General features: G+C 46.7%; 4 protein-coding genes across 10 annotated transcripts; 3 read left to right on the top strand and 1 right to left on the bottom strand.

Moving 5' to 3' along the window:
• Positions 1 to 8,640: 8,640 nt before the first annotated feature.
• KLHDC1 (kelch domain containing 1) lies at positions 8,641 to 28,300 on the top strand. 3 transcript variants are annotated; one of them, XM_081196399.1, is made up of 13 exons: positions 8,641 to 8,764; positions 13,201 to 13,271; positions 14,909 to 15,026; positions 15,913 to 16,031; positions 16,650 to 16,728; positions 16,850 to 16,933; positions 17,653 to 17,736; positions 18,854 to 18,912; positions 20,167 to 20,279; positions 21,570 to 21,642; positions 25,772 to 25,856; positions 26,384 to 26,436; positions 27,536 to 28,300. In XM_081196399.1, exons 3-13 carry the CDS (start codon positions 14,913 to 14,915, stop codon positions 27,717 to 27,719), a joined length of 1,047 nt encoding a protein of 348 aa, XP_081052525.1. In that variant the 5' UTR covers positions 8,641 to 8,764; positions 13,201 to 13,271; positions 14,909 to 14,912; the 3' UTR covers positions 27,720 to 28,300. The 3 variants fall into 3 exon arrangements, with proteins under 3 accessions (XP_081052525.1, XP_081052526.1, XP_081052524.1); XM_081196398.1 differs by lacking the exon at positions 8,641 to 8,764 and adding an exon at positions 8,809 to 9,194; XM_081196400.1 differs by lacking the exons at positions 8,641 to 8,764; positions 26,384 to 26,436 and adding an exon at positions 8,807 to 9,194 and having other exon boundaries at positions 27,536 to 27,679.
• Positions 28,301 to 33,000: 4,700 nt separating this feature from the next.
• KLHDC2 (kelch domain containing 2) lies at positions 33,001 to 55,620 on the top strand. 4 transcript variants are annotated; one of them, XM_081196359.1, is made up of 14 exons: positions 33,001 to 33,083; positions 37,028 to 37,239; positions 39,659 to 39,738; positions 42,147 to 42,264; positions 42,880 to 42,995; positions 43,866 to 43,947; positions 45,030 to 45,113; positions 45,859 to 45,939; positions 46,031 to 46,089; positions 47,210 to 47,319; positions 48,575 to 48,647; positions 52,370 to 52,457; positions 53,805 to 53,857; positions 55,237 to 55,620. In XM_081196359.1, the coding sequence occupies exons 2-14, from the start codon at positions 37,048 to 37,050 to the stop codon at positions 55,358 to 55,360; spliced, it is 1,260 nt and encodes a 419-aa protein (XP_081052485.1). In that variant the 5' UTR covers positions 33,001 to 33,083; positions 37,028 to 37,047; the 3' UTR covers positions 55,361 to 55,620. The 4 variants fall into 4 exon arrangements, with proteins under 4 accessions (XP_081052485.1, XP_081052487.1, XP_081052486.1 ...); XM_081196361.1 differs by having other exon boundaries at positions 33,032 to 33,083; positions 37,046 to 37,239; XM_081196360.1 differs by lacking the exon at positions 33,001 to 33,083 and adding an exon at positions 33,098 to 33,180.
• Positions 55,621 to 56,690: 1,070 nt separating this feature from the next.
• On the bottom strand, positions 56,691 to 99,213 carry NEMF (nuclear export mediator factor). The gene is made up of 33 exons (XM_081196644.1): positions 99,048 to 99,213; positions 96,844 to 96,912; positions 95,917 to 96,019; positions 94,562 to 94,687; positions 93,818 to 93,966; positions 91,390 to 91,457; positions 90,743 to 90,826; positions 89,199 to 89,272; positions 88,680 to 88,750; positions 88,046 to 88,121; positions 87,544 to 87,606; positions 87,003 to 87,080; positions 86,677 to 86,885; positions 84,954 to 85,127; positions 84,464 to 84,527; positions 83,115 to 83,203; positions 82,730 to 82,833; positions 79,560 to 79,622; positions 78,205 to 78,317; positions 77,583 to 77,640; positions 77,288 to 77,346; positions 73,588 to 73,708; positions 72,146 to 72,407; positions 70,860 to 70,902; positions 70,711 to 70,760; positions 68,569 to 68,719; positions 67,692 to 67,769; positions 65,357 to 65,536; positions 59,865 to 59,897; positions 58,641 to 58,747; positions 58,503 to 58,546; positions 57,300 to 57,379; positions 56,691 to 57,128 (listed from the first exon to the last, which is right to left on the bottom strand). The coding sequence occupies exons 1-33, from the start codon at positions 99,104 to 99,106 to the stop codon at positions 57,051 to 57,053; spliced, it is 3,180 nt and encodes a 1,059-aa protein (XP_081052770.1). The 5' UTR covers positions 99,107 to 99,213; the 3' UTR covers positions 56,691 to 57,050.
• Positions 99,214 to 104,713: 5,500 nt separating this feature from the next.
• Positions 104,714 to 109,424, top strand: ARF6 (ARF GTPase 6). Of its 2 annotated transcripts, none has more exons than XM_081196574.1 (2): positions 104,714 to 104,738; positions 105,445 to 109,424. In XM_081196574.1, the coding sequence occupies exon 2, from the start codon at positions 105,918 to 105,920 to the stop codon at positions 106,443 to 106,445; it is 528 nt and encodes a 175-aa protein (XP_081052700.1). In that variant the 5' UTR covers positions 104,714 to 104,738; positions 105,445 to 105,917; the 3' UTR covers positions 106,446 to 109,424. The 2 variants fall into 2 exon arrangements, with proteins under 2 accessions (XP_081052700.1, XP_081052699.1); XM_081196573.1 differs by lacking the exon at positions 104,714 to 104,738 and adding an exon at positions 105,087 to 105,322.
• Positions 109,425 to 141,534: the final 32,110 nt, after the last annotated feature.

Consider the following 141,534-nt stretch of genomic DNA (forward strand, 5'->3'; position numbering starts at 1 on the left):
TGAGAAAATACAAAACAAAACACAATAAAGAACAGTTAACAAAATAGAAGAAAAAAAGAAAAAGAAAAAAACACAACAGAAAAAAGATTAGTATTTTCATATCATATACTTCATTCACTAGTTTCTTGACCTCCTCACACCTCCCTTTTTGTATTCCAGTTCAGATATTTAGTTCAGCAAATCCTTACCCTCTATCATTTATCCTTACTCAACATCTTAACCTATAATAAATATATATTTTCCACCATTATCAATCCATATTTACATATTCTTATCGATCTTTTAACCAACACCACTTGTTTTCATTCCAACGTCCCTTTAACACTCATTAATTTTACAGTATTTCTGTAGATAGTCTAAATTTTTTCCATTCTTCTTCCACCGCCTCTTCTCCCTGATCTCGGATTCTGCCGGTCATTTCTGCCAATTCCATGTAGTCGATCACCTTCATCTGCCATTCTTCCAGGGTGGGTAGATCTTGTGACTAAAATGTAAATAATAAAAATAAAAGGGAAGTCAGCATCGTCCGGTGCAGAAAAATATATGCATTTCCAAGATCTGCATCTGTTGTTGTTGCTGAGTCGTTTAGTCGATTCCTGCGTTGCAAGAGAGGGGGGTTAGACTAGATGACCCTGGGGGACCCCTTTCTACTTTACAATTCTATGATTCTCTGAATGAGCAACACACAAGTCATGGATGCTTTCGTTGGGACTTCTGCATTGCAGGGGGTTGGATTAGATGACCTTTGGGGTTCCCCTGTTGTTTAGTCGTGTCCGCCTCTTTGTGACCCCCTGGACCAGAGCACGCCAGGCCCTCCTGTCTTCCACTGCCTCCCGGAGTTTGGTCAAACTCATGTTTGTACCTTTGAGAACACTGTCCAACCATCTCGTCCTCTGTCGTCCCCTTCTCCTTGCACCCTCCATCTTTCCCAACATCAGCGTCTTTTCCAGGGAGTCTTCTCTTCTCATGAGGTGGCCAAAGTCTTGGAGCCTCAGCTTCAGGATCTGTCCTTCCACTCAGGGCTGATTTCCTTCCGAATGGAGAGGTTTGATCTTCTTGCAATCATTGGGACTCTCAAGTCTCCTCCAGCACCAGAATTCAAAAGCCTCAATTCTTCTGCGATCAGCCTTCTGATAGATCAATCAATCAATAGACTTTATTTGCGTAGCCAACAGGCCATAGCATCGAAGGACAAACATAAACAAGAATACATTACAAATATAGATACCATAAAATCTTATGACCTATTAAAACCTTAGGTAAAAACTGGATTATCATTCATCAATGACCCTTGTGGGAAAATGATTGCTTGTACATGAGAGCATGAGCAAAGTTCTTATTGTTGCAGGGTGATTTCATAGCTAGAAGCATCCTTGGAGCATGAACAGCGCGTGAACAGCTCGTGCTGTCTCAAATGATTGGTCAACTAGCATAGCCTGATCGCTCGCATGGTCTAGTGCGAATGTCCTTATCTGCTGGCTAGAACAAATTGCTTGGCTTGTATTTTGTATCTTTCTGATTTCACACAATAAAAGCTGTGCTGCATTAGCCCTAGGGCAGCCATATTTCGGAACCCCTCATGGTGTGAGACTGATTTTTCCCTGGATGCCGAGCTGCAACTCGACATTTGGTGCCCCGTGTGACTGCCTTCGGACTTCACGTTGTTTTTCATTATTCAGCACTCACCAACACGTCGTTCATCCACGTAGTGGATCCCTGGTGAGTGCTCCCGTGTGACTGCCTTCGGACTTCACGTTGTTTTTCATTATTCAGCACTCACCAACACGTCGTTCATCCACGTAGTGGATCCCTGGTGAGTGCTCCCGTGTGATTTCTTTCGGACTTCATGCTGTTTTACAACGTTCAGCTCTCACCTCGCCCCGCAAGGGCTGCAGACGCGTCGTTCATCCACGTAGTGGATCCCTGGTGAGAGCTCCCGTGTGAATGTGATTCTGGACTACGTTACGGACTTATCAGCACTTATCTCCGCCCGGACAGGGCAAAAAGGCGCCTCCCTCATCCTCCTAAGGATCCCTCGGTAAGTGCTCCCTGCTCTTTTTGCAACTCTTGCAATCATGGGAAAGTCTCTCTCTGCACCACAGAAAAAAATTTTTAAAGACCTTAAATTCCTTTTGGCCAGTAACAACCTTGCTGTTCGGAAAGCTGACCTTAAGTCCCTTATAAAAGCCCTGGACACTCACTGTCCCTGGTTCCCCCAGGACGGAAATTGGGGGTTAGACGATTGGAAAAAAATTGGACACTTCTTTCAAAATCATCCACAGATTGATGTCAAAGTTTTGCATGCCTGGTGTAACGTCTACAAAGCTATGTCGTGCTTAACTCCTTCAAACATTCTTCTGGCTGCTACAACAACTTCTTCGCCCGCCCTCCCGGCTCCTGCTTTGCCTGCCTCAAACCTACCTCCTAAACCGCCGGACATTTTCCCTTCGGCTCCTCCTGTCCCTCCCCTGCATTCTTCACATTCAGCACCCCCCGCTCTTCCACCTCCTGCGCCCAAGGCCTCTGGCACCGCTTCTACCATTCCTCTCCAAGAAGAGACTCCTTGTACCACTGCTCCGTTGCTGCCTTTTGATTCTGATACTCCAAATCTCTTTCCTGTGATTGCTCCTGCACTCCCAGCCCCCGTCATGCTGACCCAAACCGATGTTGTCGATGGGCTGACGGGAGGAGGCAATTTTCTTACTGCTGCCCAACAGCTAACTCTCCATCCTCAGTATTGGGAGGCCACTACAGCCTCTGCCGGAGAGGCTTTGGCCTCTGTCCCTGATGACAAGAATGAGCGCAATGGCCAATTGGGCAGCGTCAGACAGGGCCTTGCAAAGCCCTATGGACAATTTGTTGATCGCTTGTATAATACCTTCAAGCGGCAAGTTCAGGACCTGGCAGCACAAGACCTGACTGTACGCCAGCTTGCGTTCACTAATGTAAATGAGAACCATAAGCAAGCGCTGCGCTCTCTAATGGCAACATCAAATATAGCCATTGCTGATATGCTTAAAGCCTGCCAGTCAGTGGGCACTGCTAGCCACGGCCTGCTAGCCACGGCCTTGTCCTCCGCCGTGTCCCAAAATCCTGCAAAGGCTACAACCTGTTGGATTGACAGTGGCTAAAGAAAAAATCCAGCGGACTTTACCTATTACATACCTGGGACACAAGCTGACAGCATCTGCAGCCATTCCAGTTACGCCTCAACTACAGTTTCCTGGTTATCTTAGATTGGTGGATTTACAACAAATCCTTGGACAGCTGAATCGGATAAAGAGTTATTTGGACCTGCTCACCTCCACTTTGTCTCCACTATTTTCTGCCCTTAAAGAACACAAGAATCCAGCGGACAAGATCACAATCACCTCTGCAATGGAAGAGGCTCTTCCACAGCTGTTCCAGTGTTTCCTGGCACGCTGAAAGGCCATCTTCATCACTACTGCATTGGCCCCCCTTTTCCCTGGGAAGCCACTTCAACCACCAAACATCATTACAGTTTTGCTGCCTCTTGTTTGGGAAGTGAGCCTGGCTTTGAAGGATGCCCTCGCTGGACTGGCATCGCTTGGTTTTTTTGCCTCCTAATAGCAACCATCCCATCTGTGTCATCACGCTTCATTGGGCTTGGACTTTTGACTCAGCAGTACAAGGAGCAATACATCAGACTTATTTACAGCAAATGGGCTCCTGTATCTGCAGAAATGGTTGTGTGACTTCTTCTGGATTATGGTTTTTACATGCCAATAATCGAGCCACGAAATACCACGCAGGTTGCTCGGAAACAGCCATTGGACTAATTTACCATTCTCATCCTTATTGGCATCGCTTGGATTTTACCCCCCCCCCCAGATCTCTTCCTTTTTTCTCCTCCCTCAGGAGTCCTGCCCTATGATGTGTTCCCCTGAGCATGTACAGAGGGCTGTCTTGGAACTATTGTGGACTTTTGGCAAGGGAGGGGTGAGGGAATTTCAGTGTGTTCCAGTTGTTTCATTTTTGTTCTTTGGCATGGTTCCCGGACAGAAAGCAAGTTGCAAGTTGCAATATGGTTCTTTAACATGGCCTGAGAAGACAATGGGCTCTGTTCTCGACCTTGTTGCAATCTTTTAGTTACAGCAAGCGAAATATGCTTGGCTAGTGCCTTTAGCTGCTGAGAAAAATGATTTTAAAAAGCTTCTCGAAGCTTTCAGCCTTTTTTTGGTGATGGTATTCTAGCATTCCAGTAAATGCTTTATATAAGATTAGCAATAATATGAAGGACAATCGTATAAGTTTATCACCTGTGTTTTGTTGTTGTAGAAATAGCGCCTTATTGTTTTCGTTTTAATCATAATAGCAAAAAATTTTTAGGTCATTATCCATATTGTAATTGGACCTATGAGTATGTTAATGGATCTTCTTATTTTTTTTATTACCACTATGAGTGATAGGCCAAAAGTCTCAGTTAATAATGTCACAACTTACATGACTTATGAACAACAAGCTGCGTGTAGATATTTTTATGTTTGGTTCAACTGGATGAGAAAAAGCAGTGAATCTACATGTTTGCTTCAATACCCCTGATATATAAAATAGATAAGCTCCCAGCGGTCCGTTTGCGTAACAGAAGGGAAGTACAATCACCTATTTCTCAATATACAGGGACAGCTATTTCTAGGTCTCTTCTGCCTTCTTTAGGTGCAGCCATGAATTACCGTGATTTACATAAATTGGCAAACTGGACAGAAAATTTGTTCAATTCCACCATTTTTGGCTTTAAAAATGATTAATAAGGAAATGTCAGAAATAAGAAATGTAGTTCTTCAACATCGATATGCTTTAGATGTGATCCTTGCTTCTAAAGGTGGAATTTGTGCCTTAATTCATTCTCATTGCTGTATGTATATAACCGATCAATCGACCAATATCTCTGCTACTATTGATTATATGGAACAAATGATAGCTCATAATCCTTTGAATCCACCTGAAGGTTTTGATCCATGGGAGTGGTTTGTCTTCTTGGTTGCCTAATGGATTATGGTTAAGAAAAATATTATTGATTGTAATTGCATGTATTGCTGGCTTCATTATGGTGTGTTGTTGCATTCAATGCATACCCTCTTTGATTTCCCAATGCACTGCATGGTGGTACCGACCACGGCCCACCACAGGGGTTACAAGAGGAATTTATGTTGCAAAGTGTAGACGCTTAGGCAATGAAGTGTACGATTTGGACTAATGGTCCCTCTTTTCCTCTAATAATATAAACAAGAAAAGGGGACATGTGGGAAAATGATTGCTTGTACATGAGAGCATGAGCAAAGTTCTTATTGTTGCAGGGTGATTTCATAGCTAGAAGCATCCTTGGAGCATGAACAGCGCGTGAACAGCTCGTGCTGTCTCAAATGATTGGTCAACTAGCATAGCCTGATCGCTCGCATGGTCTAGTGCGAATGTCCTTATCTGCTGGCTAGAACAAATTGCTTGGCTTGTATTTTGTATCTTTCTGATTTCACACAATAAAAGCTGTGCTGCATTAGCCCTAGGGCAGCCATATTTCGGAACCCCTCATGGTGTGAGACTGATTTTTCCCTGGATGCCGAGCTGCAACTCGACAGACCCTCTGATAGATTATAGAGGGGTTGGCTTCTGATAGATTATAAAGGGGTTTTTTTATGCAATCACATTCCCTTCTCAGTATAGTCATATTTACTTGAAGCGATTCTAAATCATTTAAACAAAAAACAAAAAAAACCTCTGCATCTATTACAGAGGGTTTTTAAAAATGATTTAGAATCGTTTCAAGTAACTATAACTATATTGAAAAGGGAATGTGATTGCATGGAAAGAGTACAGGGGAAAGGGCAGAACAAAGCATAATAGCACCTTCAGGCTGGGCTAGGAATGCCCTCTGCCCCAAACTTGGAGAGAGCAGCTATCAATCAGTGTAGACCAGGCATGTCCAAAGTCCATTTTGGGGTCTTATTTCGGCCCCCAAAACCTGTTTTTACCCAGCCCCTGTGGCTTTCTAAAATTATTATTATTATTTCATTTATACCCTGCCCCCTCCCCAGGCAAGACCGGGCTCAGGGCGGCTAACAACCAATTCTAAAAACAAGTTGATTGAAATACAACTTAAAAAACAAGATTAAAATACAACATTAAATGCAGCCTCATCATAGGAGGAGAAAGGAAAAAAGGGAGAGGGGGAGGGAATCAAACAATTTTGGAGCAGAATTGTAAAAAAAAAAGCGCAGCAACGTAAACCCTAAAAGAAGCTTGCTGGGCTGGACGTGGCAGATGCATCGTCATCATCTGAAATAATTAAATATAAATAATAAAAATAAAAGGGAAGTGAGCATTGTCCGGTGCAGAAAAGCATATGCATCTCCAAGATCTCCATGTATTATAGAGGTTTTGTTTTTTTAATGATTTAGAATCGCTTCAAGTAAATCTGACTGTATTGAAAAGGCATGTCCAAAGTCCATTAATACGGCCCCCAAAACCCGTTTTTACCCGGCCCCTGTGGCTTTCTAAAATAAAAATAAATGTTATTTATACCCCGCCCTCCCCAGGCGACTAACAACCAATTATAAAAACAAGTTGATTGAAATACATATATTATAGAGAGGTGTTTTTTTTAATGACCAGGCATGTCCAAAGTCCATGTTGGGGTCTTAATTCGTCTGCGGATGCTTGCTGGGCTGGACGTGGCAGACGCACGGGTTTCGCCGCTCGCGCATGCGCAGATGCTCAAAATGATGGCACGCACACACACACAAGTGACGAATCGTGACCCGCACAGACGCGAGTCGCATTCTGCTCATTTTGTGAACGGGGCTCCGGAACAGATCCCATTCACAACCAGAGGTACCACTGTACCGCTAGTAAGTGTTAGGATATTTCCGTTCCACCTTAAAAGGGAGCAGGCTGTGAGTCACAGAATCTGCGTATTTCCTGTTCACAGGATGTTTATGTTTCTATTGCTTTGGTTTCTCTCTCTGTGTCGGAAACACTGATACAGGCAGTCATGGCTTTCTTTGTTCTGATCAACGCTGAATAAAACTTGTAAATAATGCTCTCCTGCGTGCAACTTCTGCTGTGAATTATCTGCTGATAGAGTGTGCATGAGCTCTAGAATGTGGCAAGCTTTTTTCTAGAAACTCATGTCACTAATTGCTGATACTGCGTGCCTACGGGAGATCGATGGATCGTCCGGCAGACGGCTTGGGGCCATGATGGACTTTATCTCCCTGGCAGTATCCCAACAGTAAGACAGGTGTCCCCCATCCTATATTTGTGCACCTGGTTTTTCCTGCCTAAGTGCAGAACCTGACATTTGTCCCTATGGAAATTCATTTTGTAAGCTTGCGCCAGGTTCTCTGATCTGTTCTCATTTTGAATTCTGATTCTGTCTTCTGCGGCATTAGCTACCCCTCCCAGTTCGGTGTCACCTGCAAATTGGATGAGCATCCTCAGGACGAAATGTGCTAAGAGGAAGGCACGCTTGGCAAACCCTCACTGTGATCAACTCCTGCCCAGAAACCAATGTCTCCACTGTGGAAGGACGTGTGGATCCAGACTTGGCCTCCATGGTCACTGACGGACTCATGGAAGACAATTTTACTCTGCTTTGAGTGATCGCCGAAGGAGGCTGAGCATCCCAACTCCTTCATCCAAGTCATTTATAAGGACTTTGAAAAACCTGTCCAGGACAGAACGCTTCCACTTTTCCACAGGATGACGAGTAACCCTTACTGGGCACCGGGTTATTTATTTAACAAGATTTATATACTACTTTGAAATAGATCGCACTCCTCTTCTTCCCTTTGGCAAACGACTGTACTGTTGAAATGGCAACGAGATCGCACTGGCCTATTTATTCTGAATGTTTGTGATGCCAATAAAGGTTTGATGATGATGATGATGATATACTGCTTACTTTTTTAAAAAAATTAAAAAGTTACAGTGGTACCTCGGGTTAAGTACAGTGGTGCCTCGCAAGATGAAATTAATCCGTTCTGCGAGTCTCTTCGTCTTGCGTTTTTTTCGTCTTGCAAAGCACGGCTATTAGCGGCTATTAACGGCTTAGTGGCTTTAAGAAAAAGGAAACAAACTCGCAAGACGTTTCGTCTTGCGAAGCAAGCCCATAGGGAAATTCGTCTTGCAGAATGACTCAAAAAACGGAAAACTCTTTCGTCTTACGAGGCATTCGTCTTGCGGGGCACCACTGTACTTAAATTCGTTCCGGAGGTCTGTTCTTAACCTGAAACTGTTCTTAACCTGAGGTACCACTTTAGCTAATGGGGCCTCCTGCCAAAGCACGATTTCTGTTGTTGTAAATAAAAATATGCCCTTTTCCCTGTTCTCATCCTGAAGCAAAGTTCTTAATCTATGGTACTATTGCTGGGTTAGCGGAGTCTGTAACCTGAAGCGTCTGTAACCCGAGGTACCACTGTACTTGGTTTTCATAAAATAATGCCCTTTCCATGTGTTACTTCATTAACTTCTATCATGTTGCCTCTTATTTTCAATCTGAACGAAAAAGCTTCAAACGTCGCACCCTTCCTTCATAGGGAAGCCGCTGCAGCCCCTCGGTTCTTTTGGGTTTCCTTTTTCTGGCCCTTTTCCCAACCCCGCGATGCCCTTTCTCAGATGAGGCGACCGCCATGGCGCCGGTATTTCCAACGCGGCCGCGCCAGAGGCCATTTTCCTTTCCAAAGACGTGGGATTTCCCTTATCGCAGCGCCGTTTTACGAATAGACAATAACGAAGACACCAGTCTGTCAGTTTATTGATATTTATTCTTCTCTTCCCCCACCCCCCGCCCTCCCCGGCGTATTCCGCCTTTCCCCCTCAAACGGCGCTCGGGGCGGTTGGCGCGAGGCGAGTCCTGCGCATCCGCGCCAAGGGAGAGAGGAGGCGACGGCGGAAGAAGCGGCTCCGCGACGGCTCCCCTCCGCAAGGCCAACGGCGCCGCGCTCCCGAGCCAGGCCCGCGTTCCGGGCCGTCGGGCGTCGCGCGGTTGCTGAGGGGACGACGCGAGGCGACGGCAGCCTGCCTTTTCACCCCGCGTCAAGATGGCGGCGGCGGCGGCGACTCCTGCTGCTGCCGCCGCTTCCCCACCGCTTCAGGAGTTCTCCGTGGCCGAGGAGCGGAGCGGGCACTGCGCCGTGGTGGACGGCGGCTGCCTCTACGTGTGGGGGGGATACGTGGTAAGGAAGGGGCGGCGGCGGAGAAGCGGGGCGGCGGCGGCGGCGGGAGGCTCCGGGCGGCCGACAACAAAACATCTCGTGAGGCGAAGGGGCGCTGGCTCCGCCCACTCGGTTGCTCGCTGAGGAGAGCAAAATGGGCGGGAAAGCATAACAGGGCGAGAGGCCCCGGAGGGGTGGGGGTTTGGAGGTAGCGTTGAAGCGGGATTGGAGAGAGGGGCCGTCGTTTACCTAAGCGACGTCGCCTATTGGTCGCTGGTTTTTCGAGGCGCGGCGGCCGGCCTATTTTCCCGCCCCCTGCCCTGAGGAGACCTTCTGTTAAAGAGCGGTGTATAAATTCAATAAATAAAAGGACGACTTGGTTCCCGGCCACTCGCCCTCTTTCGCCAATAACATTTCATTTCATAAGATTCAAACAGCGCTTGGTTGTGGGGGGACGGGGACACACAAAACCTCAAAGCGGTTTACAAAATATAATAATAAAACAGTTAAATTGTCAGCAAGGAAAGTTAACACTGGTTAAAAACTTTCCGAAAGCTGAAATGGCAGTCGTCTTAAAACATGAAAACTCGAAGACAACATCTGGGTAGGCTTGTGTAAATGAATGATTTTAGCAGGCATGGGAAAGTGCAGTGTGGTGTATCCCTGCTTGATGTCAATAGGCAGGGAGTTCCAAAGGGTAGGTGCCGCCACATGAGAAAATGAAATTATTACAAATGTGGAACAGATCTCATGGGGCACCTGTAACAGTGCCAGTTCTGTCGGTTGAAGCTGCTGGGTGGGCAATTATGGGGTGAGGCGACCTTGCAGGTAAATTGTCCCAGCCTTGTTGGAGCCACAGCATCGGGTGGCCTTCCCCAACCTGATGCCCTCCAGATGTTTTGGGCTACAGTGGTACCTTGGTTCTCAAATGCCTTGGCACTCAAACAACTTGGAACCCAAACACAGCAAACCCAGAAGTGTTCCGGTTTGCAAACTTTTTGTGGAAGCCAAATGTGCTCCGTTTTGAGTGTTATGCTTTTGTTTTGAGTGTTATGCTGATGATTTGAGTTTTACGCTTCTGTTATAATAATAATAATAATAATTTATTATTTATACCCCGCCCATCTGGCTGGGCCTCCCCAGCCACTCTGGGCGGCTTCCATAAAAACCAAAAATACAATAAAATATCACACGTTAAAAACTTCCCTGAACAGGGCTGCCTTAAGATGTCTCCTGAATGTCAGGTAGTTGTTTATCGCTTTGACATCTGCTGGAAGGGCGTTCCACAGGGCGGGCGCCACTACCGAGAAGGCCCTCTGCCTGGTTCCCTGTAGCTTTGCTTCTCGCAGCGAGGGAACCGCCAGAAGGCCCTCGGTGCTGGACCTCAGCGTCCGGGCAGACTGATGGGGGTGGAGACGCTCCTTCAGGTATACTGGACCGAGGCCGTTTAGGGCTTTAAAGGTCAGCACCAACACTTTGAATTGTGCTCGGAAACGTACTGGGAGCCAATGCAGGTCTTTCAAGACCGGTGTTATGTGGTCTCGGCGGCCGCTGCCAGTCACCAGTCTAGCTGCCGCATTCTGGATTAGTTGTAGTTTCCGAGTCACCTTCAAAGGTAGCCCCACGTAAAGTGCATTGCAGTAGTCCAAGCGGGAGATAACTAGAGCATGCACCACTCTGGCGAGGCAGTCCGCAGGCAGATAGGGTCTCAGCCTACGTACCAGATGGAGCTGGTAAACAGCTGCCCTGGACACAGATTTGACCTGTGCCTCCATGGACAGCTGTGAGTCCAAAATGACTCCCAGGCTGCGCACCTGGTCCTTCAGGGGCACAGTTACCCCATTCAGGACCAGGGAATCCTCCATACCTGCCCGCCTCCTGTCCCCCAAAAACAGTACTTCTGTCTTGTCAGGATTCAACCTCAATCTGTTAGCCACCATCCATCCTCCAACCGCGTCCAGACACTCACACAGGACCTTCACCGCCTTCACTGGTTCTGATTTAAAAGAGAGGTAGAGCTGGGTATCATCCGCATACTGATGAACACTCAGCCCAAACCTCCTGATGATCTCTCCCAGCGGCCGCATGTAAATGTTGAAAAGCATGGGGGAGAGGACAGAACCCTGAGGCACCCCACAAGTGAGAGCCCAGGGGTCTGAACACTCATCCCCCACCACCACTTTCTGAACACGGCCCAGGAGGAAGGAGCGGAACCACTGTATGACAGTGCCCCCAGCTCCCAGCCCCTCAAGACGGTCCAGAAGGATGCTATGGTCGATGGTATCAAACGCCGCTGAGAGATCCAGCAGAACTAGGAAACAGCTCTCACCTTTGTCCCTAGCCCGCCGGAGATCATCAACCAGTGCGACCAAGGCAGTTTCAGTCCCATGATGAGGCCTGAATCCCGACTGGAAGGGATCCAAATGGTCCGCTTCTTCCAGGCGTGCCTGGAGTTGTTCGGCAACCGCTCGCTCAATCACCTTGCCCAGGAATGGAAGATTTGAGACTGGGCGATAGTTGGCCATCGTGGCCGCATCTAAAGATGGTTTTTTAAGAAGCGGTTTAATAACCGCCTCTTTCAGCGGGTCTGGGAAGGTTTTGAGTGCCACTCTTCCGTTTTTAGTGTTATGCTGAGGTCTATCTGTTTTTGCTATTTATTTTGCATTTTTGTTTTTGTGGCTCTCTTTGTTTTTGTGACAGTTCAGCTATTGATTGATTGATTGATTGTGTGACTGCAGTACATTGTTTATTGCTTTAATTTTATGGATCCGTGGTCTCATTAGATAATAAAATCCATGTTAAATTGATGTTATAGGGGTTGTTTTTAAAAGTCTGGAAAGGATGAATCCATTTTGCATTACTTTCTATGGGAAAGTGCACCTTGGTTTTGGAACGCTTTGGTTTTGGAACAGGCTTCTGGAATGGATTAAGTTTGAGAACCAAGGTACCACTGTCCTACCTTGTCAGCCCCAGCCAGCACAAACATGCCTGCATGGCATGGGTGCAAGTCTTCCAGAATTCACAGCCAAGATGGTCCTGAGTGGCTTTAGAAGAGGAATGGACATATTCCTGGAGAATAATAGGCTTGATAGCTGTACTCTGCCTCCATGCTTCTGAATAACAGTTGCAGGAAGCCACAGGAACATTAGCCAGGGACCTCTGGCAGCAACCACCACTTCCCATATGCAAAACTTCATAGTGCAAATAATTATTTACAATGGCATTAGCTGGATGATTCTGGGTGTGATTTCTCTCCTCTGGCTTTGCTAGCAAACTGGAGGGATCCCATTTCAGTTTCACAAATGCAGTTCTTGGTTCTGCATGGATATCACACGTGCACATCCTCCCAAATACGCCATTTGTGTGCAGCTAAATGATCACAGAAGATCAGTGCAGAAAGAGCAGTGGCTGACCTTTTGCTGAGATCTATGGGAGTACGGGAGAAGGTTGTGCCTTGCTATGGCTAGTCTGCCTTTCCCTGCCTTTGTTCAGGCACAAAGATCTTACAATGATTTTAGTACAAAATAATAATTCCACATGAGTGGCATAGTCTCCACATCTCTAGCTCCAGAATCCTGATTGCCTTGTGCCATGAGATTAGGCATTAAATATCCCAGTTTATGGTGGTTGGTTTTAATGCCTAATACTTCCCGAAAGTCATGATCACCACTAATACTTTTCACGATGAGCAACTTTTCAAAATAGGAATTTCTTTATTACATTGCTTTTAACAATACTGTTGAGGGCCTTGATTTCCCTGCTTCCCATTTGCTGCTGAACCAGACTTAATTTAATTTCCCAAGAGACCTTGGTGGAACTCTGAGCAGAGTGGATCTTAGGTAGCTAGCAAAACTCCTATATACAGGAAGATAATTCCATGAGTGTGCATTATTACAGCACTGCTTCCACAATCCAAATCACTTGATGAGAAGCTATAATTGGAAATGAAAAGTAGTAAAAAGGAAGATTTCCAGTGACCCTGATGAAACATTTGTATGCCTGTGATTTTCTTTCTTATTTTGGTTAGTCAATTGAAGAAAATGAAGTTTATTTACCTAACGATGAACTGTGGATCTATGAAATTGACAGTGGATTATGGTAAGTCATATTATTTACTAACAATTTTTAACAAGGCCTTTATATCACAAGCCTTCAAAACTGTTTCAAAAGGCATGATCCTAAATTCCCTGGGTAAAAGTAAATCCCATGGATTTTTATGGACTTTCTGCATAATATGTGCTGGAAAATAGGTATCAGTGTTTCTCCTTTTTATTGTATTGCTGCGACTAGTTCTGGAGGCTTTCAGCATGTGACAGTGGACACACCCCAGGAGTGGCTTTGACAGGCCGGCCAAAACGGGTGAGGGTAGCTGATGGGTGAGGGACTTCCTCTGCATGCAAAGGCAGGCTCTGGCGGATTGAGCAGACGAGACCAACAGTGGGTCCAATAGTCAAGAAGGCGGTTTCTGCATATGCTGTAGTGTAGAGCATGGGTCAGCAAACTAAGGTCCACGGGCCGGATTAGGCCCAATTGCCTTCTGGATCTGGCCTGCGGATGGTCCAGGAATCACCGTGTGGATCGCCAGCACGTGCGTTTCTTTCCCTCTCCCTCTCATGGCAGCAGCGGCGACGCCTCCTCCCTCCCTCCTCCTGGCTTCTCCCCACCCTGCCTAGAGAAGGAAGGGGGCTGGGCTTTGTTCGCACACTGCTCATCGTCGCCCTGCCATCGTTGCCTGCCCCTGCCGCTCACAAGACACAGGTAAGCAGTCACCGGGGTTTGTGATGCTCTTGCATCATTCCCCCCCCCCAAATATAGTCCAGCCTCCCACATGGTCTGAGGGACAGTGGACTGGCCCCCTGCTGAAAAAGTTTGCTGACCCCTGCTGTAGAGGGAAGTGAGGAGCAGCATGGGAATGTAGCCCATCCAAGAGAAGGAAAACTCTGACCCTAAACCTCTGCTGCCTTGTGGGATATCTTCAGGGGAAGAAAAGGTCAAGGAGTAAACCTTACACAAATCTGGAGAGGAGTCCATAAGACAGTTGGCCTGAACGTATTGCTCTGCTTTTCTTTGGACCGTAGCAAGGCGAAGAGAAGGCTTCAACCAGAGCCAGGGCCTTTTCCACACTGGCCCCGGCCTGGTGGAAAGCTCTGTCTCATGAGACCAGGGCCCTGCAGGATCTGATTCCTTTCCGCAGGGCCTGTAAGACAGAGTTGTTTAATGTTTCAATATTTTAATGTTGTATTTTAATCTTGTTTTTAAGTTGTATTCATTCAACTTGTTTTTATTATTGTTTGTTAGCTGCCCTGATCCCGGCCTTGGCTGGGGTGGGCGGGGTATAAATAAAAATTATTATTATTATTATTGTTATTATTATTATTGTCATCTGGCCATCCCAGGACCTCCATACACACTGCCCAGGGTTGCACCCCAGGGAGGCCACTTTGATGCTCCTAACGCAGCAGTTTGACTTCATCCCCAGAGGCACACGCCATTGTCTCTTGAGACAGAGATACATGCCAATAGTAGGTTGTGTCTAGGGACGGCACCAGTGGGGTCTGGTCCATTAGGGTAAATGGGGCACTGCCCAACCAGCCTCAGTCTACCCTTCGCTAATTACTACCTGTATTTTATTACATATTTCATTCATGAACCGCTTCCCATGAGGGCTCCTGAAGGAATTTACTCCTGAATCTGTGGGCCAAATTATGGGATTTCCTATGCTCGCTGATTTACAGGTCGATGCATCTGATGGAAGGTGAATTGCCTCCATCCATGTCTGGAAGTTGCGGAGCGTCTGTTAATGGAAAGCTGTACATCTTTGGAGGATATGATGACAAAGGATACAGCAATCGGGTAAAGGGTTCCTTTATTTTTAGAAACTTTCGGATAGAATTACTAAGCATGTTAAGGATGAAATAGTATAGTAGTGAGAATTAAACTGTTCAAGAAATCTTAACATGATGTTTTGATTTTATTTTCACACAGATGTAACTCTGGCCAGAACCAAAAGAACAACTTTAGCGTACTGTATGTCCAAGTATTTGAAACACAGAACCCATCACACACACACACAATCTTTTAACCCTCCTCCTAATTTCCAAAATGGTTTGCCATGTGGTGTGGGGGCTTATGTTTGAGAAGCAGCCTGGTTGGGTGTGTGTAATTTGTTTTGCAGTTCTGTGCATTTTATGCTGCTACCAAAAGAAGGGAGGCAACTCATTCATGTCAGTGTAAATTTGATGACCTGTTTGTTATGCTGCCATTCAAAATTTATATAAGCCTGCAGAGCTGCCCTTTGCTGTCAGAGGGACTCTGCTTGACACCGATGTTTAGGAACTGATCTTGACTAGATTCTGTGGAGTAACTAGATTCTATAACTCTTTATGACGGGGCATTACAGTAATTAATTTTAGTAGAAGTTGTGACCAAACAAATTGAGAGGTTAAGCCTTTCTGCTTGCTTTTATTTCTTTGGAATTTATGTTGCTGTTGTGGAAAAGGTTAAGGACAGTCTGACTTTCAACAGTTAAAATTAGAATACGGACGCCCCCTGCAATGAGAAGTGTTGCTCATTATTAGCAGTGAGGAAGTGGAGGAAGAAGATTTTAAGCCTTTTCTATTAAAACTATAAAGGACTAAATATTACTGGTTGTTCTCTCCAGACACCGCTTTTGCCAGTTGGCACTTCATTTTTTCCAGAATATTGCTGTGTGTTGAAAGTGTCTTAATTTCCTTTTAAGCTCTATTATGTTAATTTGCGAACAAGAAATGGAACCTATTTGTGGAAAAAAATCACAGACTTTAAAGGTCAGCCTCCTACACCACGTGACAAACTTGCCTGCTGGGTGTATAAAGACAGGTAATTGTCATGGGCGATTTCACAAATGGGGAGGTGGCATTAGCTGGTGAAGAGACCAGGGTTGTAATTCTGTGTGGCTTGATGACCTTTGTCTTCCCTTAATTCACTTGTGCTTCTGTTCCTTCACTTATAAAATGAGAATTGCGCTGATGTCAACAGCCTGCAAATTATGTGTGAGGCATGATACTGGATAGGATTAGAGCCCAAGGCAATATTAAAACCTTGTTAAATGACAGTGGTTCACTGACTTAGAAATATTAGATGATTAAAATATGAATGCATATTTGAGTTTTTCTCTGCTGATTGATCTTCATTTTGGTAGCACAGATAAGCCCTTTTACTCTTAAATGCCTTGCTCCAGTAGTTCCTTGCACACTGGAGGGTGGGAAGGTTTCACACACAAGGAGAATTGAAACAAGATGATTGCAGGTGTCAAAGAACTATGGAGCTGCCTTCTCTAACCTGTTGCCTTCTAGATGTGTGAGTTGTAGTCAAAAAGGTGTAGAAAGCAACAGGTTAGGGAAGGCTGCTCTAGAGGAATTAAAATGGGGCATCTGATCTCTTTGATCTAATGGCAGGAATTAATTTGTAAATTTTAATTCTGATTTTTTTTAAAAGGCTCATCTATTTTGGTGGCTATGGCTGTAGAAAGCAGAGTGAGCTGAGTGACTGTTTTGATGTTCATGATGCATATTGGGTAAGAGATCTGTTACAGTTTCAACTAAAGAGGACCCTGTGTTGGAAGGAATATTAGCAGTGGTTTTATCGTCTCTTATTCCTTCTCACCTAATGTTTCACTTCTTCTTCTTTTCTTTCAGGGAGAACGGATATTTTGGGGATGGCACAATGACGTTCATGTTTTTGATACAACTACGCAAACTTGGTATCAGCCAAAAATTAAAGTAAGTGTTACTTGAACTCTGGATTTGTCGTTGTCATGTTTCGTTGTCCTCCAGAGGCTTTCCAAACACAATCTCACATATCTTTCCTTATGCTCTTGGATTGATATGAATATTCTGAATCATTTATTTATCGAAGTATTTCTAGGCTGCTTTTAAGGGTAATGCCCTACCATAGTAAAAAAACAAATCTGCAAACACAGACATTTTAAAGTATTTCTAAGAAATAAAAACCTATTGCAGTCTTAGGAGAAGACAGCAGTGAACCAAACTGGTTTTGAGGCCAGTTTGAATGCCTGAACTGAAGAGGCCAATGCAATCCACACAGAAGAGACATCATAGGTGAACCTAGACAAGGGTGCCCATCCTGTCTTCTTGTGCTAGGCAACTTTGTTGATCTTACCAGTGGTAAGATATCCATATCCACGTAGGACCTTCAATGCAGATCTTAATGTGCAGGCAAAAATCATATGGGCGAAGCCGATAACCTGATCCCAAACTTTTAGGGATTTAGGTTACCACAACAATTTTTAAATTGGCCCCAGAAACTCACAGACAGTATTGATTTAATGTTCTGACTTTCCAGTCCATATCAGAATGTAGACAGTCAATTCGTTCTGCAGCAACTGAAGTTTCTAAACCATCTTGAAAGGCAGTCCTGGCTCAAACACAATACAGCAGTCCTAAGAATCACAGCAGTACTTCTTTTGTGTTGCTTGCAGAATGGAGTTCCACCTCAGCCTCGAGCAGCACATTCATGCACAGTCCTAGGAAATAAAGGTTACGTGTTTGGAGGCCGTGTTTTGGTTTGTACTGATTTTATGTTTACGCTATGAAAAAACGGGGGGAAAGGAGCATGTCAGTGCTGGAAAGGGAAAAGCACTCAGCTTTGAAATAAAAATACTGTAAGAGAAAAGTCTTGAAATGTTGAGGCCTGCTGTGAGGGAAAGGGAGCCTATTTACCTTTTTAAAAAGAGCTGCAGTGTTTTAAAAAGTGAGCCAGCCTTTACCAAAGTAACAGAGTTCCAAAACTACAAAGGCAGGTTGTATTGCCAGTGACATCTTGAATGCAATCAACAGATACTGTTCCCCAAAATATATCTTCTAAGGAAAATACTTTGGATTGTAGTTGGTACTAATGTATGCATGTAATGTTTAGCAAGATTAGGCTACAAGTGTTTTATACTTTTGCTGTCTGCAGGACCAGAGACAGTCTTCCTCCGAGTATCAGCAGGAGAGAACTCTTGCCCTTGGGGCCATTTGTGGATTTCCCATAGGCATCTCTATGTGGACAGGATACAGAGGAGCAATTCCCATTAAGTGGGGAGGGCACTGTTGCACCCAGGTCCTCTTTGAGGCCTTCCCATCCATGTATCTGGTGGGCTGTTAGTGGAGCTGAATATTGGTCTACATCCAGCAGGGCTGTCCTTACTTCTTTTTATGAAAATGCAGATTGCATTTGAAGTTGCTGTGATCAAGAATAATAATGTAAATATATGATTCCTGCTAATGAGAGTGCAGCCAGCAGACATAAAGGGATTTCCTCTGTGGAGCTCCCTTTCTCCATCCAGCAGTATTCAATACAAGAAGCCAAAGTTCTTCCTATTCACCATCCTGCTTTTCCTCTTGACCAAATGAAATATATCGGAACTGTGCCTTAAGTTAGAGAGAGGGGGCTAGGTAGGAAATCAGAAAATTGATCATGTTAGCTGGGTGGAGTTCATGGGAGTTGTAGTTCAGAACATCTGGAGGTTACCAGGTCAGGGAATATTGCCTTAATCCATAAAGAACACAATCTCTGTCTTGAAACAGCTGCAATTTGCCCATTTGAGGAGTTCTCAGACAGAATCTATTACTTGGCTGTCCTTTGAAAATCATTCTGTATTGTCATATTTTCCTAATTAAACTTTTTTATTTTAACAGCAAAAAAGAATGAATGATTTACATTATTTGAATTTGGATACCTGGGTTTGGTCGGGAAAGTAAGTTTTTCCTCATGTCATAGCTCTGTTGTATGTAACAATTCATGTTCAATGTATTTGTATATTTTGTCCTGAATACTCCCATCATTATCCCCCCCCCCTTTGGTTTTCTTTTTGGGGGGAGCTTGAGCTAAAAACTGCTGTTTGTTATGCTTAAAATAACAATGATGCCCTTTTTAGATAATTGTTTTAGGGTGGTGAACAGCAATATGGTTTGGGGGAACATTTATTTGGATTGTGTGGAAATCTCAGTTTGACATATCTTTGAAGTACGTTTATCCATTCTTATGAGTGTTCTCAGACTGGGAAAACAGTATTTTGTAAAGGAAGGAAGGAAGGAAGGAAGGAATTCTATAAGGACAGATTCCCTCCTTTAATTTTTTTGTTTAAATTTTGTTTGATGTTAAATTAGTAGTATTTATTGTTCTAGGCCTCAGACCCAATGAATTTATTACCATATTACACATTTATTACACATGCAAAGCCTTTAGGGAGAACAGGGTCTGTAGCCCCCTTCTCACCAGTATCAGATAGTGCTTCTGTTAGGAGCCTCCCTGCTTGGTAGCTATGGATTCCTGGTTTTGAAAGACAAGGAGAGTCCCCAGACAGACCTTGGGATTTTCATGGATCCTAAGAATGTCCCAATGGGACACGGGTGGCGCTGTGGGTCAAACCACAGAGCCTAGGACTTGCCGTTCAGAAGGTCAGCGGTTCGAATCCCTGCGACGGGGTGAGCTCCCGTTGCTCAGTCCCTGCTCCTGCCAACCTAGCAGTTCAAAAGCACGTCAAAGTGCAAGTAGATTAGGTACCGCTCTGGTGGGAAGGTAAATGGCGTTTCTGTGCACTGCTCTGGTTTGCCAGAAGCGGCTTAGTCATGCTGGCCACATGACCAAGAAGCTGTACGCCGGCTCCCTTGGCCAATAAAGCGAGATGAGCGCCGGGACCCCAGAGTCGGCCACGACTGGACCTAATGGTCCAGTTTTTAAGAAAGTCCTTTACCTTTAAGAATGTCCCAACAGGAGGTTCCCAAGAGCAAAAAGACTTGAAAAATAGAGCATTACCCATGGGAAGGACTCTCATTGGCAGTGGTGCAGTAAGCAAGTGCTCTGTAAGCAAATCACTTGACGTGAATACTGACTTCGCAAAATAGTTGTTCCCCCCCCCACCTGAAAGATGCTAAACTGCCCACCCAATAATTATTTTGTTTGTTTCTTGAAATATGTAGGCCTTTTGTTTTTTGCTTGCTTTTCCTAGAATTTGTACAAATGGAGAAAAACCAGAAGACAGATCATGGCATACTTTGACATCTGTAACAGACAGTAAACTTTTCCTTTTTGGTGGGCTGAGTTCAGACAATGTACCCTTAAGTGAGTAGTTTGATATTAATTGATTGTTATCACTTTATTTATTCACAATTATTGAGTACACTGTGCTAAGAGGGAAGCAAGTTCAAGCTGAATGATTTGTGTGATTAACAAACTATAATGCTAAGATAAATTACAAACTTGTTTGTCAATGAATTGCTGGCACAATACCAACAGAAAAATTCTGCATACATGATTCTTGAAGGACTTGCCACATCCAGGCTCCTGTCCCCCTGCTCCAAATCTGACTACAAGCAAACTTAAAGATAATATTTCAATCCATCTTTTATCAAAGTCTAGAAGATTTCATGTTTCAGAAGGAAACTGCTGTGGCTTTCTTTATAAGTCAAAGAACTGCAGCCAGCTGAAGATAAAATCAGTGTCAGAATGTTTTAAAGAAATGTTCCTTTAGTTTTTAGTTTCAGACTTGGCATTTTAAAAAACAGTACTATAACGCATCGGCTGCAGTTACTTAGGGGTAAATCTATTTATCTGCAGAGCTTACTTCTAACTAAACAGACATAGGATAAATTTTTATTATTATTTATTGAAAGCAGTTTTATCCAGGTCTTCACACAAAAGAGACTCTCAGAACACCTTTCCTTCAAACTAAGCTGCTTTAGTTCTGGGTACTTTCCATCTCCAGCCAATAGGCCTTGTGAAGATATCTGGGCTTTAGAATGGTACCCCTGCCTCCCAAGACTAGTTTATTGTCTGCCTGTGCAGCAGAAGTCTGAAATGTGCTGCCTAGTCTGCGGCCTGTCACAATAGAAGGGAAAAGTGGTGAAAAGAAGAGGACTCGCCCAAGCAGAGATGCTGAATGCTTGTGAAACATAGAGTGGTCCCAGTCCATAGAACCATGTAACTAGTCAAGTCTGTGCTCAAGGAGGCTTCAAGTTACAACATCCCTCTTTGCCACCACTTTTGTAACGGAAGGGAATTTTAAAAGCAGGTAGTGCTGATAATAATAATAACAACAACAACAACAACAATAATAATAATAATAATTTATTATTTATACCCCGCCCATCTGGCTGGGCTTCCCCAGCCACTGATATGGCACTAAAGTCCAGTGTTCTGTAGGAGGAGGGTGTCAAAAGCCCATAGGGTTAGTGCAAGCTGCTCCTTGGGTCCTGTCCACAGTTGCCCTAGTTTTTCATATTCAGTATCATTTATTTCATGTTTAAACACGAAACATAATATATTGCATAACTTAACTGGTCTCTTATTGTCAAGTTGTGTGTGTTTAAAGAAAATAAATAGCAGTAATTATTCCTCTTTCTTTATTTTCAGGTGATGGTTGGATTTATGATGTCGCAACAAACAAATGGCAACAACTTAAATACTTACCAAAGAGCATACCGAGGTACAATCAGATGCGTGCCTGGGGGTTGGTGAAACCAGCCCCCAACCAAGGGCGCAGGCCCCGGGGGGGGGGGGGAGGCGTGCAAAAAACACCTATCAGACTGTGGAGTGTATGGTGTAGGTGTGTGTGGTGACTTGCCTCCACTGTCGTGGTGAAATCAAACATAGGAGAAGCTTCCTGTCCTTTTTGCACCATGGCACAATTCTTTTGCTCTTCGTCCTTGCCCTGCCTTCACTCCAGATGCTTTGAGTAGTTGGGTCACATAAAGTGTAGTCATTTCTAATGTGGCTATTGCAGTAAAGTGTTGGTTTTTTGGGGGGCAGGGGGCCAGTACCATTCCTTTCCAATGGTTTAAGGGCTCCTAGGCATGCCTCTGGGTATAATAAACTAGTCAACTTTTTCTGGAATTGAAGAAAGTATGAATAAATTGTTATGTTATGTTCAACATCGGAACATAGGCTTGGATCCAGTGATGCCAAGTGCAGGTATGAACTTGTGTTCAGGCAGAAGTTCTGTTCACATCAGATGTTGTCCTATAGAGTCCCCTGAGCTTCTGGAATGGGAGGGTGGAGGCAGGACAGCCCTGTTAGACCAGTGGAAATCTCATCATAGGTCATAGAATCCAACCAGGTATCTTTTAAAAAAAAACCCAAAATGAATTGTGCACATTTTCAGTTAACTTTATCCTATATCTCTGTCTGAGCCAGTAATATAATTTTCCAGGTGATGCTAAAAAGGTATCAGTATAGATACATACGATTGTGAAGAAATAATGTTTGATGAATTTCACCTAATCATGCACCTAATGGACATTTATTTGAATTTTATTTGACTTCCACCCTAACACACTTATTTGGAAGAAAGGCACATTGACTTCAGGAGAAATTGCTTGCCTGGTTCATGCGATTGGGATGGTGGCCTTAAAGCCCTGATTCGAATGGAAATCTACATGGGTCAGGGAGTGAGATTGCATGCATATTTTGATACTTAGATCTTCTCGTATTTAAGCAATTTTATATAAAATTAGATTGAAATCAGAGTGAGATTTTTCTTCTCCTCCGCCATGTTTGCTTTAGAAATGCAGACGTAGGGGGTTTCTCCTTAGGTTGAACTGCAGTCAAGCCACTAGGAATATGAAAAATATACACAGACCCTTCTAAGAAACTCCTTCTTCTGTGCCCTTTCATCACCATGCAGTATTGGGCAGGGATCAGCAACTGTTGGCCCCATGGCCAAATCTGTTCTCCTGAGGAATACTTTGGAGGCAAGAGAGCTGTGTGGAAGGTCTGTCAGACCCCTTTGGAGAGGTGGGCCTCAGCCTCTTGTAAAACTAGCTGCTAACTGGAAACTACCAGCAGGTAGTGGTCCTCTCCAGGGAATCAAACGTTAAACAAAGTGCATTTGCATTTCTGCTAAGATTTTTAAGTAAAGGTTTTAATCCAGAGAAAGTTGGCCTCAGAACAATAGTTTGAAGGCAACAGGAACTAAGACTGCAATTTCCTAAACATGCTTGCTTTGAAAGACGTTCCACTGCAATCACTGGGACAAAGTGCTGATTCACACACGCTTGTAAACGACTTGTTATTTTGGTACTCTCACTCTGTGTCTCAGTGTAGACATAACATTCTTGATCTCCTAAGAATCAATATTCAGAGAACTCTGCAGCCTTGTGCTCTCCTTCCTTCCTCTCTTCTCCCCTAACACACACGCTCTTCCCTTTTTGGAATGAACCATGCTGCAGGGTCTGAGTGAGCTGATACTATTGTGAACTGTGGTTAGCTCAACATAGAGTTTGCTACCCTGCTGTTAACCATGATTGCAATAGTAGCATTAGCAGTGGTGCAGACATACTCATAGGGAGACCAGAAGGGAGGAAGGAGTGCTTGGGTCTGTGGGGCAGTCCCATTCTCCCAACCATGGTTTAGGCGATCAGGAAATTTACATGTGAGTATGTGATATCTGGGGCAAGGTGAAGGGCTTCCCAAAACCTGCTGACTGCTTTATGCTGCTTTTATGATTTTGTGGGCTTTGACCGACCTTCCTTCCTTCCTTCCTTTATTTACATTTTAATTGATTTGGGGGGGGGCGGGGAGGGAATATAGTTGAAGAGTGGTGTAAAATTTATTTTGCTAAATAGATAAACACCCAAACTATCACTTTTTAACACTTTGTGAATATATGAAGACAAATACATGAATGCATTCATTTAAAAAATACTGTGTTGGGATGGATGTCCATGTCTCTGTCTGTGGTGTTACTGTGTGATGCCTGTTCCAAGTAATCACCTTACTTAACAGCCTATAAGCTGATAAACATCTGTGTTTGATCTCACCCTTCTGTAAAGGTAAATGCTAAGGATCAGAGTAATTTCATTAAGACTTAAAACAGCCTGGCCTTCTCTTGGTTGTGCTTTAGCACATCTGCTGGGCTAGACTTCATTCTTTTTTTCATAGTGTGGACTCAGCTGCCACTCCTGTTGTGATATTGGCCCTTGCTGATAAGTACTTTTTTCTGAATAAAAGATACCCTCCCTGACAGTTGCACAGAATACTTTCTAGAATTCAGTTATAACTCAGTACTATAATTCTAGGTGGAGGGTTTATTTTAAAAGGTGACGTTAATCTAGCTGATATGTGATGCAAATAACATGCTTTATTAGAATGTCTAGGTACTAAGTTAGAGCAGCTGTGAGAGGACATAAACCTATCAGTCTGTAGAAAAAAGCTTCAGGTTTCAAGCTAGGAGTCAAGGCACAGAGTCAAGGCAGGAAAGGCTTCCCAGTGTTCTGCGATGATCCAGTCCAGAGTTTTCCTAATGCACATAAGACAGAGGCAGACCTATCAACAGGTATGAGGAAGAGAACAGGTGGGATACAGTTTAGTGTAAGGAGAACAGTGCATAATTGCTGAAATTAATGAAGTAAGAAGTGCTATTTAGTACCGAGTCATCTTGCACATATTTTTGCAATAGTTAAATAAACAAAAGGGAACAAATTCTGCAATCCTGTTGACCTCAGTGAGTTATACTCAGTCTGTTAATTCTTGAAAGAAAATTCAGCTCAGTGCAGTGAAGCTCTCTTTACAAACCTATATGAATTGGTCCTATTTTGAACTGCTGTGTATCCATGCATACCCATTTGTTTATTTTGCACTAGCATGTGCAAAAAGAAAATTTGCTCCCTTTAGCATAATTTTGTAAGCCATTAACATTCAGAAAGTTCCAAATCTTGGAAGATGAAAAGGAGGGATGAGAGATTAAAGGCCCTTCGTTCCTTTGACCTCAGTGACATATCAGGGGTGGGGTGAGGAGAAACTGAACTTAGCAGCTCACTCTAGCTGTGGGAAGCTGGTATCTAAACTAAATTACCAAGCTCTTCTTGTACCTTTTTTCATAAGTGTGTTTTTAAGGTAACAAATTCCATCTCCGTGCTTGTCAGATTCCTTTGAATTGAGACAGGTGAGGGAGGAGATGTCCCAGAGATGTTTCTCCAACTCTCAAATTATGCACTTCAGAATAAGCAAGTTCAAGAATCAGTGCCTGGGTTTCACCCTATGATTTTGAGTGAAGGCCAAGATCTGTAAGAAAGAAAGATTTCTTTCCGATGGCCCAGTTTTTAAATCATTGCCATGGCCTTTCCTACTTTCAAATCAAGTCCCTCTATATCACAGCAGCCATTTTTAATTGTGTTTGCTAAAGGTACTTTTTAAATCTGCACTCACAAGAGAACTATTTTGGTTGTGTTCCTCATATTTAAATCTATCTTGCTGGGCTTTATGATAGCATCATTTTAAGAATTGGAATGCATACATTGTTAAACGTTTATTAAACAGCTGTGTTTAACAAAAAAAGTAAGCCCACTCATGGTAAGTAGTAAAAGGGTAGTAAATTCTTGATTTGTGTCTAATGAATTCGGATGTTTTTAGAATCCATTTGAGTGGACTAGTTAGTTAGTTCAAGAGCTGAGAGACAGCTCCATTCAAATAAATCTATTTACTATGTAGTAGAGATTAAAGGGGGAGAGTGCTACAATAGCCTACAAAATGCACTAAAACCCTATGATAGCTACCTGAAAACTTTTTTTAAATGCACAGTTATTTGAGTATTTATTCTCACTATAATATACTTTTAGATTGTGGCATACAGCTTGTCTTGGTAAAGAAGGTGAAGTGATGGTCTTTGGAGGAAGTAAAGACGACTTGCATTTCATGGACACGGTCAGTAAATAGAACACTTGTTAAATGTCACCATTGTGCTGATAAATCTTTTAATTGAAATTTAAAAATATTTTTATGGAGATAATTTAGGTAAACAGAATCAGATCACATGAGAGGAGTTTTTATCCTTCCTGAACTACTCCTCCCTCTCCTTTCCCTATGCACCCCTAAATCTCTTCTGGGGCTCCCACAACCCTCCAGAGCAGATTTGGGGGGTTCGCCGGGGGGGTGCTTGAGGAGAGGGTGAGGATATTCCATTTCACAAATTGAAATCCTTGCATTATCAGAACTGCTTTGTTGGCTTAGCCCAATGTTTTTAAATACCTCATTAAAATATTTAGTTGTTCTTCCTTACCCAGTTTTGCTGGGGGTTTTTAACTGTTTCTGCTGCACGTTGGTATTGTTGATTTTATGTTATTTTAAATTGCATATATTTTAATGCAATGTTTTATTGTTGTGCGTTGCTATAAGTACCTTTGTTGCAAAGTCACTCATAAATATTTGAATTTTTTGTTGTTCTTGCTTAGGGACACTGCAGTGATTTATTGATTTTCCAGACACAACCATACTCACTTCTCAGGTGAGCTGAGAAATTACAGTACTCAGATAACAATATTATAATGCCATGAGCCTAGTTGAGTTCAACACTTTTTAAAAGCAACTGTATATTCCAAAATGTTAAGCGGTAACTATCCTGACATAGCGGCTTCAGAGCACATGCAGGGCCACTGACACACACTAAGCTGTACCCATGCAGGGGCAGTTCAGGGAGTCAGGGAATGCTCCACACACAGTGCAATGATTTCTATTTCAGTTGTGCATCTGTTAACCTCAAACTTGAAACCACATACAAAACAGTGTGCGACTTTGAAGAGTCCAAAGCCTTTTCCATTCACTTGATAATCCTTGCAACATCACTTTAAATAGGTCAGCGTTATGGGTGAGATGCAGCTGATGAGTCCCGTCAGCGGAAGCCTTGTGCAATAGGGCTGCTTCCACCACCTCTTCACTAACCTCTCCCACACTCCAAATTGGCTTAGTGTGGGTGGGTGTCAGGAACAGTGCACAGGGGGAAGGGGGATCATTCCATCAGACAAGCTGACAGAAGGATCACCTTAGCACAGCGTTGAATTAATCACTTTAGTCCCCATATTGCAGGTAAGGGGCCAGGGCTGAGGTTGCGACTAGATTCAGTCGTCGGCTCCAAACCATGGCCTGTCTATCTTTGTATCTGAACCAATGTCGGTTTACGAACCACGGTGTGTGAAACACTGTCAAACTATGATATCAAGCCTCTATTTGAAGCTGGTTTGCAAACCACAGTTGATGTGGGCTTGCGGTTTTCATTTATCAAACACTTGAAAACACAGACCTACTTCAGAAGGCTAATGCACCATGTGGATGGGAGCAAACTTGCAAAGCTGAGCAGATGGAAGACAAAAGATGCTCTAAGCCATGGTTTAATGTTGGACGTCCAAATCACAGTGTGGAGTCTTAACTGCAGTTAGCACAAACCAGTTTGGCGTGATGTTTCAACTAAGCCATATTAACTTGCCTAAAGCCACCTGGTAAATTCATAGTTGAGATGAGACTACCTAGGTACTCACATGGATAAAACTGTTTTCTTCTATATAATGTTTAACCTGCAAAACTTTGTAATCTGGCATTATCTCTTTCAGACTGAGCCTTGACTGTATTGGTAAAAACGCTGCCCTCTTGGAGAACCAACTCTCCTGGTTACCATCTAGACTTTTGGAGGAAGCTATGGATAAAATAACTTTTTGGGCTGCTGTTAGCCATCGTCGAGAAAGAAAAGCCGAAGCAGCAGCAGCAGCAGCACAGGAGCAGATTAATGTCTCTTAGCAACCATTCTTCATGAATATACAGCGCACAGTACAGACCCTTCTTGGAGATAATTTTGAAATGTTACTGTTGACTGTTTGGGCTGAATTTCTAAGGTTGGGTCAGGTCGGGTGAAAGGCACTCTGATTTGCTGGTGCATAAGGAATGGGAACAGAGTCTACTGATGTAATAACAGCTCCACTTAGGGGCTCTGGAGGTTAATAACAACTTTCTTGGGTTTACTGAGCCAGTTCATAAAGCTAGTTGAGCCATTTATAATTATTAAAACTAAATATGTTAATGAGGCTTCAGACAGTCAAAGCTTTATTTGGTCATATTCCTGCGTATTGCTACACTTTAGCCATTGTCTGAAGAGGGGGATTTCTTTAATACATCTGAAGCCGCAAAACTCTCTTCTTTCGACAGCACTATGAAAAACTTGGTTGAAAGTTGCACGGGCCGGGTATTGACACTATTTTATAGAAACACTTTAAAGTTGCACTTTTGTGTTAAATGTTTTTACTGGGCAAAGTTTTACTGTTGCAATAAACATTGATGGACTGTAAATAATCACAATTTTAAAAATGTTACGCAGACCACAATGTGTAAGGTTTGTATTCAACTTAGCTGTTTTTTGTTATTTATTGTAAAGTATTTATAAAATACAAATTTCCTATCAGTTTTAGGTATTTAGCTAATAGGGACCCTGTTGTTACCATTTTGCTGTTATGTTTGAATAGAATCTTACTCTGAATACTTTTACTCACTTGCCATTTTGAGCAAAAATCTTGGGGGGAAATCTTTTTGTTTATACATCTACTTTGAGTTGCCTTCAGGCTGGTTGCAGTAATAACTAAGCACATGTGGTATTAGGAGGAGGTGGAGTCATCCCACGATATGCTGCTTAATAATTCAGTATCACATTTAAGCCATATATCTCTTTAGGGATATTTTTGATAGTAGGGGAGGAATTCAACATCATACTCTTCTGATCATTCCACCAGCACATGCATTTCAGTTCCCCAGAGGGAACAATCCCTTGCCTACTCTCTCCCTCAAACCTGGGGTGTGGGAAGCCCATTGCGCAAGTGGAAATCTTTGTGCTAATGGGACTTGTTAGGCGAATCCCACCGTAGCAGTTTTGCTTCTGTTGGGGAAGGAGTGATGCAGATTTTATATAGCTGATCTTTGCTTCCTTGTTCTTAGTGCAGAAGCTACAAGCTAAAATAAGGAATGTGGGCTTTTACTCCCAAAACCGAGTATGTGACTTATCAAATATAGAGCTATGTTTCAGATATTTGACTTTGGACCTAATATATGAATGACTGAAAATCAGAGGAATCGGGTGGTTCAAGCACCTGAATAGATGCAGCAGTTTAGTGAAGTCATTAATGCCAACCTTTGTCGTGGAACAATGGCATAACGTACTTTGAACGTACTGTAGGTAGCAAGTGACTTTTTATCTACCTTTTGTCATGAGATTCACTCCAGTTCTGCTCCCTTCTAGGTAAAAAGTTGCACTTGGCATTGACGGATGAAGCCGTCTTGGAGCAAATCAAGATGTCACAAATATTTCTCTTGAAGTATTTTTAATGATCATCCTGGCAGATGTTTGGGTTAAGGCTGCAAACTTGTGTGTGGAAGTTCTGTGCCTTTAACAAGCTGAAATTCAGACGAAGCTTTTCTGATGTGCAGGTGAAGTAACGAGTTAGTTTCCTCTGAATCTCTGCTTGTTGCACAGCTGTTAAAACACAAAAGGAGTCCATCCAAAAGGAAAGTTGGCAAAACTAGCCTAGTAGGATGAGAACCCTTTATTGCATTATTAGAACTGATCTGACCAGTTATGAAAATTACGGCATTGGAGAATGCTGCACATGCAGAATACTCAAGAGTGCCATACGCCTCAAGCATTAAAATGCAATCCACTGGGATGTTCTGCACAAGGCCTCTGCAGAACGAATGGGAGCATCTCCCATACATGAGCAGGAAAACTTCAGTGGATTGCGACAGTATTTTGAAGTGATGGTCGTTTATTTTAATGGAACCTCTACATAATGTGTTTAGGATTGGTGTGAGAATTCTATGGACTTCCAGATAACCTTGCAAATAGCAATGGTGCTACTTAAAAGGTCAAATCCTGATGAGGTCAAAGTCAGGGGAACTTGACTCTGAACTTCAGTGGCAACATTGATGATTATACCATACCTGAGCTAGAAAACTTTGGCAGGGATGTATCCGCAAGTTTTTCATATTGAAATTGTGTTCAGAATCAGTTCCAAAGAAAAGTGCCTTTATTGCCTTATTATGTTTTCAAGTGTGTTTTACAATATCTGCAGAAGACTGAAATTTTCTCTCTCGCAATAAAAACATGGAATTCTGACGATCTTGTTTCTGTTATACAATTATATACAGTAATCCTGTTTACCGATAGCAAACTTACGGTTATTATGGGGCTGAAACCACACCATGCACACAAGCAAGTTGTCAGCAGGTATACGGTCACCCTACAGTTTGCAGAAGTACCCACACCACCACTCTCAAGAAGCTTTAGGGAAGACCGTCGCACAAACACACCAGTGAGCATTGGGCATGTTCAGTGGCCATAGAAGACTGTTAGGGGATAGAGAAATGGAAAACCAAGGGGGAGAAGGGAAAGGAATGGAGCATTCCACACTGCAACAACGTTTTATTAGTTTCGAAACAAATGAAAGAGGCTTCTTATTTATTAAATTTGTATACGGCCCTTCATCCAAAGATCCTAAGGTGTTCACAACACAACAGAAAAATACAAATAAGAACACAAAGTACAAAACAGCAATACAGTACAAAAACAAATAACCCATAAAATGAGCTGCACACACTGGCAGGAGTATAGTCAAGGAATTCAGAAGCGCATAGTTTATAGAAGGGAAGGAAATCTCACTTAAAAACAACATTGTTGCCTGTGAGTTTACAGAATGGCAATTGAATGGGGGTTAGGGGTGCAGGTAAGTCAGGTAGACAGTGAATCTAGCAGGTGGAGTGGATGGTTGAGAGCAGAAGAAAGGTTCTGTGCGTCCACTGAAAACTAAATCCACACACCCCAAGGAAAACGGAAGGAAGAGGATACTAGGCTGCACACTTTTAGTCACTTGAACACTCGAGCAGAAGGTTTAGAATCCAGGCCCCCTTTTTGGTGCCTGTGAGTCGTCATAACCCCTCATTAACCGACACAGCCTTTTCACTTTCCAGAGTGGATGCACAAGAAACCCAAGCAAGTGGTGTGGTGGGTAAGAGCGGTGGACTCGTAATCTGGTGAATCGGTTTGCGTCTCTGCTCCTCCACATGCAGCTGCTGTGTGACCTTGGGCCAGTCACGCTTCTCTGAAGTCTCTCAGCCCCACGCACCTCACAGAGTGTTTGTTGTGGGGGAGGAAGGGAAAGGAGATTGTGAGCCCCTTTGAGACTCCTTCGGATAGTGATAAAGCAGGATATCAAATCCAAACTCTTCAAACTCTTCTTCTGCAAAACAGCTTGCATCTCAATCCTCTGCGTGCGCAGGCAGATGAGAATCAGTGTGAAGCACTGTTGGGGTTAGGATGTGGGTTCAAATCCTGGGAGACCTGCTTGGGCAAGCCACTGGTTCTCAGGTGTAACCAACCTCACAGGCTTGTTGGGAGGACAGCATGGGGGGAGAGAAGCAAAAATGGCTTGGCTTCTCTCTCATCACCATTCTTCATTGGAGGTTTACAAAAACAAAGACGGATGACCCCCAGTCAGGGAATCTTCACCTGCGATTCCTGCATTGCAGGGGGGGTAGACTAGATGACCCTGGGGGACCCCTTTCAACTTTACAATTCTATGATTCCCTGAATGAGCAACACATAAGTCATGGATGCTTTCGTTGGGACTTCTGCATTGCAGGGGGTTGGACTAGATGACCTTTGGGTTCCCTTGTTTAGTCGTGTCCAACTCTTCGTGACCCCCTGGACCAGAGCACGCCAGGCACTCCTGTCTTCCACTGCCTCCTGCAGTTTGGTCAAACTCATGCTGGTAGCTTCGAGAACACTGTCCCACCATCTCATCCTCTGCCGTCCCCTTCTCCTTGTGCCCTCCATCTTTCCCAACATCAGGGTCTTTTCCAGGGAGTCTTCTCTTCTCATGAGGTGGCCAAAGTACTGGAGCCTCAGCTTCAGGATCTGTCCTTCCAGTGAGCACTCAGGGCTGATTTCCCTAAGAATGGAGAGGTTTGATCTTCTTGCAGTCCATGGGACTCTCCAGAGTCTCCTCCAGCACCATAATTCAAAAGCATCCATTCTTCGGCGATCAGCCTTCTTTATGGTCCAGCTCTCACTTCCACACATCACTACTGGGAAAACCATGGCTTTAGCTATACGGACCTTTGTTGGCAAGGTGATGTCTCTGCTTTTTAAGATGTTGTCCAGGTTTGTCATTGCTTGGGTTCCCTTACCATTCTATGATTCTACCATTCTTCCCCCCCCCCCACCTCCCTCTGAGCAGGGAGAACACACCACTCTCATCTGGAAGCCGCCTTGAAGTCCATGGGTATCATATGTGGTGGGATTGTAAGGTAAATTAAAAATAATTGGGAAATGATTTACAACGAATTGAAGAAAATGTTCCATTTAACATTTGTTAAAAAACCCGAGGCATTTTTGTTGGGGATTGTAGGGAAAGACCTGCCAACAAAGTTGAAAAACATCTTCATGTATGCGACAACGGCCGTGAGAGTTCTAATAGCACAAGGATGGAAGACTGAAGAAATCCCAACAAAAGAATCATGGCAAGAAAAATTGACAAGGATAACTGTGACTTTAAGGATGAATGGGAACCCTTTACAAAGTATCTGAAGACGCAGCAAAGCGAACTGGACTCCTTGGCAGGTTTTGAATAAACATTCACAAACTTTTTACTGATAATAATCAGCTAAATAGTTTGAGGATCTATACAACTTTGTAACATGCAGAAAATAGCATTCTTAGAGAAACCAAAGACTGGAACTGAGGGAAGTTAGGGGGTGGGGGAGGGAGGAAAAATGGGGGGGGGGGACAAGGATGATATGTTTTTGGATAATATGTCTTGTAATAATTCTGAATAATAATAAAAAAGAAGTCGTCCCTGGGTAGAAATGAATATGTAATTCCAATGACCCCAGCAGCCACTCTCGGCCACCCCTGCAAGGTAGACCAGTGACAATCTGACGCTTTCTCGGGTGCCGTTCCCCTCCTTCCCTGCAGGGGGAGCAAGACCGCGGCGGACGCTCTGTCCAGCTCTCTCGCCTCCTCCGTCGACGGCCGAGGGGGCGGAGCTTCCGCTGGGGCAGGAAGGCGGGCCGGATATCCGCCGGCACCGGCGGATGTTGACATTGTGAGCGGACCCCGCTAAGGTAAGTCGAGAGGGGAGCCCGGCAGGGGAGGCGGGCAAAGGTTTCCTATCCCCCCCCGGCCTTCTTCAGTGGCTCCTTCCTCCTCCTGCAGGATAAGGTGACGGAATGGGCTGCACCACTGCAGGCTGGGGGGGGTCTCTTTTTTGGGGGGGGGGTTGTCACCTTTTAGGAAGCTCCCCCCCCCCAGTTAAAAAGAAAAGTGGCTGGGGAAGCCCAGCCAGATGGGTGGGGTATAAATAATAAAGTATTATTATTATTACCCTGCAAGGGTAATATTATTATTATTATTATCATCATCATTATCATTATCTTGCAAGGGTTCTAATAATATTATTAGTAGTAGTACCCTGCTCTTGTAGCCTCCCAAATAGATTACAGCAATCTACTCTTTGGGGGCCTAAAACAGGCATAGGCAAACTCGGCCCTCCAGATATTTTGAGACTACAATTCCCATCATCCCTGCACACTGGTCCTGTTAGCGAGGGATGATGGGAGTTGTAGTCTCAAAGCAGCTGACGGGCCGAGTTTGCCTATGCCTGGGCTATCCCATCAGGGAGAAACCGTCATTTCATTTACTGCATAATAATTTATAATAATAATAATTAATGATTTATACCCTGCCCATCTGGCTGGGTTTCCCAGCCGCTCTGGGCGGCTTCCAACAAAACACTAAAATACAATAACCTATTAAACATTAAAAGCTTCCCTAAGCAGGGCTGCCTTCAGATGTCTTCTAAATGTCAGGTAGTTGTTTATCTCTCTGACATCTGGTGGGAGGGTGTTCCACAGGGCGGGTGCCACTACCGAGAAGGCCCTCTGCCTGGTTCCCTGTAACTTGGCTTCTCGCAGTGAGGGAACCGCCAGAAGGCCCTCGGAGCAGGACCTCAGTGTCCGGGCAGAACGATGGGGGTGGAGATGCTCCTTCAGGTATACTGCATTCCTATCCCATCCTTTTTACCTCCAAGGAGTTTGAAAGCGGAGGGCAGGGTTCTCCTCACCCCCCTCCCCTCATTTCACCCCCGACAGCCCTACGAGGTAGGGGAGCAATTGGTTCTTTATTTCATTTGCTTACCCCTTAGATCTCTGGGTGGTTCGCAGCATCAAGATACAAGATAAAAGCACAAAATGCATAATAACAACATCATCAACAACAACCCCCTTTTCCCCATCCCACACCCTGTATTGGGTATTGGTGGTGGGTGTTGTTATGTATATTGTTTTTTTATACTGTAAACCACTCTGCGGATCTTCCGGTGGAGGGCAGCAGGTGTATTTAAGAAATATGTAAGATAAATAGGCTGAGAGGGAGAGCGACTGGCCCACAAGGTCACCCAGTGAGCTCCATGGCTGAGTGTGGAATTGGAACCCATGTCTCCCAGGCCCTCTTCAGACACTGAACCATGACTACGCCACCCTCTCTGTTTTCTATTATTTCCAGTCTTAAATCCAGTTCTCCACAATTCCACATCTGGTCGGACTTGCGGGGTTGTTTGTTGATTGCATTTATATTCCGCCTTTACCTCCAAGGAGCTCAAAGTGGAGTACGTAGTTCTCACCCCTCCTCATTTAACCCCCACAACAACTCTGTGAGGTAGGTTAGGTTGAGAGGCGGTATTGGTTGACCCTCGAGATCACCCCAAGTAAGCTTCATGTGGTCCAGTGGGGATTTGAACCCTGCTCTCTCAAGTCCTGGAAAGCGGGTGACGCTGTGGGTTAAACCACAGAGCCTAGGACTTGCCGATCAGAAGGTCGGCGGTTCAAATCCCCGTGACGGAGTGAGCTCCTGTTGCTCGGTCCCTGCTCCTGCCAACCTAGCAGTTCGAAAGAACGTCAAAGTGCAAGTAGATAAATAGGTACCACTCCAGCGGGAAGGTAAACGGTATTTCCATGCGCTGCTCTGGTTCGCCAGAAGCGGCTTAGCCATGCTTGCCACATGACCTGGAAGCTGTACACCGGCTCCCTCGGCCAATAAAGCGAGATGAGCACCGCAACCCCAGAGTCGACCATGACTGGACCTAATGGTCAGGGGTCCCTTTACCTTTACCTCTCAAGTCCTAGTATGATACTCCAACCACTACACCATGCTACCTTTCCAGGGTTTCTAGCCCTGATCCCCGTTGTGCTATATAGCACCGTTTATATAGCAAACCCCCCCCCCCTTTTTTTTGTTTCAATGAATAATGTGTAGGGCAGCCTTCGAAATTGTGATTTCTCCTCACTGGCTTCAGCACAACCCACCCCACCCCTTGAAGGAATCTACCTCCGTATGTTGCTGCAAAGGGGTCTGAGCCATAGCTCAGTGGTACAGCACCTGCTTTGGCAGAAGGTCCTAGATTCAGTCTAGATAGCTCCAGATTCCTGCTTGAAAAGCCCAGACAGATCCCACAAGCCAGTGCTGGAGATTATAATGAGTCATTCTACTGGTCTGACACTTATATAAGGCAAATTCCTATGTGTCCATGTTGCTATGACTGGACCATTGAGTACAGATGCAAAGTAGTCATGAGGCAGTGCCATGTGTCCAGCCCAGATCCCTGACCAGGTGCAGAGGAGCTTTAAAAAGCTCTGAGCAGTTGGAAGAATGGGCTGGGGAGCCATCCTGTCTATCTGTGCCTTTAAATGTCAAACGCTTTGCAGCTGCTTAAGCTGTGATTTTGATCATCTTCTGTTTTGTCTAGCAAGAAATCCATTTAAACTGCCTTTAAACAGCCTTCAGCATTTCAGGCTCCAGGTACTGCCATCTAGCAGCTAAGCCTTGGGATGTCCAAATGTCTAGTAAAGGTAGCCAAGAGCCAATTCCTCTTTTCCGGCTGCCTCCTCCTCCTCCTCCTGCTTCCCTGGCCAAGACCTTCAGGGCTGGCTTTTCCCAAAGAGCTTTTAAAGACATCCTTGAGGTGCTGAGCTTGGCTGTGGGTGAGACTACTAGGCCATGGAGCTTGTTTTTCCTGCTCTGGTTGGCTAAGACCTTTATTTTCACTCAACATTGAGGTCATCTTCACAGAGTGAGCTTGGAGAGGAGCGGGTGGCTCTCGTACAGTTTTTCAGGACACTTCCAGATTGTCAGTATGTTACGGGACAGATTTGAGTGCACACCAGGAAGTTTGGATCTGTGCAATTAAATTGGATTAAAGCACTCTGTTGCCAGTCTAGAGCAGCAAATCAAGTTGGTTTTTTTGTGCGGAGGAAAATGACAGAGGAATGCACCGAAAAGTGAGGAATGAGTGAATGGTTAATGGAAAGATGTGTACACACTCCACAAGCAAATTGGGATGAATGCTCAAGAAATGGGTTATTTGAAGGAGATCTTAGTTTGTGAAAAGGCAGCTCTCCCTTTGAGGTGTCTGTCTTCTCACTTTGAGAACAGGATTCTGGACAAGGTGGTGCCCCTTGGACCTCATCCAGCAGCGAGTTTATGTGTAGAGATAAGGTCATGTTAGTCCATAGTAAGATTTGACGTGAAGATCTTAGTTTCAGTCATTGAGCATAAATTCATAAACTCTTATTTTTAATACTGTAACTGTAATTATTGTGTTATACATTCCCTTATGAGTTTGAGTTTCTAATCTCTGTTTGAGTTTGTAATCTCCATTTGACTTTGTACTCCTTGTCAGAATACATACTTTTGAATGGATTAGTTTTTTCAATTGACTATTGATTTGCGAGAAAGGACCACTCCCAATTTTGAAACTTATATTGGCCAGAGTTCTTGGTGTGCTCTTTTCTCTTGGTATATTTAATAACAAGAACTCCAACTTATTTAACCCTAGGAGCCAGCCAAAAGAAAACAAGAGATTTTCAGAGACTGTCAGAATTGTCTCTTGCCCCTCGCTGACTCCTCTTGCCCCCGGGCAAAGGAAACAGCTCTGAGCGTGGCTTTTTCTCCATCCTGTTTTGGCTACGCACAATTTTGAAAGCTTTTCTTCCTCTTTGTGCCCTTCTTGAAGGAGACTATCCTGTTACAGGCATGGCAGATGACAATGAAGAGTTGCCGGTGGATGAGGATCTGCCGGAGGATGAAGATTTGCCGGCGGATGAAGAGATTCCCGGGCCAGCAGAGGACAGCTTGGAGCATCTAGAGAATGGCAGTCCTGCCGAACGGAGTGGCCACGTGGCTGTCAGCGACGGGCAGTGCATGTTCGTTTGGGGCGGGTATAAGGTGAGCAGCAAAAAAAGACTCTTTATTTGGCAAAGGCAGGAGAAGAAGTGGTGGAGCCCTTGTTCCCTCCATCACAGAGGGCTGGAGAAGATGCACCCAATTTAAAGTGTGTGTTTGTTTGTGTGTGTGTGTGAGAGAGAGAGAGCGCAACAGGTTGCTGCTAACCATGTTGTAATAATAATAATAATAAATAAAATAATAAATTTTATTTATATCCCGCCCTCCCCAGCTGAAGCCGGGCTCAGGGCAGCTAACAACAATAAAATAGTACAACATTCTAAAATCATTTCATTATAAAATTAATTCAACTCAAATTGATGGCAACCATTAGGCTAAAGTTCTGTGAAGATTGCCAAAGGAGGGAGTCAGGCTGTGCCCTGACTAAATGCCTGGTGGAACAGCTCTGTCTTGCAGGCCCTGCGGAAAGATATCAGGTCCTGCAGGGCCCTGGTCTCTTGTGACAGAGCGTTCCACCAGATCGGAGCCACAGCCGAGAAAGCCCTGGCTCTGGTTGAGGCCAGCCTAACCTCTCTGTGGCCTGGGACCTTCAAGATGTTTTTATTTGAAGACCGTAAGTTCCTCTGTGGGACATACCAGGAGAGGCTATCCCGTAGGTACGAGGGTCCTAGGCCGTATAGGGCTTTAAAGGTTAAAACCAGCACCTTAAACCTGACCCTGTACTCCACCGGGAGCCAATGCAGCTGGTATAGTACCGGGTGAATGTGATCTCGCAGCGAAGACCCCATAAGGAGTCTCACCGTGGCATTCTGCACCCGCTGGAGTTTCTGGGTCAGTCTCAAGGGCAGCCCCACGTAGAGCGAGTCACAATAATCCGGTCTCGAGGTGACCGTCGCGTGGATCATGATAATTTAATTGATGTGTTGCCTTATATTTGAAGGTCTCAAGGGACGTTGTGGGACGTGTTGCCATTATTATTACTTTATTTGTGCATTGTCTTATGCCCCAAAGCTCTCAAGGGATGTATTAAGTACAGTCAAACCTCATGTTACGTTTGCTTTAGGTAGAGCGTTTTCAGGTTGCGTCCTGCAGCGACCCGGAAGTACCAGAAAGGTTTACTTCTGGGTTTCGCTGCTCGCGCATGCGCAGACGCGCAAAAGGACGTTATGTGCAGAAACGGCAAATTGCCACCCGCAGACACGGGTTACGTTCCTTTCAGGTTGCGAACGGGCCTCCAGAACAGATCCCGTTCGCAACCAGAGGTACCACTGCACAGGATGAAGATGCTGAGGAAGATAGTGACATGGTGGACTTGATTTAAATCAAATCGATTTAAATCACTAGTCAGTAAGACTTGATTTAAATCAATAGTCTGTAAGACTTGATTTACACCATTTTTTTTACAGAAAGACTCATTCTTGCTGGTATAATCTTAATATTTACAACCAGACAAAGGTTTCATTTTTGGAATAATAAATTTTCAGAGTAGTTTTTGCAGTTATATCAAAAAATATACTATACTATTAGAAATAGATTGACAGATAATTATGAAATTATTGTGAGATTTAATAAGTTAACTTTATATTTGGACAACTTTTCTGCTGTACTTGGAAGGAGAAATATAATTGTTTCCTTAAGAACAATTTAAACAATTCATTTAATTAGAACAATAACATTATAGCATATGTATCCATGTTTGTTAACTGATGTGGTAAAACGATTTTAAAAACACCTTTGAGTTTTAGCATACATGAAAAACTTAAAACAAATCCTTATTTCCTAAGGAGTAGTCTTTGTACTATAATGTAACTTAAAGAGAAAACTCTCTTTAGAAAGATTTTTCCTCCAAATGCATTTCATTTTAAAAATCCAATTTAAATTTAAAAAATCTGATTTAAATAAAAAAATGTTTTGTTTTTTTTAAATGTTTTTAAAATCATTGATTTTTATCCACCCTGAATAGTGATAATTTATTTGTACACCACCCATCTGACCTCTTCTGCTGTTCTCCTTCCTTGGAGGTTTTCAAGCAGAGGTCGGATGGCCATCTGTCCTGGATGCTTTAGCTGAGATTCCTGCATTGCAGGGGGTCAGACTAGATGGCCCTCAGGGTCCCTTCCAACTCTATGATTCTATGACATGGGGCTGGGGGTGGTCCTGGCCTAGTCAGGATCCTCTGTCTCTAGAAAAATGCTCCCTGTGGATTCATCAGAAGGTCAGATCGAAAAAACAGACTATAAATGAAATAAATGAATGGGGCTCACAGTCTTGCCCTGGAATATCCCACATTTTTATACCCAAGTTGGCCATGATTCCCAGAATATAGATATTTGGGTGGAAATGGAGGGTGGGGTGTTCTTTAGACTATTGGCATAAAGAGAGGAGCAGGTGGTGCTTTTTAATTCATCGTTCCGTTTAATAATGGGGGTCCTTCCCCCTTTTCCTTCTTTCCTGCTTTCAGAATGCTCAAGTGAGAGGCTTCTACGACTTTTACCTGCCCCGAGATGAAATCTGGATATACAACATGGAAACGGGAAGATGGTAAATTATATCTTGACTGCCTCCTATCTCCCCACCAACACCAAAAAAATACCTCCAACCGTGATAACGTTTTGTTAGAGCAGTAGAAAATAAGAATAAGAATAATCATCATAATAAAATAAAAAATAAGTTATTTATTATTTATACCTCGCCCATCTGGCTGGGTTTCCCCAACCACTCTGGGCGGCTTCTAACAGAATATTAAAATACCATAGTCTATTAAACATTAAAAGCTTCCCTAAACAGGGCTGCCTTCAGATGTCTTCTAAAAGTCTGGTAGTTGTTTACAGTGGTGCCTCGCAAGACGAAATTAATCCGTTCCGCAAGTCTCTTCGTCTTGCGGTTTTTTCGTCTTGCGATGCACAGTTTCCCATAGGAATGCATTGAAAATCAATTAATGCGTTCCTAGGGAAACCGCCTTCAGACCAGGTCCGGGGACAGTCTGTCCCCGGACCTCTTCTGAAGGCTGGGGGGGGGGACAAGGGCTTTTCTTCCCACCCCCAGCATTTTAAAAAACCCCGGGACAGCGGAGGACTTCTCCGCTGTCCGGGCAATCTTAAAATGCTGGCGGGCGGCATTTTAAAATCGCCCCGGGACAGCGGAGGACTTCTCCGCTGTCCGGGGTGATTTAAAAGCCCCTGGGAAGGCAGGCAGGGGGGACAAAGACTTTTGCCCCCCGCCAGCCTTCAGAAGGTGTTCCCACCCCCCCGCCCTGCTTCGGAGCACCGGGAGAAGCGATCTCCCCGCAGCCCCTTGCTTCAAAAGAGGTCCGGGGGCAGCGGGAAGCGCTTCCCGCTGTCCCCGGACCTGGGGCTGCGGGGAGAAGATCGCTTCTCCCCGCCGCCCCTTGCTTCAAAAGAGAAGACCCGCTGTCCCCGGGGCAAGCTTCGTTTTGCGAAGCAAGCCCATAGGGAAATTCGTCTTGCGAGGCAACTCGAAAACGAAAAAACCTTTCGTTTTGCGAGTTTTTTGTCTCACGAGGCGTTCGTCTTGTGGGGTACCACTGTATTTCCTTGACATCTGATGGGAGGGTGTTCCACAGGGAGGGTGCCACCACTGAGAAGGCCCTCTGCCTGGTTCCCTGTAACTTGGCTTCTCGCAGCGAGGGAACCGCCAGAAGGCCCTCGGAGCTGGACCTCAGCGTCCAGGCTGAACAATGGGGGTGGAGACGCTGCTTCAGGTATCCTGGGCCGAGGCCATTTAGGGCTTTAAAGGTCAGCACCAACACTTCAAGTTGTGCTCAGAAATACACAGTCGTACCTTGGAAGTCAAACAGAATCCATTCTGGAAGTCTGTTCAACTTCCAAAAGGTTCAGAAACCAAAGCGCAGCTTCTGATTTCCTGCAGCCAATCAGAAGTTGTGGAAGCTCTGTCGGACGTTCGGGTTCCAAAGAACGTTCGCAAACCGGAACGCTCACTTCCGGGTTTGCATCGTTCGGGAGCCAAAACGTTCGACTTGCAACTGTACTTCCATGTCCTCCTGTTTTTTGTTCGTTTGCTTTATTTTTCAACCCACCCTTTCTAGTTGGCTCAAGGCAGATAAGACAAAACGTGCATTGAAAGAAGGAAATCGCAGGCCCTTTGGTTAGTGAGTCTTCTGATCCGCTTTGCGGAAAGCAAGACGGGGAGAGTTGCCTTCCTCTGTTGGATTTCTTGGAATTCACAGAAGTTTTCAGTACCATCATCCCTGATGGATCCTCCTCGTCAGGTTGTCTTGAGTTGAGTGCTGGAGGTACTGCCTAGAGATGGTTACTCTCCTTACCTAGATGCCTGATTCCAGAAGGTGGTGGCAGTGTTTTTCCACTGGGTTTTATGCTTGGGGATCCCACTGTTTTATAACATGTGCATGAATCCATTGAGAATGTTCATGTGGCGCTTCGGATTGAAGTGCCATCAGTTTGGGAGGTGATGGGAACTCTGAATTGGCGTGTAAGTAGCACACTAAAGGTAAAGGGACCCCTGACCATTAGGTCCAGTCGTGACCCACTGTGGGGTTGCAGCGCTCATCTCGTTTTATTGGCCGAGGGAGCCGGCGTACAGCTTCCAAGTCATGTGGCCAGCATGACTAAGCCGCTTCTGGCGAACCAGAGCAGCGCACAGAAACGCCGTTTACCTTCCCGCTGGAGTGGTACCTATTTATCTGCTTGCACTTTGAGAGAGAACCTAGCTTTTGAACTGCTAGGTTGGCAGGAGCAGGGACCGAGCAACCGGAGCTCACCCCGTCGTGGGGATTCGAACCGCCGACCTTCTGATCGGCAAGTCCTAGGCTCTGTGGTTTTACCCACAGCACCACCTGCGTCCCTAAAGTAGCACACTAAGTTATAACAAAAGCTATAAACGACAGATAAGCATCAGAAAGGAAAGCTTCCTTGTTAAACCCAGAGGTCTTTCTGCCTCTGCCTTGCCAGGACAAAGCACAGAACGGCTGGAGATGTTCCCCCTTCCATGTCAGGGAGCTGCGCCGTCTGTATGGACAGAGTCTTGTACCTGTTTGGAGGGCACCACGCACGCGGCAACACAAACAAGGTCAGTCCTCGAATTTCCCAGGGTGAGTTGGGGCTCGCCCCCTTTTTTTGCCTTCGTTTTGGAGCCAGAAAACTACAGTATCCAAAACCCCAACACTATCTAACATCAGATCCATCCCATGTTGCCTGACAGGCCAAATTAAGATCTTAAAGGTAAAGGACCATTGGATAGTGAAGTCCAGTCAAAGGCGACTATGGGGTTGTGGCGCTCATCTCGCTTTCAGGCCAGGGGAGCCGGCGTTTGTCCACAGACAGTTTTCCAGGTCATGTGGCCAGCAGGACTAAACCGCTTCTGGTGCAACGGGACACCGTGACGGAAACCAGAGCGCACGGAAACACCATTTACCTTCCCGCCGCAGCAGTACCTGTTTATCTACTTGCACTGGTGTGCTTTCGAACTGCTAGGTTGGCAGGAGCTGGGACAGAGCAACAGGAGATCGTGGGGATTTGAACTGCCGACCTTCCGATCGGCAAGCCCAAGAAGCTCAGTGGTTTAGACCACAGCGCCACCCGCGTCCCTAAGATCTTTAAATCGACACAGAGCAATCCAAATAATCAGGACTCCTTTGGGCCAATGAGCTGCACGTTTATAATCTATCCCTTCATTTTCTTGCAGTTCTACATGCTTAATTCCAGGTCGAGCGACAAAGTGTTGCAGTGGGTCAGAGTGGAGTGCCAAGGCATCCCTCCGTCATCAAAAGACAAACTCGGCGTTTGGGTTTATAGAAACAAGTAAGTTTGTCGGCGTGAAGCAGAGCCTGGCTGTTCCGGGGTCCCGTCTCTTTCCTGGAAATGATTGTGTGCTCTGCTGCCTCATTTGACTCAAAAAATAGTGGGTTTCCATGTTGCCTGTTCTCCAAAGTGTCTCTGTTACCCATTCATTACTGTAATAGCACTCTTTGTATTTAATTTGTAATGTAATTTGGCCTAATTGGATTATGTTGGTTTCGTGTAAGCAACCTATAGCTTTTATATAAAAATAGGCAGCATATGAATGTAATAAGTGCACTTACTTGATGTTCCATGACATCCTAAATATTAGAAGAAACTTGCAGCCAAATAGCATACAGGTTTGTGACCATGCAGAGTTAATGGTAATTTTCAGAGTAGAGTTAGCAACAGCAAGAGGGGGCGAGGAAACAAGCTAAGAAACTTTGCTGGCTAAAATAGCAACACAACTGGATGCCTCTTCTTACCCCCTGAAAAATAATGTTTTGTTGGCTTTATGTTTTTTCCCCTGAAATAGCAAGAGCAAAGCCCCTCAGAGCTAATGCTGCTCTTGTCCTTTGGCACTTCTAACTGCCTTTGCGAATGATTCTTTGCGAATTTTAGCTGCAGTATGTAAAGGGGGGAGAAGCAGGTCATGGGTGCTCAGTTTCATTTAAATAAATCAACCTTTGCCCACCTGGTGCCCTTCAGACATGCTGGCTCAGCTTATGAAAGGCTAAAATAAATAATGGAATCTTTTCTCAGATATTCTGGCTTCTGCTCTTTAAGTGGCGCTTTCTCGTAAGTGGAAATCCGTTACCGCATATTACCTGGTCACTCTGATGATAGTGTATTCTTTTGTTTTTCTGCCTTCCCTTCCTTCTTTTTGAACAGGCTTATATTTTTTGGTGGCTACGGGTATTACCCTGAAGGGGAGCAGATTGGAAGGTTTGAGTTTGATGAAACCTCTTTTTGGGTAAGTCTTTTGCTTTTTGTGCACTGGAACCTCCTCTAGTGGCTCATTTACTGATTTATGCTCTTGTAGCCTCCCAAATAGATTACAGCAATCTACTCTTTGGGGGCCTAAAGCAGGCATAGGCAACCTCGGCCCTCCAGATGTTTTGAGACTACAATTCCCATCATCCCTGACCACTGGTCCTGTTAGCTAAGGATCATGGGAGTTGTAGTCCCAAAAGATCTGGAGGGCTGAGTTTGCCTATGCCTGCCCTAAAGACATTCTGGAAGCTGCAGATTGCTAAGGATGCTGCTGCTTGGCTGTTGGCTGGAGCAGCAAGGAGGGGTTGTATCGGCCTCATCCTGAAAGCTCTGCAGTGGCTGCACGTGATCAAAACCCCTAAGTGAATTAGGACCCAAAGAAACACTCTCTCTCCCCGCCCCCTGCCATCCAACCTTTGCATTATGATCCACAGAGAATGCCCTGCTTATAGTCACATCTGTTGGACAGTGACACAAGACAGGGCCTTCTCGGTGGTGGCATCTCACCTGTGATTTCTATGGAACCCCCTCCCAGGTGACATCCGCTTGGCCCCCTCGGTACAAGCATTCAAGCAAAAGCTAAAGGCATGCCCAGGCCTTTGGATCCATAAGTGAAATTTATTCTAGATATTTGCCACTGCTTATTTGATTCTGATTGTGGGGTTTTTTATTTTATTGGGTTTATCATTGTTGCTGTTTTTATCTTGTTTCTTGTTGTGAGCTGCACTATGCTTCCTGATTGAGGAAGGGTGAGGAAGCATTAAATAAATAATACCAAAAATGCAGGGAGATGGCACATGAGGCCCCCAGAACAACTGTGGCTTTCAGCTCCACCACCTTGAATACCTGCCCGTATTTACCTGCTCTGTGGTCCTGCTCCTCTTGGGTGGTGGATGCTGAAACTCAAGCCTGTTCTAGAAGCCTCTTGCACACATCACAGGAGGAACAGTGGCCGCAGGTAGTCAGCGCTCCGTTCCACAAATTTTTCTGTCCTAGATTGCAAATGTCGAAACTACTGCACGGAATGAGATTTTATCCATTGTCCCTGTTCTTGTCTAAAAGAATTCAGGTGTTCCCCGTGGGTGGAACGATCACGTTCACGTCCTGGACACAGACACCTTTACGTGGAGCCAGCCTGTAACCAAGGTAAAGTAGTGGACTTCCAAAGTACGGCAATCGTACCTTTTTAAAAAATGATGATCCGGTAGGACCACCCATATTGATTAATATCAGCTGATTCATTTCCATTGCCCGTCAGATCCTAACAAATATCATCATCATCATCAATCTTTATTACGGTCCAGAGACCCAACAAATCATTACAAAGCAATGCACAATTCATACAGCCTACCTCCAGGTTAAACAAGCATTTTGTTCAGAATATAGGGATTATTTGTTCTTGCAACCACCGATAAAAACTTTGCCACTGCTAATGTTCTAGCGTTTGTCCGGTCTTCCAATAGGCACCTGACATAGTGAGCCTCTGATTTTCCTGGGAAAGGTACCAGCAAGGGTAGTATCAGTTCAGCCCCGGCTTGCTCTTATTTTGCACAGTGCAACAAAATATGTTTTATGGAATTGATGTCTTGAGCACATGAGCAAAGTCTGTCCTGGTAGGGAACTCCTCTCAACCTGCCAGCCAACACTGCAGAGGGAAAGACATTTAGTCTGGCTTTGGTGAAAAGCCTTCGATAGTTTGGTACTGTCAGGTTTTTGATGAAAGATGTTAACTTAAAGACATGCCCATATTGTACTCCTACTGCCAGCGGACACAAATATAACCACCAGCAGCAAGTTCCTGAAAAGTGGTCAGTGGCAGGAGACGGGAAGGAGATTTCGTAGAGCCCAAAGCAGGTAGTCTCTCACCTGTCCCCTCTTCTTCCCCCCGCAGGGTAAATCGCCGTCGCCCCGAGCAGCCCATGCTTGTGCCACGGTTGGAAACAGAGGCTACGTCTTTGGAGGAAGATACCGAGTGAGTGCGAGAGCAGAGTGGGGACGCTGCTGCTGCCTTTCTGGGGGTGCAGGTTTCACTAAACCCGTCCCTCTCTCCCTCTTCCCCTCAGGAGTCCAGGATGAACGATCTCTATTCCCTCAATCTGGACAAGTGGGAGTGGCATGAAATGTACGTAAGCTTCTGTCTCCCCTTGTCGGCGCAGGGAAGCTGATCCCGAGTAGATGCTCTCCAAATCTTTTGGACTACAACTCCCATCAGTCCCAGCGAGCACTTTTGGGAGCCGGTGGGAATCGCATCTGGAGAGCACCGGGTCTCGTTTGCTAGTCTTACTTCATTTATTGCGATTTATCCCCTGCCCTTCATCCTAAGGTCCCAGGGCAGGTTACAACAACTCACACCGTTCTAAAACAGTTCTGTACAATTTAAAATGACTGAAATAAGGTGGGGCCTAAAATTGCTTATTATTGATTTGCTTAGAGAAGGATTTCTATCCCGCTATGTCGTCAAAAATATACAGGTGAAACTCGAAAAATTAGAATATCGTGGAAAAGTTCCTTTCTTTCACTAATTCAACTTAAAAGGTGAAACTAATATATGAGATTGACTCGTGACATGCAAAGCAAGATATGTCAAGCCTTGATTTGTTCTACAGGTGAAACTCGAAAAATTAGAATATCGTGGAAAAGTTCCTTTATTTTAGTAATTCAACTTAAAAGGTGAAACTAATATATGAGATTGACTCGTGACATGCAAAGTGAGATATGTCAAGCCTTGATTTGTTATCATTGCTAAGATCATGGCGTACAGCTGATAAAAACTCCAAATGAACAATCTCAAAAAATTAGAATATTCAAGGAAATCAGCAAAACAAGGATTGCAAATGGAGCAAGATTGGACCTCTGAGAAGTAGAAGCCGATCTCGCTTTGCATGTCATGAGTTGATCTCATATATTAGTTTCACCTTTTAAGTTGAAATAAAGGAACTTTTCCATGATATTCTAATTTTTCAAGTTTCACCTGTACCTAAGTGGTTTGCAGCACTCCCCTATTCCCATTTTGAGTTGGCCAGGAAAACTTGAAGCGTGGGTTGAGTACAGAAGCAGCCGGCCAAATCTTCTCCCAAAGCCTGACTTCATGGCCGGAGCAGCGAATCACCTGGATCGATGTCTCCAGAGTTTCCACAATCTCCCACCCCGGTCAAGAACAGGTTACTTACAGTAAGATCAAACACTCCATTCCTGGCTGCTGTTTTGACCCCCTGTCAATCTCTTGTGTTTCCCCAACACAGAATCACGCAAGGCATCTGCCCCGTTGGCCGATCTTGGCATTCTCTAACCCCCGTTTCGTCTGACCATCTCTTCCTCTTTGGCGGGTTCACCACCGACAAGCAGCCTCTCAGTAAGTAAATCCCAGGAGAACTAAAAATAGCCTTTGGTTTAGACAGAAGAGCCTTTTCCGCAGAATTGGTTGGCGCTGGGTTTATTTTAGCCTTCATGGGATGATCCCAGAAGGTCCTTGCAATGGCTGCAGGTCAGGACCCAGTTGGCATCTGGGGTCTGGCGCTGCTGCTGTTTGTTGCCCACCCCTCTCAAAAACACGGGCTAGATTTAAAGCGGCTAAAAGGGTCACAAAACACAACAGGCTGTGGGAAGTTGGGCTGATTGATACGGATCTCAAATAATACATAATAGGGGTGGGGACATTGTAGGATGGGACCGTCAAAGTGCAAGTAGATAAATAGGTACCACTCCGGCGGGAAGGTAAACGGCGTTTCCGTGCGCTGCTCTGGTTCGCCAGAAGCGGCTTAGTCATGCTGGCCACATGGCCCGGAAGCTGTATGCCTGCTCCCTCAGCCAATAAAGCGAGATGAGCGCTGCAACCCCAGAGTCAGCCACGACTGGACCTAATGGTCAGGGGTCCCTTTACCCTTTACCTTTTGTTAAGTCCTGGCCAGCTTCAGAGGTCTGTGTTGGAATCCACACTTCTTTCTTAACATATTTTATTTTATCAGATTTCTTGCCTGCCCTTGACCACATGGACTTGGGGTGGCACTTGGATATAATGTATATTGGCTTGTGGCCTTCAGTTGGCAACAACCTCCACCTCCTGAGCCGCTCTGGCTTCAGCTGGTGAGCCTTGAACTTCTAGCAAGAAAACCAAAGTAGATCCGATAACTCTGAAGTCTATCCTCCTCCCCTCTCGCCCTCCCACCCCCACCTAGTACATCTGGTTTAAATTTGGCATCCTGAGAACCTTGGCTATCACTTCATTTTTTTAAAAAAACAAACCCAAGTTTCTAGACCTCATGTTTGTAAAGAAAATTTGGAAACATCTCTGTGCCTTCCCACCAACACCACCAATGTTCCATGTGGACGTGTTTCATTGCACACACAAAAAAGTACAATGAATTATTGGAGTTAAATGATTGTATGCAAAACCAATTAATTTAACCACAGTTTAGGGGTTGGGGTGTGTCCTGATCCTCGTGTTTCCTATTTGCCTCTTGAGCCACTCGCGGTAGTTGTGGGAAATGATGGCTTCAAGTGACCACCTTGTGAGTTCAAATTCTGGATCAAGTTGTGGTCAAGGACAGCTTCTTTTGCTAACACTCAGAACTCGCTCCCAACGAAAACCTCCCTTCTGTTCCTTGCAGGTGATGCCTGGATCTATTGCATTAGTAAAAACGAGTGGATACAATTTGAGCACAATTATTCAGAGAAACCCCGGTAAGCAGCCCCACACGCAGTAACAGACACTACTCTGAACCTTCCACAGAACTCGCCTCTCCTGGTCGTTGCTTTGCTTGCACTGATGGCCCTCTTTGGCTTCTACCTTCGTGGCTCTTTAGATTTTGGGCAGTCTTTCAGCTCTTGCATTTTTTGAGCTCAAGTAAGATTGGCTTTACAAGGGACGCGGGTGGCGCTGTGGGTTAAACCACAGAGCCTAGGACCTGCCGATCAGAAGGTCGGCGGTTCGAATCCCCGCAATGGGGTGAGCTCCCGTTGCTCGGTCCCAGCTCCTGCCAACCTAGCAGTTCAAAAGCACGTCAGAGTGCAAGTAGATAAATAGGTACCGCTCCGGCGGGAAGGTAAACGGCGTTTCCATGCGCTGCTCTGGTTCGCCAGAAGTGGCTTAGTCATGCTGGCCACATGACCCGGAAGCTGTACGCCGGCTCCCTCAGCCAATAAAGCGAGATGAGTGCAGCAACCCCAGAGTTGGTCACGACTGGACCTAATGGTCAGGGGTCCCTTTACCTTTACCTTAAAATTGGCTTTAAGGGGTGGAGAGAAACCACTCCACCGTCTTGCGTTTGACAGGGACAAATTCTGGATGAGAATATTGTCAGACAGCTGCAGCAATGCTGTCTGCAGCAGAAGTGTAGCGTCCAAATCAAGGGAAGTCATAGTGCCCCTCTATTCCTGGAGTCCTGTGTCCAGTTCTGGGCGCCACAGTTTAAAAAGGATATTGACAAGCTGCAGTGTGTGCAGCCTGGAGATGATAAAAGGGTCTGGAAACCAAGCCTTGTGAGGAACAGTAGAGGGAGTTTGGGATGTTTAGCCTGAAGAGAAGGAGATTGAGAAGTTGGATAGCCGTTGGTCAGGGATTCTTTAGCTGCGATTCCTGCGCTGTGGGAGGTTGGATTTGGTGACCCTCTGGGGCCTCTTCGAACTCTACAATTCTCTGATTTCCCCTTTGCATAATGGGCAGTGTGTCTAGGCCAGACTCTTCAGTTCCAGTAAACTCAGCGCAGTCTCCATTTGGCTGGCCTGCAAGGGGCTTCAAATGTCAGTCGTTCTCTTGTTTGCATCCCAGAGAAGCCAAGCTGGATCCTTGCCCATCCTGGCTTATAAAAGCTAGCCGGGAAGGACTGGGCGATGGGCTTCGTGGGGTGGTGAATGCTTCCCTCCGTGAGGGAGCCTTCCCAGACCCGCTGAAAGAGGCGGTTATTAAACCGCTTCTTAAAAAACCATCTTTAGATGCGGCCACGATGGCCAACTATCGCCCAGTCTCAAATCTTCCATTCCTGGGCAAGGTGATTGAGCGAGCGGTTGCCGAACAACTCCAGGCACGCCTGGAAGAAGCGGACCATTTGGATCCCTTCCAGTCGGGATTCAGGCCTCATCATGGGACTGAAACTGCCTTGGTCGCACTGGTTGATGATCTCTGGCGGGCTAGGGACAAAGGTGAGAGCTGTTTCCTAGTTCTGCTGGATCTCTCAGCGGCGTTTGATACCATCGACCATAACATCCTTCTGGACCGTCTTGAGGGGCTGGGAGCTGGGGCACTGTATTACAGTGGTTCCGCTCCTTCCTCCTGGGCCGTGTTCAGAAAGTGGTGGTGGGGGATGAGTGTTCAGACCCCTGGGCTCTCACTTGTGGGGTGCCTCAGGGTTCTGTCCTCTCCCCCATGCTTTTCAACATTTACATGCAGCCGCTGGGAGAGATCATCAGGAGGTTTGGGCTGGGTGTTCATCAGTATGCAGATGATACCCAGCTCTACCTCTCTTTTAAATCAGAACCAGTGAAGGCGGTGAAGGTCCTGTGTGAGTGTCTGGAGGCGGTTGGAGGATGGATGGCGGCTAACAGATTGAGGTTGAATCCTGACAAGACAGAAGTACTGTTTTTGGGGGACAGGAGGCGGGCAGGTGTGGAGGATTCCCTGGTCCTGAATGGGGTAACTGTGCCCCTGAAGGACCAGGTGCGCAGCCTGGGAGTCATTTTGGACTCACAGCTGTCCATGGAGGCACAGGTCAAATCTGTGTCCAGGGCAGCTGTTTACCAGCTCCATCTGGTACGTAGGCTGAGACCCTATCTGCCTGCGGACTGTCTCGCCAGAGTGGTGCATGCTCTGGTTATCTCCCGCTTGGACTACTGCAGTGCGCTCTACGTGGGGCTACCTTTGAAGATGACCCGGAAACTACAACTAATCCAGAATGCGGCAGCTAGACTGGTGACTGGGAGCGGCCGCCGAGACCATATAACACCGGTCTTGAAAGACCTGCATTGGCTCCCAGTACGTTTCCGAGCACAATTCAAAGTGTTGGTGCTGACCTTTAAAGCCCTAAATGGCCTCGGTCCAGTATACCTGAAGGAGCGTCTCCACCCCCATCATTCTGCCCGGACGCTGAGGTCCAGCGCCGAGGGCCTTCTGGCGGTTCCCTCATTGCGAGAAGCAAAGCTACAGGGAACCAGGCAGAGGGCCTTCTCGGTAGTGGCGCCCGCCCTGTGGAACGCCCTTCCAGCAGATGTCAAAGCGATAAACAACTACCTGACATTCAGGAGACATCTTAAGGCAGCCCTGTTCAGGGAAGTTTTTAACGTGTGATATTTTATTGTATTTTTGGTTTTTATGGAAGCCGCCCAGAGTGGCTGGGGAGGCCCAGCCAGATGGGCGGGGTATAAATAATAAATTATTATTATTATTATTATTATTATATAAGCGTAGCCACTTAGGTCTGTGCTTTTATTCTGTTTTAAAAAGCAATTTGCCATTCCTGAATCTTGCCGCACGTTTGGGCAAAGGGGCCCATATTTTTCATCCAGCAGCCTTCCCACCTCAGGGGTAAGAAACAAAGGAGTGTCTTGTAACAGGCCCTTCCTTAAAGGAGTGGAGGGCGGATAAACCCTCTTGTCCAACCGCTGACTTCTCTGGGCCACAAACAAGACAGCTGAAAAGCGACACAAAATGTTCAAAAACTCACAGAAATGGATAATCGCAACAACAAAAACGGGGGAGATGAAAGCCGTATACGGCAGCAGGATTCCCTTGAGTTGCAGCCAAAGCTTTCTGCTGAATCTCCCCACTGCTTGACCCCACCTTGGTCCAGTAGACCTGAAGGAGCGTCTCCACCCCCATCGTTCTGGACACTGAGGTCCAGCTCCGAGGGCCTTTTGGCAGTTCCCTCACTGCGAGAAGCCAAGTTACAGGGAACCAGGCAGAGGGCCTTCTCAGTGGTGGCGCCCGCCCTGTGGAACACCCTCCCACCAGATGTCAAAGAGATAAACAGCGGTTCAGGACCTGCTCTCGGACAGGAATGATCAAATTACTTTGATAGTGGCTAAATTTTTGAGTGCTGTCCATGTGGAAAGACTGGGCCGTTATAGAGAGATTTCGTGGTTCTTGATTGGTCGGTGATGTGGTAGTGTTAGACTGTATTATTTATGCAAATTGTTATGTCGAATTCGTATTTTCCACAATCTGTATACGGTGTTTGTTTTATAATGGGTGGTTTGCTATGCCTAATAAAGGATTGATTGATAAACAACTACCAGACTTTTAGAAGACATCTGAAGGCAGCCCTGTTCAGGGAAGTTTTTAATGTGTGACATTTTGATGTATTTTTCATCTTTGTTGGAAGCCGCCCAGAGTGGCTGGGGAGACCCAGTCAGATGGGCGGAGTACAAATAAATCATCATCATCATCGTTATTAATTTGTGTGATCTTACAGGCTCTGGCACACGGCGTGTGCGAGCGACGAGGGAGAGGTGATTGTCTTTGGGGGCTGTGCCAACAATCTGCTTGCCCACCACAAAGCCGTAAGTCCTTGTTGTTCTTCTTCTCAGGGCACCAAGTCACAGCTCCCTTTGTAAAGCCCAAAGGCTGCCTGCTCCGTCATCGTTTGGGGGCAGAATTCCTGGCTTCACCCCCCCCCGGCCCATTGCAAAGCAGTTCCGCCTGCGTAGAGGCACCCCGTCTCATAGACCTTTCAGTGCCGTGATTGCCAGCCTGTGGGGCAGAAGAAGCGGTGCACATGACCATTATTTCTGGTTTTGGTCATGGCAAAACGCTGGCATTTGGATTTTCCAGCAAGACCCACCGGATAAGCTGTTTGACAGTGGGACGGTCTCCCTTGCAAGGTTGTGGACTTTCCTTCCTTGGAGGCTTTTAAGCAGAGGTTGGGTGGCCGTCTGTCATGGATGCTTTAGCTGAGATTCCTGCATTGCAGGGGGTCAGACTAGATGACCCTCGGGGTCCCTTCCAATTCTATGAATCGATGATGATGGGTCTCGACTCGCTCTAACATGGCTGCCATCTCCTGGGCAGTTCCTCTGACCCCAGTCCAAATCTGTGCAGAAGTGAGGGCGGGGGGAGAGCATTTTTCAGGCCAGGGGCCACATTCCTTTGGGGCAAGACTTCCGAGGACCGGGGCCTGGCACACAACTCTCCATCTGGGCTAGCAAAAGGCATTGCCATGGGTCAAAGGTGAAGGCTCTAGCCAGGTGAAACCACTAGAGGAAGGAGCAGACGAGGTACGTCCGAGTGCACAGCCCCTGTACAGTCCTGAGGGCCCGTTGCTGTTAATTAAATTTCTTTATGTCCCTTCATCTGACAATCACAGGGCGGTTTACAATATAAAAGCACAACATTACAAGCCATCATAACGAATAAAAACAGCGTCCCCCTTACACACTCAGTTTAAAAGGCCATTAAGCTGTTTAATTAACCCAAGGCCTGAGCAAAGAGGAATGTGTTTGCCCGGCACCTAAAGATATGCAACGAAGGCACCAGTTAAGGAAGCTTGGAGGGCAGGATTCGACTCCTGAGCTTCCCCATTCCTTGCGAATTCTGCCCTTGTGGTTCTCCCTGGTGACGGATTTCAAATATCCTGAAGTGGAAGTGGTACATCTCACAAGAGGGCAGACGTTACTCACCCACTTGGGGGTCTTCCACCCCACCTGCCGTTTTATCCTCAGAACCACCTGGGGAATTAGGTTGGGCTGAGAGACTTCAGGGCTGGGCAAGGATTCGAACCCGGCTCTCTGGTCCAGGGCCAGCAATGTAGTCTCTAAAGCTCCACACGGACCCTTTTGAATCGGGCTGGAAGTCAAAGGTGCTTTTTCAATCATGAGATTTATACAAGCTGCTCTTTCTTTTTCTTTCAGGCACATAGTAATGAGATTCTTGTCTTTTCTCTTCAACCAAAATCCCTTGTAAGGTATATATTAAAGTGGGGGAAACCCACTAATTGCTTGTGCATTCTTGCAGTTACGGTTGGATATGCAACATGAGAAACTGGGGACTTTCATATGGTATATGACGGGCTCAAGTCTCTTCCTGAGAAAAATAGGAGCAGAATTACTGTATTTTTTGTTCTATAAGATGCACCAGACCACAAGACGCACCTAGTTTTTAGAGGAGGAAAACAAGAAAAAATATATTCTGAATCTCAGAAGCCAGAACAGCAAGAGGGATCGCTGCACAGTGAAAGCAGCGATCCCTCTTGCTGTTCTGGCTTCTGTGATAGCAGCGCAGCCTGCATTGGCTCCATAAGACGCACACACATTTCCCCTTACTTTTTGGGAGGGGAAAAGTGAGTCTTATAGAGCAAAAAATGCGGTATTCTCGGAGTCAGAGAAACAACTTCTGTTGAGGTTTCCTCTCTAGGAATGGGTGACCATATGTCAAAAAGATTTCGCCCCGTTTGTAAGCTCTGGGAAGTCAGTCAGCATTTGGCAGGTGCATTTCAACCTGTCAGTTGGGATAAGGATAGCTGCACCTGTTGAATTTCTGCCTGCCTAAAAAGTATGTCACCCGAGAAAGGAAGGAAAAGTCTCCCCCCGTCCCCAACTGTGCCGGGCCCATCCAGCCTGGCTCTGCTCTCTTAACAGGTAGTTGCACAGCCTGAATTGTTACTCGGAAAAGCTGGGAAGCAAATCTCTTGCTGGGGAGGGTTCTGCTTTTAGAACACAGCCCCTTCTCCATCTCCCCACATGGAGCCCTAAGCAGAGATTCCCAGAAGGCCAGCTGAGACTCATCGCAAGGTCAGGGGCTGGTTCCTTTTGTATAAAGGTCACACCCAGCGAGTGATGGGAAGGGTTTAGCCAAGAGGATTAACCAAGAGAAAAGCAAGGGAGGGCAGACCCACTCGTGATTGTTGGATAACAGTGGGTCCCAAGGTGGGCACTACGAAGTAGGAGGGTGCTGGAGGTGTTAACGACTATCAGACTTTGAACAGCTAGTATCATTAAATCAAATTTGTCAGTTTCATTGGATCAGATTCAGTAGTTTTAATTGAATTGTCAATAAATGTGCAATTACTTGTTAGTTTAGCATTGTGCCGTGTTAAACCTCCCTTGGTGGGTTGTGCAAACAGTGCTTTTTGTAGAATAAGGGGCGCTGGGGATGCATGAATGGCAACCGAGGGGACGGCAGCCCCCCAAATTTGGGAACCACTGCTCTAGGAGAACCCTAGAAAGCCCAGTAGAGATGTGCCCCATGTTCTGTTGGCCATTGGGACTTGGTGGAGGGCAGGAGAGGGGCCTGGTGCAAATTCTCAGCCCCTTTTTTCTCCCCTCTCTTTTTCCCGTCCCACAGGCTGTGCCTAGAAGCCATCATGTGCTTCAAGGAGATTCTGGCCAGCTCCTGGCACTGCCTGCCCAAACACCTCCTCCACAGCCTCAACCAGCGCTTTGGGAGCAACAACACGTCTGGCTCCTAGGAGAACGGCAGTGAAGACGTCTGGCCGCGCTGCGCATGAACGAGCCCTTCTTATATAAAGAGATGTAATAATTTGAACCATCCCGGTTTGGCAAAGTGTGTGTGACATTTGTATAGGTTAATTCCCCCCCCCCCCAAACTCCGCGTTGTAGGTAACGGCTTCTCTGCTTTCACCTTTCTTTTCTGTTTGCATGTGAATGGCTTAGAGAGAGAACCTATTTTTGTGTAAAAATTTGTTTGCAATAAATGTATTTAATGCAAGGCGAGAGGAACGTCGCTGCTTCACCTGCCCTCCAAAACGATTCCTGGGAAGGGCTTCCCGCTGGCTTAAAAGCAGTGGGGCTGCAGCCCTTGAAAGAAAACGGATCAGCAGAGGAACTGAACCCTCTGTATTGTTAGCGCTGCCTTTAAGACGGAAGAAAAAGCAGCGGTGGACTTTGGGACAGTTGCAGCTGTTATTTCCTTCAGGGAAAAGAGCTCCATAGTCTGTAGCTCCTTGAACCTGCTCAGCTACTTCTGTCAGGCACTATATCACAAAAGATCTGATAGCCAGCCTCAAGTATCTGAAGGGCTGTCCCATGGGAGGAAGGGCAAGCTTGCTTTCTGCTTCTCTGGAGGGCAGGAACCAAACCAATGGATTCAAATGACAAGGGAGATTCCGGCAAAACATTAGGAAGAACTTTCTGGCAGTTAGAGCTGTTCAACAGTGGAATGAATATGTTGGTGTGTAAACAGGTGTAACTAGAGCTAATTTGTATTTTAGAAGGGGATTTCCCTCTCCCTAAGGGATGCGGGTGGTGCTGTGGGTTAAACCACAGAGCCTAGGGCTTGCCGATCAGAAGGTCGGCAGTTCGAATCCCCGCAACGGGGTGAGCTCCCGTTGCTTGGTCCTTGCTCCTCCCAACCTAGCAGTTCAAAAGCACGAAGTGCAAGTAGATAAATGGGTACTGCTCCGGCGGGAAGGTAAACGGCATTTCCATGCGCTGCTCTGGTTCGCCAGAAGCAGCTTAGTCATGCTGGCCACATGACTTGGAAGCTGTATGCCGGCTCCCTCGGCCAATAAAGCGAGATGAACGCCGCAACCCCAGAGTTGATCATGACTGGACCTAATGGTCAGGGGTCCCTTTACCCTTTACCTTTAAACAGGTGTAACTAGAGCTAATTTGTATTTTAGAAGGGGATTTCCCTCTCCCTAAGGGTTTTTTGACTTCATTTCCCGACATCAACCCATACAGGAAAACTAAACCAATGAAATGCAAGGTCCTCTCGGTGTTGCTAAACGCACCCTCTTATTTCAAACCTAACTCAATCCATTTGGGAGGAGACAAGCAGGGGACTGAGGCCTTTAATAAGCATCTCAGCAAGATGTCCCATAAGCAGCTTTCGGGACGTTGTAGCAATATGAACGCTCAAATCTGGAGTCTAAAACACGAGAAGGACTCGGGCAGTCAGGTAATACGGTAGACCATAACCCGCTTCCACACATAGCTGTGATCTGAAAGCTGGAGCTAAGTTAACAGGATGCTCTGCTCTCGCTTTGGCCAAATAAGTAACAGAAGTCATCAGTATCAGTCACACTTGTATTTGCAAAACTGGAAGGAGACCCAGACAAGGGAGGTCAGTTGTCACTCTTGGCAGTGGGTGAAGGCAGTCCAGGGCTGCAGGCCGGCGGTGCTGTGAGCAATGGCCCCTCACCTCTTTTTCAGGTTCAGGAGATTGGGGGCCGACACCTTGACTTTGCCCGGAATATTTCTGGACAGGTCTGTATCCTGTAGAAGAGAATCACATGATTCCATCTTGATCAGCTGTACATAGAGCAAAACCTTTGTTCTGTTAGCAGGAAACTTGGTTAGAAAAAAACCACACAAATTGGCTCTGGAAGCAGACGCCCCTTGCTTTCGGCCAAAGCTGCAGGCCTGCCCAGAGAAGGGGCTTCTTACCTTGACGCTGCGAAAGAGATCCTTCTCTCTCGGGGTGGCCTCCTTGGACTGCATGAAATTGTGCAGAGCCGTTTTTGCAGCTGTTGGAAAGACAGAAGGCACAGCTTTATGGGGCAGGGGGCCATCAGCAGAGGCGGAAATGTACTACAGTTTGTTCACTTAAAACATCCTTGCAAGCAGGTTCACCGCGGCCACCACCCAACTGACGGATTACGAGCCTTTCTGCCCACCGTGGAAGTCAGTGGGCACATTGCAGGCCAAAAGGGGGAAAACACCCCAAACTTGCTTACCTGGAGATGATTCTCCAATCACTACAGAGGACAGGTGAGTGCTTGTTTGCAAGCCGGACAGATTTCTGGGCTACCCATCTTCCTAAAGCAGTGAAAGGGAACCTCCAGATTTGCAGCCAAATGGGACCCACCAGGCCTTCCCATTTGGCCCACAAGGCCGTTTGGGGCAAGTCAAGCCCACCTGATGCCAGACATGACTGGCTGCTGGGTGCCTGGGGACACCGCAGAAGGGATTTTGACAGGCGGACAGGAAAACCGACCAGTCAATCATATGATGTGATAATGACATTGAGAGACTGGAGTGTAAGCATGAAATTTGGCCCCACGAATTTACCGTATTTTCCGCTCTATAAGACACACTTTCCCCCTCCTAAAAAGTAAGGGGAAATGTGTGTGCATCTTATGGAGCGAATGCAGGCTGCGCGGCTAAGCCAGAAGCCAGAACAGGAAGAGGGATCGCAGCGCAGCGCTCCCTCTTGCTGTTCTAGCTTCTGGCTTAGCCCCTCTGTCCCTTCCCCCACCTCCTGGAAAAGCCCCCAAGAGCTGCGCTCCCTTTAAAGAGCCACACGGAGCATGTGTGCGGCTCTTGGGGAAAAGCCCGCAAGTGCCACACACACGCTCCTCACGGCTCGTGAAAGGGAGCGCTGAGCAGAGCCTGGGATGCATACAGGCTCTGCTCAGAGCTCCCCTTAAATAATATTTTTTCCCTTGCATTCCCCCTCTAAAAACTAGGTGAGTCTTATGGTCAGGTGCGTCTTATGGAGCGAGAAATACGGTAAGAGGTCAAGCTGCCTCGTAACGCTCAAGTTTCCCGAGTAATGCTGCCCTGCGGAATTTTTGTGTGTGCAATTGATCCACTGGCTAGAAGACCAAAAAGGAGCTGGAAAGAAACGCAAGGGAGAGCGTACAATACCTTTGCCCTTCTTCTGTGTGCCAGGTGTCAGCTTGACTTTGTATCTTTAAAAAAAGAACAAGAACAAACACAAGGTTTAATCGGAGGCCCCTTTTACGAAGGGCAATTCCAAACGGGCCAAGAGTTGCTGCCACTCACTTGTGGTTGGTCATGGTGGTGTAAGGGGCACAGAATGGGATGGCAAAGAGGAGAATGTCTTCCAGGTGGGGCTGCCCAGTCAGAGAATCATACAGCGTCTCTCCTTCCTGAAACAGAACAGAGGCGATGGGAGCAGAGGCTGTGAACGGAGAGGGGTGGGCATGCCTGGCTCTGGGGTTTTTCTGTGCTTTATCCTTTCCGGCAAATCCTTTAGACACACACGCATTCAAGCCAGCTTTCTTAAGGTAGAAACACACATACCGCTCCTGCTGGCTTGACAGAGATTTAATGGACTCTTCACAGTTTTAACTTTGTAATTCATTTCTTTTTGTATGTGCCGCACAATATTTTCAAATGGGGTGGTGGTGGTTTATACAGTCTTTAAAGACTCCCCATTGGCCATATGGATGTATGTACACAAGTTTTCTTTATGGTCTTTTGCGGCCATTCCATATTTCGCTCAAATGCTCCCATGTAAGAATCTTATTTTTAAACTGACACTAAGTTACTTCCAGGGACGCAGGTGGCGCTGTGGTCTAAAGCACAGAGCCTAGGGCTTGCCGATCGGAAGGTCAGCGGTTCGTATCCCCACGACAGGGTGAGCTCCCATTGCTCGGTCCCTGCTCCTGCCAACCTAGCAGTTCGAAAACACGTCAAAGTGCAAGTAGATAAATAGGTACCACTCCAGCGGGAAGGTAAATGGCGTTTCCGTGCGCTGCTCTGGTTGGCCAGAAGCAGCTTAGTCCTGCTAGCCACATGACCTGGAAGCTGTACGCCGGCTCCCTCAGCCAATAAAGCGAGATGAGCGCTGCAACCCCAGAGTCGGTCGCGACTGGACCTAATGGTAGGGGTCCCTTTACCTTTACCTTTACAAATCTTAAACTGACACTAAGCTATTTCCAGAGCCCACTGGATGAAGAACATGTGGCATTTATTTCATAAAACAAAGGAAGGAACCTCCTTCAGTCTTTTTGGCAACAGGATATCTGTGAGCGGCTCGTTACCAGGTGAAACTCAACAGAAATAAGAGAAAAGGGTTTGGAGAATACACCATGCTGACGATTCCTCGCATCAATGTGGGGGGGGGGCAGGGAGAACAGGTTCCGAGGAGGGATCTTCATGTTCCCTCCCCAAGCCACAGCTCTCTTAGGTTCAGATACGACGGATCTGACCGAGTCAAAGCACTTCCAACATTCCCCCAGAAACTGGGCATTTTGTATTTACCTCGTTCCCCAGCTGATCCTGGTCCAGATCGTCCTGCAAAAGTCAACATAAGAATGTAAGAGCGTAAGAGTCCTTCTGGATGAGGCCAATGGACCACATAGTCCAGCGTCCTGCTCTCACAATGGCCAGCCGGAAAGCCAGCAAGCAGGATTTGACCACAAGAGCAACTCTCCCCTGCTGTGGTTTCCAGCAACTGGCGTCCAGATGCATTTCTGCCTCTGATTGTAGAGGCAGAGCGTAGACATTGTGTCCAGGAGCCATTGGCAGCCTCCTCCTCCTCCATGAAATCGTCTAATCCTCTTTTCAAGCCATCCCGGTTAGTGGCATGACTGCCTCCTGTGGCAATGAGTTCCACAGTTTAACTATACGCTGCACGAAGAAGTCCTGTCTTTTTATCTATCCTGAATCTTCCAACACTCGGCTGAATTGGATATCGACGAGTTCTATTGTTATGAGAGGGAGAAAAACTGCCCTCTTTCTCTGTGCTATTTCATAAGCTTCTATCGTATTGCCTCTTGCTTGCCTTTTCTCTAAACTTAAAAGTTCTGAACGCTGCAACCTTCCTTCGCTCAAAATGATCAATCATCTTGGTGGCCCTTTTCTCAACGTTTTCCAACTCTACCATATCCTCTCTGAGTTGAGGCGACCAGAACTCTACTACACAGTCTTCCAAATGTGGTTGCTCAACAGATTTGTATAATGGCATTATGATACTGGCAGTTTTATTTGCAATTCCTTTCCTAATGATCCCTCGCATGGAATTTGCCTTTTTCACAGCTGCTGCACACTTGGCTGACATCTTCACTATGACCCCAAGGTCTCATTCATTCCTGGTCAGTCACCATGAACGTTTATGTTAAATTTATGGCTTTTTGCCCCTACATGCATCAATTTAACCTCGTTTACACTGAATTTCACTTTCAATTTTACCTCCCATTCGCTCAGCTTGAAGAGGTCCTTTTGGAGCTCCTTGCAATCTCATTTTAAGAAGTGACTCCTAACTCTAGATCGTTTATGAACACGTTAAAATGCCCTGATCCCTGGGGGAGTCCGCTTCCTACTTCTTTCCATTCAGAGAACTGTCCATTTATTCCTGCTGTTTGCTTCCTGCAACTTAGCCAAGTCCTTATCCACAAGATGACTTCTCCTCTTATTCCTTGACTGCTAAGCTCCCTCAAGAGCCTTTGGTGAGGTACTTTGTCAAAAGCTTTTGGAAAGTCCAAGTAAACAATGTAAGCCGGATCACCTCTGTTGATATGCTTGCTGACACTCTCTAGGTTCGTGAGACAGGACTTTCCTTCGCAGAAGCCATGCTGGCTCTGCTGTAATGGGGCTTGTTCTTCTATGTGCTGGGTTATTTTATCCTTAACAACACTCTCCACTAGTTTTCCAAACATTAAGGCAACAGGCCTGTAATTTCCAGAATGGCCTCCCGAGTGCCTTTTTTACAAATTGCATTACATTGCCGGCTTACCAGTTGTCAGGTGTGGGGGCTGATCTGTTACATATAAGTTACATATTTTTGTGCAAAGATAAGAAATCTCACATTTGAGTTCCTTGAGAACTCTCGGGTGGATGCCATCCAGGTGTGACGATCTGTCAATTTTTATTTCGTCTATTAGGCCTGGAACTTCATCTCTTGCCACCACTGTCGCAGTTCTTTAGACTTGCCTCCTGCAAAGGCTAACCCTGGCTCTGATATTTGCCCTATATCCTCTGCTGTGAAGAGAGATGCACAGAAATCATTTAGCTTCTCCGCAATCTCTTGATCCCCCTTTACAACTCCTTTGACTCCCTAGTCATCTGAGGAACCAACTGCCTCCCTAGATGATTTTCTGATACTAACATATTTAAAGAGCTTCCTGTTGCTGGTTCTTCAAAGCTTTTTTAAAAGCATCCCTTTCTCTCTGCACTTCCTTTGCCAGATTTGTGTTCCTTTGCATTCTTTTCATTTGGACATTTTGCCTCCAGTAGCTTCTCTGACTCTGCCTGAGGTCCAAGCTGGTGGGGTCTCTTGACTCTCACGGTACCTTTTCCTGATCTGCTGGACACACACGAGTTTCTAATATTGTGGTCTTAAACAACTCCAAAGCGTTTTGGCGATTTGACCCTCTGCCTTTTAACCTCCTCATTTGGGACAAATTTCCTCTTTTGAAATCAAATGTGACCATGCTGGATTTCCTTGGCCATTTGCATCTACAGTGGTACCTCAGGTTAAGTACTTAATTCGTTCCGGAGGTCCGTACTTAACCTGAAACTGTTCTTAACCTGAAGCAGGGCCACTTTAGCTAATGGGGCCTCCTGCTGCTGCCGCGCCGCCGGAGCCCGATTTCTGTTCTTATCCTGAAGCAAAGTTCTTAACCTGAACAACGCTTATATCTCGCACCAGGTCCTGGGCGCCACTCAAAATTAAGTCGAGGGTCACAGTTCTAACACCAACTGTTAGTGCACAGTCAATTATTATTATTGTTATTATTATTGTTGTTGTTGTTGTTATTATTATTTGGGGTATCTAGAAATTTTGCCCCTTTGTTACGAGTGGAACACATATCTAGCCAGTCTACGTGAGGGTGCTTGAAATCACCCTTTACTACTCCTTTTTTCAGATGCTTCCTTGATTTCATTCATCATCTCAAGGTCTCCTTGAGCATTTTGGGGTACAAATAATAAATTATTATTATTATTATTATTATTATTATTATTATTATTATTAATTGATTAATTAATTATTAATTTATTTAGGCATTTGCATAATATGTTCCAAAAAAACAAGCAGTGCAATGCAAAGAACAAAAGAGAGAAAAATGAGTTCTTGTAAGACACTTCCTGTCTATCTTTAGATAAGCATCAGGATCCGTCAGTCACCGTTCCCTCCACCAGCGACGAAACATGAACAGATCCAAAATGGGCCTTCTGGGAAACAAGAGGGGAATCCTGGCCTGCTCGGGGGAACCCCAAGATTTTCAGAAGCGCGACAAATATTCCAAGACCAAAGAAATAATGAAGCGAAGGGGGCGGGGAGAAGAGAATGTGCAAACCCCAAAAAGGACTGAACAGCAGCGACAGATTAGGAAGCACCAGTTAGAAGAAACAGGAAAACAGGGAGTGGGGAAGGGAGATTTCTCACCTTGACCCCCGAAATAACAGCAATTCACCCTGCGCCAACCTGGTGCCCGCGAGATGTTGTGGGGCTGCTACTCCCATCAGCCTGGAGGGAACCAGGTTGGCAAAGGGGGAAGTACCTGGAGGAGGGCTGGTTCCAAGGAAGGAAAGCCTGCAGTACTTAGAATGGGGGCAGGAGGAGTCTCTGCTTTCTATAGCAGCCTCCTCTTATTTATTTATTAAAATTTATATACCACTTGATTGTAAAAAAAGAAGCAAGAAAACTATCAGTTAAAAAGAACACATTAAAGTATTCAAAAGACAGAACCAGCAATGAGCTAAAAACAGGCTAAAATGCATATCAACGTTCTACAAGTGCGGGCAGGTTTGTCTAAAAGAAAATTGTTTCTAGCAGGTACCGAAAAGAACACAGCAAAGGCTACCTGCCTAACATCATGTTACAGGAATTCTGAGGTCTTACATATATATATATAATAAATGTTCATAAACATACGAGGCAAGCAGATACGTAAAGTATATAAATAGTACAGGAGAGCAATCCTGAAGCCATTTTGACTCTCCCAAATCGACCTCAAATATTTCTCTGCAAGGAGGAAGGAAATGGGAAAATTTCCTCCCCATTGTCTCCCTGCTCACAAATCCTGTCTTAAGGGCATATCTGTGTCTGAATAAGGTGAGCCTGTGACCTGGATTCAGGAACTGAGTATTTACCATCACAAAAGAATGCCCAGGATGCCCAGGTAAAAGCAATCAGTGACCGTTATTAGGTATCCTGGCAGACAGGATTTCTGCTGTAGACCACCCCTTCAGTGATATATGTAGGAAGTTTTTTGGGGGTGGTCTTGAGCTACAGGGGAGGCAATTTTCAAAAGTCTATATAAGGGCTTGCACACCATTTTTCTGGGTTCCTCCTCCCTCTTTCATGTGGTGAGTGAGCACCCTGTTGCAACGGTTTAATAAAGATCAGGCTTACGAGCTGCTTTGCTTCTCAATATTCTCTGGTTGGCCTCTGTTATTTGTCTCCTACTGATAGAGAACCTACATAAGGACTATGTTTGGGCTTTTGGGTACCCCATAAGGGAAAAGGAGCATTTTCCCCCTTATAACAATCACTAGTAAGGGAGTTCCAAAGTGCAGGTACCGTATTTTTCGCTCTCTAAGACGCACCAGACCACAAGACACACCTAGTTTTTGGAGGAGGAAAACAAGAAAAAATATATTCTGAATCTCAGAAGCCAGAACAGCAAGAGGGATCACTGTGCAGTGAAATCAGCAGTCCCTCTTGCTGTTCTGGCTTCTGGGATAGCTGCGCAGCCTGCATTCGCTCCATAAGACGCTGTCAGGGCTGCCTCAGGTCCCAGCTCACAAAGGACCAACGCCAGGTTCACTTTATATACAAAGATGTTTATTGCAGTTCATTTTCCGCTCCACAGCCGAGGCGCGCAGCCCCACGTCTGTTATGCTTAGACGGTAGAAGTCCCCTCTGAATCCGTCCCTCCCCTGCACCAGTTTAAGATGCTTGTGCTGCTCCACCTCTTCCTTTCTCTCCTTTTCCGCAGGGTCTTCCTGCCCGCTGGGGTTTCGCCCCTCCTGGATTCCTCCGACGCTGAATCCCCAGACTGCTCTCCCTCCCTCCTGCGGGCTTTGGGACCTGGCTCCTCCTCCGGGCTCTCTGTTCTTCCGCGCGCCTGCACATTTGAACTTGGCGCGCGCGCCCAACTTCTAACCTTCCTCTTGACAGTTACACTACTCCCTTCACTGCCCTCCTCCCCTTCCGGGAGGATGGCTTGTTCTGACCTCCCCTCCTTTTCTGCTGCCGGAGCTGCTTCCCCTGACACACTGGAACCTCCCCCCCCCCCTTCGCTGCGCTCTGGTGGGGAAGCTGGTCCTGATTCCCAGCTACCACTTTGGGATCCCCTGCTGGCCCCCTGCTCCTGATGCGTCCCCCCTGGGACTCCCCTTGTCCTGACCACAGGCGCCCCCTTCTGGGAATCCTCTGATTCGCTGGAAAGACTCATGGAATCCCTCGAGTCACTGTCATCCTCCTCCTCGCTGTCCTCGGACTCTTCCCAATCGTTGTCCATCTCCTGCCTGCTCTGTGCCTCTCTCCCTGAACCCCTGACAGACGCACACACATTTCCCCTTACTTTTTAGGAGGGAAAAAGTGAGTCTTATAGAGCAAAAAATACGGTACCGCCAAACTAAAATACTGGTTTCTTACAGACGTGGCAGCTGCAGTGGTGCCCCTTACGCAGACTGAAGGGATCGAGTGGGAGCCCATGGGATCAGGCGATCTCGCAGGAAAACCGGTCCCAAGTTGTTAGGGGTTTTGTGCGCTAACAGGGACAGGTTCTCTCTCGACGGCTTACCTTCTCGTCCAGGTGCTCCTCCAAAGCCACGTCCTGCAACTCGACGGCCACATGCTCTATCGTGACCCCCTCTCCCCTCCGGCCCCCTCGCGGCTTCTGGGGCTGCTTCTTGGCAGAGTCCGGACCCCCCTTCCCTTTCTTGGCTTTCCTCGGCTTCTCTTCTTTGCTCGAACCTGCAGACTGGGTTGGGTGCAAGCAAGCGGCGTTAGAATTCAAGACCCGACACAGAAAGCAAAGGGGAAATACATTTATTTTCTCTTTCTCCCAATCCACCCCAGAACACAGGCCACAGACAAGGCCGGATTAATATCCTTAAGAGGTAACCACTTAAAAAGTTTCTGGTGCTCCCATACGTGTCCAATTCAAAATATAAACAATAATAAACAGCAAAATGAAATTTTATTTTTCAAAATGAAACAAAACCTACAGTAAAATTGAAAATAATGTTTATTTTGGTACGCTTCCACTTTACCTGTATTTGAAACGTTTTCTCCTACTTTTTATAATTGCAAAGTTTTTGATCAGATACTCAGAACTAATCTTACAGAACATGTCCGCTTCTATGCTTAGTAGAGATTATTATAATGATAATAATGTTATTATTTTCCCCAGCCACTCTGGGCAGCTTACAAAATATATAAAGCATAATAAAGCATCAAACATTAAAAGCTTCCCTGAACAGGGCTGCCTTCAGATGTCTTCTAAAAGTTGTATAGTTCTTTATCTCCTTGACATCTGAAGAGGGTGTTGCACGGGAATAAGGCATCCAGCCTGCCTTGTTGAACAATTATTCTGTTGGGATTTTTAAAAATACTTCAACTGAGAAAATGAATGCTCAGCTGGGCAATTTGTGACCATTAATGTTAAAAATATACGAAAGCAAATGTCAGCATTTGAAAAAAACCACATTCGATATTGTCCAAATCTTGTTTTCACCTTTTTTATTACACTGAACGTATGACGCACATACAAGTGAAACGGCTGAAGCTGAGCTGAGAAATTTGCGTCCAAGTTCTCGGGTATCAATCAATCGGGTATCATACAAGTATCAATCCACTTTTGACAACACTGAGAATAGTTTTCAATTTCAAAGAAAACCCCTCTGCTATTTCTTTTTTTTGTGGAAGCTGGTTTAGCTACACCAGGGGTCTGCAACCTTTAAGACAAAAAGAGCCACTTGGACCCGTTTCCGAAGAAAAAAAATCTGGGAGCTGCAAAACTCGTCATTATAAAAATAACTTTTTTGTCACTTTTTTATTATTTCTTTGTTTGACCCCTCAGAATTACTCCTCCTCATAGAAATAAACGTTAAATTAACAAGTTACATTTTTGTGTGTGTGTGTTCTTCACTCCCCTTCAAAACAGTGACCAGCGTACATGCCCCCTTTCAATGCAGTGACCAGCGTACATGCCCCCTTTCAATGCAGTGACCAGCGTACATGCCCCCTTTCAATGCAGTGACCAGCGTACATGCCCCCTTTCAATGCAGTGACCAGCGTACATGCCCCCTTTCAATGCAGTGACCAGCGTACATGCCCCCTTTCAATGCAGTGACCAGCGTACATGCCCCCTTTCAATGCAGTGACCAGCGTACATGCCACCTTTCAATGCAGTGACCAGCGTACATGCCCCCTTTCAATGCAGTGACCAGCGTACATGCCCCCTTTCAATGCAGTGACCAGCGTACATGCCCCCTTTCAATGCAGTGACCAGCGTACATGCCACTTACAATGTAGCGGGAGGGCGGGAAGGTGACGTCGGGACGGTGCGTGCACGCACCGCCCCCATGCAACGTCACAGCCAGTACAGCACCCGCCACAGTGGGGAGTGTCGGGGCACACAATGCGCCTCCTCCCCTCGCTAGTATCCGCCCCGGAGCCGCGGCAAAGGTGTAAAAGAGCCACATGCGGCTCCAGAGCCGTGGGTTGCTGACCCCTGAGCTACACCGTATGATCCATGGTAAATCCAGCAATGGAAAATTCCAGTTTTCCATTGATGCCCTAAGCATGTGCTTAATGATTAATCCAGCCGTGGACGCAGAAGAGCTGCCTTGCCCTGAGCCAGGCCACCGGGTCCGCCCAGCTCAGGACTAACTCTCCGGGGTTTTTGGCAGGACATGGATGCTTTCGCTGGGATTCCTGCATTGCAGGGGGCTGGACTAGATGACCCCTGGGGGTCCCTTACAATTCTATGATCTCTCCCAGCCCTACCTGGGGAGCCGCTGGGGGTTGAACCAGAGACCTTCTGGATGCAAGAAAGATGCTCTAGCCTCTGACCTGCAATGGCCCTTCTCCCCCAGGTAAAGAGAGACCCAGCCCCTTTCTGCCTGACTCACCCCCAGCAGCTTCATGATCAGCTCCCGCTCCTCCTCGTCCTGGTCCTTGTATTTCTCCTTGATCTTCTTCAGTTTACTCTGCAGAGGAGAGAGGGAAGGAGCAGAGTGGAGCAGCTTTCCCCAAAGACAGGGTGCGCTAGGCTCCTCCACAGCACTTGCTCCGAATGTGGCACCCAACTCGGTCTGGATCCGAGCCATTTCATGCATTTTACACTGGTACCTTGGTTCTCAAATGCCTTGGTACTCAAACAACTTGGAACCCAAACACTGCAAACCTGAAAGTCTGTTTCTGCTATTTATTTTGCATTTTTGTTTTTGCGGCTTTTTTGTTTTGTTTTTGGGACTGCATGGAACCCAGTTCAGCTACTGATTGACTTGTGTGACTGCAGTACATTGTTTATTGCTTTCATTTTTATGGATCAATGGTCTCGTTAGATAGGAAAATGCATGTTAAATTGCTGTTTTAGGGGTTGTTTTTAAAGTCTGGAACTGATTAATCCATTTTGCATTACTTTATATGGGAAAGTGCGCCTTGGTTTTGGAACGGTTTGGTTTTGGAACGGACTTCCGGAACGGATTGAGATCCAAGGTACCACTGCATTTATCAATATTTAAACACCGCTTGAGTGTAAGAGAAACCCTCAGAGCAGAAAGACAAAACAATAAGATCAAAACAAATTTGCAGCAACACTTTAAACCAGGCCAAAGCTCAAATGCTATTTTCTAAACACCTAGGCACGCTTGTCTAAACGAGAACGTTTTTAGCAGGTGCCAAGAAGGGGGAAGCGAAGGCAGCTGCTTGACCTCAAGAGGGAGGGAGTTCCAAAGGGCAGGCGGCAGGCAAAACAGGCGAACTCCACAGCTCTGCAATGCCCACCTTCTGTCCCCTCTTCATGGGCTGCTGGGCCCCTGCTGCATTCTTGCCGGCGCTGGGAGGAGGCGCTGGGTGCTGAGGGCTGTCGTCCTCTTCCTTCCCCTTGGGCGGGTCTGGATCCTCTGGGTCACTTGGCTTCCTCTTCTTCATTTCCCTGGGGAAAAGGCAGGAGGCCTGAGACCCGTGGTCCCCAAACAGGGCAACAGCGCCCCCTTAGTGGCGTCTTCCTTAGCAGATTGCGACTACAGTGGTGCCTCGCAAGACGAAAAGAATCCGTTCTGTGATTCTCTTCGTCTAGCGGTTTTTTCGTCTTGCGAAGCAAGCCCATTGACGGATTAGCGGATTAGCGCTATTAGCGGCTTTTAGCTGCTTTTAGCGGCTTATCTGCTGATCGGATCAACTGATAAGCGGCTTAGCGGCTTAGAAAAAGGGGGGGGGAAACCCAGCAGGAACTCGCAAGACATTGTCGTCTTGCGAAGCAAGCCCATAGGAAATTCGTTTTGCGAAGCACCTCCAAAACAGAAAACTCTTCGTCTAGCGAGTTTTCCGTCTTGCGAGGCATTCGTCTTGCGGGGCACCACTGTATTCCAAATAAAGCTTTTTATAAGGTAGGGCAGGGGACACGGGGGAACAGGAGGGCAGGGACCCCAAAAAGCTTGGAAGCGGCTCCTTAGACCATTCAAGGGCTCAGACAGAGAATAATGGCTGATGAAGATGATGGACAATGCCGAAATAGCGAGACTGATTGGGAAAATCAGAAACCAGGAAGAGAAGATTTTCAAGGAAAATGGGGGAAAATTATAATGTACTTAAGAGAACACTGTAAATGACGAAAATGTTTGGCAGGATTTGAGTAAAGATTGTAATGTACGGAAAAATATGGAAAAATAGACTATTCGTTTTTTTAACAAATTAGAGAAAATAAGGTAAGCAGATGAAAAAAGATAGATAATGGAAACCAGGGAAGGATGGAGGGAAGTCAAGGGATCCAGAGAATCCTAAATAAGGAGGTGAATGATGTGTTTGAATTTAAATTTGTTATGTAAAACTTAATAAAAATATATTAATAAAAAGAAAAAGAAAAAAGACCACCCAAGGGCTCAGAGTCCATCCAGCTGCTTGGCTTTAAACTCAGCCAGGAGGCACCAACCAGCAGCTGAGAGAAGAGCCACTGTCAGGGGGGCAAGTCAAACCGCTCCCCCTGGTTGCCTTCATCTCCTCTGCCACCCCCTTCCTCCTCTACATGGTGATGGTGTCAGTGGTCCCTCCCTACCCACCCACTGCCCGGACAAGCTTAATTTTTGCACTTGTGAATAGCCACTGCCTTCTCTTCCCAATTCTTCTCCACCCCAGTTTACATTTTTTGCTGCTGCTTTAGCAGGGGCGGGACAAGGGTGGCGCTGTGGGTTAAACCACAGAGCCTAGGACTTGCTGATCAGAAGGTTGGCTGTTCGAATCCCCGTGACGGGGTGAGCTCCTGTTGCTCGGTCCCTGCTCCTGCCAACCTAGCAGTTCGAAAGCACACTAGTGCAAGTAGATAAATAGGTACCACTCGGGCGGGAAGGTAAATGGCGTTTCTGTGTGCTGCGCTGCTTCGCCAGAAGCGGCTTAGTCCTGCTGGCCACATGACCCGGAAGCTGTATGCCGGCTCCTTCGGCCAATAAAGCGAGATGAGTGCTGCAACCCCAGAGTCGGCCACGACTGGACCTAATGGTCAGGGGTCCCTTTACCTTTAGCAGGGGCACACAAACCCTTCACCTGAGTTGCTTTGCTCAAAGGAAGGCAGGCAGCTTTGGAAGGGGGTGGGAGGGAGGGCCGGGGGGGCGGGGGGCCCTCCAAAGCACAGCCACTGTTCACACACACACACACACACACACACACACGGACGGCCTCTGTTTGGAGGCTACTTTTAGGAGAGGGAGGGAAAAGGGGACTCCCTCCGCGCTGGCACCAGCAGCCAGCAAACCTCAGCCTGCCTCAGTCTGCGTTGCACATGGCCCTGCAGAAATCTCCCCAGGGAGGGAGAAAGTCGGACCGGCAAGCCTGCCACAAGGCTGAAGACGTCTGCTGGATCACAATGAATCGAATCTCTTAAGCAGCCCTGAAACTGCGGCCCGAGGCTCACTGCCGCCCCAGGATCCTCACCTTCTCTCCTTGGCTGAGAGGTGCCTCCGGCCCTGAGACTTGCTGTCGCTCTGCAAGGGAGAGAGAAAAGGGAATAAAGACTCTGTCTGTGTCCTCTGGGGCAGCAGGCAAGCGTTACGATCACCGGCTGGTATCCGGCAGGAGCTTACCAAGCTCGAGACGTCCTCCTTTGGAGCAGGTTTCAGCTGGGATCTGGAAGGAAAGGAATAAGTCCTTTGTTAGCAGGAGCTGCCAATCTGGTGTGAGATGTTGGGAAGTGGATGTTGATTATGGGAGATAAAGTTCTTCCTGATGTTTACTCAGATTCCCCCTTCTTGTCATTTGAACTGACCGGTTCAAGTCCTACCCTCTGGAATAGCAGAAAACAATCTTGCTCCATCTCCTTCAGATATCTGAAGATGGCTATCAGATCTCCTCTTATCTGGGCTAAACATCTTCCGAGCTGGAGAGGAGGTGGGGTTGCGGGCTTCATGCCCTCCCCCCACGTGGGCGGGGGCTGGGTTGCAGGGAATCCTGAGGTGCGTCATCTTCCTTGCCATCCAATCGGCTGGCCCGGGAGGCGTGGCCCGCGCTATTTAGGGCTGGCGCGCCTGAGGATTTCCCTCTTTCTCCGCTCCAGCACCCCAGCTGCTCCGGTTTCCCACCCTCCCACCCTTTAGGTTTGGCTCTTTGACCTTGCTATGGAGTTTGCTTGGTCGCCGTCAAGGGGCCTGGTAGGAATTTTTTTCACTTGGCAAATTGGCACCAGCCATTTGGTTTTTTGCCTACCTGGTAGCAAATCGTCACAACTTCCTCGGCATTGGCGGTTAGGCATTGGTATGGGTACTGTTATGTAGATGAAGGGGGAGGAAGCGCTATCACCTCCCCCGCATATTGAAGGGTAGTGTGGTAAAGGATTCCGGGGGGCGTTGCCCTGTCCGAAGCCTCGGGAGGTGAGGGCCTAAGGCACGCCCCCTAGCGGTGACCCCGGGGGAGTTCCTAGTTGATGTACATCAGCAGGACTCCCCCTACTGGTGGTTAACCCTTGCCGGTCTTCTAGCAATCAGGCTGAAGTTGGTTAGTCGATAGGACCAATGCCTAAGCCAATACCGCTCCATTCCTGTAATCAATAAAGTTGTGGCCTAATTTTGCCCATTAACCTAAAATACTGGTGTCCTGTGTCTTTATTTCCGTGGGGGAGTTGGGAACTCGCCACGTAACTCAACCCTTCTTTGTAAGGCCTGGTTTCTGGACCCTTCGTTCTCCTGGCCCCCCTCCTCGCCACACCTTCCAGCTTGACAACACCCTCCTTAAACTGGCTCCAAGAAGCCAGTTCCCAGATTTCACTACGCCAATCGCAGCTCACACCCAGCCAAGCTCACAATCCATACATTGCTTCGTCCTCCTGAAAGCAACACACACAAAGCCAAGGTGTGGCTCAGCGTGTCTCGGTTACCTTTGGGACTGCAGGTGCGAGAGGTCAATGGTCGTGTCGGGAAAACGTATCTCTTCCGAGGCCTGACTCCCTTTGCCCTCCTCCTCCTCTGAGTCTGCATACTCCTCGTCGGACGATCCTTCTGGAGCTAGGGCATGCCCTGCCCCATCCCCATCCCCCTCCTGGTGGGGGGTCTCGGCCGGGTCTTCCTCATCCTCAGCCTTCTCCTGAGGTTCCTCCTTTTCGCCATCGCTGCTGCTGCTGTCGTCTCCTTCCGGTGCATCTTGGAAAAGAAAGTGCAGCTGCATTCTCCAGGGCTTTGAGTCTAACAGCCATCTACAAGCAGATGTCCTCCAGATACTATGGACCACAATTCCCACCGTCCCTGACCTTTGTGCATGCCAACTGGGGCCGATGGGAACTGTATTCCAACCTGGATAGGACAGGACTAAGAAATCTCCTGCTGCCTGAAAAGATTCTGCCCCTTCTTCCTATAGTGCTCCCTGGACCCAAAAACTCTCCCCACCAAAAAGCTTGCATGGGGCCCTCTCTCCCTCTCTAAGGATTCAGATATTTTGCAGATATTTTGGATTGCTTCCGTGCTGGCTAGGGTGACAGGAGTTTTCCTCCAAAACATCTCGAGGGCACTAGGTTGGAGAAGGCTGCCCTCTCCTCTCTAAACCTTTTAACCAGGCCTTTGGTTGATCCAATTTACATCCTGTGCCCTTTTAAAATGTTTTTTTGGGGTGGCTATTGGGTTGTTGTTTTTATTTTTATTAGGTATTTTGTGGTTTTATATCCTGATTTTTAGTGATGCATGGAAGCGAAGCAAGAGCTGGACCATAAAGTAGGCTGATCGCTGAAGAATGGATGCTTTTGAATTCTGGTGCTGGAGGAGACTCTTGAGAGTCCCATGGACTGCAAGAAGATCCAACCTCTCCATTCTGAAGGAAATCAGCCCTGAGTGCTCACTGGAAGGACAGATCCTGAAGCTGAGGCTCCAAGACTTTGGCCACCTCATGAGAAGAGAAGACTCCCTGGAAAAGACCCTGATGTTGGGAAAGATGGAGGGCACAAGGAGAAGGGGACGACAGAGGACGAGATGGTGGGACAGTGTTTGCAAAGCTACCAGCATGAGTTTGACCAAACTGCGGGAGGCAGTGGAAGACAGAAGTGCCTGGCGTGCTCTGGTCCAGGGGGGTCACAAAGAGTCGGACATGACTAAACGACTAAACAACCACATCCTGATTTTATTCTGTGAACCTTCCTGAGACCCCCGGGTATAGGGTGGTATATAAATTATATTATTATTATTAATAATAATAAACCTCAAAATGAATCTTTTCCAGGAAGTTCACTGTGTCAACGGACTTTGTCCCATATTGCAGGGCCACCCCAAGCTCTCCCTGGCAGTGTGTGGAGCCCCCGATCACCCCCTTAAACCCACCCCTTTGCCCTCCTACCTAAGGGCTCCATCTCTTCTGCCGCCAGTTCACTGGTGCTGCTGGTCACTGTCTCCATGTCCTCGTCTTGCACCTTGACCTTCCGCTCCCCTTTGTGTCGCCACACGCAGGATTCGTCCACCTGGGGGAGAGAAGGCCGTGTGACCATGGGACGCAGGAAGCCCTCATAGAATCATAGAGTTGGAATAGACCACAAGGGCCATCGAGTCCAACCCCCTGCCAAGCAGGAAACACCATCAGAGCACTCCTGACATATGGTTGTCAAGCCTCTGCTTAAAGACCTCCAAAGGAGGAGACTCCACCACACTCCTGGGCAGCAAATTCCACTGTCGAACAGCTCTTACTGTCAGGAAGTTCTTCCTAATGTTTAGGTGGAATCTTCTTTCTTGTAGTTTGGATCCATTGCTCCATGTCCGCTTCTCTGGAGCAGCAGAAAACAACCTTTCTCCCTCCTCTATGTGACATCCTTTTCTATATTTGAACATGGCTATCATATCACCCCTTAACCTCCTCTTCTCCAGGCTAAACATGCCCAGCTCCCTTAGCTGTTCCTCATAAGGCATCGTTTCCAGGCCTTGGACCATTTTGGTTGCCCTCCTCTGGACACGTTCCAGTTTGTCAGTGTCCTTCTTGAACTGTGGTGTCCAGAACTGGACACAGTACTCCAGGTGAGGTCTGACCAGAGCAGAATACAGTGGCACTATTACTTCCCTTGATCTAGATGCTATACTCCTATTGATGCAGCCCAGAATTGCATTGGCTTTTTTAGCTGCCGCGTCACACTGTTGGCTCATGTCAAGTTTGTGGTCAACCAAGACTCCTAGATCCTTTGCACATGTACTGCTCTCAAGCCAGGTGTCCCCCATCTTGTATTTGTGCCTCTCATTTTTTTTGCCCAAGTGCAATACTTTACATTTCTCCCTGTTAAAATTCATCCCGCTTGTCTTTGCCCAGTTCTTCAACCTGTCAAGGCAACCTCCTAGGCACCCACACAAAAAGGGACCCCAAATGGCCCGACTAATCCAGCAACCTGCTCTCACCGTGGCCAACCAGGTGTCAGGGACGGTGCTGAGGAAGGCTGCACTGAGGAGGAATGGTGGGAGACTCCCCATCCCGCTGATCTGGATCCTGAATCCTCCCAGGAGCAGGAGGACAGTATAGATTTGGAATAGTGGTTTGCAGAGGGACACACTGCATTTTCCCGCATATAAGACGAGGGGGGTTTTATTTTTAAAAACGTAAAAAATTGGGGGTCGTCTTATACACGGGTAGTGCAGGGCGTGGGGGCAGGCATGTAGATCCAGAATTGGCCTCCACAGTGACTTACGGGCTCAGAATGGTTGGAAGTAGCTCAGACGGGTTGCAACAGGTCCAAGCCGGCTTGAACAAGTCTAGGCCGGTTCAAACCACCTTGGACAGGTTCAAACCAGCCTAGACTTGTTCAAACCGGCTTGGACCAGTTCCAACCAGTCTCAACAGGTTCCAACCAGCCTGGGCCTGTTCCAACCAGCTTGGGCCAGTTTCAGATGGCCTGCACCTGCTCCAACTGATCTGGACCTGCTCCAACCTGTCTAGGCCAGTTCCAACCCACTTGAAACTGTTCAAACTGGCTAGGGCCAGTTCGAACTGCCCTAGACTGGTTGAAACTGGCCAAGACCGGTTCAAACCGGCCTTGACCGGTTCAAACCAGCTTGGACTGGTTCAAACTAGTCTGAACAGCTTCCAACCGGCTTGGACCGGTTCAAACCAACCTAGACCGGTTCCAACCAGTCTGGACCAGTTCAAACTGGTCTGAGCAAGTTGGAACCTGCCGGGACCTTTTCCAATTGGTTTGTGCTGGTTCCAACCAGCTTGGACCGGATCCAACTGGTATGAACTTGTTCCAACTGGTCTGGGCTGGTTCCAAGCGACATAGACCTGTTCAAACTGGCCCGGACCTTTTCTAACCAGCTTGGGCCAGTTTCAAATGACCTGCACCTGTTCCAGCTGGCCCGGACCTGCTCCAACCTGTCTGGGCCGGTTCCAATCCACTTGGAGCTGCTCAAACTGGCTTGGGCCGGTTCAAACTGGCTTGGACCAGCACAAACCGGCCTTGACCGGTTCTGAACCAGCACGGTTCAACCGTGTTTATGGAAGACAATCTTACTTAGCTACGAGGGATTGCCGAAGACAACGATTGGTATATGTGGCAAGGGCTGGTTGGGATTGGCTGTTCTTGTGGCAATTGTGTGGGCATTTTGTGGCTTCTGGATGTGATTGGGCAGATGACTGGCGTCTTCTGCGAGGCGTGCGCATGTCAGCTGTGGGCGGTCAGGCGGGTGAGTGATTGTTGGCATCCCCCACCCACCCAAAACTCAACAATCCTGGACAATTCCACACACCCTCCCCCCAAAAGAAAGCTTAACAACTCTGGGCAATCTCTTCCTATTTTCTTAATTTGGAGTCCCAAAAAACAGGGGGCGTGTTATACACAGAAAAATACGGTAGTTCAGAAGGCAGAAGCTGGGACATACTGGAGGGGAAACATCTAGGAGAAGAAACACGGGGGGGGGGGAGGGTTAACAGATTCACTGTCTCCGGAAAGCATTCCTCCACTCTCCCCAAGGTCAAGAAGAGCTGAGAAAGCGGCAGAACAGAAAGCACACAAAGCACAGAGGGGACAGGCTCAGATTACAAGGCGTAGAAGTGACATGGATTAATAGGGACGTAGGGAGGGTGGAATCCTTAATTGGGAGCACCGCCATTTCGAGGAGATGGGTTCTTTGTTCTCCCGCTGCGATTATTAAATTTCCTAACTAGTAAGAAGACTCCTTTTCCTTTGACCTGCTTATCCCTCTGGATCAAATCTATGCTTCCAGGTGCCATAAGAAAGCTGCAGAGATAGTGCAGGATAGTGCGCACCCCGGAAATGATCTCTTTCAGCTTCTGCCTTCTGGAAGAAGGTACAGAGTTATAAAGACTAGGACTAGCCGTCTGAGAAACACTTTCTATCCAAATGCGATTTTGGTTTTAAACGCAGTGTAAGGTAGTCTCTGTGGGAGTATATTGTATTTAATTATGGGGTATCAGAGTTTTTAGGGGGTTAACCAGGCTGGGATAGCTGGGGTAGCTGGCTGGTTGGTTTCTGAATGTCTGATGTAGATTTTTTCAATTATCGTATCGATTATCATATCGTATCTACTGCCACGGGGGGAGGAAGCCAGTTCCCTGAAGCCTGACATCGGGTGCCCCGAAGGGAGGACCACAAACAGGGCAAGAGGAAAACAGCATCTCTCCTTGCCACCTGAAATTCCCAGCATCTGGCATTTAAAGGTACTTACTGCCTCCGAGAGTGGGAGGAGAACACAGCAACTGTTTAATTAGCCAAACGGCGAATAGCCAAAATCGATGCCCTTTTAAACTGTGTGTGGGAGCGGGGTATTGTTTTGTTTGCTACTGTGTTGTGTATTTTAGTGTTTTTATAATGTAACCCACCATGTGATCCTCAAGGGAAGGACAGTATAGAAATTTAATTAATAAATATAAATAGATACAACCCCCCCCCAAAAAAATCTGGGCCAATCAGGATTGGGGGAGGGCTGAATGTGCACAATCACTGCAGTGGAGGGTGCAGCAGGATACAGAAGAATCAACGCAGGATTAGTTTTTTTTAAAGAAGGACCTTCAAATAATTAGAGACCAGAAATTGAAGGCACTATACCTTAAATAAGAAGCTGAAGCCCATCATCAGATAGGAAGGAGGGAGAAAATTCTTTTTCCCTGTATAGGAGGAAACGAAAGAAGCAAACCTGCTCAGGGTTTTGTGAACATTCCACTGTTCCGTCCTGCAAGAGGGGAGGAATTCTGCAAAGTTCAGCCGTTTGGGGATCTTGATGTGAAGATGCCCAAAGGGAACAGACAAAACTCTTCCACTTCCACCCCCAGCTGGACCTGGGGCTGCCCAGCCAGGTATGGATTCCAGGAACCCTCTCTGTGTCTCACCTGGTGGGTCTTACCTCTGACCATGAAGCTTCCAGTTGTCAGGTATTCTCCAGTGGGGGCCGTTTTAGACACCTGCGTGGTATTTATCCAGAGATGTTAATCACGCACTGATTTTTGACATCAGGCATGCTCTTTGACTGTGCCCTTTTCGGCGCCTGCTAAAAACATTTTAGCCTATCCAAAAATGTAGAACTTTGCTTTATGTATTTTGACTCTGAATCGACTTTAGAATGCATTTCAATTAACTGATTGTGATTTTATGTAAACTGTGTTATTTTTACTGTTGTTAGCCATAAACAGCTTTCTGGGTCATATAGCCAGCATGACTAAACCCTTCTGGTGCAACGGGACACCATGACGGAAACCAGAGCGCACGGAAACGCTGTTTAGCTTCCCTCCTCAGTGGTACATATTTATCTACTTGCACTGGTGTGCTTTCAAACTGCCAGGTTGGCAGGAGCAGGGACTGAGCAGCAGGAGCTCATCCCGTTATGGGGATTAGAACCACTGACCTTCTGATCGGCAAGCCCAAGAGGCTCAGTGGTTTAGACCACAGCGCCACCCGTGTCCCTAGGGCGGTATATAAGCTCAATGCATAATAATAATAACAGCAGCAGCCACTCCAGGCCACATTACCTGATGATGATACACCCACCAGGCGCTAGTGATGACCCGGGCGTCCCAGGCAGCGCTGTAGCACAGGGCCATTGTGCCGGCCTCGGTGAGCGTCCGTGGAGGGATGGGCTCCCCTGGAACAGAAGCAGTGCCAGAAGCAAGTTAGTATCAGGGAACCCCAACACCAAAGAAAACAGAGCTCTCTAAGTTTAGCAACCTGGAGGCGGTTGGAGGATGGATGGCAGCTAATGGATTGAGGTTGAATCCTGACAAGACAGAAGTACTGTTTTGGGGGGACAGGGGGCTGGCGGGTGTGGAGGACTCCCTGGTCCTCAATGGGGTAACTGTGCCCCTGAAGGACCAGGTGCGAAGCCTGGGAGTCATTTTGGACTCACAGCTGTCCATGGAGGCGCAGGTCAATTCTGTGTTCAGGGCAGTTCTCTACCAGCTCCATCTGGTGTGCAGGCTGAGACCCACCCTGCCCGCGGACTGTCTTGCCAGAGTGGTGCCTGCTTCGGTTATCTCCCGCTTGGACTACTGCAATGCGCTCTATGTGGGGCTACCTTTGAAGGTGACCCAGGAACTATAACTAATCCAGAATGCGGCAGCTAGACTGGTGACTGGGAGTGGCCCCCGAGACCACATAACACCAGTCTTGAAAGACCTGCATTGGCTCCCAGTACATTTATGAGCACAATTCAAAGTGTTGGCGCTGACCTTGAAAGCCCTAAATGACCTCAGTCCAGTATATCTGAAGGAGCGTCTCCACCCCCATCGTTCTACCTGGACACTGAGGTCCAGCACCGAGGGCCTTCTGGCGGTTCCCTCACTGCGAGAAGCCAAGTTACAGGGAACCAGACAGAGGGCCTTCTCAGTAGTAGCACCGGCCCTGTGGAATGCCCTCCCATCAGATGTCAAAGAAATAAACAACTATATGATATTTATAAGACATCTAAAGGCAGCCCTGTTTAGGGAAGTTTTTAATAACTGATGTTTTAATGTATTTTTAATCTTTTGTTGGAAGCCGCCCAAAGTGACTGGGGAAACCCAGCCATATAGGTGGGATAGAAATAATAAATTATTATTATTATATCATTGCTAAAAATAAAATTTGTAGTCTTCTCAATGCAGCTTGGGTACAAAATCACCAGCAAGTCAACATCCTCTGCATGCTGAAGAAAAAGTAGGAAACTGACTTTTTATTTTTGACACATTTGTATACTGCCTCGTCACCACCAAAGTCCTCTGGGTGGTTCACAGAAGTTTCAAAAATCAATAGAATTTAAGGTAGAAAAAAAAGCCCTAAAACCAATCACCGCAATAACGACAGACTGTTCTTTTGCCCTCTCAAAATTCACTTTCCTGAAAGCATTTACCTGTTGGATTCTTTATGACACAACTGGTTGCTCCGTGGAGGTCAGCGTGCACATAGATGTCGCCTTACACAGAGGAAGGAAGACAGAGAGAGGCCAGTGAATATCCGTGCAGCTTTAGTCTAAACCTCTTTTTAAAGCTCACCAAATTGGTGGCCATCACTACATGTTGTAGGAGCAAACTGCACAGTACTCCTTGACACAGAGCGCGGCTGAACATTATTTAGTAAAGGTAAAGGGACCCCTGACCATTAGGTCCAGTCGCGGACGACTCTGGGGTTGTGGCGCTCATCTTGATTTACTGGCCGAGGGAGCCGGTGTACAGCTTCTGGGTCATGTGGCCAGCATGACTAAGCTGCTCCTGGCGAACCAGAGCAGCGCATGGAAACGCTGTTTACCTTCCCACTGGAGTGGTACCTATTTATCTACTTGGACTTTGACGTGCTTTCGAAATGCTAGGTTGGCAGGAGCAGGGACCGAGCAACGGGAGCTCACCCCGTCCTGGGGATTTGAACCGCCAACCTTCTGATCGGCAAGTCCTAGGCCAGGGGTCTGCAACCTTTAAGACAAAAAGAGCCACTTGGACCCGTTTCCGAAAAAACAACAACAACTGGGAGCCGCAAAAACATTGCAACATTTAAAACAAATATAACACTACATATATTGTTTCTGGCCTTAATGCTATATATACAGGATCGTGCAGTCAGCTGTCAATCTCAAGAAAAAAGGACAAATTAATAGCTAATTAAAATATTTAATTTACAACCAGGTAACCAGGTTAATGGGACTTTTGCTCCTGAACCTCAGTGCTCAGTGTCTGCACATCAGGGCTGTAAGACGTCACCTTCATTTTCACACAGGCTTGCAAGCTGTCATCTGTGAGGCGTGATCGGTGCTTGTTTTTAATATAGTTCATGTTGGAGAAGACCTGCTCACATACATATGTGGAAGAGACCACAAGGGCCATCGAGTCCAACCCCCTGCCAAGCAGGAAACACCATCCGAGCACTCCTGACATATGGTTGTCAAGCCTCTGCTTAAAGACCTCCAAAGAAGGAGACTCCACCACACTCCTTGGCAGCAATTCACCAAACTTTCACCTGCTTAAGTTTAAAAAGGGGCTTCAAGCAACTAAAAAGGGGCTTCAGGCAACTAACTCCACGTGGAATTCCACGCGACCGCGACTGCATAATCAATGCCACAAAATGCCAAAGAAAATTAACCAGGGCCCCAGTGAACCATAAATCATAATCAGTGCCTGATGTAAATAATAATTAATAATGAGGGCCCAATGTCATCCTCATCATTATAAAAATAATCCCTCTCTTCGTGCCGCCCAGCCTCCCAAGAAAAAAACCCCACTTCAAACGGTCACAAAGCACAAATTCCACGCGACCGCGACTTGCTATGCCCAATAATCAATGCCCCAAAATGCCATAGAAAATTAATCAGGGCCCCAGAGTACCATAAATCATAATCAGTGCCTGATGTAAATAATAATTAATAATGAGGCATTCGTCATTATAAAAATACCGTATTTTTCGCCCCATAGGACGCTCCGTCCCATAGGACGCACCTAGTTTTTTGGGGGGGAAATAAAGGGGAAAAAATTTCCCTTTATTTCCCCCCCAAAAGCAGGTCGGGGAAACCGAACCAGGTCGAGGAACAGCGGGATGGCGGCGCTGCGCCTCCCTGCTGTCCCCCGAGCTTGTGGGGCTGGCCGATGCCTGCGGGGCGGCAGGCTGCTATCCGCAGCGTGGGGAGCCTTGCCGGGAAGTCCGGCAAGGCTCCCCACGCTGTGGATGTCTGCCTGGCAAGGGGGGCGCTCTGCTTTATGGCGCCCCGCCCGCCGGGCAGCAGGCTGCTATCCGCAGCGTGGGAAGCCTTGCCGGGACCTCCGGCAAGGCTCCCCACGCTGCGGATGTCTGCCTGGCGAGGGGGGTGCTCTGATTTAGGGCGCCCCGCCCACCGGGCAGCAGGCTGCTATCCGCAGCGTGGGAAGCCTTGCCGGGACCTCCGGCAAGGCTCCCCACGCAGCGGATGTCTGCCTGGCGAGGGGGGTGCTCTGATTTAGGGCGCCCCGCCCACCGGGCAGCAGGCTGCTATCCGCAGCGTGGGAAGCCTTGCCGGGACCTCCGGCAAGGCTCCCCACGCAGCGGATGTCTGCCTGGCGAGGGGGGTGCTCTGATTTAGGGCGCCCCGCCCACCGGGCAGCAGGCTGCTATCCGCAGCGTGGGAAGCCTTGCCGGGACCTCCGGCAAGGCTCCCCACGCAGCGGATGTCTGCCTGGCGAGGGGGGCGCTCTGATTTAGGGCGCCCCGCCCACCGGGCAGCAGGCTGCTATCCGCAGCGTGGGAAGCCTTGCCGGGACCTCCGGCAAGGCTCCCCACGCAGCGGATGTCTGCCTGGCGAGGGGGGCGCTCTGATTTAGGGCGCCCCGCCCACCGGGCAGCAGGCTGCTATCCGCAGCGTGGGGAGCCTTGCCGGGACCTCCGGCAAGGCTCCCCACGCAGCGGATGTCTGCCTGGCGAGGGGGGCGCTCTGATTTAGGGCGCCCCGCCCACCGGGCAGCAGGCTGCTATCCGCAGCGTGGGAAGCCTTGCCGGGACCTCCGGCAAGGCTCCCCACGCAGCGGATGTCTGCCTGGCGAGGGGGGCGCTCTGATTTAGGGCGCCCCGCCCACCGGGCAGCAGGCTGCTATCCGCAGCATGGGGAGCCTTGCCGGGACCTCCGGCAAGGCTCCCCACGCAGCGGATGTCTGCCTGGCGAGGGGGGCGCTCTGATTTAGGGCGCCCCGCCCACCGGGCAGCAGGCTGCTATCCGCAGCGTGGGAAGCCTTGCTGGAACCTCCGGCAAGGCTCCCCACGCTGCGGATGTCTGCCTGGCGAGGGGGGCGCTCTGCTTTACGGCGCCCCGCCCGCCGGGCGGCAGGCTGGTCACCTCCGCCCCTCGCCTCCGCCCCTCGCCTCCGCCCCTCGCCTCCTCCCCTCGCCACCGCCCCGGAGCCGCAGCAAAGGCTTTAAAGAGCCGCATGCGGCTCTGGAGCCGCAGGTTGCCGACCCCCGTCCTAGGCTCTGTGGTTTAACCCACAGCGCCACCCGCATCCCTGAACTTTAGTTAGTCTATCCCAAATCTGGACTGCACCCCCTAAGTGAGGAGCGAGGCAGACTCACCTGGCCGCAGGTATCTCTTGACGATCATTTCATTTTGCTGCTGGTCTCTTCCAGCTATAACAAGGTAATTTTCAGAGCTAATGAACCACAGGAATTTCTCAAACCTGCCAGATTACATCAAGCCATCAAGACAGAGCAAGGCATTGGAATAACAAAAAAACAGGCACCACGTGATGTTGTCAGGGAACAGCCCCGCATCTTAGAAACATTTAAGCCCGTCCCTTGAGAGCCCCTCAACTGAAAGAGGAATGGCAAGTTCCTCCTAACCCAAAGCTTAAAACATCTGGATCTTAAGCCTTAAGTACTTAACTCACATCACACAGACAAGAACATGCAAAAGATGTTCAGATAATTCACTTGCTTATATCCGTGCACAGACACTCACCAGAACACCTTCCTCGCCTTCTGAATAGTGGAAACCGTTTGAACTTCTTTCAGTGTTTGCTTGGTCTTCTTTTCCGCTGATTTGAAGGCCTGTTTAGGCAAACAAGCAAGCAGGCAAGCAAGGAAAGAGTTAAGCATGTGAGAAAAGTCCTGCTAGATAAGGCCAATGTCCCACCTAGTCCAGCATCTGGTTCTCACAGTGACTGAACTGTTGCCCGTGGGAAAACAACAAGTAGGATTGGGGCACAAGAGCAGTTCTCGCCTCCTGTGATTTCCAGCAACTAGAATTTGGAATTTAAAGAGATCTCCCAAGTTACAATGAAGTAGTGTAAGCAATGCAAATGGCAGATGCTCAAAACAATCAGTATTCTGTTCCTGGACCTGCCTATGTGCTGCCTATACCTGCGGTCGGCTTACGACATGTTTGCCTTTGACCATCTTGCTCTTAACTGCTGCCGGATCAGAAGCAGACACTCTGGATTCACCAACAGCAGGCTTGGAGGGTTTGCCCCCGGACTCCACAAGGCTGTTCTCTTGAATTCGGCTCACTTGCTACTAAACCATTATATCAGGGGCGGAGGAAGAGACCCTTTTGCAGGCAGGAAGAGACCTTTTTCAGCTCCAGGGCCAGATCCATACCCCTTCATTGGCCATTTTCAGACTTACCTCCAATCTTAGCACCATGGGATGAGAGTGCAAAAATGTGCACTGCCAGATTTTACTACGAAAGAGCAAAGAGAGGCTTATCTCTGATCTTAGCACTTAGCCCTAAGATGAAAGAGAAGAGATCCCTTGTCTTCAATCTTAGTACTTAGCACTTAGATCAGAGATAACAGATCTCTGTGCAGGACGCAATATGACTTCAGGTGACTGACAAGTGCGCTTAGTTTGCATAAGATTCGGAGGTCAAATTCACAGGCCTGGCAGGCTTGGCTGGGCCCATGGGCTGGAGGTTTCAAGTACAGTGGTACCTTGGTTTACGAACTTAATCCGTTCCGGAAGTCCGTTCTTAAACCAAAGCATTCTTCAACCAAGGTGTGCTTTCCCATAGCAGCAGGGGACTCAATTTACAAATGGAACTCACTCAACAGGAAGCGAAACATGTTCTGCTTCCAAGGCAAAGTTCACAAACCAAAACACCTACTTCCGGGTTTGCAGCGTTCTTCATCCAAGTTGTTCATAAACTAAGCTGTTCTTAAACCAAGGTACCACTGTACCGGAGCTTATTTTCGGTCGATGTATACGAACCACGAAAATTGTGAAAAGCTCCAAGCAGACTGGAAAGAGTTGCTTATGGCTGCTGCCATAAAGTGTCTTGAAGGAAGAAAGGCAAAGAAATCATCAACGCACCTTCTCTGCAGCTTCCACCGTTTTCTGGGTTTTTCTGGCTGCGTGCCTCTTGTGATCGTAATACCTGGGAGAGAAGCAGCCATGTCAATGTCTCCATCCCATTCCCTTCTTCCGTTAGGATTATGGCCCGTTTGCCTTTCTATGCAAGATGCCTTATATGCCCACATAAATAGCGCAGAACCCATGATTTGGAAGATGCGAATTGTCAATTGGTTCGGAAGGAGTGCTAATCACAGCGCTTCGTCCACACTTAATGACTCCCTGGAATAAGTCAGGGGTGGGGGTGGGAATGGAAAGCTGGCCTAATGCTCTGCAGAGAGATTTGAAGGAATGGATCTCAGAAAGATCTTGACTTGATGCCTTGGGCAGGACCAAAAGAAATGCAATTAAGGAGGCGAGAGGAACCCCTTGATTCACTGGCACTAAACTGGTCCTATATCCCAGGGCCGCTTTCAGGGGGCAACCCCAGCCAAACACTTGAGACCCTTACTTTTTGGCATTGGCATAAGCGGACAAGCTGAGATCCAAGTCCACCAGCAGGGGCTTGTTCTTCTGGGGCTTGGGAAGCGGTTTGGCTTTCTTTTTCTGCTTCCTCCCGCTCTGCGGCTCTTCCGCCACCTCCCCTTCCTCTTCCTCCTCCTCTTCTGAGAGCATGTAAGGGTTCCTAGCCAAGCAGAAAAGACAGGCATTGCAAAAGTCCGGCGCCAAAAATGTCTACCCTTTTTTATTTTATTTTTTAAAAGTATGTACACTGCTAGCTGCAGGAAGACTAATTGAAAAGTTCTGACCAGGATTTCCCATTCATTCTGTTGATTGCGCACATGATCTGCGGCCTAATAATACAGTAAAATTCTGCATTGTTTTCTGTGCCCAGAAAGCTGAATTCAGCAGAGTTATTACACACGTCATGTGTGTTTTCCGTTGTCTGTTCTGTGTGGTTTATTCTGCTTCTGTCAGTCATAGGGAGGGGAAAGGAAGTCATCCCACGCTGGCAGGGGTGGGCAAGAGCTGAGGTCCAACTACTTAGTGCAGGGGTAGCCAATATGACACCCTCCATATGCTCCTGGGCACATGTATAAAAAGGTAAAGGACCCCTGAATGGTTAAGTCCAGTCAAAGGTGACTCTGGGGTTGTGGAACTCATCTCGCTTTCAGGCCAAGGGAGCCGGCGTTTGTCCACAGATAGCTTTCCGGGTCATGTGGCCAGCAGAACTAGACCGCTTCTGGCGCAACGGAACACCGTGACGGAAACCAGAGCGCACGGAAATGCCATTTACCTTCCTGCCGCAACGGTACCTATTTATCTACTTGCACTGGCATGCTTTCGAACTGCCAGGTTGGCAGGAGCAGGGACAGAGCAACAGGTGCTCACCCTGCCGTGGGGATTCGAACCGCCGACCTTCGGATTGGCAAGCCCAAGAGGCTCAGCGGTTTAGACCACAGTGCCACCCACGTCCCTATTGGGCTCATGTATAAGCATGTATAGGCTCCGGGGAGGCTGGAGGGACATTGCTGGGACAACTCTTGGGTTGAGACAACTGGCTAAAATTTTTTCAATGTTTTAAACAGTTCTCTGGCTCCTCAGTTTTGTTTTTGTCGGGTTGGGGTTGGTTAAATGTTCAGCTGGGTTTGGCGGTTATTTTAATTTGGGTATAAACATAAAGTGTTCATTTTTGTCATTATTGTTACTATTGTTATTATTGATTTCTACTAATTTATTGGTTTGTTTGTTGCCTGTATAGGATAGTCTGTTTTTTAATGTTTGATGTTTTGCTGTGCTTCTATATATGCTGTAATCCGCCCAGCCAGGTGGGCGGGATATAAATATAACACAACAACATACCAATTTACAAAAAGAGCTCCTTGTAGGAAAAGACTCAGCACTGCTGATTTCAGTGGTACCCAAGTAGCACTCCCAATATTCTCCAGATTACAGGCCTCAATCCAGGCTGGGGCTGGGGCTTATTCATCCAATTAAATTGCAGATAAGAACCCAATACTGTCTTTGCTGGAACAGGGACCCCACTCCCATTGCTCCAGCACTTGGTCCTCGGAGGGTTAGTTTGTCATCAAGCAGTGAGGTCCCATTTTCAGCTATTCTCAGTCCCACTCCCCCAATTCTGCCTAACCCTGAACCGCCTAACAAAGGAGTTTCAATACACACACCCCACCCACCCCTTTCCAGCGCGTTTCTCCCACCTGCCCGGCGCTTACTTCAGGAGCATCGTGATGTGGTTGGTCTGCAGCTTCAGCTCTTTGATGGCGCTTGCCACGGGGTCCCCCTGTGCCTGGGCTTCTTTGACGATAGCGCCAATCTCCGTCCAGTCAATCTGGTTGGCTAAGGCGCTCCGGACCACCTGGATGGCTCGGTCAACTATCTCCAGGTTCATTTCCACAAGCTCCCCTTTCACCTTGTCAATTTCCTTTGGGAAAGTGAAGGAGACCAAAATAGCAGCAGCTGAGATGCTCTGGAGTATGACAAATGGACTGAAGCCAACAATTTATGGAGTCATCACGGTGGTACGATAACAACCCTTTACCTGAGCTTGATGGAGAGCTTCAAGCCGGTGCTCATGGTCCTTCCGAACATTTTCCAGCTTCTTTAGTGCTTGTTTCTCCTTTCAGGACAAAATGAAGGAGGAAAGAAAGACGGGTGGTGATTTGATGCTCATGCCAACTCAGGCAGCGTGAGCTGAAGGCAAAGCAGGAGGGGAGGGGAGGCTGCAAGTAGGTAGCTAGAAGGAGCCACTCTGGTCTACTGGGGAAAGGAGTAGACCTGGCAGGTCTGGAGGCAGCTGGCAGGCAGTTCATCTCCTGAATCACCCCAAGTTGACAAGATGCAGGAGCCAAGGCTGTGCCTTACTCTGTATTAGCAAAAGCAGGGAAGCTATCTCACAGAGAGCTCCATGTGTGTTTGACAGCAGCAAAACTTTCCCCTCTAATGCTGACGCTATTAGGGTTCTCAGCAGGGGCAAAAGTAAAATTCTCCCCATCTGAACGACAATCCACAGCTGGCAACTGGCTCCTTAAGGAAGCCACAAGGTGTTGTGTCAAATGCTAATTCTTTAACAGGATCAGTACCTGCTGCAATGCCTTCAGGTCTATCTTCTGTCCTTCCAGCTTGGAGTAAAATTCATCCACTGCCTTCCAAAAGAGATGAAAACTTATATATATATATATATATATATATATATGTATCAGGAAGTTGCTTTTCATTTCTCATAAAAAATAAAAGTTCAGAACAAAACCAATTACATCCAAAAAGGCCCTTGAGTTAGATTTCCTTCAATCTCAAACTTCAGAATTCACTTGAGCAAAGCAACTTTCTGTGTCGCAGCTTCCACATTCTGGTGACGCCCAAAAGTACAGATGCCACCACCCGCCGCTTCAAAAATCTGTAACTCAAAATCCTAAACTTGGCTCTTAAACCGCTATGCTGCATTCAGATCCATCTTGCTGCAGCCACAAACAGTTGGCAGGATTCTAACTCAGTGGCCACTGGGGCTTCCCAGTACCGCCTGACACAATTAAAAAATTACACTCCACTTATAAAATACAATACATATCAAACACAGGACCGTACCTTGTTGAAAGAGTCAAACTCCACGTACGGACATCTTGTGTGTTGCGAAAACAAGAAAGGGTGAAATTCCTCATATCTGCAAGACACACATTGGATAATGTAGCAGCAGCAGCAGCAAACCAAAAGCAGCTAATGCTATTCTAGGCTGCATCAAAAATGAGCAGAGTCATTCTAAGGTTGTAGCTGACTTATTTAGTGGAGCATGGACTTGCCGTTGTATAGCTCCTTTTTGGGCCAATCCTAAGAAGATTCACGAAACAGAGATTGAAATCTGCGTATCTCGTTGTCGGAGTTCCGTTGGGACAGCACCAGCACAAGTACACACAGAGAGAGTTGTTCTCACGGACGTATTTCAGGAATATTTTGACTATTTGGCTTTGAGATGTTGAGTTGCGTGTGCCGTTATTATTTTGGCATTGTATACATCAATTAAGATTTCATGAATTAGAAACTGTTGAAATGTCATACATTTTGTTAACAATTTTTTGTAAACATAGTTGTTCTCTGAGATTCCTACATTGCAGGGGTTGGACTAGATGACCCTTAAGGTCCCTTTCCAACCCTGCAATTCTAGGATTCTATGACCAGCAGGAAAATGAGGGACCAAAAAGGAGTCTCCCTTCAAAATACATACGTGAGGATTTCTTCTGGAGGCTTGCTGGGTTCCAGACTTGGCTTTTTCTCCCTCTTCTGAATGATATAACCCTGCCAAAAAAAGAGAAGTAGAGAAACCCTGAGCAGAATTTCTTTTCAGTTTTCTTTTTCTTGGAATTATTGTGATTATTATGGTTTTTATTTTTAGCTAGCCATCAATAACGGCGAGTTAGACCAGAGCCTACAAGACTGCCTGGGGTGAGGGGATAGGAGACAAAATCCAAATTTGTACACCTTCTCCAGAATACATTATTTGATATGAGAAGGGTGAAACCACAGCTATTTTTGCGTGAGATTCTCTGGGCTCCCCTCCTCCTTGGTCCAATAAGTCTGCCTTTTGCATCACGGTCCCAGACTTCCTCCACTTCTGGGCTAGGGAGCTTGAGAATGTTTACTAAACCCACCCCTCCCTGGAAGATCTACAATGGCAATGTTTGAACACTGCTCCTCTGGAACCCGTGGGGTGTGCAAAAACCAGAGCGCTTCAACCATGAGCTACCTTGTCGTTAAAGTTGTCTGTGATCGCCATATATTCTTCTGCTTTCTGTAGCGCAGCAAGTACCTTTTCGACATCTAAAAAGAGAAAAAATGGAATCCAAGATTTTTGATTCTGTGGCTTCCTGCCGTGCTACAGCATATTCTCTGCATACTGGAGGCAGCCTTGGGCCAAATCAGATAATCTGCCCACCTAATCCCAGGATGGGAACCTGGAGCCTCCAAACACTATTAGACTGCAACTCCCATAATCTCTGACCACTGATGGATGCTGACTGGTGTTGATGCACTCCAGGAAAGGTTAGAGGGCAACAGGTACCTCATCCCTGATCTAAGCTCAATGTTGTCAGCAAACTCTCCAGGGTTTCAGACAGGATAACAGTGGTACCTCTGGTTACGAACAGGATCCGTTCTGGAGGCCCGGCCGTATCCCAAAAATTTTGTAACCAGAGGACTGCCTCTGCACACGCACGCAGCGCCGCAGAGTTCTTCTGCAGACGCGCGAGTGGCAAACCCACTTCCGGGTTTGCTGCGGTAGTAACCCGAAGATTCTGTAACCTGGAGGTTATGCGACACGAGGTACCACTGTATTTTTTCAGCCTTGCCTAGAGATGCTGGGGATATGATCAAGCCCAGAGCTGCAGACTGCCCCAAGGCTGGTTTAGGAGAATAAGAATTAAGCATTTCCAAAGCATCAGCTGTGTACAGTGACACCTTAAAGCAGTGGTTCTCAAAGATTGGCGTGGCAGGAGAGGATAGCAAGTGTGGTGGAAGATTCAAAGACAATCAAGGAAACATTTAAACATTTCGGTGTAGTATAGTATAAAAATATTCTTTATAAATGAGGTTATCTGGCAAAAGCTCACACCTCTCATGGAGTAGGTACACGTACATGCATAAGATGCTCATTTCTAATTATAGTCTGAGAATGATTCATGTTCTTATGTAAGCTGCATTGTTTTATACTTTCTGGGTGTCCCATTATTGTATTATAAAGCAATTGTGTTCTGTGTTATAAATCAGTTGCTAGTTGTTGCTTCTTTTTGCTTCCCCGTGTATTTCTTAGCAATAAAAAAATTGCTAAGAGCAAATTGTTATTCTGAAAGTGTGGCCCAGGAAAAAAAAGGTTTGACAACCAGTGCATTATAGGATAACTAATTTATTATGGTTTAAGCTTTCAAGAACTCATGCACACAATATTAGCTGGCAGGTATGCAAAGAAAGAAAGTGTAGGTTCGGAGGTGAATGAGGTGCAAAAATGACAGACCGTAATGATCAGAGCTGAAATATATACCCTATACAAACACCTTTAACCTTTTCAGCAGCATATTGGTGATAACTGCTGAGATGATCGACTTAACACCACTCGTACGTCAGGGAACCACTCACAAGAAACAGGGAATTAGCCAGGCCTAATAGATGAAATTAAAATGATACACCACACTGCGTAACACAAAGATCTTGAAATACCAGCCATTATGCAACTCTGTCATGTGACATGCAAAAGAGCGTGCGGCGCATTTCGCGATGAAATGTCTGGTCACTTGCCTTTCTCTTCTATCTGTTCTGCTTTGGCGTTACTGGAAATTCCCGCTTCCATAAGGCAGTGCTCGATAAGTGTGGCTCCATAAGCTATACAAAGGGGAGGAAGGGAGAGGACCATTTAACAATTAGCCAGAGACATGGATTTAAAAGAAACCACACACCCCAAGGAATTTGTTTCAAACAAGGCAGAATATGGGACATTTTATACACAGGGGATAAAGAGGCCTCCATCTTCAACAACAATTTGTTTAAATAAATAAAAAAATTGTCCAGTGGCACCTTAGAGGTCAACTAAGTTTGTCCTGGTTGGTCTCTAAGATGCTACTGGACAATTTTTATATATTTTTTTATTTCGACTGTCTCAGACCAACACAGCTACCTACCTGAATCAGCAATCTGTTTAGTCTGTCCCTTCCCAGCCCCAAACAAATATATGTCATTTTAAGTATCGCGGCAAAGACCTTGCACATCTCAAAAACATTACAGCTCTCAAAAGCAATTGGCTATTACTGGAAGAAATATACCTGTTATTTGAGGTTAGATATATTTGTAACCCTGCTTTCTTCCCTAGGGCTCAAAGTTGCTTACAAACTTTGAAAAACAGAACATAGCTTATTGCTGATTTCAATCTGAACATAAATGGTACTTACGAAGGTGAGGATTTAGGACTCTCTTTAGCTGGTCCCCTTTCGGTGCACTGGCTATTATTTCTGTCAACCTGTTAAGTGGGAAATGGGGAGGAAGGTCACCCCCCCAAAAGGAATACATTGCTATAGAATGATATTGAAGAGGAAAGCACATTGTGAACATAAGAAGGGTCTGCCAGATCAGACCAAGAGCCCATCTAGTCCAGCCTCCTTGTCTCACAATGACCAGCCAGATGACCATGGGAAACCTGCAAACAAGATCTGAGTGCAAGAGCCTTCTCGCCTCCTCTGGTTTCCAGCAACTCGCATTGAGAAGCAATACAGTGGTACCTCGTGTTACAGACAGGATCCGTTCCGGAGGCCCATCCGTAACGTGAAACGCCCACAACTTGAAGATCTGCGTCTGCGCAGGTGTGCGGTGCAATTTGGCACTTCTGTGCATGTGGCGAAACCCGGAGGTAACCCGTTCTGGTACTTCCATGTTGCCGCGGGACGTAACGTGAAAAGACGCAACATGAAGGTATGACTGTATTGCTTCTAACTGCGAAGACAGAGCATAGCCGTGGTGGCCAGTAGCCACTGACAGCCCTCTCCACCTCCATGAATTTGTCTAATCCCATATCCCCAAAGATAAAATTAACATATTCCTGTACGCAACAACAGCAGCGAGAATGTTGGTGGCCAGTTACTGGAAAGGAAATAACATCCCAACAAAAAGGGAATGGCTAAGTAAACGATGTGAGTATCTGGAGTTAGCAAAATTGACGGACATAATAAGGCATAAATCTAAAACGATGGTACAGAAACAATGGGAATGCTTAAATGAATATTTACACAAACAGGGATCAAACACGAAAGTACAAAGATTAGACGGACTATGAAAGAATTTAAGGAAAGGAAGTGACTGAAGAACAGATGTAAAGGTGAAATAGATAACCAAGAGATGTGTGGTGAATGCAGTGGAAGTCTTTTATAATATTTTAACTAGGATTTAAATATTGTACTGTTTGAAGTATGAATTTGGAATTATTGATTATGGAAAGTATTTTTTCTCTTCATCCTTTTCCTTCTTTCTTTCTTTCATCTTTCATCTTCTTTTCTAGTCTGCATTCTGGAAAATTGTGTAGATAAATGTTTTTTGTATGGTTATGTATTGTTACTACCGTATTTTTCGCCCTATAGGACGCACTTTTTCCCCTCCAAAAATGAAGGGGAAATGTGTGTGCGTCCTATGGGGCGAATAGTGTGTGCGTCCTATGGGGCTTCGCGCCGGGCTCCGGAGGGTTGCGCAGAGCTGCCTGCATTCCGAAGCCTCGGGCGCGCTGAAGAGCGTGCCCGGGCTTCGCACAGCTGTCCGCAAGCCTGGGGAGACCGGCGTGGCTCCCTAGGCTTGCGGATAGCAGGCTGTTCTGGGGGCTGGGGTCGGGGGAAGCTCAGGCTTCCCCCGCGCCAGCCCCATGCCTGGGGGGTAAATATTCCCCCCCCAAAAAAAAAACTAGGTGCGTCCTATGGGGCGAAAAATACGGTATTTCTTTTTTTTTCTTTTCATTTTTCTGTAACATCTAATAAAATTTAATAAAAATGATAAATAAATTAAAAAACTTGTCTAATCCCAGGCTGGTGCCATCCCTGCCCCCTGTGGCAGGGAGTTCCACAGTTTGACTTTGTGCTGTGTGAAAAAGTCCTTTCTTTTTTCTGTCCTCAATCTTCCAACGCTCAGCTTCAATGGAGGCCCACCAGTTCCAGCATTATGAGAGGCGAAAAGCATTTCTCGATCTCCTTTTTCTGTGCCATGCAAATTTTTTAAAAACTCCTATCATGTTGCCTCTTACTTACTTTTTCTCTAAACTACAAAGTCCCAAACAACACAACCTTTCTTCACAGGGGAGTCATTCCATTCCCCTTGATCATTTTGGGGTTGTGCAGGCAGCAGAGAGCATTGTTGGCTGCCCACTCTCCACCTTAGAGCAGATTTATGCCACAAGGTGCCATAGGAAGGCACTGGACATAGTAAAAGATCCATCGCATCCTGGTCACTGTCTCTTCGAGCTCCTGCCGTCAGGACGGAGATACAGGACGATGAAGACAAGAACGAGCTGTCTTAAGAACAGCTTCTTCTCCAGAGCGATCTCGGCCCTGAATGGGAAGCCTGGACTTTGAAAGTCATCTAATCTTCCTTGCTGTATTATACTGTATTGTTTAATTAGTGTTTTTATGGAGCAGTCAAGTAATTTCGTTGTCCCCGAAGGGGGCAATGGCAATAAAGATATTATTATTATTATTTTGGGTGTCAAACCCAAACCAGAGCCACTTTACAGCCCAGCAAGCGGGTCTCTGAAAAGCAGCTCCACTCAGTTCTTGGAGAGGGATGGGGCAGGTGCAGATATTGCTTTCTCCCCCAAACTAAATGCTGCACAAAGAACAGAGGTACCTTTCCAAACTGGGCAACGGCGCTGCTGCTTTGGCGTTGTCGACCGGGTAGTGTTCCCGAACTGCAAACTTTACATCATCTGCTTCATCTGTGCGAAACCTCAGGATGTTCAGTATTAGGTATTCATGGTCAGTAAGAACAATGTTGCCCTGCAAAAGAGTTTCCCAGCAAAATGCGGGTTTCAACCTATAAAGTCTTAATGGAGCCTCTCCCTGTGTTAGCATTATTATTATTATTATTATTATTATTATTATTAGTATTATTATTAATTACTTCCCTTCACCCTAAAATCCCTGGGCAGGTTGTAACATTAAAACGCTGTATTTAAAACAGCTGAAATCAAATTACGATCACAAAAATAAAGGACACACCTCAAGTGTCAGGCTGTTTTGCGGATTTGTAAGCAGCTTCAAGACACTTTATTGTGGAAAGTAATAAAATAGTCATAAGACAAGGCTGCAATTTTAGTTCCTATGCTGTGGACTTAGATGTTCAACATTCACCATCCATGCTACCTAGGGAAATTTGGATGTCTTTAATTACTATTTATTTATTGCTTGTCTGCTTTGCATATGGTATGACGCAATACCCTGCTACTGCCCTTTTGGGTTGTTAGTAATGGCAGTAAAGGAAATTCGAAACAAAAACGAAGAGCCTTCCCCCCAAGTAACAAAGCAGCGGCACAAGGGGGAGAGACCAGCCTTTTCGCCTCCAAGCCCCGCAGCTCTTTCACCCTCCACTTACCCTGTCGTACAACTCTATAATCAGGTGATAGGCAGCTTCGTCGCTCCCAAACTGGAAATCGACTATCCTGTCGACGCCAAGCTGCGTCACACTCACAAGCCTTCTGGTCTTCAGATGCTTGCGACACTGTCAGCGGGGAGAGCACAAACAGGTCTCACAAAGGGACAATGAGGCAGAGTGGTTTGCTACCCCCCCCCCCGCAAAAAGCCAGGGTAGCTGAGGACTCCTACACCCAATAAATAAAAATGTAGATATCATAGTCTGTCATAAACTTTTGGATCATTTGATATAGTTGAACAATGGCCTGATAAAAGCAGGAGAAGCATGGTGTTGGGGAGAGTCTACAGTGGTAGTCATGTTACCGATGAGATCCGTTCCGGAGGCCCATCCATAACGTGAAAAACCCGCAACTCAAAGTGCTGCGTCTGCGCAGGTGTGCGGTGCGATTTAGCGCTTCTGTGCGTGCACAAGAGGCAAAACCTGGAAGTAACCCATTCCAGTACTTCCGGGTTGCCACGGGACACAAGACGAAAACACGCAACCTGAAATGGATGTAACATGAAGTAAAGGTAAAGGGACCCCTGACCATTAGGTCCAGTCGTGACCGACTCTGGGGTTGCAGTACTCATCTCACTTTATTGGCCGAGGGAGCCGGCATACAGCTTCCAGGTCATGTGGCCAGCATGACTAAGTTGCTTCTGGAGAGCCAGAGCAGTGCACGGAAACACTGTTTACCTTTCCGCCAGAGCGGTACCTATTTATCTACTTGCACTTTGACGTGCTTTCGAACTGCTAGGTTGGCAGGAGCAGGGACCGAGCAACGGGAGCTCACCCCATCGCGGGGATTCAAACCGCCGACTTTCTGATCGGCAAGCCCTAGGCTCTGTGGTTTAACCAACAGCGCCACCCGGGTCCCAACATGAAGTCTAACTGTATTAAAAAAAAGAAAAATCTATGGGGAAGGTCTGGCAGAAGCTACCCAAAGACCTCCCCATCACTTGTTTGGCTGCTGAGTCTTCAGCAGATATTGCTAGCCTGCCTGCTTCCAGAACTCACTCCGCCACATGAACACACATTTCTATGTAAAACACTCCAAAGCCTTAGAGCATGGAGTGGAATTATTCACCTACTCTGCCAGGAGAAGGACAGGTGAGAGCTCTCCACTCAACAAGAGAAAACCAAGGCACAAGCCTTGCTGTTATTTGGGTCTGTAGTCTCATACTGCAAGGTTCACACGTGAAAATGCAAAATGCTTGTATGGCTAGCCTCAAAGATGAAACAACAACATTAGCGGCTTGGCATGTTTTCTCTCTCCGCCCCAGAAATCTGCAGCTTGCAGAGAAAGATGCATTTACCTTCATTGCAAATCCAGATGGCATCATGTTCTTGGGCCACTCAAACTCTGTTGTGTGAATTCTTATTCCAGATTCTAGGAGAAGCGTAGCCTTGAGGTCTGGCCTAATGACAACAGAAGGCATCAGGGAGCATCTAGGCACAGATTTGGCGTAGATGTGGGCGCAACACATGCTCTTCCTCCTCTGGGAAGTGCAAGCTTGCATTTTTAATTTTTTCAAAATCAAACACTGAATTTGCATGCTGGCATCCACTCGCTCGTAATAAATTTATGCAGTTGGTAATCATAAAGTTCCCCAGAACTGAGGTTTCCCACGAGTAATCACTTGAAGGATCTTTTTAACAATCAAGCAGTATATAAATTTTATGAACTAAACAATGTTTAGAAACTCAGGGAAAGTAGTGTGTGAAGATTCTTGGAAAAGCAAGGAGAGGTGAACCTTCTCCCTACGTTTAACAACAGCACCAGGAAAATACATAACATGGGCATGCTATGCAGGGGAGGAAGAAGAGGGAGAGGTTGTAATCATTCACAGAAAGCAGAGGGGACAACATACACCTGTATCTTTGAAGAAAAGTCCCATTAATTTTAATGCATCTTGATTTCATGTACTACATTCAAAAGTCTACATTCATAAGAAACAGATCCGTGTTCCAACTTCCTTTTCATACATAGTGTTCTAGTTTTGGTTGGCTATTTTATCTCACTGAAGATTGAGATACATGTAAGACACACATACAGATTCAAAAGTTAGAAATACTCTGAAGAGAGCTGGGATGACTAACCTGTGAGTCTCCAGATGTTACTGGACTAGAGCTCCCTGACCACTGGCCATGCTGGCTGGGACTGATGGGAGCTGGAATCCAGCAAAATCTGGAGAGCCAAAGGCTTCCTGAATTAAAGAAAACAAGGAAGTTTCAGCTCTTACTTCTGAAGGCGAATAAGGTATGTCTTATTGTCCACATCGTAAACGTTGTTTACTCTCATTCCCAACAAGCTAAAAAAAAGAGAGAGAGGAGAAAAGACATATATATTTATATTTTTACCAGTGTAAGGAAATTTATAGAAGACTGTTCTTGTTGCAAACACTGACTCAAATTTTTTTTTAACAAAGAGCAACTGTTAATCTTATTGTGGTTAAGGCTGGAGGAGGCAGTGAAAGAACTGCTTCTTAAATCAAAAGGACAACGAATTAATTATAACACAAACATCTTTCTGGGCTAAGTCCAATCTGGAGTAGTCTTCTATGCTGATTATCTTGGAACAGGACTACAGTGGTACCTCTTTATGTGAACGGGATCCGTTCTGGAGCCGCATTCGCATCCAGAGTAGAACGTAACACGCGACTGCGCGACTGCACATGTGCGTGACGTCATTTTGAGTGTCTGCGCATGCACGAGTGGCAAAACCTGGAAGTAATGGGTTTTGTTAATTCCGGGTCGCCGCGTAGTGCAACCTGAAAATGCTCAACCTGAAGCATATTTAACCCGAGGTATGACTGTCGTGAGATAGAATCAATGTGACACGTATTCGTGGGTCTAAAAATCAGACAAATACAGTCATACCTCGGGTTAAATGTGCTTCAGGGTGAGCGTTTTCAGATCACGCTCCACGACGACCCGGAAGTAACGGAGCGTGTTACTTCCGGGTTTCGCCACTCGCGCACGTGCAGACGCTCAAAATGACGTCAGGCGCATGCGCAGAAATGGCGAATCGCGACCCGCGCAGACGTGGGTTGCGTTCGCTTCAGGATGCAAACGGGGCTCTGAAACGGATCCCGTTCGCATCCAGAGGTACCACTGTAAAATATGTGGCTGGTCCTACACAGGGCCAGCCCAAGATATGTTGGCACCTGAGGCAGACCCCAAAATAGCACACACCCTCTCCCCACCAGGGAAGATCTACATCAGGAACAAGGGGAGAAAGAAAGAAGACTGGGATCTGTAGCCCCGGTGAATCCCACCCACTTTCCTTTTCTTTTTTTGCTAAGTGCATAAAGCCCAGTGCATGCAAATTAAATGTGTGCAAGTTGTGAGTTGCCCGTATAGTAGTGCTCCCATGCCAGCGGCCTTCAATTGGCAGGTGAAAGAATGTAGCTCAGGATCAGGAGAGGACCCTTAAGATGTTGCTGGACTCTGACTCCCAGCACTCCTGACCACTGGCTACACAGGCTGCTGTGAGTTGGAAGATTCAGGGTTTCCCAAACTTGAGCTTCCAGCTGCTTTTGGACTACAACTCCCATCATCCCTAGCTAGCAGGACCAGTGGTCAGGGATGATGGGAATTGGGAGTCCAAAAACAGCTGGAAGCTCAAGTTTGGGGAACCCTGAGTCTGCCAACTCACAGCAGCCCCGTTTAGGGAAGCTTTTAATGTTTGATGTATTTTAATATTTTGTTGGAAGCTGCCCAGAGTGGCTAGGGAAGCCCAACCAGATGGGCGGGGTATAAATAATAAATTTATTATTATTATTATTATTATTATTATTATTATTATTATTATTATTATTATTATGAAACATTGCTAGGAGTCTAACACAGACATAGGCAAACTCAGCCCCCCAGCTGTTTTAGGACTACAACAACTCCCATGATCCCTAGCTAGCAAGACCAGTGGTCAGGGATGATGGGAATTGGAGTCCAAAAAACAACTGGAGACCCAAGTTTGGGGAACACTGCTAGGAGTCTAACACAGACATAGGCAAACTCAGCCCTCCAGCTGTTCTGGGACTACAACTCCCATGATCCCTAGCTAACAGGACCAGTGGTCAGGGATTATGGGAATTGTAGTCCCAAAACATCTGGAGGGCCGAGGTTGCCTCTGCCTGGTCTGACAACCAGGGGAAACATCACGTACAGACCAGCCTTCCTCCTTCCTCTGGCGCCTTACAGAGGTTTCGGACTACAACTCTCATCGACCCCCAGCCAGCTGCCACGTGATTTGGACTACAACTCCCACCAGGCCCTGCTAACTCATGGGAACTGTAGTCCAAAGCTCCTGGGAGGCACCTGATTGGAGGAGGGCGGGGAGATGTAAAGGGGCGGGGCTGTGGGCGGGGCCAATGCCCAGGTGGGCGGGGCCTCCGTCGTCGCGGGGGCGGGGCCGCCGCCCGCCTGTCACGAGGCTCCCTCCTACCTCTGGCGCAGCTCGGCTATCACCGCCCGGATATCGACCGTGCTGAAGCGGGACTTCATGGCCGGGCCTCTCCTCTCCGCGGCGGACTCTGCCCGGCCTTCCCTCGCCGCCGCGCTGCCGGACGCTTTTCCTCCTGTCAGGCGCCGAATCGCCCGCGCGCATGCGCCTCGCGCCACGTGACCTACGGCGAGACCACTAGGCCAAAACTGTTCGGGCGCGGCGTTAGGGAAGGCGAGGAGCTCCCTGCCGCCCTCTGCCGGACGGCGTGGAAATGGCAGCGCTTGGAAGTGCAGGAATTTAATGATGGGAAAGCACTTTTCGTATGCTCAGAGGTCCCCGCTATTTCTCCACCTTGTTCATGCATTGCATTTCTACCCCACCTTTCCTCCTTGAAGCGGAAGGCGGTGTTCCTAGGTCTCCTGCGAGGCATCCAGAGGGTGCCCTTATTGATGCTGATCTTAGCAAGGGCACCTTCTCTGCATATAATATAGCCCATAACAGCCCAGGACTCCGGAGCTCGAGCAATCCTCAGCCTCCCAAGGTGCCACCATGCTCAGCTGTTGGCAGAAGCCCGATACACAGATTTGAATTCAGATCTTGGGGTTTGGAGTTTGGCTGGCACTTAGGAGGAGAATTCTGAAATGTTTTATTCAGAGGAGCATGTTGCTGTGAGATGGGGAGCTTGGGTAGGACAGGGTTAATGGAGCAAGGCTTATTTAATACTCCTGACAAAGTTGCCAGGCACAGCTTTTGTTAAAGAAAGTACAGGTGATGCGTTTCCATGGCTACTGATTGTTAGGTGATCTCTCTCAAGGCTTCTGAATGGAGCAGGAAGAGGCCTCCCACTCAGCAGCTGAGAGTGATGTAATCTAAAAAGGGAGAATTAAAAACTGCAGTTAGGCCAGACTGAGAGAGAGCCAAGCTAAGCCTCTGTAAGCTCTGTCTGAGAGGATATTCTTGAGAAAAGTGGATTTGGGCCTTGAGTGTTCAAATCTGGGGATGGGGAACTGGATCCCACAGTGGGTTGGCTACATGCCTTCCTCTCTCTCTCTCTCTCTCTCTCTCTCACACACACACACACACACACGAAAGCTTATACTCAGAACAAACTTAGTTGGTCTCTATAAGGTGCTACTGGACAATTTTTTTTTTATTTCGACTGTGTCAGACCAACACGGCTACCTACCTGAAGCTACACACACAGATAAGAGGCCAAATTTGGCAAGTGGGCAGTGGTGCCCACCTGCCAATCGCATGGCATCAGGTGACCTGCTTTCCTGAGCCCAAGGTTAAAAATCAGATGGTGTGAACAAAGTCCCAGGGCTCTGAAAATGCTGGTTAGTGGTGCCTATAGGACAGGTGGATATAGAATATTTTTGTTTTGACAAGTTTTTGCACCTGGATGAAGCCACCTCTGCCCTAGGTGTTTTGTGTTATTAATTAATTAATTACTATAGTACATTTCACCATTCTTTTGTTTTTCAGCCTTCCAGTTTTAAAACAGTACACATTTTAGCTGTTTTTATTATATGACCGTAATCACCTTCACCAGCATGTAAAAGGCAACTCATTAATTGATCAATAATGATGTAATCCTAACAGTGTCTCCATCCATGCTCAGCCTGTAATTTTGCAAATAAATGCAAATATTACAAAATACCAGTAAGTCTCCAGAGACCTCCTTCTAATGGAAACAAAACAAAACCTGGGTATGCAATGCGCCCTGGAACGTCTTACTGCTTGGACAAGTGGGGTAAGCGTAGCACTAATTTTCAAAATGTGCCTAGATAGACTTAAGCCAGCCTGATAGCAAAGAGGAGTATTGTTTCCAGGGATAATAGGCACTTTGCACAAGTTCAGAGACATGTGCATTTTAATTTTATTTTCAGAAGAGAGGATGCCCAGGGTGGTGGCTTTGATCTGGGCGAATTCAGCATCCTGTTGGATCTTGACACACTGAGGACCATTGTATTGATGCTGACCTTAGCAATGCACTCATTCAACAACATACTGTAGTCCATAGCAGCAGCCTAGAACTCTGGAGCTAGAGCAACCTTCCAGGCTCAGGTCCAAGGAGCTGGGATTACAGGCAAGAGCCACCACACCAGGGCTCCTTGTTTGCTTCCTGTGTGTCCATCATCCAGAAGATGGCAGCAAAGATCAAAACACTGAATCAATACTGTATTCTCAAATGAATAAATAACTTTCAGACAGTAGGAGCTGTTTGACAGCGGAACGGGCTTCCTCAGGAAGTTGTGGACTCTTTCATTGGAGGCTTTTAAGCAGAGGTTGGATAGCCATCTGTCATAGATGCTTTAGTTGAGTTTCCTGCATCACAGGGGATTGGACCAGAAGACCCATGGGTCCCTTGCAGCTCTACACTTCTATGATTCTATGAAACCACAGGTGGGAAGAGGGCTCTTGTGGTCGAATCCTGATTGCTGGTTTCCCACAAGCATCTGGTTGGCCACTGTGAGAACAGGATTCTGGACTAGATGGGCCCTCAGCCTCATCCAGGAGGCTCCTCTCACATTCTTAAAATAGTTGCAGATAGGTAGCCGTGTTGGTCTGCCATAGTCAAAATAAAAAAATTCCTTCCAGTAGCACCTTAAAGACCAACTAAGTTGGGGTATTACTAAGAAGGGTGGTGGGAATGGGAGATTGGCAGATAGCTGAGATGAGCCTGTAGACGACTCTTAACGACTGTAATAGGTCTTACAGGAAAATAATACTCTTAACGACTCTTAACGACTGTAATAGGTCTTACAGGGGTATTCTAGTAATACCCCTCCCCACCTTCTCACTATATAGAAGGATCTGGCAACTTCTGTTTCAGTGTATCTGAAGAAGTGTGCATGCACACGAAAGCTCATACCAAGAACTAACTTAGTTGGTCTTTAAGGTGCTACTGGAAGGAATTTTTTTATTTATTCTTAAAATAATGAGAAATACTCTTTTTTCTGTTCAGAAAACCCACCTACGTGGGCTGTGTCTCCCCAAACTGCTTAGATGCCCACAGCTGATCGCTAGGACACCACCACAGTCCTGCCTATATCATGATGGTTAGAGACTGTGTGTAAATGACCTGCTGTGAGAATAGGCAGAACATAAGAAAAAGCCTGGCAGGATCAGGCCAAAGTGGCACCATTGTTGGGAGACAATGGAGGAGTGCGCCTTTGGGGGTGAAACATGTTTTGTTGCAGCTGAAGGCTGATGAAGGCATCCGGTTGTGCTGCTACAGATGAATCATGACATGAATCAGTACGTTTCCGAGCACAGTTCAAAGTGTTGGTGCTGACCTTTAAAGTCCTAAACGGCCTCGGTCCAGTATACCTGAAGGAGCGTCTCCACCCCCATCATTCGAGATCCAGCACCGAGGGCCTTCTGGCAGTTCCCTCATTGCGAGAAGTGAGGTTACAGGGAACCAGACAGAGGGCCTTCTCGGTGGTGACGCCCGCCCTGTGTAACGCCCTCCCAGCAGATGTGAAGGAAATAAGCAGCTATCTTCTTTTTGAAAGACATCTGAAGGCAGCCCTGTTTAGGGAAGTTTTTAATATTTAATGCTGTATTGTTTTTAACACTTGATTGGAAGCCGCCCAGAGTGGCTGGGGAAACTCAGCCAGATGGGCGGGGTATAAATAATAAATTATTATTATTATTATATTTCTTCTCTCTGCGCTCCTCCAAGCACTCCTTCCTCCTCTGGTCATTACTGTGGATGCAGGACCTGGCTATCCATCTACAGGTATTGCGGTCATCTGCAAGGGATTCCCACACAGCGGGGTTGATATTGTCAGCCTTCACGTCTTATAATTCAGAGTTGGATTTGTTCCCGGAAGCCAGCTCCCCACAGAGCACATCTTTGGGGATCCTGCCATCTTCCCTTTTGTGGACATGACCAAGCCAGTGTAGACATTGCTGGGAATGTGGCCTTGGGAGAATATATGTTTGAGACACTGTCCTGCTGTGCATCGCTCCTGACAGTTGGAAGTTGCGCACAGCTCACTTCCATAAAGCAGCTTGCTCAACACACAGGCCTGGTGGACCTTCATCTTGTTGTTGTTGTTTAGTGGTTTAGTCGTGTCCGACTCTTCGTGACCCCCTGGACCAGAGCACGCCAGGCCCTCCTGTCTTCCACTGCCTCCCACAGTTTGGTCAAACTCATGCTGGTAGCTTCAAGAACAGTATCCAACAATCTCATCCTCTGTCGTCCCCTTCTCCTTGTGCCCTCCATCTTTCCCAACATCAGGGTCTTTTCCAGGGAGTCTTCTCTTCTCATGAGGTGGCCAAAGTCTTGGAGCCTCAGCTTCAGGATCTGTCCTTCCAGTGAGCACTCAGGGCTGATTTCCTTCAGAATGGAGAGGTTTGATCTTCTTGCTGTCCATGGGACTCTCAAGAATCTCCCCCAGCACCAGAATTCAAAAGCATCAATTCTTCAGCGATCAGCCTTCTTTATGGTCCAGCTCTCACTTCCATACATCACTCCTGGGAAAACCATAGCTTGAACTATACGGACCTTTGTTGGCAAGGTGGACCTTCATCTAGGCCATCATAATATTGCAGGATGAGCACTTTGGGTTAACAATGTCCTCTCCTTTTTGTTACTTTATATTTTGTGTTCTGCACATAGCTGTCAACTTTCAGATTTGAAAAGAAGGGATCAGCAGCCTCGAAAATGAGGGAGCAGAAGCCTCACCTGTCCCGGGGACAGTCTACGGGATATCTAACAATCCGGGTTAGCAGCGGGAAACAATGCTGGAATAAGGGAATTTCCCGCAAAAAAAGGGAAGGTTGACAGCTATGGTTCTGTACGTTCTTACAATTTGAAGTTGCTCTGAGATGTTTTATGTAGCAAGCAATGAATGCAATAAATATTAAGTCCTTTTTATCATATTATATTATGATGGGGTGGTGCTGTGGGTTAAACCACAAAGCCTGGGGCTTGCCAATCAGAAGGTTGGTGGTTCGAATCCCAGCTACGGGGTGAGCTCCCGTTGCTCGGTCCCTGCTCCTGCCAACCTAGCAGTGCGAAAGCACGTCAAAGTCCAAGCAGATAAATAGGTTCCACTATGGCGTTTCCATGTGCTGTTCTGGTTCGCCAAAAGAGGCTTAGTCATGCTGGCCACATGACCCGGAAGCTGTCTGCGGACAAACGCCGGCTCCCTTGGCCAATAAAGCGAGATGAGCGCCGCAACCCCAGAGTCGGCCATGACTGGACCTAATGGTCAGAGGTCCCTTTAGCCTTTACCATGATGGGCCTTACAAGAGCTGAGACTTGGGACGAGAAGGAGGTGAAAAAGTCACCTGAGGTCTTTTAAGAAATTGGACAGGACAGATAAGCTTTGCATGAGATCAGCTGCAATTCAGGAGAGGGCGTGGTCTGCATTCCTCTTCTCCCGCTCTTACATATCTTCCCTTCAGGCAAGGGAGCGCTTAACAAGAGGCCGCCAATATGTCAAATATTGCTATTTTATCTCGGCTCCCATCCACGTGCGTGGCCCTTTAAGGAGACGCGAGGCCGAGTCGCGCAGCAACTGACGTAGATCGCGCGTTCTCGGCTCATGGGGATGACACAATGCGCGTGCGCAGTTCCGTCTCTGAGACCGTTCCTCCGGATCATGCGCAGTAGAGAGAGGCCACGTTAGGTGAGAAGGCCACCACGCTTGCGCGGTCTTCGGCCGGGCCCTTGAGGTAAATTCTCCCCGTGGGGGTTTCTCTTCCGGGATTGGCGACTGGAAATGCGGCTGCGCGAAATGGAACCGCGCATGCGCATATGCCCGTTCTAGAGGAGACAACCTGAGGTGTTATTTCCCCCTCTCTTTCTGTCTCGGCACTCGGGGAAGGAAAAAGGCGCGGCGCTTAAACGCCGAGCTTAATGGTGGAAGGAACAGAACTGCCCGTCGAGGCTCCCTGTGAAGGGAGCGGGCGACCCACTGAGCATGCGCAAAGGCTTCGTTTCCCGCCCTGACTCTGCGCGTGCGCATTCCGGGTTTAAACTGCGCGCGCGCTTCCCCGCCCTCTCGCCCCTCCCCCTTCTTATAGGCGGGGCCGCTTCCCTTTCGCAAGTCGGTCGGGCGAGGGAGGGAGCGAGCTGCGCGCATGCGCGTCGCCGCCGGCCGCCTCGAGCCAGCGAAGCCAGGCAAGGGAGTTTGTGAGGGAAGAAGAAGCGAGGCGGGCCGGCTGGGCAGGAGGGCCCCTTCTCCCACCCGGAAAGGCCGGCCGGCCGGCGGACGGCCTAGCTCGCTGGCGCTGAGGGAGAGCCGGCGCCCCCTGAGGTAAGTGCGGGCGGCGGCGGCGGCAAGGGCTTCCCTTCTCCTCCCTCCCCCTCACGCCGCCCCTGACGGAGCCTCCGACTGACTCTCCTCCTCCTCCTCTCCCCCTTCTCTTTTCTCCTCAGAGCGCCGAAGCGACGCCCGGGGGAGCCCAGCAGAGCGCGGGGAGGCTCCCGGGCCTGCTCTGACTGACGGGCGAGGAGACCTCGCGAGCCCCGCCCCCTCGCGCCAGGTCCCGCCCCTCGCCCGCGAGGCCACGCCCCCTCCTCGCCCCTCTTCGTCTCAAGTCAAGCATCTCCCCCCCCCTTGTTCCTTCTCTTGGTGCATATAAGTGGGGGCTGCATTATTCCTCTTCTTCCCCCCTCCCTCCGCCCCCAAAGCCCCTTCCTCAAGTTCTTGGGCCCCATAGAGACCAGTAAACCTCTGGTCTTTCCCCTGTCCAGGTGTGGTCCCCCCCCCAACCACCGCCACCCGTGTGGATTACTTGGCGGGTGCGGCAACAGCCCCTTCCCTGCTCTTCTTCTTCTTCTCCCACCCACCCCCTAACTCTCTGCCCCCCTCTCCCCCCGTGGATGCCTGCCTCCCCCCGGCCGCCATCATGGGCAAGGTGCTGTCCAAGATCTTTGGCAACAAGGAGATGCGGATCCTGATGCTGGGCCTGGACGCGGCGGGCAAGACCACCATCCTGTACAAACTCAAGCTGGGCCAGGCGGTCACGACGATCCCCACCGTGGGCTTCAACGTGGAGACCGTGACTTACAAAAACGTCAAGTTTAACGTGTGGGACGTCGGGGGCCAGGATAAGATCCGGCCGCTGTGGCGGCACTACTACACGGGCACCCAGGGCCTGATCTTTGTGGTGGACTGCGCTGACCGGGACCGCATAGACGAGGCCCGGCAGGAGCTGCACCGCATCATCAACGACCGGGAGATGCGGGATGCCATCATCCTTATCTTTGCCAACAAGCAGGACCTTCCTGACGCCATGAAGCCCCACGAGATCCAAGAGAAACTAGGCCTGACCCGAATCAGGGATAGGAATTGGTATGTTCAGCCGTCCTGTGCCACCTCGGGAGACGGACTCTACGAAGGGCTGACATGGTTAACATCTAACTATAAATCCTAATGATCATTAAAAATTAAAAAAAAAAAAGACAAACTATTACTAGTCTTCAAGAGAGTTTAGCGGGGAAAGAAATACTTGCTTCCCGAGAAAGAATGATCCTCCATACTAAAATGTTCTGAAATTAAGCATCCATAGGATTACAACGATTGCTCACCTCTTCGCCAGTTACCACCCTTTTCTTCCACATACTTGACTGGATCCCCAGTTTAATACAATTCTTGCTTGGTGTTAAGATGCTCTAATCTTCAACTGTGAATGAACACAAGCACTAGTTTATATGGCAAGCTTCCAGCGACATGGGGGGGGGAGGGGGGAAGGAGACACATAGCTTTGCAAAGCAACTTTTCTCATACTATGAGAGCCCTTGGTTATGATGATTTGACTTCATTTGTTTTGAGTCTTGGGGCTAAGGCATCACCTTTTTAAATGTATGCTTTCTGATTTAGTTCCCCATGACCCCCCCCCCTCTCCATTATCATCTGCTGTAGATTTGCTTCCTTTTGCAACCATGCAGAATATGTTGATAGGTCTCTTGTTATCTAGTAAACTGAAAACCATTGCTTATGAACAAACTGCAGTCTGTCCTCTTTATGGTGAGAGCTTACCTGTAACCAGAAACTAAAATTTTCATCTCCTTTATCTGGCCTTTTGACAAATCGGAAGGGTAGCATTTAGAATAAATGTATGGTTGCTTACTGGGCCCAGTGATGGCCGGGTAATTCAAGAACCACCTCAAAATGTTAGCTGCAGGAGGTTATGAAACCAAATATAATGCATGATTAAGGATGCAAATAAGTTTCCATTCTAAATAGCAACTGTATGCAGGATGAAACGAGACTAGTGTCAAACCACAGTTCCTGTACTTTGCATTGTAAAGTTAATTTTTCTGCTGCAGCATTAAGTAGTTGCATTACTTTCCAGTTTCAGTGCAAATATGCTTTCATTCCATAAAGTGCAGCAATAATTCGTAAGAATAATGTGTGATGGACACATTACTTAAAAAAAAAATCATAAACTTGTAGTCAAAACTTGAATGTTAAAAACTCTTCCTGTCTTAATAATTGAGACAAAGGTGGCAGCATCACAATTGGTCTAAAAGCTTCTAAAAACTTAAGTAGATTATTTGTAGACCTTTTAGCTTGGCTTCTAAGACGCATCTTTATTAACTTGAGGGGGTGGGGGGGCCTGCATCTGCATCTATACTATGATTTGAATAAGTCACTCTTAAGAATTTATTGCGATGTACTAATATGAAGGAAGGATGTGGCAACTTGGTTTTGCAGATACTACTAATTAAATGGAGCAAATGAGTGTCTTTGGAAGTTGCTTCCCTTTCATCTGTTACAAAACCATACTGAATTCACGCAGGCAGTGACAGACAAATTCTAGACTTCTGTTCTGGTAGTCCCTTTATTTGATCTGCTTTGGATGTATAAAGCCCTTTGGAAGGGCAGCAATGATTCAGGTGGAGAGTGAGCAAACGACTATGAATGTAAACTTCCACGTTCCGTTCTTCAAGGGCAAGCATCTCATTTGTCATATCGCAGCTTTCAAATGTCTGGTTAGTTGTATGGGGGGAAATGATTGTGAATTCAGGTTAGCATAAAAATGGTTTCAATCAAGTATTAATACTAGGTGCAAAAAATGTAAAGCAGCTGGTTCCTATTCAGCCTTAAGGATTAATTTCAGATTTCCTCAAGGAGTAAAACTCATCTGAGGAATTTTAGGAATGTATTGCTACAAAACCAGAAGAAAATTGCTTTTGTTAAAGGGTATGAGTTTGAAATAAAATTGGGGCATTACACTACACTTCTTCAGTGTTGATTTTGCTACTTAAATTGTGGACTCTAGAGCTTGTACCAAAGATATTTGAGGGGGATAAAGTAATGAGAAATTAATTTCTTAGAACTGAATGCTTAGCATCATTAACAGAAAAAAACTTGAGCTCTGATCCTGAATAAACATATATCATAGTTATTTGGATTTTTTACTTCCTCAAAATTGGATGCAGATTATTCACATAAAATAATTTTTAGGATCAGAACAAAAATTAATTTTCATCGGAAAAACGGCAGCGGTTCACAAAAAGTTCTACTAAAGCAACAAATTTGTGAGAGAATCGAACAAAAATGCTACATTCTGGTTGCAATAAAAATAAATTTAGAATCTTTCTTCCTGGCAGCATTGGCAAGAGTGGTAATGCAAACAAAAAGTCCACAAAACAGTTAAGTGTAGTCTTCTGGAATAACTAAAGCCAAGCACAAAGTAGTTGCCTAAACTGGAAAACTTGAAGATCTGTTACTAGTTCTCAAACTTTCATATAAATCTTAACTGCAGTAAAAACATGGGTGGTTTTACCTTTGGTGAAGGGTTTATTGTATCTTTTCTCTCACCAAGACAGAATCAAATTGTCATATAACTTATACATTAATTTGAAATCGTTACTTGGTATGTCAATTTTGTTCCTCCAAGTGTGCCAGTTTTGTAGGTAAAAAAAGATAAATATTAATTCTGGTTTTGTTTTCCCCTTTAAATTGCCAGTCTTTGGTGGGAAACATGAAGTTGAAAAATGTGTGACAAATGCATCAAATAACTTTTGATACTGAACAAAAAATAGTAAAGTTTCATTTTAAGTGTCTCTTTCAAAGAAACAACGTTTTGTGTTCTCTCTGGCTCAAAGGTAGCCATAAAAATTGATGACTTTGGAGATTTATCTGCAGCTTGCAAGATAAAATGCAATCTTAGAATTCAACTTCTTTGGGGGGAAAAGGTTCAGTACATCCAACTTCTGTGTTCATGTGACTCTATAAAGTGCAACTGAATCCGTTTTTGAATGGCGTTAACTTTGTCTGATAAGTGAATGAGTCTGTAGACTGTGATCTCCCTGAATAAAGTAAACAGGATTTTTTGTGTTCGCAATATGGTTGTAGTGTTGGTAAAAGAACTAATAAGCAGAAAATAAAGCAATTATAAAGTGCAGTTCTCCTGTTATGTTTGAACGTGGGAGAAATAAGTATATTTGAATACTTGTGTGTGTCATAGTCTTTGGCAGGTGTTAAAAAGTTTGCCTGCTGGGAGGATTCTTAGGGGTGAGGAGAGTTTTTTGGGGGGTGGGTTTTTTAACTAAGTGAAATGTAACTTTATCCGGTGTTGAAAAGTCAAAAGAATATCTGATCCACATGTGTTCCTCAAGGATGATGATGTATTAAACAAAGACAGCTACCGTATTTTTCGCTCTATAAGATGCACCAGACCACAAGACGCACCTAGTTTTTGGAGGAGGAAAACAAGAAAAAAATATTATGAATCTCAGAAGCCAGAACAGCAAGAGGGATCGCTACGCAGTGAAAGCAGCAGTCCCTCTTGCTGTTCTGGCTTCTGGTATAGCTGCGCAGCCTGCATTCGCTCCATAAGACACACACACATTTCCCCTTACTTGTTAGGAGGGAAAAAGTGAGTCTTATAGAGCAAAAAATACGGTATGTAGGACATTTGTGCTGCTTTAAGGAAACACGCAGCCAACAGGAAAAGGTCTGATTGTCAAGAAGGGATCAGAGCAGTCCCAAAGAGATCAGTACTGGAAGATACTGCACGGAAGAAAGAGAAGCTTTAGAAAATCAATGAGTGCTTTAGAAAGAAAAGTTAGAGAGGAGAGAGTGGTTTAAAACGTCTGACAAATCTCAAATAAGTGAAAAGCACAAGAGGATTTCAGGATGGAGAGTGCAGTAACTATGAGGTAAAGGGACCCCTGACCATTAGGTCCAGTCGTGGCTGACTCTGGGGTTGCAGCGCTCATCTTGCTTTATTGGCCGAGGGAGCTGGCGTCCAGCTTCCGGGTCATGTGGCCAGCATGACTAAGCCGCTTCTGGAGAACCAGAGCAGCGCACGGAAACTCCGTTTACCTTCCCGCAGGAGCGGTACCTGTTTATCTACTTGCACTTTGACGTGCTTTCGAGCTGCTAGGTTGGCAGGAGCAGGGACTGAGCAACTGGAGCTCACCCTGTTGCGGGGATTCGAACCGCCGACCTTCTGATCGACAAATCCTAGGCTCTGTAGTTTAACCCACAACGCCACCCGTGTCCCGAGTAACTATGAGAGGAGGATGTAAAACAGGGTTGGGGAACCTATGGCCTTCTAGATGCTTCTGGACTACAACACCTGGCCGCCCTGACCATTGGACATGCTGGCTGACCCTGTACTATGGCTCCAACATTAGTACAGCAGTTGTCTCCAAAGCTGAGTGAAGATGACACCGATTAAAGAAGTCTGTGGAAGTTGACAGGTGCAGCTATTCTCTGTGCATACTAACCTGTAAGCAAGCCTTGCTAGCTATATACATGATAGTAAGCCATACCACGCGCAAATGAATTGCACCCAGTTTGTTCCAACTGGCTTACTTCGGGAGAAAACAAATCACAATCTCTGGTTTAGCAGTGCAGATTCCTTTCCTTCCAGGCCTTTTAAACATCTATTTAATATGTTTAAGTGATGTTTTAGCATCTGATTTTAGTTTGTTTAATCTGATTAGTGATGTAGTTTTTAGATGGCATGGTTGGTTCCCTCACCCCTAGTTCTATATTACTGTTCTGGTTTGATTTTTTCAAAACTACAGTTTATGTGTTCTATTATGAACTGTTTGTATTTTGGTGTGTGCGTTTCTTATTTTGCGGTATGTTGCCTAGCAGCTTATCACATGAGGCGACTAATAAATACAGTCAGTAATAACCAGGGATCATAGTTTTGTTTTTGCTCCTACAAACAGTGATCAATAAGCCAAGAACAAACTTTGGCTACAGATCAGTCTGTTGAGACTGATGATCCTTGGTTTAGACTAAACTGGAGATTGTGGTTTGTTGGAGCAAATCATGGGTTTGTAGTTTACCATGACGTGCAAACTAAACTGCTGTGTTCAGTTGGTTTCGTAAGTTAATGTTCCTATGATAGGTGGAGTTCAGAAAGATGAATACATTAGTTCTGTGACAGCTGTGAACTGAGAGAAGAGAATGGGAGAGCCAGATACATGGATTGAGGTTTTAGGTAAGATTGGAGAGTTGTAATCAGATTCAGGTCTGACAGGTATGCTTTAACCCTAAGGTGGGGAATCTTTTCATTATCTCCCCACCCCTGTTGGGCCAAATTTGATAGATAGGCAGGCAGGCCACCCACCTGTCAATCACCTGACATAATGACATGGGTGATGCTGCACTTTGAAGCCCTGCTTGTCGGAATGTCAAAGTTCAGCATGATCTGTGTGAAAGGCTTTTGCTAGTGGGCAGGTTTATGGAGGCTCAAAGAGCAACACAGAGCGATTTGAAAGTTCTTTGCAGCTCTCAAAATGCGGGGCCCCATTGTAAATGCAGTGGTACCTCAGGTTACATACGCTCCAGGTTACACACTCCACTAAGCCAGAAATAGTGCTTCAGGTTAAGAACTTTGCTTCAGGATAAGAACAGAAATCGGGCTCCGGCGGTGCGGCGGTAGCAGGAGGCCCCATTAGCTAAAGTGGTGCTTCAGGTTAAGAACAGTTTCAGGTTAAGTACGGACCTCCGGAACGAATTACGTACTTAACCCGAGGTACCACTGTATAGTATTCAGCTGTATCATATTTTTCTCTCTCACACTTGTTAGTTAAAATAGTCTAAATCAGTTGCATATATATGACTAAATTATCTGACTTTCAATAGGGGACTCTGATTCACTTTACTAAGTTTAAAGTACTGGGTCCCCCCCGCCTGTGCATGGAGTTCGAAGGATATGCACAACATCTAAATTTGGTGTTCAAAAACCTACTTCAAGAGTGACGTCTATTGTGTTGTCTTTTCAAAGTTAATGGTGGTGGTGCCAGGGATAAATATATTAAAATGGAGAGATCACTGTCATTACTGAATTACGGTGCTTTGCTTGTAATTTAAGTTTTATTTTGTGACAGGCCAAATTTAAATAACAGGTGGGTCATTCTACACCAAATCACCTGATTTTAATACTCGACCATTTGGGTCTGAAATACCGTAACTCAAATATTGGGCCTGAAATAACTCACATATTCATGAGAATAGTTACAATTGTACCCTCATGTTACAATGTTATCTGATGTTTTTGGACCAAAAAAATCTTTAAAAATTAATTTGAGGTTTTCTCATAGGTATGTACACACACAAAAATTTTGAACAAAATCTGAGACATGAGAGCACATAACACCAGGTGATTTGGCGTGGAATGACGCAGATGCGGTAAAGCTTATGTCAGAAGACTTAAAGTAATGTTGGTAGTCTAGGTGCCTTATTGTTTTTAAATGCGGGAATTGCTTTTGCATGGAAGCTTTTGAAATCTGTTTAAATTGCTGCTCCAAACAGTTTTGGCTTTTAACTTGTGTTTATGGCTTTATTATGACTTTTACATGACCTATGTATACGTGAGAGAACAGGATTCAAAATTACAGTGGCTTCATGACATGTGACAGTAACTTAAAATTAATCTTAAAACTGTCAGCCTCCCAAGGCGAGTTCACATAACCCAATAGCCTAATTATAGACAAAATAAAAAGGGACAGATTCCCAGGCCTAGTTGCACCCACCCAAGAATTCTAAAAGATATCAGATGTGAAATTTGTGGCCTAATAACAAAAATAGGGACGCGGGTGGTGCTGTGGGTTAAACCACAGAGCCTAGGACTTGCCGATCAGAAGGTCGGCAGTTCAAATCCCCGCGATGGGGTGAGCTCCTGTTGCTTGGTCCCTGCTCCTGCCAACCTAGCAGTTCGAAAGCATCTCAAAGTCAAGTAGATAAATAGGTACCGCTCCTGCGGGAAGGTAAATGGCGTTTCCGAGCACTGCTCTGGTTCACCAGAAGCGGCTTAGTCATGCTGGCCACATGACTCAGAAGCTGTACACCGGCTCCCTCGGCCAGTAAAGCAAGATGAGCGCCACAACCCCAGTCGGCCACGACTGGACCTAATGGTCAGGGTCCTTAACAAAAATATGTAAGTTGCTCAGTTTAGTCGCCATACCAGAGGACTTGAAAGTAGGCACTGTAACACCAGTTTTCAAAAAGGGATTGGGGGTGGTGTGGAATCCTGAAAATTATGGACCAGTTAGTTTAACACCTGTCCCAGGAAAACTGGTAGAAAGTATTGTTAAAGATAAAATAACCGAACATATAGAATCATAGAATCATAGAGTTGGAAGAGACCACAAGGGCCATCGAGTCCAACCCCCTGCCAAGCAGGAAACACCATCAGAGCACTCCTGACATATGGTTGTCAAGCCTCTGCTTAAAGACCTCCAAAGAAGGAGACTCCACTACATTCCTTGGCAGCAAATTCCACTGTCGAACAGCTCTTACTGTCAGGAAGTTCTTCCTAATGTTTAGGTGGAATCTTCTTTCTTGTAGTTTGGATCCATTGCTCCGTGTCCGCTTCTCTGGAGCAGCAGAAAACAACCTTTCTCCCTCCTCTAGGTGACATCCTTTTATATATTTGAACATGGCTATCATATCACCCCTTAACCTCCTCTTCTCCAGGCTAAAGCTCCCTTAGCCGTTCCTCATAAGGCATCGTTTCCAGGCCTTTGACCATTTTGGTTGCCCTCCTCTTGACACGTTCCAGTTTGTCAGTGTCCTTCTTGAACTGTGGTGCCCAGAACTGGACACAGTACTCTAGGTGAGGTCTGAGCAGAGCAGAATACAGTGGCACTATTACTTCCCTTGATCTAGATGCTATACTCCTATTGATGCAGCCCAGGAGTGCATTGGCTTTTTTAGCTGCCGCGTCACACTGTTGGCTCATGTCAAGTTTGTGGTCAACCAAGACTCCTAGATCCTTTTCACATGTACTGCTCTCAAGCCAGGTGTCCCCCATCTTGTATTTGTGCCTCTCATTTTTTTTGCCCAAGTGCAATACTTTACATTTCTCCCTGTTGAAATTCATCTGGTTTGTTTTTGCCCAGATGTCTAATCTGTCAAGGTCGTTTTGAAGTGTGATCATGAAGAACAAGACTTGCTGGAGCAGAACCAACATGGCTTCTGCCAGGGCAAGTGTATCACAAACCTATTGGAGTTCTTTGAGAGTGTCCACAAGTATATAGATAGAGCTGACTCAGTTCACAGAGGGTACTTGGACCTTGCCAAAGAGCTGAGTGCTCATGGAATAAGAGGAAGGGTCCTCTTGTGGATCAGGAATTGGTTAAGTACCAGGAAGTGGGAAGTACAAACAACTGACTAGCTATGCTGTGCAAGGCAGAGCTACAGCTAGACTGGTTTAACAACTGGAAAGCTCTCGGATTGTCAGGACTAGGGTGTGCCACTTAGCATGTGGATCAGTGAGAAGGTGGTGCCACACAGCCTTTCCTCAACTTGCTGATTCCCAGAGTAGATAATACCAGCTGAACCCGATTTTTGTGTTTAGTCTTGCCTAGGTAACAAAGCTATGAAGATGTGCAAAGCATCCCAGATAAACGGCTAGTCCAGCCTTGCAGTCTGGTAGAACAAATCCACACTCTCCCAAAGTCAAACTGCTCCGTTGAGCTGCTGAGCTGGCTTTTACCAAGTTTCTTTTTTCTAATGTTTGACTTGGATTTGCAGTTGTCCTGTCATCGGCTGTCTGAATGCAGCCTAACTTTTCCTTTTATCCCTTTAACGTCTTTCATTGCATAATCTATGGGTTTCTGCCATGTAAATCTCCTCCGCACTTAGCCTTCTTTCTGTGCTAAGCATACAGGCAAAGGCTGGAAGGAACTGGCTACATTCTGCCTTCAAGCCATGTTTATCATCCTCAGGGGAGGCGCTCTGTACTGCAAATCAAAAACCTCTGTTCTGCAGGACACCAAATCCTCTCTTAAAACACCCCCCGAGATGGTTATATTTTCTTCCCCTATCTGCATGATTTAATGTTGTTCAGAAATACTGAGTTATGTATAAATTTTAGAACAGCGGCTGTGTTAGGGCACAACTGGGTGTTAGAATTGCGTGTCAAAACCCCTCCCGCCAGAAAGAAAGACACAGGACACGATGTTTAAGTTTAATGGGCATGAAATGGCCACAACTTTATTGATTAGAGAATTGAAGGTATTGGCCCTAGGCATTGGCTCCTATCCGCTACCCGGCATGATGTCCGGGAAGGTTGGGTGTGCCCGGCTTAAAATACCTTAAGCCACGCCTCCCCCCGGCCCGCCGATAGGCGGGCAGGGTCGCGAGCACGCCCAGGGATTCCCCCAATTCTCGCGGGGGCCAAGGTCAGCCCCCGCGCTTGGGGGGGGGGGCTAGACCGCAACCCCCTCTCCTCCCCAGAGTCGGAAATGGCTTTCTGAGCTGCTACTGAAAGCCCTTGTGGGAAACACATGTGTCTTGTGGTACCCCAAAGCTTAGCAGATCAATTCCCACATGAGCTTCCACAGCCATCAGACTCCCACAAATGTGCTTGACACCATAAGATGGTTAGAGGTGCCACAATGCAATTTGTTGATTCCAATTTTTGTGTGTGTGTGTATCAGCCTTTGGAAAGACAGAAATACAAAGTGTGTGCCAGCAAGTGTAGGGTAAGTCCCACCAGAAATAATTTAACAAATGGCATGGGATTTACCCCTCGGCCCTGCAAATATATTTCGCGCCACTTTGGGCTGTATCCAACTAAGTCATGCTCAGAATAGACTGACTGAAATCAATGGACTGAAATTAATCGGCTCCATTGATTTCAGCAGGTCTGCTCTGAGTGTTACTTAGTTGAAGTCAATTCTGTGTCTATAAAACAGCCTGATATGGTACATATGAAGAAGAATTTTCTTGTTCTGTTCCTTGTCATTCAAACCGTTCAAATAAGGGCTGGTAGTCTCAAGGGAGTCTGTGGCCTGGTTCTGGTCGCTTGTAAGAATAGCGGTTGTCCTGTGTCCTAAAAGCACACAATACTGTATGGCTCCAATAAGTCCAGGATTGCTACACCACTGTTTCCTGCTACAATTGAACTGGGAAACTCTTGTTTTAATCTCTTATCAACAGAGATATCCTGGTCTGTATTTGGGTATTAAAGCAGTTTTCTGATATGAATGTTATAGGGAAGCAGTGGTTTAACAGCTCCTAGAAGTCACCTTGTATTATTGTGCACAAAGGGAAAGGGGATGCTGGAACCTGGGAGCCTGACTTGTGTTTTTTGTCTAATAAATCATGGTTTACTTAACCAAAAACTCACCCTTTGAACTGGGTGACTATGGAATCTATGTTGATGATAAGAGAGTCCAAATGAGGCTTAAGGCTAGCTTCTTCCACAACTAATGCCAGGTTCCTCAGTCTTCCATAAAATGTGTATTTTGCCATTCCTACAGGCATGCTCCCTCTTAAAGTACAAATACCTACTCAAAAGTAAATCCCATTGAATTAAAATGGGATTAACTCACAGGTAAGTGTGCGTAGGATTGCAGCCGTAATGGGTTTCTTGTAAGACCAGCACCTGGACTGCACCATACATTCCTCCTGTAATAATTGATTGAAATCTTTATTCCACTATATACCTGTTCCTTTCCTTACTAATGCCTCCATGGATTTTTTTATACAAATTCAAAATGTAAAGTGTGAGATGTTTTTTGCCCTCGTGTTAGCTGGATGGAATGACACAGAAGCAAGATTTGCCCAGGGCACTTCACAACAATAACAACTATTTGTACCTCACCCATTGGACTGGGTTTCCCCAGCCACTCTGGGTTGCTTACAGAATATATTAAAAATTGTGTTTATGAGGATAAAACTGAACCTTGATGCACAGCTTGTATAAAAGAGTAGTATGCAAATGTGTCAAAACAGACTTAAAAAGAAAATGATGTTGCTTGCCCAGTCCCACAGGTTAAGCTCAAAACAACTAGCACACACACATTCTCAATTCTCTGTTTTCCCTAAGCATGTTTTATTGAAACATTTTACATGAAACCACACCATTTCCTCTCCACTTTTGTACTGTAGGGGGGTCCACTTTTGTACTGTGAAAGCAGAGATCACCCTAGCAAAGTTTGCATTACGTCATCCTGTTTGTCCCGTTGAGAGATTATGTTGAGCCATAATTTGTGGGCCAGCAATGACTAAAGTGAATTGTTGACAGTGTTGTTTATGACTTGGAGGGGTGGGGTGGCGCAGACCAGGGCTGAGCCTCGCATGCCAATGAAGTAGATGTGATGATGCGGTCAGCATGAAGTAATTCTAGATTAACTCCTTTGTGAATCTTGGAACAGGCACTCACTAAGAGTGGAGATTGAACCTCCTTGTATCAACAATTGTTAATAATTGTATTAACAGTTCTAAAAATCTGATACTAACAATGCGCCACTTGTGTCAGTTAATGTGTATTAATTCATGCTTATCAAAGTGATAAATAAAAAGTGTTGCCCCCCCCAGTGGCAACTAGACATTCTGTTTTGGTGCCCACATCCCAGGTCCCAGAAGCCATTTGGCTCCTAGCTTTTCTATCCCAGTTTGTAACACTGCTCCCGTCTTTCCTCCCTTCTCCATTTTATCACAACCCTGTGAGGTAGCTTAAGCTGAGTGATGGTGCCCAGCCCAGGGTCCCCCAGTGACCTTCATGGCTAAGTGTGGACTTGTGCCCTGGTCTCCAAGGTTCTGATCTCAGCCAAGCTGTGTCTTGTGCATCTCAAAAAGTCCTATTTTATGATCTGGCCGTACAAACAGTAACCTCAGTGAAACTACTGTATTTTTCACTCTATAAGACACACTTTCCCCCTCCTAAAAGTAAGGGGAAATGTGTGTGCGTCTTATGGGGCGAATGCAGGCTGCGCAGCTATCCCTGGAGCCAGAATATCAAGAGGGATCATAGAATCATAGAGTTGGAAGAGACCACAAGGGCCATCGAGTCCAACCCCCTGCCAAGCAGGAAACACCATCAGAGCACTCCTGACATATTGTTGTCAAGCCTCTGCTTAAAGACCTCCAAAGTAGGAGACTCCACCACACTCCTTGGCAGCAAATTCCACTGCCGAACAGCTCTTACTGTCAGGAAGTTCTTCCTTATGTTTAGGTGGAATCTTCTTTCTTGTAGTTTGGATCCATTGCTCCGTGCGCACTGATTCCGCTTGTGCTCCTGGCTTCAGGGATAGCTGTGCGAAGCCTCTTCAGGGCAATGGGAGGAACTCTCTCCCTCCCCTGAAGACGCTTGGCACAGCTATCCCTGAAGCCGTGGAGAGGCGCTGCGCAGAGAGGGAGAGCTGCGCAGCGCCCCTTCAGCGAAGCGGGAGGAGAAACAGAGCCCCTCCGTTTTTCCTCCCGTTTTGCTGGAGAAGCACTGCGCAGAGGGAGAGAATATTTTTTCCTTGTTCTCCTCTAAAACTAGGTGCATCTTATGGTTGGGTGCATCTTATGGAGCGAAAAATACATTAAATGAATTTGGGTATGATCAGTCAGGATGGCGAAACCACCCAGGAATCCTCTGTTGACTTGAGTCCTTTATAGGAAAGACAGGCTGTATGTGGAATAATAGATCTCGAAATGCTACTTGTCATTTAAACTGCTGGACTTACATTCCAAGTGTGCTAGTGAGGAGAAGCTGGTTCTCAAAATCAGAACAACCAGCATAGGCAAGAGTTGACAGAAGTGTTGAATTCCTCTTTGGATCCCATCTTTCTCATGTAAACTGCTTCCAGTATTCCAGTTATTCCATATTATTCTAACAGCAGCCCTTGGCGGTAGGATAAGCTGTGAAATCTGACAAGCCGAAGGTTACCCAGTGAGCCTTAGGACTGTGTATGGCTTTGAAACTTGATCTGAGGTGTGATCCCACCTCTGTACACCAACATTAGCAGGGACAGCTTTCTGGTTTCTGGTGTGTTTCTGAAATTGCAGTGGGTTGGACTAAATGACCCTTTGGGTCCCTTCCAACTGTACAGTGCTCCACTCCTACGATCCTATCTATCCTTGTGGTGCTACTTGGTGCGCAAGAGTCACTGTTGGACATGAAACAAACTTCAAAGCCTTGTTCATCTGTGAATTTAATTTAACGATGCAATTCACATTCAGGGTTTCCTGAGTGCTTGATATAGCCCTCCTGTGACCAAAGACTGTTCCACCCCATTGTAGTACTAGGCGTTAAGCTGTTCAGCCCTGCCTTAAGCAAACATTCGCTGTGAAAGCAGGCAGTGTTATTGCCATGTTGCTAATGCAAAACAAGTACTTCCAGCTTTTCAATTACCACTTCTCTTTGCTGGCAAAACATGTTAATCTAATTACTGTATTAGCTAAACATCTGCCATGATGCCCTTTCCTCAACAAGGGGTTGGATTAGTTTGGAATAGTCTGTCGCCTCTTAGTAGTGGCGGTTCCCCTCCCTTTCCTAGACTGAGCAATTTGTTCTTGCTTACTATTACACCTGAGTTAACAAATAGGGTTCTGGACATCTCTCAAACGTTTCCCTGAGCAATCTGCATTTCCGACTTCTGATAGCAGAGGCACTCTCATTTTCTGGATTAAAGTTGCAGGGCACCATTTTATCCCCCCCCCCCAAAGGCTTCTATAGTCAGTAATGGTCTAATTCATCTGCCCTTGAAGGAGTCTGTTCTTGTGTTCTGAATCTCATCCAGGGTTGCAATGGGGAAACTCCTCCTGAGGGGAGCTGATACTGTACCAGAACTGGTTGGTAAAAAATGTGGCAGAATTGTTTTCGTGCAGGGAAGGCTGATTGGGAGAAGGCAAGGCCAGAACACTGGATCATGCAGAGAAGCAGTAGGCAGCTGCCTCCTGTTGTAAATAAAAATATGCCCTTTTCCCTTATGGGGTATCCAAGAGCCCATATAGAGTCCTTACATAGGTTCCCTATTGGTAGGAGAAAATAACAGAGACCAACCAGAGAATATTGAGAAGCAAAGCAGCTAGTAAGCTTGATCTTTATTGATCTGTTGCAACAGGGTGCTCCCCTCACACGCAGGAAAGGAGGAGGACCCAGAACAATGGCCTGCAAGGCCTTATAAAGACTTTTGAAATTCCCATTCTCCAGATCAAGACCACCCCCAGAAACATTATGCATACATCACAGAAGGGGTGTAACCTAAGACCACCCCTCAGATAAGGCGGTCTAAAACAGAATATTTGCATGTTGTTTTCTCCTGTCACTTTGTTTATTTCCTGTCTGGCAGGTTACTTGATTTGATTTCCTGGGGAGCCTGGCCATTCTTTTGTAGTGGTAAAATACTTATTTCCTGGGCCAGGTCACAGGCTCACACCTTATTCAAACAGACATATCCTTGAGACAGGATTTGTGAGGAAAGAGACAATGGGGAGGCTTTTCCAGTTTAACCTTGCAGAGAAAGGATTTGGTCAGTTTAGGAATCAAAATGGTTCCAGGTTGGCTTTCCTGTGCTGATCTATGTATGTGCAGTTATGAACATTACTATATATCTAAGACCATAAAATTCCTATCACACTCCTGTGAATGAGCTCTCGGGATCCATCTCATTGGCAAACTACAGGCACTGTTGGACACTCACTTGTCAAAGAGATTCAGTCACATATCCAAATGTACAGTGGTACCTCGGGTTACAGGCGCTTCAGGTTACAGACTCCGCTAACCGAGAAATAGTACTTCGAGTTAAGAACTTTGCTTAAGGATGAGGACAGAAATTGTGCGGTGGCAGTGGGAGGCCCCTTTAGCTAAAGTGGTACCTGAGATTAAGAACAGTTTCAGGTTAAGAACAGACCTCCAGAACGAATTAAGTTCTTAACCCGAGGTACCACTGTAGAGACAATTATTCTACCCCCCCCCCCATTTTTAACATTACCCTTATCAAATGCAGTTGGCAGAAGATCATTCAACATCAACTTGGATGTCTTTATGAGAGGATTAGATAAATTCATGGAGGACAGGTAAGGTAAAGGACCCCTGGACGGTTAAGTCCAGTCAAAGGCGACTATGGGGTTGCGGCGCTCATCTTGCTTTCAGGCCGAGGGAGCCGGTGTTTGTCCACAGACAGCTTTCCGTGACATGTGGCCAGCAGGACTAAACCGCTACTAGCGCAACAGGACACCGTGACGGAAACCAGAGTCCATGGAAACGCCGTTTACCTTCCCGCCACAGTGGTACCTATTGATCTACTTGCACTGGTGTGCTTTCAAACTGCTAGGTTGGCAGGAGCTGGGACAAAGCAATGGGAGTTCACCCCATTGCGGGGATTCGAACCGCCGACCTTCCGATCGGCAAGCCCAAGAGGCTCAGTGGTTTAGACCACAGCGCCACCCGCGTCCCTTATGGAGGACAGGGCTGTCGATATGGCTATGCTGTGCCTCCACAGTCGAAGGCAGCAATGCTGCTGTGCACCACAGAAGACGATGCTGGACTCGGTGGGCCGTTGGTCTGATCCAGCAGGCTCTTCTTACAATCTTTAGATAAGTTTTTTAAATATTGAGCTTCTTTGGAAATGCAAATTAAAAAATTGGCTACCACTTTGCTGTTTTTGTGACAACAGGCTGATCCTGCCACCCCTCTAGAAACAGAAAATCAACCAACTTTTGGAGCCAAGCATGGCAAGAATAGATGGTTATGTGCTCTTGGTGCATCCACTCTTCAACAATCGCTTTTCCTCTCGTTTAATGAGCTGGAAGATGGAGTAATGAGGCTGAATTTCCTGCCCAAGACAAAGGGTCTTTCTTCCCAAGGGCTGGGATCCTGTTCCATGTTGCATGTTAAATTCCCATGAACCAGTCATTACGGCTTTTCTCCTAAGCTCTTGGAGCTGCGAGGACAGACTTCTTTTTATCCATTTTACTTCTCTCACACACACACCCCATACATGATTGCGCATAACTCACACTCGCATCATTCATACAGACTGGCATCTGTAGTACTATTGGGTCATTGGGCCTTATGTCAAACAGCATTGCAAGAACCCTTTTCAGCCTTGCACGAGACTTTTGTATTAAAATTTTAAAACACCAAGTGGAAATGGATGTTGCCCTGTCCCACCCCCCCCCCCAAAGAAAGGCAGAGCCTTCATTTTGCCCATAGTGGAACATGGTAACTAGGGACTAGTAATATTTGCTCTCATTGCTCATCTCTTAACAGCAGTCCAGGGCTTATACAGTATTGCCAAACCTTGGAAGTCTAATTCTTAATAATTTGGACTGGTGGTCCTGGCAGACTGCCCTTATTGAGAAGATAATTTAGTTCCCAACGTATCTAACGGGCAGAGCTCAAATGACTCCCCTCCCCAATATGGCATGGTTTTATTTCAGACACGAATATTGAGGCACGTGGTCACTTAAGTGTCACCAATCTCTGCAAACGCCAGGCACCACTAATACTCAATGGAACCTTTATTCTTAATTGTGGTAGAAGCATAAAGCATCACAGCTTGGAAGGACAGCGGTACAAAGACACGGGGCAGTTCAAAAGGCACAATAAGGTACTGGGTCATACAAAGATTGCCTTTACAAATAATAAAATAGGTAAAAATAAAAGTACTTCCCACCTGTTTGGCTTTCAGTGTGAACAGCACTGAATTTCTGCTCCCTCTAGTACAGACTTAGGGGTGGGCAGGGAGTAGCAGCAAAGATGGGGGGCTGGTGTCAGGATTGCCAACCTTTTTTCGCTAGTGGGCACCAGCAGGATCTTGAGGAAGCGCAGGACGGAAGTTTCTGCTCATCAACTGGTGAGCAAAGACTTTATTCTTTTTTTAAAAAATTGTTAGATTTTCCACCGTGATAACACAAACCACAAAGCAAGATGATACACAAAAATAGAAAAAGGAAAAAGAAGAAAGAGAGGGGGGAAAGGGTGAACAATAAACAGATAAACAATAACAACAAATTAAATTCTTCACAAATCCAACCTTTTAAACATCTTGGTTAACTGCCTCAAATCCCTCCCTTCTGAGTTTCCTTGTAATTAAAAGTAACAGCTTTCCAATATCATTATTAAACTAAAACAATTTCCAATTATAGTCCATCTTATTCACTTTTCTTAACATTTGAAATCCCATTTATTTAATGATGACTTAATTTAATCCTAGGCCTATTTGTTTCTTTCAAGTAATTTCTAATTTTTTATATTACAATATTTATTCAAATAGTCCTTGAATTTCCTCCAGTCCTCTTGAAACTCCTCTTCTTTCTGGTTGCGGATTCCTCCAGTCAGGTCAGCTAGCTCTGAAAAGTCCATCAAATACTTTATTCTTTGCCAGCCAGTGTGTCTCCCTGCAGGGACCAGGCTGGCAAAGCAGACCGTGCTCTGTGGTCCAACTTTGACAGGTGGGTGGGCACCTGTCAATGGCTGGCCCACGGAGTGGGCAAGGAAAGCACCTCTGGGTCAAAAAGTTTGCCCACTCCTCCTCTGGATCAAGAGAAGGGGACCTTCTCTACCACAAGGGCCAAATTCTATCATGGGCCACATTTCATAGAATCATAGAGCTGGAATAGACCACAAGGGCCATCGAGTCCAACCCCCTGCCAAGCAGGAAACACCATCAGAGCACTCCTGACATATGGTTGTCAAGCCTCTGCTTAAAGACCTCCAAAGTAGGAGACTCCACCACACTCCTTGGCAGCAAATTCCACTGTCGAACAGCTCTTACTGTCAGGAAGTTCTTCCTAATGTTTAGGTGGAATCTTCTTTCTTGTAGTTTGGATCCATTGCTCCGTGTCCGCTTCTCTGGAGCAGCAGAAAACAACCTTTCTCCCTCCTCTATGTGACATCCTTTTATATATTTGAACATGGCTATCATATCACCCCTTAACCTCCTCTTCTCCAGGCTAAACATGCCCAGCTCCCTTAGCCGTTCCTCATAAGGCATCGTTTCCAGGCCTTTGACCATTTTGGTTGCCCTCCTCTGGACACGTTCCAGTTTGTCAGTGTCCTTCTTGAACTGTGGTGCCCAGAACTGGACACAGTACTCCAGGTGTGGTCTGACCAGAGCAGAATACGGTGGCACTATTACTTCCCTTGATCTAGATGCTATACTCCTATTGATGCAGCCCAGAATTGCATTGGCTTTTTTAGTTTCCGCGTCACACTGTTGGCCCATGTCAAGTTTGTGGTCAACCAAGACTCCTAGATCCTTTTCACATGTACTGCTCTCAAGCCAGGTGTCCCCCATCTTGTATTTGTGCCTCTCATTTTTTTTGCCCAAGTGCAATACTTTACATTTCTCCCTGTTAAAATTCATCTTGTTTGTTTTTGCCCAGTTCTCTAATCTGTCAAGGTCGTTTTGAAGTGTGATCCTGTCCTCTGGGGTGTTAGCCACCCCTCCCAGTTTGGTGTCATCTGCAAATTTGATCAGGATGCCCTTGAGTCCATCATCCAAGTCGTTGATAAAGATGTTGAATAAGACCGGGCCCAAGACATTTTGGGGGCTGCATTCCAGGTCTGGCCAGGCAGAAATCTGAGGTTTCCCCATTCACCCGCCTTTCCACCCAGCACTAAGAGGCATTATCCGGGTTCAAGCAAGGACACACAATGCAGTCTGGGGAAAAGCATTTGAAGAGGGTGTGCAGCAAGGCTTGTGGTGGGGCAAGGGGCCTAGAGAGAGACCCCAGGGTCCGGTGCAGAGCCCAGGAGGGGCCACGTTCAGGCCTGAGGTTCTCCCCACCACCCTGCTCTAGATAAAAAGGGATTCAATTGTGCAGCAGTAACAGAGCATTCACTCTGAAATTGGGCAGCTCTGCACAGAGCTGAATTGCTAAGCGGGGCGACCCAAGGCGAGGCTGTAGATGGTTTGTGGCACCTGAGGGGGTATTCCAGCCCTCTCTCTATCCTGGACATACAGCGTTTTCTAAAATTGTCTGCGACTTTTGATTATATAAATGCAATGCGATGCAATACGAACAGAGGTTAAATAACAAATGTGCAGACACCAGCTCAGCCCAGCTTTTCATTAAACCTGCAAGGAATGAGTGCAGAGATGCTGAAATGATTGATGGCGCTTATTAGTAAGATTGAAGGAAAATCTTTGAATGCACAAACCTGCTTCTATTTGCAGGATTTCTGCTTTATGGATGCATCAGCCCCAGATATTAGAAGGGGTGGGGTGGGGTCCCTGTCAATGCCAGGAGGGCACCAAAACCCATTTGACACAAACATACCCATTCTTCTTTTTGAAGACATTTCTAGATTTTTTCTAGTACTAAATGTCAGAAAGACAACAGAGCCAGTGTGGTCTAGATATTAAAAGTGTTGGACTGGAAACTGGGAGAGACCAAATTTCAAATCCACACTCAGCCATGAAGCTCGCTGCGTTGACTTTCTTTACCTGTTGATCACACTTATTGGAGCTTTTGATTGAGAAAAAAACTACTTTTTCTCCCTTCTCCCAGCTACAACCATTTGCACATACAAAACCTAATCCCAGAATTGCATCCACATGCGCACTCAGGCCATTGTGGGGAAAGACAACTAACCTGGTTGAGCAATGTAAACGGAGCCGCTCCATTTTTTTCTGCCAAGACATCCCAAACCCCCGCCCTTGTGAGTATCTGATGGAAGAGGCAAGGGGAAAGGGAACGTTGTCCATTTGCAAGCTAACACACAGCCCATCTTTTAAATCTGGCGCCAAGAGTAGCAGAATTCATATTTGTTTCTTTAAGGCAGAAAAGTCTTTGTAACTACAAAGCTGCTGCTGTAGAACTGGAAGCGCTTGGCTTCCAGGAGTGCATGTGGCTTGGGGGGGGGGCTGTTTCATGTTCTAATTAACCCCATTGAACGTAAAGCCTGCTATGGAGCTACATAAAAGAGCCATTCACCCTGATTCATTTTCACAAAGTTTGCATGGAGGCAATGCAATGTCTGCTGATGTTTAAACATGCATTGTGACTTGGTTGTGTGGCTATACGGATGTCCTAACAAGCAATTATCATCCCACACTTTCTAGGGCATTTGCTCATCAAGAAGCGGGGGGGGGGGATTGGGGATTGGGAGGGAGGAGCAGTTTTGTTGCACAAGAGCGCCAGATCCTAATTTAATTGCAGAACCTAAATTTGCTGGTATATGACTGAACCCCACCTGTGAAATAGTGGCAGCCTGGAAGCAGCCTGTGTCTCAGGAGCAGGGGTGAATTCATCGGAAGCATACCCAACGCACATTTAAAGCACACTTTCCCACTACAAAGAATCCTGGAAACTGTAGTTTTCCCTTCCCATACCTAAGTGTGCACTGGTTGTGCTCTGAATGCATGATGTGACTCTGCCCTCAGTTTCACAGGAGAGCTGATGTCGCATGGGAGGGAAATCTGATTCAGTTTGCGTTTGAAGGTAAACTGGCCTGATTCTAAAATAAAACAAGACAAAACACAATCATTCTTCAAAATTTGCATGCCTCTAAATTTTGCAATGCAGTCCTCTGGCCGTGTAAAAAACCCCCCACATAGATCGGTGAAAATAACATACAAAATGCTTTATATTAGGAGAAATAGCTGAAATGGGAAGTGCATTTTGGGGAGATTGTATACATATGTGTACGTTAGGAGAGATTTGCACTGAGAAACCAATGAATTTTCAAGCTGTTGTCAAAGTGTAGAGACCTGAATTGAACTTAAGTTTGGGAAAATGAGAAGTGAAGCTGAAATAGATGGATTTGCCCGTCCCTGGACCATAAAGAAGGCTGATCGCTGAAGAACTGATAATTTTGAATTCTGGTGCTCGAGGAGACTCTTGAGAGTCCCATGGACTGCAAGAAGATCCAACCGATCCATTCTTCAGGAAATCAGCCCTGAGTGCTCACTGGAAGGACAGATCCTGAAGCTGAGGCTCCAAGACTTTGGCCACCTCATGAGAAGAGAAGACTCCCTGGGAAAGACCCTGATGCTGGGAAAGATGGAGGGCACAAGGAGAAGGGGACGACAGAGGACGAGATGGTTGGACAGTGTTCTCGAAGCTACCAGCATGAGTTTGACCAAACTGCGGGAGGCAGTGGAAGACAGGAGTGCCTGGCGAGCTCTGGTCCAGGGGGTCACGAAGAGTCGGACACGACTAAACGACTAAACAACAACATCCTTTTCTGATAAATTTCAGCTAAGCACTAGCGAAGACCAGCCTGCTGAATTGATAAGCAGTCGATGAAGATGATACAAATAATGGAAAGAGAGAGATCTGCTCTGTCCAGCCAGCCTCTGTCAGCAGTCTGTTAGCGTGTGAGGAGAAGCTTCTCTCTGCGCTTTGGTGCTGGAGCAAGCGAGCAAGTCCAGGAATGAGGGCCGCTGTTAATGGCGCGACTCTGGAACAACAAGGCGCGTGATGCCCTCGGCTGGCTTTTGCGCGGAGTGAGGCCGCTTAGCAGCTTCAGTGAACAGGCAATCTGCAAAAGTGCCTGGCAAATCGCCGTGTCAAATGCCACGCTCAGATTGGCGCAATTGCATGCTTAATGTCCGGAACCATCCGCAGCCCATGGCGGAAAAGGCAAAGAGCTCAAACACAGCAGGCAGCAAGGAAATAAAAGGAAAGAGGGTCAGCTACACACCACACCTCTGCCCCATAACCTAGAAGGAGTGTCCTTCTAAGGCAGGGGTCAGCAAACCTTTTCAGCAGGGGGCTGGTCCACTGTTCCTCAGACCTTGTGGGGGGCTGGACTATTTTTTTTGGGGGGGGAATGAACGAATTCCTATGCCCCACAAATAACCCAGAGATGCATTTTAAATAAAAGGACACATTCTACTCATGTAAAAACATGCTGATTCCCAGAGTGTCAGCTGGCCGGATTTAGAAGGTGATTGGGCCGGATCCGGCGCATGGGCCTTAGTTTGCCTACCCATGTTCTAAGGCCTCATTGGCCTCATTTTTGTTGTTGTTTAGTCGTTTAGTTGTGTCCGCCTCTTCGTGACCCCCTGGACCAGAGCACGCCAGGCACTCCTGTCTTCCACTGCCTCCCGCAGTTTGGTCAAACTCATGCTGGTCGCTTCGAGAACACTGTCCCACCATCTCGTCCTCTGTCGTCCCCTTCTCCTTGTGCCCTCCATCTTTCCCAACATCAGGGTCTTTTCCAGGGAGTCTCCTCTTCTCCTAAGGTGGACAAAGTCTTGGAGCCTCAGCTTCAGGATCTGTCCTTCCAGTGAGCACTCAGGGCTGATTTCCTTCAGAATGGAGAGGTTTGATCTCCAGTCCATGGGACTCTCTTGAGTCTCCTCCAGCATCATTTTAAACAGATTTTAATATTGCATTGCTGCAACTCACCCTGGGACCTTCTGGTGAAAGGTGGGTAATAAACTGAAGAAACAACAGCAACAACAACTCATTATGTGTGTAGTAGGCATTGTATAAAATCACATCTGAAAATGGGGGCATTGAAAAGGAACATGCAATATAATGGCAATTAATTTTCATGGGGGTCCTTAAAAAAAAAAACAACGCTCAAATTGATGCGTAAATGTGGTGAATTGAATTGAAGATTGAAATAATGAGAACTGAGAGCGGCAGACGTGTTTGTCCTTGGATAGGACGCAAGATCTGCTCTTTCACTCTAGTTTGCTCCATTCAACTCCAGCAGCAAGGGGGGGGGGCTTGTTGCTCATCCTTCTGTTTTAGACAGACTGCAAGTTGCGTTCTTCCCTCCTGAAGCAACACCGCCAGGGAAGTTGGGACCGCAACCCGGCCGTAGATTAGATGGGAGATTGCAGACCTACCGTATTTTTCGCCCTATAGGACGTACTTTTTCCCCTCCAAAAATGAAGGGGAAATGAGTGTGCGTCCTATGGGGCGAATGCAGGCTTTCGCTGAAGCCTGGAGAGCGAGAGGGGTCGGTGCGCACCGACCCCTCTCGCTCTCCAGGCTTCAGGAGAGCCCCAGCGCCAGCCCCACAAGGTCGGGGGACAGAGGGAGGCGGAACGCCGCCATCCCGCTGTCTCCCAAAGTGGTTTGGAGGCTGACGGCGGGGAGACGCGTGCTTCTCCCCGCCGCCTGTCCCGCAAGCTCCGGGGACAGCTGGGAGGCGCAGCGCGTCTTCCTGCTGTCCCCGGACCTGGTTTGCAGGCGGGCGGTGGGGAGAAGAGCGCTTCTCCCCGCTGCCGGCCCCACAAGCACCTGGGGGGAAAAATAATTTTCCCCCTTTATTTCCCCCCAAAAAAACTTGATGCGTCCTATGGGCCGGTGCATCCTATGGGGCGAAAAATACGGTATAAAGAAATGGTTTTTTCAGGACCAGATCTTGGCCTGAAATCGTGTGAGAGAGAAAAGCGCCCCCAATGGTCACCGTGCTCTCATTGGGGAAAAAATACCAGGATGTCCCTGTTTTTCTGGGGCAGTTGACAGGCATTTTCTTATGCTTATTCTCTTTCAGATGTTGCCCACAGCTTGGATATCTTTTCTGTGTAACAAGTGGCTAACCAATTTGATAAATCCTAAGTTCCTGGACACAGGTGGCGCTGTGGGTTAAACCACAGAGCCTAGGACTTGCCGATCAGAAGGTTGGCGGTTTGAATCCCCACGACGGGGTGAGCTCCTGTTTCTTGGTCCCTGCTCCTGCCAACCTAGCAGTTCAAAAGCACGTCAAAGTGCAAGCAGATAAACAGGTACCGCTCTGGCGGGAAGGTAAATGGCGTTTCCGTGCGCTGCTCTGGTTCGCCAGAAGCGGCTTAGTCATGCTGGCCACATGACCCGGAAGCTGTACGCTGGATCCCTCGGCCAGTAAAGCGAGATGAGCGCCGGGACCCCAGAGTCAGTCACGACTGGACCTAATGATCAGGGGTCCCTTTACTTTACTAAGTTCCTGGAAGTTACAGCTATCTGGGATGCACCCGATGATCCTGGAATGTGTCTTGGGCAGAGCACAGGGGAAAACAGCGAACGCAGAAACAGCCTCAGGAAACATCTGTGCCCCCCACCCCACCCAAGCCACACCTGATCCACCCCACCAACTCGCTTTGCAGACAGCCGGCATCCTTTGTCTGCAATCCTTTTGATGAAGGGCGGCCTGATAAATATTTAGAATAAATAAATAGCCGCTTCCTGTCTACCGTCTCGATGCAAAAAGTCTGAACTGGCAAAACACCCTTTTATTTTTTATTCCCCCCCCCCCCCCAGGAATGGCAGGCAGCCTCTTCTTAGACGCCTCGCTGGAGGGATGGAGTTGCTCAAGGCGCATCGCTCTCCAAGGTCAGGCTAATAAGCCGATGCTATTAAAAGCTGGAGCCGGGACACCAGCTGGACAAGAAGCTGGAGTCGTGGAATGCTGCCTGGCCGGTGAGACGAGCATCGCTCAGCTCCGGTTGCATTAAGGGAAGCACACAGGGAAAGGAGCAGCAGGATCCCATCTCTGAATCCCCAAGTGGGAGATGCACGCTCTCTCTCGCTCTCTCGGCAGCTTCTGAAATCAGTGTGTGTATGTGGGTGTTTGTGGGTGTGTTTTGGTTTGGCAGCTGTACAACTTCAGAGTTGGACCAGAGCCCAGCAAGGGCTGAAGCAGAACCCTTGTGCAGGTTTACTTGGAAGTTGTTGTTGTTTAGTCGTTTAGTCGTGTCCGATCAGCCTTCTTGATGGTCCAAGCTTTCACTTCCATACTTCACTACTGGGAAAACCAGAGCTTTTACTATACGGACCTTTTTTGGGTTATGGAGCACCAAAACCCGGAAGTACCAGAATGGGTTACTTCCGGGTTTCGGTGCTTGTGCATGCGCAGAAGCACTAAATCACGCTTTGTGCATAAGCTCCAAATCGCAAACCGCGCGTGCGCAGACATGCAGCTGCGGGTTGTGAATGCTGCGGGTTGCGAACGTGCATCCTGCACGGATCACGTTCGCAACTTGAGCGTCCACTGTACTGTGGGGCTGCGGCTGAGAGGCAGAGCTCCTGTTCTGCATGCAAAAAGAGCCAGAGTCAACCCCCGGCAGCCCCTCCAGCTCTGTCCCCCGCCTGAAACTTGGAGAGTCTCTGCTGATCAGTGTTGACAGCACTGCGTTAGGGGGACCAGTGGTCTGGCTCAGGAAAAGTCAGCTTCCTGTGTCTATCCGCCCAGAGCCTGCAAGATTGGGCAGGCTGCGAATCTAAACCAAATGCATAAATTAAAAAACAAACCTCATCATTATTTTGGAAAACCTGGCACAAGCAATTGTTGCTCTGCGCTTTTGTTGAGGGCGGCAGCGGCAGAGGACATTTCCGGTCCTCCTGTTAAATCTTCCTCAGTGGCTCGTAATGAACCTGCTACTTAATTAAAACCATGTTGCAGCAATCCAAACGCCTGCATTATGGCCAACCAAGGGGAAACAATCAATTGTTTTGTCGCAGCTAATTGCCATCACTTTGCTCTTCAGGATCCAGGGCTGTTGGGTGGCGGGTGCTGAGCGTGCTTTGGAATGAAGCTCGCCCTAAAACGAAACAGCTTCAGCGCAAGCAGCTCCGCTTGCTCTCGTCCCCTCAAGTGGAATTCAGAGTGTAAGCTCCTTGGGGCAGGATCTTACCTGTTTTGCTCCTCTTGGCCTGCAAAGCATTGTGGGCAGGGATGGGGAGGAAGCAAGGGGCCAGGCAAGATGGCTTTTTGGAAAAGAGCTGGCAAATGCAGGCATCTGCTGGGAGCCCCCATCCCATGGAGGGGGCAGCGGGGATCACTGATGAGAGCCTGGCAAGAAAAGGTAAGAGGCATCACATTAAAGTTTATAGAAACCATGCATGGAATGGAGAAAGTGGGTAGATCAAAGCTTTTCTCCCTCTCTCATAATACTAAAACTCATGAGCATCCAAGGAAGGTGAATGTTGGAAGATTCAGGGCAGATATAAGAAAGTTCTCCTTCGCACAGTGCGTTGGTTTGGTTTGCTACTCCTCTTGCTTTTGTTATGTATTCTGTGTTTTTATTTAATGTTTTTAGGCTGTGAACTGCGCTGAGATACGATACGATAATCTTTATTGTCATTGTCCCATACAGAACAATTAAATTGAAAATCTACATCAGACATTCAGAAACCAACAAGCCTGCTATCCCAGCTATCCCAGCCTGGTTAACCCCCTAAAAACTCTGATACCCCATAATTAAATACAATATACTCCCACAGAGACTACCTTACGCTGCGTTTAAAACCAAAATTGCATTTGGATGGAAACTGTTTCTCAGGCGGCTAGTCCTACTCTTTATAACCCTGGGCCTTCTTCCAGAAGGCAGAAGCTGAAAGAGATCATTTCCGGGGTGCGCACTATCCTGCGCTATCTCTGCAGCTTTCTTATGGCACCTGGAAGCATAGATTTGATTCAAGGTGGGAAAAGTGCACCCAATTATTCTCTCCGTAGTCTTTACAACCCTGGACAGCGTTGTTTCCCCCCTGACTCTGATCTTTGGATGAACGGCAGTATAAACATTTAGCAAAGAAAAGTATTTGAACTGTGGCACTCACTCCCCCAGGAGAAAGTGATGGCCACCAACTTGGTTGGCATTAAAAGGTTAGCCCAATTGATGGAGGAGAGGGCTATCGATGGCTACCAGCCACAATGGCTGTGTTCTGCCTCCACAGTCGGAGACAATGATGTTTCTGAATACCAGTTGCTGGAAACTACAGGAAGGGAGAAGACTCTTGAGTTCTGCTTGCATGCCTCCCATTGAGGCATCTAGATGGGCCATTGTTCTTATGTTCTTAAGCGGAGGCCCTGGATGCATCAGAAGCCACCCAAGCCCAACCAGTTAAACTGGGATGCAGATGGGGTTTGGATCTGTAACCAGGATAATTTCCTCCTGCGTGCAGATCTCCTCCTCTTGCCAGACTGAGAGACACTTGATTAATTGTTATTGTTTAGTCGTTTAGTCGTGTCCGCCTCTTTGTGACCCCCTGGACCAGAGCACGCCAGGCACTCCTGTCTTCCACTGCCTCCCGCAGTTTGGTCAAACTCATGTTTGTAGCTTCGAGAACACCGTCCAACCATCTCGTCCTCTGTCGTCCCCTTCTCCTTGTGCCCTCCATCTTTCCCAACATCAGGGTCTTTTCCAGGGAGTCTTCTCTTCTCAGGAGGTGGCCAAAGTCTTAGAGCCTCAGCTTCAGGATCTGTCCTTCCCGTGAGCGCTCAGGGCTGATTTCCTTCAGAATGGAGAGGTTTGGTCTTCTTGCAGTCCATGGGACTCTCCAATTCTTCGGCAATCAGCTTTCTTTCATGGACTTGATTAATGGACAGGCTTTATTTCTTGTCAAAAGCTGTGACAACGTTCCACAGTGACACGATGCAGTTGTTGCCCTGGCTTCCTATTTCCGCTTTTTAATTCATTCCCCACATCTGCCCGTATCTGAATCTCCTCTTCGACCTGCTTTGCTTGCAACTCCCCCCCAAAAAAACAGGGACTTTCTAACAGTAGGTTGGGAACTCCCCACTCAGCTTTGGGGCTCCCTTTTCAGCTGTGAGAACTTTCAAAAAAGAAGGTGGGAGCAGAGAAAGGGCATCCTGTTGGATGAATTGCGTCGGGGGGTGCTCCCCGCAGCTGCCTCCGCCACTCCCCCTCGCCTGTCCCTGTTGATCAATACAGAGCCTAATACTCAGGCGGCGCAGCACAGCCGCCTCTGACCAGGGGGCTGAAAGGAAATTGCACCGACAGCAAAGGCCGGCTCAGCCAGGACCGTGTCCCTCTAAATATCTCTGTCTCTCTGTGGGGAGGGAGTGTGCCACAGGACCCGAGAAACGTCCAAGCACAACAAAATGCAAACGCCATTCGAGGCTAGTGCTCAGGCACCCGCCTTGCAGGGCCAGGCTGGTGACACAGCTTGATTGGCACACGCCAACCGGGTGCCTCAGCTCAGGAGAGGGACCTGCAGTCGCTGCAGTCTGCACCTCCAGCAGCCGACACCTGCCAGCCCAAGACAGGCTCGTGCTGAAAGCGAAGGAAGTGCTTGTGGTTGTCTTGTGGCCAGCAGTAGCCACAAAGACAGCTCTGGGTTCAAATCTCATTCTGATGTTGTGGGTTTGTGGGGGGTCAGTGTGGATGATGTTCTGAGTCCCTTCCCATTCTTGCGGTCCTGTACCCCAAGGGACCCTGATGTTGGGAAAGACCCTGATGTTGGGAAAGACCTTGATGTTGGGAAAGATGGAGGGCACAAGGAGAAGGGGACGACAGAGGACGAGATGGTGGGACAGTGTTCTTGAAGAGACCAACATGAGTTTGACCAAACTGCGGGAGGCAGTGGAAGACAGGAGTGCCTGGCGTGCTCTGGTCCATGGGGTCACGAGGAGTCGGACACGACTAAACGACTAAACAACAACAACAACAACAACAACAACAAGGGAGTTCCTAGGTAGGAGAGCAATAGCCGGTTTGGTGTGCATGAGCTGAGCTGGCAGAAAAGGAAAAAGAAGAGGAGTTTGGGTTTGATATTCCGCTTTATCACTACCCAATGGAGTCTCAAAGCGGCTAACATTCTCCTTTCCCTTCCTCCCCCACAACAAACACTCTGTGAGGTGAGTGGGGCTGAGAGACTTCAGAGAAGTGTGACTGGCCCAAGGTCACCCAGCAGCTGCATGCGGAGGAGCGGGGAAGCGAACCCTGTTCACCAGATTACGAGTCCACCGCTCTTAACCACTACACCACACTGGAAGCTGGAGGCTCAGAGACCTACTTGCTCTGTGCTGGATCCAAAGCTGCAGCTAATGGAGAAACAGGATCTGTCGGGGTGTTAATGATGTGAGTCCCTACATCCTATGCTTAGGATGTGTATAAAGCAATATGTCCTAAAGACAACACAGTCTTTGCTGACCTTTGTTCCAAGGAAACATAACTCTTAGTAGGTTCTGGAATCCCTGGAATCTCTCGTTGCTTGGTGATTGGGGTGGTGTGCACACTATATAAAGAGACTATCAATGTTTGTGGCCAGTACAATATCTAGTCTCAGTGAGTTCCACAGCTCAGTTAGATACACTGTGATGGAAACACCTCTGCCTGTCCGTTTCAATAGCTGTAAGTGTGAACCGTTCTGGATTATAACCATGTCAAACCCTGAAGTGTGTGTTCCGTTTTTTTGGATTACAACCCATTTTGGGGGGATTAAAACCAATTTTTGGGGGGAGACCCTGTTGGCAAAAGCACACCTTGGGTTACAACCTGTTTTGGTTTACAACCAGACCTCCAGAACGGATTATGGTTGTAAACCAAGGTACCACTGTACTGTACTTACATGGAACTTATTGTTTCAAGCAACCAGTTTTTAATAGCTTTGTGCTGTTTTTATTTTCATTTTAACAGATTTGGTTTTTATATTATTTTAATGCTGAATGCTGCACCCCGAACCACATTTTTAAATTCTTTTTTTCTGGAGCTAATGTTTAAAGTGATTTAACTGCCCCCACCCCGGTCCACACACCCCTCTCCTCCTTGTTCCTTTATGAACTCTTGGTGCCTCACTTCTGCAAAACCTACATGAGTCTGCCCATCCCCACTTGGGACTTGCTCCAAAGTAAACCTGCATGGGCTCAATGCTACGAAGCTCCAGCCGCCAGAGGCGGGAAGGAAGAGTCCTGCTTCGTTGCTTTGCTGGAATGAGTTTCTGGAGAGATTCGGCCAATTGGGCACGTAATGGTGCATGCCGGCCAACAATGCTCAGGTCTACTGGCTTGTGTGTTAAAAATCCCTCAACCAGATAAGCCTGCAGTTAAATCAAGCACCATCTTCGGGTCATAAGAAGGTAAGAAGAGTTTGCTGAATAATAATAATAATAATAATAATAATAATAATAATAATAATAATAATAATAATTTATTTGTAACCCACCCATCTGGCTGGGTTTCCCCAGCCACTCTGGGCAGCTTCCAACAAAGATTAAAAACACATTAAAAAACTTCCCTCAACAGGGCAATGGCTCACCTAGTCCTGTTCTTCTTTTTCCATCATTTTTATAATTTTTTCATATTTTTTCCTTTGTCACATTCATATCAAATCATATCACATACAACTTTCCTCATATCAAACATCGACTCCCCCCCCCAGCCCCGGCTTTCTTAAGCAATCACAATCCACTTGGCATTTCTATATCAACCTATTTACCTTCTTACTATATTTTTAAAAAAATATTTAGTATTTGTAAATCAGTTTCAATAATTATCATTACAAAATGTTTTAAATCAAACCTGCAAACGTTCTCAAATGTTTACAATGTTCTTTCATATATTGTATAAATTTACTGCAGTCCTTTTCAAACGGTTCGTCACGATTGTTTCGGATTTTCCCCGTCAGCTTTGCCAGTTCTGCATATTCAATCATTTTTGTCTGCCATTCTTCCAAAGTTGGAAGTTCCTGCTGCTTCCATTTATGGGCTAAAAGTGTCCTTGCAGCCGTGGTAGCATACATAAACATATTTATTATATACGTTTTAGTTTTTTATTAGTTTTTTAGCATATCATTTTCAACCATTATTAAACATACTTTTATATCTTATACAATTTTTTTGATTTCCATCAATCACATCTGAAAATTTTCCAATCTTTTTCACTTAATATACATTTCTTACTTTCACTATTATATTAAATATCATAACTAATGTCTCTCTCTTTTTCTCTTCTTTGCAATATTTCATATATTCCTCCTTACAAAACTTCTTGTAGTCCTTCTAGCATAATTTGTTGATTACAGTTGCTCTTCAAATAATTCGTATATTTCTACCAATTTCTGTAAATCTCTTGTCCTGCAGGTTTCGTAATCCTCCCTGTCATTTTATGCAATTCTGCGTAGTCCATTAATTTTGTCTGCTACATAAACATATTTAAGTCTACTTTTGGAATTTCTTCTCTCACAATACCCAATAGGAAAGCCTCTGTTTTTAAAATAAAAGTACAGTGGTACCTCGGGTTCAGTACTTAATTCATTCCGGAGGTCCGTTCTTAACCTGAAGCACCACTTTAGCTAATGGAGCCTCCTGCTGCTGCCACACCACTGGAGCACGATTTCTGTTCTCATCCTGAAGCAAAGTTCTTAACCCGAGGTACTATTTCTGGGTTAGTGGAGTCTGTAACCTGAAGCATATGTAACCCGAGGTACCACTGCACTTAATTCGTTCCGGAGGTCCTTTCTTAACCTGAAACTGTTCTTAACCTGAAGCACCACTTTAGCTAATGGGGCCTCCCGCTGCTGCCACGCCACCGTGCCACAATTTCTGTTCTCATCCTGAAGCAAAGTTCTTAACCCGAGGTACTATTTCTGGGTTAAAAGAGTCTGTAACCTGAAGCATCTGTAACCTGAAGTGTCTGTAACCTGAAGTGTCTGTAACCCGAGGTACCACTGTATATTTTAAAATCTTTTTCAGTTCATTGTATATCATATCCCAGTAGGCTTTAACTCCAGCACACTGTTCTTCCAGTGGCCAAGAAAGGTCCTGCGAGTGCCGGCCATTTCTAGTGAGGGATATTTCCACGTAGAGTCGTTTTTCCAAAACAAATGTAGAGGACTGGCAGATTAAGAGGTTGAAAGACTGAATTTGCTCAACTGGGAAGTGGAACAGCATCCTGAGTTGTTCAGAGTCTCTACCAGGCCGTCTCGAGCTTGGGCGTGTTTGCGTTTGCCCTGGAGATGCCCAAGGGCAGAACCAACCACACTCTCTGTCCAGAAAGGGTGCTTGTGAATATCTTGTGAAACTACAACTAATCCAGAATGCGACAGCTAGACTGGTGACTGGGAGAGGCCGCCGGGACCACATAACACCGGTCCTGAGAGATCTGCATTGGCTCCCAGTACGTTTCCAAGCACAATTCAAAGTGTTGGTGCTGACCTTTAAAGCCCTAAATGGCCTTGGCCCAGTATACCTGAAGGAGCGTCTCCACCCCCATCGTTCAGCCCGAACACTGAGGTCCAGCTCTGAGGGCCTTCTGGCGGTTCCCTCCCTGCGAGAAGTGAGGTTACAGGAAACCAGGCAGAGGGCCTTCTCGGTAGTGGCACCCTCCCTGTGGAACGCCCTCCCATCAGATGTCAAAGAGATAAACAACTACCTGACATTCAGAACACATCTGAAGGCAGCCCTGTTTAGGGAAGCTTTTAATGTGTGACATTTTAGTGTATTTTTGATCTTTGTTGGAAGCCGCCCAGGGTGGATGGGGAAACCCAGCCAGATGGGTGGGGTACAAAAAAAATATATTATTATCATCATCATCATCATCATCATCATCATCATCATCATCATCTTCCCGTCTCATCCAGGAGCTCAGTCTGCATATAGGAGGACTCTAGCGTTTTCCTGCCCCAGTTTTTCCTGCTCTCCGGGGTGTGATGAAAGCCATGCCCCAGGTGCTTGTTATTAAAGCGCTGGATGTTTCCACTAATTGCCTGTCATTCTCCATTGCTCTCCCGACCCCCCGCCACACAATGGCCAGGCCAAACCACAGCCCAAAGGGAATGCCATCAGGAAGAAGACAGGGCAGCAAAATAAAGCAGGAGATGAAAAAACTCTAAAAATAAAAAGCAAAGGAGTGCACTGGCTGGTCTGGCTGCGGAAGAACGTAAGTCAAGCCTGCTGGGTGAGGAAAACGGCCCATCTAGTCCACCCGCCTGTTCTCACAGCGGCCAAACAGGTGCCTCTGGGGAACCTGCGAGCAGGATCCGGGCCCAAGAGCAATTCTCCCCTAATGTGCTTGCCAGCAACTACCTGTGATGGCCTGGGATTCGGACTCAGATGCTGAACCTGAGAAATCCCAGCCTGCACAGGAGTCCCCGCCTACAGGGCCGGCTGAGCCGGGGCTGGGGCCTGAGCCTGAAGGGTCCTCACCTGTGCTGGATCCTCAGGTGCAGGCACCAGCTGAGTCTGCTCTGGCTCCTGAGGTGATGGAAGACCCATTGCCTGCAGGTGCTCCACTCTCAGCCCCGTCAGAGGAGGCTGAGGTTGCCTCTGGGTCCGGTAACCCTCCAGCCTCTCCTGAGCTGCAGAGGCTCAGGGCAGAGAGGCGGAGGGAACTAAGTTCCCGCAGGAGGAGTGCTCACCTCCAGGCCAGGAGAGGTGAGTCACCAGAGGATCGGGGCCGCCCTATGCCTCAGGGCAGATAAAAGCCGGCCAGCCCCAGTCACAAGTTGTGGGAGCAACGTTGGTGGTAGCCTGTTCCTGCCTCCACCCTGACCTGCTCTTCTGCCAGAGTTCCTGACCTCACCCGACTCCCTGCCTTGGACCCAGCTTCAGCCTGATGGACAGCCTCTATACTGCACCCTCGATTTCGGACTGGACTCAGACCTTGCCACACGGTTAGCCCCCGGGACCAGCACGCTACCATTCAGAAGCCTTGCTGCCTCCGAAAGTGGAGGCAGAACGTACTGTATTTTTCGCTCCATAAGACGCACTTTTTTCCTCCTAAAAAGTAAGGGGATATGTCTGTGTGTCTTATGAAGCGAATGCCACGGAGGAGGGGCGGATGGGAGTCATGGCTCCCCTTCCTTCCCTCCTCTGCGGCTAGCTTTTAAGCAAGCAAAGGGAGAGCTGCTTACACGTGTGTAAGCGGCTCTTGCTCTGCTTGCTTTACAGAGAGGAGGGACGGACGGCAGCCCCTTCCACCCCTCCTCCCAGCTGACGGGACAGCCGATTCCTCCTCCTATTTTTTGCTCCGGTTCTGGCGTCACCTCGGAGGCGAGGCGAGGCAGCTGCCCACCACAGGCACACACAAATGTGAACGCTCCCTCCCTCTCTCTTCCTTCTGTCCTTCCCTCCCTCCCTCTTCCAACTTGAATAAAATATTGGGAGGGGGAAGCAGATATGCCCCACCTCACATACCATAATTCAGCCTTTCTCAACCTGTGGGTCCCCAGATGTTGTTGAACTACAACTCCCACCGCCCCTATGTTTATTAAATAGTTTAGTACAACATTTGATTCAGAATATTTTTTTCTTCTTGTTTTCCTTCTCTAAAAACTAGGTGCGTCTTATGGTCGGGTGCGTCTTATAGTGGGGTAGCTATGCTGGCTAGCGGACATCAACAGCCTTCTTGAATGTGCCCAATCCTCTCTTAACGCTATCCATGTTAGTGGTCATCACTGCCTCCGGTGGGATGGAAACCCAGCCAGATGGGCAGGGGATTAATAATAATAATAATTCTTTGGTGATCACTCATAGCTGAGTAAGATTGTCTTCCATAAACACTGTTGTTTGTTTGTTTTTTACATTTTTAAAATAGTTCATTTATATGCTGACAAACAAAAAAGGACACATAGATATACAATATATTACCAACAAAAAAAAAAGACAAATAATATATAGACTAAATTTGACTTCATTTTCTTTATTGACTTCCTTCGCCTTCTACATGGGTCTAATATCAACCATGGTAATCTTCTTTCTTTCATCTTCTTCTTAACTTACTTTAACCCCAGAGTAGTTGGGGAAACCCAGCCAGATGGGCAGGGTATAAATGATAAATAATAAAATTCTTCTTATCATTTCCTCTTCTTTGGCGATCACTTGCAGCCAAGTAAGTTTGTCTTCCATAAACACAGTTTTAGCAATGAGTCCGTAGGTCACTGTGGAAGCCAATTCTGGATCCACACGTCCTTCTACATTGGGGACATTGGTTTCCGGACGGGAGTTGATCCCGGTATGGATTTGCCAAGTGTGCCTTCCTCTTAGCACGTTTCTCCCTTGCGTCCTGAGTTCGAGTCTCTTCAAAGCCCATGACACCTTTGGTAAAGGCTGTTCTCCAACTGGAGCACTCACAGGCCAGGGTTTCCCAGTTGTCGGTGTTTATACTACATTTTTTAAGATTTGCCTTGAGAGAGTTTTCAAACCTCTTTTGTTGTCCACCAGCATTACGCTTTCCATTTTTTAGTTTGGAATAGAGTAGTTGCTCTGGAAGACGAGAATCAGGCATCTGCACAACATGACCAGTTATTATTACAGTGTATACTGCCCTGAGAACCTCGGATGTAGGCCGGTATATAAATGTAAATTTATCAGTCCTGTATTTTCCAACATTCGTTGGACGCCCACGGCTTCTAGTCTTCTCTGAATTGAGGCCACATTTGAGCACCGTAATTTATGGGATTTCTGTCAAGCGCTGAAAAAAGTCGGCTCCTCCAAACCTTCCTTGGTCCCAATTCTGGGTGATGAAAACCTACAGATACCGCAAGAGTCCCATTGCCTGTTGCACATTCCTTTCGTTGCAGAGCTGTAAATCAGCTGCACCGAGGTGGACTAATGCAGGGAACACTTAGAAGCACGGCAAAGTAATGAGCAGGGGCTGCTGGTCTATTGATTTATTCATGCATCTCCTTCCTCTTCCT

This window comes from Podarcis bocagei (genome assembly GCF_964188305.1).
Source record: "Podarcis bocagei genome assembly, chromosome: 1".
In the NCBI taxonomy this organism is placed as follows: Eukaryota; Metazoa; Chordata; class Lepidosauria; order Squamata; family Lacertidae; genus Podarcis; species Podarcis bocagei.

What these genes read in the sequence shown, in the direction of transcription:
- KLHDC1 (XM_081196398.1), top strand. Translation starts at nt 9,060, where the DNA reads ATGGCGGCGGCGGCGGCGACTCCTGCTGCTGCCGCCGCTTCCCCACCG. An exon ending in TGTTTGGAGGCCGTGTTTTG is followed by an intron (nt 17,737 to 18,853) that starts GTTTGTACTGAT and finishes TTATTTTAACAG; the next exon opens with CAAAAAAGAATGAATGATTT. An exon ending in ACTTGCATTTCATGGACACG is followed by an intron (nt 25,857 to 26,383) that starts GTCAGTAAATAG and finishes GTTCTTGCTTAG; the next exon opens with GGACACTGCAGTGATTTATT.
- KLHDC2 (XM_081196359.1), top strand. Translation starts at nt 37,048, where the DNA reads ATGGCAGATGACAATGAAGAGTTGCCGGTGGATGAGGATCTGCCGGAG. An exon ending in GGAGCCAGCCTGTAACCAAG is followed by an intron (nt 45,114 to 45,858) that starts GTAAAGTAGTGG and finishes TTCCCCCCGCAG; the next exon opens with GGTAAATCGCCGTCGCCCCG. An exon ending in AATTATTCAGAGAAACCCCG is followed by an intron (nt 48,648 to 52,369) that starts GTAAGCAGCCCC and finishes GTGATCTTACAG; the next exon opens with GCTCTGGCACACGGCGTGTG.
- NEMF (XM_081196644.1), bottom strand. Translation starts at nt 99,106, where the DNA reads ATGAAGTCCCGCTTCAGCACGGTCGATATCCGGGCGGTGATAGCCGAG. An exon ending in ATAGCCGAGCTGCGCCAGAG is followed by an intron (nt 96,913 to 99,047) that starts GTAGGAGGGAGC and finishes TCTTTTTTTTAG; the next exon opens with CTTGTTGGGAATGAGAGTAA. An exon ending in GCTTATGCCAATGCCAAAAA is followed by an intron (nt 84,528 to 84,953) that starts GTAAGGGTCTCA and finishes CTTCTCTCCCAG; the next exon opens with GTATTACGATCACAAGAGGC.
- ARF6 (XM_081196574.1), top strand. Translation starts at nt 105,918, where the DNA reads ATGGGCAAGGTGCTGTCCAAGATCTTTGGCAACAAGGAGATGCGGATC.